The sequence below is a fragment of the Phacochoerus africanus genome, chromosome 1 (genome assembly GCF_016906955.1).
Source record: "Phacochoerus africanus isolate WHEZ1 chromosome 1, ROS_Pafr_v1, whole genome shotgun sequence".
Taxonomy (NCBI): domain Eukaryota; kingdom Metazoa; phylum Chordata; class Mammalia; order Artiodactyla; family Suidae; genus Phacochoerus; species Phacochoerus africanus.
In genome coordinates, this window is record NC_062544.1 from 709,096 (window position 1) to 846,273 (window position 137,178).

The following is a 137,178-nucleotide window of genomic DNA, read 5'->3' on the forward strand; positions in this document are numbered from 1 at the left end:
GGCCCCCCCGAGAGCCGCGCGTGCCGGGCCGAGGGCGGGCGTGGCCTGGGCGCTACCTGCTTTGGTGGACATGCCAATCATGGTCTTCTTTCTCTTCCAGAAGCTGATGTCGTTTTTAAACGCCAGGAAATCAAAAAGCAGCTGGAGAGAAGACAGGACAGCCGTGAGCCCCTCGAGCGGTCCCCGCCCCACACGGGCGCGCCTGGGCTCCTTCCTGAGACACTGACCCTCCAGGAAGACCCCCGCCCCCCAGCCCTGGGGCGTCCTGCGGCTCGGTACTCCCACCTCCTGCCCCGCGGGGTCTGACGGGGTCCCCCTGGCAGGACTGGCCCGTGACCCTCAGGACGGCCGCAGACCCACACGAGCCAGTGCCTCTCCTGCCAGGTCACCCACTGACTCCACACGGGCTGTGGATTCTCGTTCCTGAGCGGCCTCCGAAGCCGCAGACAAGGCCCCGGGCCCCGCGGCCGGTCGGTGCGCGAGGCGCAGACCCGCGTCCTGAGCCGGGAAGGCCGGGACCACTCACGTGGAACGCGGCCACGAAGAAGGTCAGCGCCAGGAAGTACAGGTTGGTGTCCACGAAAATGCCCTTCACCTCGTCAGCGTCCTTCTCCGAAAAGCCTGGGAAGGAAGAGCCCGAGTGAAGCGGGCGGCCGGAGGCCACACCTGGGGGCCGGGCGGGGTGGCGACCCGCTGGCAGGAAGAGCCCCGACCCCACCGAGGCCCGCGGGCAGGGCCTCGAGCTCAGATGACGCGGAAGCCGGGCTCGGGGCTCCCGGGCTGCAACCATGTGAAGGAACCGCCGCATCCCGCGGCCTCACCGAGCTGCTGCAGCGAGTACACGGCATCCTGCATGTGGATCCAGAAGCGCAGCCGCCCCAGCGAGATCTTGTCGTAGGACACCGTGAGCGGCAGCTCGGCGGTGGAGCGGTTGATGACCTGGCGGGAGGGCGGCCGTGAGGGCCGCGCCCCCGCCGCTGCCCACCCTGTGCCACGCCACACACGCAGGTGGCACAGCCTCCTCCCAGCTCTGCAGCACCACAGCCCACGCGACCACAGCTGCTCTGCTCGGACCCGCGGCCGAGTCTCCCCGCCCTGGGCCCCCAGCTTTCCTCTCAGAACCAGGGGCCTCCTCTTCCAGGAAGCCCTCACAGCTGTCCTCCGCCCCGTCACCCAGACACTACGCGCCGCTGGTGACCACCGCCCCGTGAGCTGCTGCTTCCTGGTCACGCGTGGCACTGCTGGCAGGTGCGGGGGACCCACCGAGCAGGGACACTGAGAGGAGGCCACCCTGGGGAGAGCGGGATGAGGCGGTCACCCTTGCTGGGGACAGCTGGAGCTTCAGGGACCGCTGGCACCTGAATTAACGCGCATGTGTGTGGGGGGGGTCCTCCCTCACGCACGAGGGCCGCACCCCGTGGCACCGCATGAGGCTGTGCCCTGACTCGCCAGCCCTGCCTCAACACCAAGACCCTCACGACAAAGAGCCACTGGTGTGAACACGGCAAACAGCCGTGCCAGGATCAACCTGACACCGGGCCCAGAGGTCAGGCTGCCCCCTGCGCCAGCACGCTGGCCTTGGCTGGTGGTCGGCCAGCCAAGCTTGTCCACGGGGCCCCCTGTCACCCCAGAGGCCTCAGCGAGCCTCTTCACGGCCGTCCTCCCAAAAAGCGGCTCCAGGTGGGACGGGGCAGCAGAGCAAGCGAGCCAGAAAGCAGCTGCCTGCTCAACTCGACAACGGCGCTCTTCTCATCTGGCCTGGGAAGAACCCCGTCCCACGGGCTCAGCAAACCCGCGTGGCCGGCCGGGGGGCTGCAGCTCAGCCAGGCCCATCTCTCCTCTCGGCCCCCGGGGTCCCGAGCGGGTCAGCAGAACCCGGTGCGGCTGAGCTCCGCCCGCAGCACGGGACCGCAGCCCTGACCCTAAACAAGCCGGTTCCCCGCCAGCGCGCGCTCTCGAGGTGCTCAGCACGGCGCCCGCCAGCTACGCGACGAGAGCTGTCAACCACCGCTGCCACCGGCCGCGGTCAGCCCGAGACGCGCGGCCGTGCCTGGGCCGGAAACGTGGGGTCCGAGGGAAGGACGCCCACCAGCTGCGGCCCGACAGGCAGCCTTCCGGGAGCTCGGCCGGCCGCCGTCCCGGAGCAGGGTCTCTCCAGAGCGCGGGGGCAGCGAGGCGGGCGGGAGGCGGGCCCGGAGCCCGGGCGGCCGAGTCCGAGGCTCGTTCCGAAGCTCACTCACCATGAGGTCCTTCACGCGGTTGCTGAGCTGGTCGATGAACAGGATGGGCAGGTAGTGCACCGTCTTCCCCAACTGGATCCTGGGGGTCAGGTTCAAGGCCACCATGAGGCCCTGCGTCTCCGGGACCCGAGGCGGCCCGGGTTTGCTGGGTTTATGCACCCCTGTCCTCCCCCCACCCCCCGCCCCGGGCACCTCCAGCAGCTTCTGGTCACGACAGGCCCAGGGGCCAGAGGGGTCGCGGCCCCGCACGGCTGCAGCCGGAAGGAGGTGGCTGAGGAAGCGGGACCCGGGCACAGAGCAGACACCACCCGGGACGCAAAGGACAGCAAGGGGCCGTCTGAGCGCCGACGTGAGCCGTGTGTGATGGGCGAGAAGAGAACTAGGGAGCCGGCCGCCTGCCACGACTGGGGGGCTTGCCCCGCTTCTCACGCTTTCAATGTGCCGACACATCCCGTCCTCAAAACCAGGACTTGGACTTCACAAAAGGAGAAGCCACTCGACAGCCCTCGACAGTGATGGGGGACAGCCCTACGGTGACCGTTTCTAGGTGCTGAGTGGCGACCCGGGAGAAGTGGCACCTCGGACGCGGGTGACCCACAGCAGTGCTCCTGACGGCAAGGGACAGTGACGGAGCGACCCGACAATCCCTCTCTAAGCACACGTGACAGAGGCGGAGCTCACAGGAGGGACAGGGGACGAACCCTCGAGGGTGCAAAGCGTCTCATCAAGGCTCCGTTTCCCCCCTTTCCCGAGAGCCTGCCATTCCCTCCTTGCCTCCCGCCCCACCCCGCGTCTGGGGCAGCCGCCATCAGCAAGACCCCAGGCAGGAGGGAGAGGCGGGGGGCGCCCCAGGCCCCTCATGGCAGAGGGGGTGCAGGAGTGGCCGGTCTGCTTTGGGATCCCCCACCCCTTCGGCGCCCCCGGGCCGTCGGCTCAGGGAGGGCGCGTGCCCCTCGGTGCCCTCCCGCCACCCGGTCCTCAGCGGGGCGGCCAGACGGCGGCACGTACATCTTCATGTAGCGGTGCACGTCGGCGGGCAGGGCGGCCCCGTCGAAGACGAAGTCATCCACCATCACGTTCAGGGTCAGCCTCGGCCTCCAGTGAGAGACGGGCTCGTCCAGCACATTCGACGGCCTCTTCTCGGCCTCGACCTGCTGCTGACGGGAGGGATGACTGAGACGGAGACGCCCAGGCTGGCCAGGGCGCCGCTGCGCAGGCCCCAGGCAGGGCGGTGGCATCTTCACCCGGGCACTGCCCAGGAGCCCAGGGCATCAGGGGCCCCTGTGGCTGCCGGTTCCCCGACTCGCCGGCCCTCACTGCCTTCTCTGGGCAGCAGCCGAAGGGGAGCTGCTCCAGCTGCTAAATTTTGCAAAGGGTGTCGATGAGTCCACTTCCTCCCTGGAGCCACAGTCTGGCCACAGAGTTTATACTAAAACCGGCTCCCAGCCAAGGGACCGCTAACGATGACTCAGCACCAGTGTGTCCCAGACAGCGCTTCCACCCTTCGCACCGGCCGCTGACTCCCCAGGAAGGCCCGGGAGGCAGGGTCGTGTGGTCCTGAGGGAAAGGGAGCCGAGGGCTCTGAGGACACACGCGCACGGCAGCTTCTCAGACCTGGGAGCAACCTCGGCCTCCACGCAAGCCAGACCCAGACCCAGACCCAGACCCAGACCCCCGCTGCTCCGGTGGCGGCTTCACTTCCGCTTACGCCACCGCCAGCCTTTCTCGGGGTGCATTTCTCCGGGTGTACGAGACACAGTTTGCACACCGCCTTTTTCATGATCTTGAGTTACGTTCTCAGTATAAATATCCGAGCATCGCCCTGCCCACACCTCGCGCGGCACCCCAGCCCCAAGTTCTAACTGCAGCTACGTCTGCGGAAGGGGCAGCCCTGCACCCATGGGGGGTGGGGGGAGACACGGGCTCCCTCGGGGCTGAGGGGCCCCCGTGGCTGGAGAGCAATCTGGGAGAGAAAGCCACTGGACTACTTAAAGTGCACGTCGCTGCTCTGCCATGAAACTCATCTGCAGCCCCGAGCAGGCGCTGAGCTGAAAGTTGTTAGGGTAACACGACACGGCCTCACTTTCCAGAGTCTGTCCCGCGGCAAACGCAGACCCGCGTGCGAAGGCCCGTGCTTGGCCGCCCACACTCACCTGCGTGGCAGACTCGCCCGTGAGCAGATTGACCTCCTCCGGTTTGGGGACCATGTATGTGGTGAGCGGGCTCACCAGGTGCACCTGCTTGCCGTCGCGCCAGGGCAGGATGCCTGCGTGGTGGAGGAAGACGTAGGCGTACAGCGTCCCATTGTTCCTGGTTTTCTTGGGGACAGAGACATTGACGGTCCTGAAACGAGACCAAGAACAACGTCAATCGGGTGTGTGTGTGTGTGTGTGTGTCTGTGTTGTGCTATATGTGTGCACAAGGCGGAGACCCCTGAGTACGTGTGTACACGCGGTTTCAAACCACAACCAACTTTAGCTCAGAAGCGCTAGAAACGAAACCCACCTGCCCAGGCGTTGGGGAAGCCCAGGCAAACACGCTTACAGAGCACACTCTGAAGGCACGAGCAGCTCTGCCCCAAAGCTGAAGAGCCTGCATTTCCTTCCTGTTTCTGGCACTGAGGTGACAAGGGCGTGTGTGTCCCGCCTGCCTGCACCCCCGCCCCCGCGGCACCGGGCCAAGGTGGGCACACATTCGGATCACAGGCCTCGTGTTCGCTCCGATGCGGCCCCAACAGTGAGGAGGGAAGAGGAGGGCTCCTGACGCACACCTTGTTTTTAAAATTATACTTGTTGAAATTCAAACCGGAACCCTTTCTTGACTACAACCTTAGAAAGTTACTTTACGCACTTGAACATCTACACTGCGCAATCTGCTGTGCTGTGAGGTTTCATTTCCTCATGACTTCCTGCTAAATTCTCCTTCTTTCCCCCTTTCCCTTACAGGTGACCCAGCTAAACCACCTGGACCAGGAAGGGGCAGCTGTCTGCTGCGGGACACTGCAGGAGCTCTGTTCTCCCCGTGCTCCCCACAACCTCCTACTCCTTTGGAAACTCCCTGGCGGCACCGTGGCCCACAGCTGTCAGATGCTGGGCAGGCTGCTTCCTAAATGACAAAGTTGTCACCAGCTCCTTTCAAGTAACCAAAGTCTGCTTCTTCAGGGACCACGCCCGCCTGCAATTACGATGCTCTGGTTGGCGGGACACGCAAGTAGTGCCACTTCTCCAAGCAACCCAGGCACCTGCAGCACGCTGACTTCCCACAACCTTGACACCGGGGCCGCTCGCCCGTCGCCCTGTCCACACTCGTACCTTTCGAATTTGGACTCCACGTCAAAGTCCTCCACGCTCAAGACCAGATCCACGTGGTTCTCGGCGCCCAGGCTGGACCGCGTGGTGGTGTACACACTGAGCTGGAAGAGGTGTCAAGACAAGCCAGCTGGGCGAGGCCCCTGGCAGGAAGTACACACGGGGAGCCTGACTCAGGGAGGGAAAGTGACCGCCTATGAAGGGAAAGGTGCAGCCTTGCTCCTCAAGGGACAGAACCCCGACCTGAGACAGGATGGCACTGCTGCAAAGACAGGCCTGCTGCAAAGGGACTTCGCTAAAGCCTGAGGCAGGCCGGCCCAGGGGGCAGGGTGCTCGGACTCCGGGCATCTGGTGATGGAGTGGGGCGGGCACAGGGGCCAGCGTGCGGGCAGGGGCTTTAGGATAGGGACGTGGGGAGGAGAGGCCCCAGCCCAGCCCGGGTCAGGTTCAGGTGCTAAGGGCCCCGCCCCGCCCTGAGGTCAGAGCTCAGGTGCGGAGGCCCCGCGCTCACCTGCAGCTTGGGCCTCCGTGCCAGGTAGGGCTGGATGCAGTTTCCGTCGCCGGAGCACGGGCGGGTGTAGACGATGCCGTACATGACCCAGCAGGTGTGCACCACGTACACCACGAACACGCCCACGACCAGGCTGGTGAAGGAGCTGCGGCCGCTCCACATCGCGCCGCCGCCCGGCCCGGCCCGGCCCAGCGCGGCCCGCCTCGCAGCCCTGCCAGACGCTCTGGCCGCCGCCGCTCACGCGAGAGCCGCAGCGCGCCGCCGCCACCGCCGGGGAACGAACGCGCCGCGCGCCGCGGGCCGCCGGCCGCCCCGCATGCTCCCGCCGCAGCCGCCGACCTGTCGCCGCGGGATTCGCCGCCCGAGCCGCTTCCGGGCCCCGAGCGGCCCGCCGGAAGTGGGCGCGCCGCGCGGCCCCCTGGGAAACGTAGTCCGGCCGCCGCGCACGCGCGCACGGCTGCGTCAAGGGCGCGGCGTGACGTCACTCGCCCGCGCCGTCCTCCGCGCGGCGCTCGGGCCCTGGGGCTTCGGCGGATGCTGGGGGACGTTTAGGGGCGCTGAGCGGGCGCGGGGTGCCGAGCCGGGCCACTCCCGGAGCTCCAGGCTCCCCAGCGTAGCGCCGTCTCCACGCGGGAAGCCGGCGGGACCCTCGGCCCCGGCGCCGATCAGCGAGGCGGCGTGTGAACGCCGAGGAGCCGGGCTGGAGGCCGTGGTGTGGTGCGCTGTTCTCAGCCTAAGTCTGGAATTATGTCAGAATGAAGAGTTAAGGAGAAAAGAAATAGTCACATCAGACCCCAAAAGCCGCGGCCTTTTCTCGTTGATGTTCGTTGTCCTTCAGTATAAACCCCATAGGGGGCGCCTTTGAGAAGAGCACGTTTCTCAGGGCGAGGCCGAGGCCCTGCGGCGCCTCCCTGGGCCTCACCCTCCCCCGGGAGCGCCCGTCAGAGCCCGCCATCCCCGGAGGGGAGCTCCTTCCCCCCTTGCAGGCTCGATGGCGCGCGAGGTTTTCCAGTTGGAAGCTGCCCAGTTGGCCCGTGGAAGGGCACGTGCTGCCCCTGTTTCCATCTAAGAGGCCTCGGAATCAGGACCCTTGATTCCCTGGAGCCGCTGGTGCCCAGTGGCCGGCTCTGATGGAGAGCGCTCCAGCCTCATTCACGTACACATCCAGTCTCTCACACAATCAAAAATCAAAAACATCGTTAGGCATTTGTAGAAACGGTAGATATTGAGGCTGTTAAAAGCCCAACAAACTGCTCAGGGTTTCAGGGAAGGGGAGGGGGGTGTTGAGTAAACGGGAGAGTGGTTTGCTGGTGCAGAAGCAGCGGAGAGATGGGGCCTTCCAGGAGCCAGGCACCAGAGGCCAGTGCAGCGGTGGCTCTGGGCCGTGCCCCTGGGGCATGGGGCAGGAACTTGGGCGTCGCAGTCTTCCCCATCTCTTAAACCCTCCTGTTCTCACCCTCCCCCCTAACGTCTGCTCCTGGCCGTCATGGCTTCAGCCACTGGGGTGGTGTGTAGCGGGATCCCCCCACCCTCCAGCCTGCTCTCTGTTCTGCACACCTGCCTCCTGCTGGGAATCCTTTGCTGATTTCTGCTACCTCGAGTGTAAAATCCTTAGCAGGCGTACCAGCTCTTTGCCCACATGCTGTCATGCCCTGTGCGCCTGCCACGCTTTGGGACCCCTGCAGGGCTGGGCTGCTTTAAATACTCAACTATCTTTTACATAAATTTATTTCTTGTTTCTTTTTTTCTTTTTAGAGCTGCACCTGCGGCACATGGAGATTCCCAGACTAGGGCTCGAATCAGAGCTGCAGCTGCCGGCCTACACCACAGCCGCAACAATGCCAAATCCTTACTTAACCCACTGAGCAAGGCCAGGGATTGAACCCATATCCTCATGGATACTAGTTGGGTTCTTAACCCGCTGAGCCACAACAGAAACTCACTCCATCTTCCGGCTTGCGTTGTTTCTGATGAGAAATCAGCAGTTAGGCCAATCTTATCTTTGTTTTACCCTGAGTAGTGTCTATTTTCTCTGGCTGGTTTTAGAATTTTTGTAAGAAAGTCATTGGTTTCCAGCAATTTGTTGCAGTAGTTTCCCCTGTTTGTCCTGCGTGAGGCTTATTGAACTTGGTTTGTAAGCTTCATCCCATTTTTACACACTGCCGCCAAGCTTTCTTCCAACATTTTTGCCTGCCTCCTCTTTGAAGGACGTGTACTAGGCACATGTATTGGACAAGCTTATTGCCCCAACCTCAGTGAGGCTCTGTCTCGTTTTTGTTTTCATCCTCTTTTTATCCTCTCTTGCTTAGACTTGAGTACTTTCTAAAGTATATATTCACGCTCCCGGTAGTTTTCAAACTGCTGTTAAGGTCATCCTGTGAATTTTTCATTTTAGATATTATATTTTTCATCTCTAAAAGTTCTATTGAGTCTCTTATTCTTTTTATCCTGGAGAAGGTGCCCTATAGTAAATAGGCTTCTATTGATGCGCCTTCTCTCTCTTTGCAGCCACACATTCCCTGTTTTGTGGATGTAACGTGGTTTCTTCACAACCTCTGCATCGACAGACAGTTGGGTTGTTTCCAGCCTTTGGCTGTTACTACTGCACAGCTTGGGCTGTGTGTGACGCGTGCCCGTATTTGTGGCTCTGTGTTTGAGAGGGATCCGGAGGGTTGGTCTCGTCGAGGAGGATGATGAAGGGGCAGGATTTCTTCCCTCCCATGACCGTGGCTCCTGGTCTGACCACGAGTTGTGAGTGCACCTGCTCTTCTGGGCTCTGCTTCAGGGTCCCGTGTCACACAGTCTGGTAGCTGAGGTGCCTCTTCAGTGAGGAGGCAGCGGCCTCACCAGGTCAGACCGGTGCTTGTTCCGGCCCGTTCTGTGCTGCCCGTGGGTGTTGCCTGAGCTGGGGGAGTGCCCATCCCCCACGCGCTCGTCTCGGCAAATCGGAGACGCTCTCTGCCGTCAGCAAAACAAAACCCTGTGAAGAGAAGCTGGAGCAGGTGCCAAGAGCACACACGAGGGACGGCAGAGACGTGTCAGAGGGGCGGAGTGGGCGCTGGCCTCTGTGCCTCTTCTTCCCGGGGGGCAGGTCTGCTGTTCCCAGGCATCGCCACGAAGGAGTGAAGTTGTTTTGGAAACAGCTGGACGCTGGCTTTCAAGTGACACGTGCGCCCTCTCCTAGCACTGCCCTTGTGAATGCAGGATAACTCGCCCCCCAGTGGAGCGGTCGGAAAGAGTGGGTGGTTGGAAACTCGCAGCCAGCGCCCACCACGAGGGAGCAGCCGGGTGGTCCTGGCCTGCCGACCGTCATTTGCTGGACGGCTGTCTTGTGAGGTGGTGGCCGGCGGGAGGGAGGAGTGAGGGGTGGGTCCCCGTGGGTTCCCGGGGCAGCTTCGATGCCAGCCGTTCCTTTGGAGGCTGGGAGCCCAAGATGAAGGCCTCCGGGCCATCTTCTCACTGCGCCCTCACGTGTCAGCCTTTGTCCCTGTGTCCCCATCTCCTCTTCTTACAATGACGCCACTCAGGTTGGACGAAGCCACCTTCCCGGTGACTTCCTCTTTAATGACCTTACGTCCAAATCAGCCACAGTCTGCGGCCCTGAGGGTTAGGGTTAGGCAGCAACACTCACGTTTGGAGGAAACAGTTCATCCCGTGACGGCCCCTCCTCCTCCGTGAATCCCTCCCCCCGCCCAGGGTGTCGCTGAAATCTGCGGTTGGGAGGCTTAGAGCAGGTGGGGGGAGGAGCACGGGGTCAGGAAGGGAGGGGGCCAGAAGCTCTCACCCGCGTGGAAATTTGTCGCCTCTGCTTCTCTGACCCTGACCCGCACCGGTCCGGGCCGTTTCCCGCCCTGGGCAGCATTACGGTCCCTGCCCGATCTGGGGTTTGGGCAGTGGGCCCTCGATCCCTCTGCCTGCAGCGAGGTGCTGGCTGTCTCCCCGGCCTGACTTCCCAGAAGGAAAATCAATGAGATTACAGGTTTCAGCCTTGGAGCACACAGCCCTGTTATTATCCTCCGAAAAGCTGGACTAGCCTTCCTACAGAGCTTCTAATAGGGCTTCGTGTCAATATTGGAAACCTATTTTTGAGCAAATAATAGATTCTCTTCTCTGGAACACATGGGGAGGCCAAAAAGCTTCAGGAAGTAGCTCTTCGTGGCAGGAAGAGGCCAGCCGGAGGTGGCCGTGTCTGGCGTCCTGTCCAGCTCCACTTGTCTGAGCTGCAGGCCTGGGCCCTGATGGTTGCTATAACTGCCCCCTTGACTGAGACCAGTGCCGACAGCTGGGTCTTCCACATGGAAACTCAACTGCAAGGGTGCAGATCCCCCCAGGAGGGGGCACGGTGGGCTCCGAGTCCAGCAGCTGCTCCAGCACAGGGCCAGCCCCGGGGCACTGAGCAGGACCGAGTCCTGTGATTTAAATAGCACGAATGTGTTGCTGGCGCTGTCCTGGGCCCCGGACACATGCAGTCCAGCTCGGCGCCCACGACTACCCAGACAAAGCGATTTGCAGATGAAAAAGTGGAGCAGGAAGCATCTGGGGCTGGAGTCCGGGCCCCTGACCACCTGCAGCAGCCCACCTGCTCCCCGTGGCCCTGGGCCGTCATGCCCCCCTCCCTGCCAGTGGGCGAAGGGCTAGGTGGCAGAGACGGGTTGCATCTCTGAGGAAGGTGGCAGAAGGAGGCGTCCACAGAGCGGTTGAGGCCCTGGGTCCTCTCATGGCCCCTCCCAGTCTGCCCACGGCCCTCGAGGGTACGGGAAGGGCCTTTCCCACGGCTGAAGTCTCGGGTCCCAGAGGTCCCCATGGGCAGCGGGTGGGGGTTTGGGGAGTGACTGGGGCTGTGGGCACCGGAGAAAGCGCGTTCCATTCATTCCCCTTCAGTGTGTCACCCCAACTTTCGCGGGGAGCAGCCACACATCTGCTCCGTTTCCATCCCTGTCCCAGCATCAAAGCCAGTGTTGGGACTGCAAGGCCAGCGCTCTGTGGGTGGACGAGAGGTGAGGAGGAGCAAGCTGGCTGCTGCACAGGCAGCTGCTGGACAGGGCTCTGCTCGGCCGTGGGTCCTGGCACCTGTTCAGTCAGATCCACCACTCCTTCTCATCATCCTCCCCCCTGCCTTCACCTCCGGCCCTGCGGCCCTCCCGGGAGGGAACAGACCCGAGTGCTGCCCTGGCCATCTGTGGGCCGCGGGCTGGCGGCCCCACGTCTGGCCAATCAGGATGCCCTTGGCCTGCGGGAGAGGTTTGGAAGGACTTGCCAGGCCACGATGAAACGCTTGAGCCTAGATTCTAATTATTTACATATAAATTCACATCATTTTTGCACGACTGTAACAGGCTGATATTTCAAATACTTGCTAATAAGGCGATTGAGGCCGGATGGCGCCTGGCTTGGTTGAGAACGGCTTTGTTGAGAACAGCCCCGTCCCGGTCCTGGTGAAATGGCTCAGGTGTCATCTGCGCTTGCCGTGGCCACAGCCTCGGTCGGTGATGGGGACTCTCGTTCTGACCCCTCGCCTTCCAGTGGAGGCGTCCATGCATTCAGGTGTCAAAGTGCATTTGCATGGGCAGACCTAAGCACCCTCTGCTCCCTTGCGACCACTGATTTTTCTGACATGGTATGTGCGAGTAGGCGACACTGACCCTGAATTTCATTTCGTTTTGCTGTAAAAGGCAGGGCACCAAGGTCGGCGAGGTTGGGACCCACAGACACCCAGGAAACAACCTCTTTTTTTTGTAAGGGCCGCACCTGCAGCACATGGATGTTTCTGGGCTGGGGCTGAATTGGAGCTGTGCCTCCTGGCCTACCCCGCAGCTACAGCAACACCGGATCCAAGCCTCGTCTGCAACCTACACTGAAGCTCAGGGCATGCTGGATCCTTAACCTCTGAGCAAGGCCAGGGAGCGAACCTGGGTCCTCATGGATGCTAGCTTGTGCTGCAGCCTGTGCCTCTGAGCTGGCGTCGTGCAGACCCCAGTGCACTGTTGAGGGCAGAAAGTTGACAGCATGGCACCATTGACCCCGGGGGTGGTATAGCCACACCCAAATGGCTTTTTCTGGGCAGGACACATGCTGCGTTCAGCAGTCCCAACGAACTCTCCCTCCGGGGGGCAGCTCCTTCTTGGCACCTTTGGGGACACTGGCCCCGCTAAGCCTCTCAGCTGCAGCTTCTCTGCTGTTGCCTCTGGGCCCCCCGGAGGACGTGCCCACGGGCGGGACCTGCAGAGGTGGCTCCAGGCCCTTTGGGGCCCCTGGTCCTGTGTCCAGTGTGGGCGGGTCTCCAGATTGCGTGGAGGCGGCCTGTCTGTGAAGTTACTGCTGTTCCCTTTAACTGTCTCCTAGGCAGACTAGGTGACTGTCTCGTCGTAATTTACCTGCCAGTTTTGCCATCCTCTGATGCTTCTCGCGGAACGGTGGTCGCCGTGGCATTTGCCAAAGGGCCATTCTGTCCGCCAGCCCTTCCGCAGTTATGAGCCGGATTCCACCGACAGGACGCGCCTTTAGCTTCTCAGCCTGTTTCCTTATCTCTGGGCACTGGTTTACTGGCTGGTTGCATGCTGCATGTTCACGTGCCCCCAAACCTGGCTGCTGATGCCCTGTCCCGATGGGTGTGTCAGGAGGCGGGGCCTGGCCGTGGTTGGGTTTAGCCCAGCTGGTGTAGTGGGGGCCCGGGTGGGGTTGTTTGGTCTCAGCTTGTCCTAGGTGGGCCTTCCAGAGCCCTTCGGTGCCTCTGTCCTTGTCGTGTGTCCTGGCCTCCGTCTGTGGCCCAGGCTCACGGCACCTCCCTGGCGTCGGCATCACCCGGGTTTCTCCGGGGCCCTGAAACCCCGAGGGCGGGAGCTGGGCACGAGGTGGGCTCAAGGCAGAGCTCAGACCTCGCTCCCGCGCCCTGTGCTCAGTCCTCCATCCGCGGCGTCCGTGCAGGTGTCTATAAAGACCCCGAAGGCGGCGCCCCGACGCAGGGCAGCAGCAGCGCCCCTCCCCCTTCCCTGAGGCTCCTGGTCCAGGGCCTGGGGCCCGGAGGGGCTCGGTCAAGGACCGGCTGTCTCGTCCTGAAATTCTAAATGAGTTTTGAAGAAGGGCCCCGTGTCCTCATTTTGTACAGAACCTGCCAATTACACAGTCACTCCGGCCCCACATGTTTGCCTGTTTGCTCAATTCTCGAATAAAATCAGAGCAATTTCAGGGTTGCTAACTCATCTTGGTGCAAAACAAACATCCTAACTAGGGCGCAGCTCTGTGTCTCACGGTTCTTGGCCAACGGTCCGACTTCCAGAGACCCGGGCCGGGCTGGGGTCTGGGGGATGGTTGGCCAGCCTGGCAGGGAGGGGCTGGGGAAGGAGGGCACGGTGGGGCTCGGACACGGAGAGAGGCCAACTGCCACGTCTGGCTGGACGGGGCGGGAGCTGGGCTACAGGCCGCCCGGCGTGTGTGCTGTACTGCGCCTGCCCCTGGTCACCCAGGCCATTCTCTTTTTTTTTTTTTTAAATATACATTTTGTTGTTGTTGTTGTTGTTGTTGTTGTTGTTGTTGCTATTTCTTGGGCCGCTCCCGCGGCATATGGAGGTTCCCAGGCTAGGGGTCAAATCGGAGCTGTAGCCACCGGCCTACGCCAGAGCCACAGCAACGCGGGATCCGAGCCGCGTCTGCAACCTACACCACAGCTCACGGCAACGCCGGATCGTTAACACACTGAGCAAGGGCAGGGACCGAACCCACAACCTCATGGTTCCTAGTCGGATTCGTTAACCACTGCGCCACGACGGGAACTCCAGGCCATTCTCTTTTAACTAAACTAACCTCACGCATGAGGCAGTGGCTTCCTATCCCTTGCATGAGAGCCAGAGGCCAGAGGTCAGGGTAGCACCAAAGGGCAGAGCTGCTCCTCCTACGTGGGTAAGTGGACAGCAGCCTTGCCAGGGGTCAAAAGTGACCATCTGACCGGCCAGCGCTCACGGGTGGCTCTGCAGAGGCACTCGTGCCCTGTCGTGGCCGAGGCGCCGTGTGCCCGAAGCTTGCTCGCGAGTGCGTCCGTGCGGACTCGCATCTCGGGACGCTTTGCCGTCCTGACACGCCTTCTTCGCAGAGCCCATGAGCACGTGACTGCTCCTGCAGGTGCCCTGGTCCCGGCAGGGCGTAGGACTCGCTGGGGCACCAGAGGGGCGCCGGCGGAAAGGGAGGCTCAGGGCACTGTCCGCACGCGGCCTTGGGCGGATGAAGCCCCTGCATCCAGACTGTGTGGGGCTCAGGCGGGAGCAGAGGCCCACGCTCTGGTGCTCCCTGCGCTCGGCTCCTTGGCCGCCCTGACCGCCCGGAGGGCTGGCTGGCGCCCTCGCCTTCCACCGCCTCCCACTTCCTCCAGATTTCACCGTCCGGGCTGTGGGTCCTGTGGCTCCTCCCTGGCTTCTGCTCTGCGTCCAGTTGCGGGAGGAGAGCTGACACTTTCCACCCTAGCCCGGCACAGCGGCGCATGTGGGTGAGCCTTGCACACACCTCACACGCGTGCGCACACCCCTGCGCTGGCGTGAGCACTCCTGCACCGCTCGCCTGGGGCCTGCTTCCCAGACCACGACACCGGTGACACTGCTGGGAACCCCAGGCTCTCCAGGGTGGGCGGTGGCTGGCCCTTGGTGCCTGGGCACGGTGAGAGGTGGGCTGCCAGCTAGGACGCACGTGGGCACTCCGACAGCGCCTGAGGTGTCTGTCCCCAGGGTCTGGGCTGCGGTGGCCGCTCAGGAGGAAGATGGCAGTGTCGCTCCCGAGCCCTGCCGAGCCCGCTGTGAAAGGCGCTGGGGCCGACTCGGCGTCATCAGCTTCGCAGCATCAGGACGGGAGGGGCCGCGTTCCTCCCCAGGCCCCGCGCTGCTCTTGGGAGTCGCTGTGGGCAAGTCCTCCCCACTGCGGGCGGGAGAGGCCGGCGCGGGCGCGGCCACAGCCCTGGTCCTGCCCACACCCCAGCGAGGAGGCTCCCAGGGGGAAGAGCACAAACATACGTGTTTATTACACGCAGCAGGTGCTTATTTCTACACACCTCGCCTCCTTTCCCACCTGATGTCCGTGGACCGTTTCATTCTTTCAGCCCGCGTTCTGGCAACAGGACGTGCATGTGTTCTGGGCCAGGAACCCGCCAGAAGCCCGCAGCCCACAGCGTCCAAGTGGAAAGGACGCAGGGCCGAGGGCAGGCCACCTCGGCTTCTGGGCCAGGAGAGTGGAGGCTGCGCTGGGCCCCCCGTCGGCGTCTGGGGCCGAGGGCCTGGGCCCGGGGGAAGGAGAACCTCAGCTCCCAGGTCGCCCTCGCCGCCCGGGCTCAGCACTGTGACCTGTGGCCTGCGGCCTCCCCTCCTTGGAGGGGCGCCAGCAAAGGGGCGGCAGCCCTGTCCTTCCTTTTACCCCGTCCTGCTGGTCAGAGGGGAGCTGCGGGGGGGCCCCTCGGCGGGAGGTTGGGGTGGGCCTCTCCCTGGGAGCCGGTCAGGACTGCCGCCGCCGAGCAAGTCAGGTCTCCCTGAACATGAGCTGGGGCGGTGCCCGGTCACGGCCAGTGGGGGGATGGCTCTGAGCCCGGCCGGCTGGCCGGGTGTGCAGCTCTTTTCTCAGCGCGCGTGTGTCCAGAGTGCCTTCTGCCTTCCGACCCGTTACCGTCCTGCACCCCCGCATCTCTGAGCTGCACAAGTGGTCCAGCACCATGGGCCCTGCAAAGGCGGCAGGGGCATGCGGCTGGGCGCCCCGGTGTGTCGCTGCACTTGGAGTGGAGCTGTGGCCGGGTTTGCGTGGCAGGAAGTCCAGAACCATAGGCCTGAGCTGCTGGTTGGTCCTGCGAGGCTCTGAGAGCCGTGCTGAGCATCTTGGGGCGGCCGGAGCCCTCAGAGCCAGCAGCGTGGGGGAGGGGAGGGGACTGGGGGTTGGCCTCTTCCCTCTGCCATGTGAGGTGTCCTTGAGCCACACCCTCACCGGGGGGACGGCGGAGGACCCTCCAGCGGGGCCAGCGCACACCCATCGCCTTCTGGGTGACACGAGGACGTGGGGAGGACGGGACCCAGGACGCTGGCCAGTGGTCGGACGCGCAGAGCCAAGTAGGGTCTTGGAGGGGCTCCCGGGTCCCTTCCTCCTGGCTGTGTTCCCGGGGCCCCTGGAGCCTCCCAGTCCTGCCTTTCTCGGAGAATCACATCTCTTTTTTTCATTTTAATTTTTTTCTGTAATTTTTAAAGTATAGTTGCTTTATGATGTTCTCCCAGTTTCTGTTGTACAGCAAAGTGACCCAGTCACACACACACACACACACACACACGCGCACACACACGCACGTGCACACAAACGTGCGCACACACACGTGCGCACACACACGCTCTTTGAGAGGCGCATCTTGTGCAGTATTCATTTGAAACCCCTTTTTTGGGGGTGGGTAAAAATTCTGTTGTTTTGCTAAAACAAAGGAGTGTCCCGATTTGAGCCCACACTCAGGGGTGCGTCCTGGCCCCAGAGAGTGAGAGCTGAGAGTGTGCCCAGCCCAAGAGCTTCAGCACAGCAGGGAGCAGGGCGGGACGCAAACATCTACTCTTGACCCAACAACCCCTCAGGGCATCTCGGACCTGGAGACCCTCCCATCTCGCCTGGCGTCATGTCAGGTGGGCTTCACCGACCCTCACTCGTGGTGCACGGGGCAGGGTCTGGAGGAGGGGCTGATCCCAACCTGCCCGCGGTTCTCAGCGCTGGGATGCTGAGCACCCAGCCTCACTGGTGCTATGCCCCCCAAGAGGCACCTCCTCCCTGGCCCTGGCCAAGGCTGCGCCCACATCCCCAAAGCCTGGCCGCTGGAGAGCCACGATGCCGGCGGGGGGCGTGTCGGTGTGACCGCGGCCCTGCCGCAGACCACCAGACAGCCGTGTTGAGGTCGGAGACGGAAACACAGGCAGTTTGTGGGCTCAGATAAATTTACATTTCTAAAGTCAGACAGAGCCTTGGAAACAGAGTATGAATTGGATTAAAATCCACTTTTCTACATGCCAAGAATAACCAGGAAGTGTGTTTGAAAGTGTCATCTCACTCACTGAAATACTGCCAAGAACCGATGGGCAGTTATAGCCACAGGCTATACCCACTCCCAGGACTTCCCAGCCCTTTGCCACACGGTCCCACTTTGACCCTCTCCACAGCCGCCCAGCTGGGCCCCGGGATACCTCTCGCAGGCGGGCAGCCGCTGGCCTGGACAGCGGCAGGGCCAGCTCCTCCCTGCGCCCCCCCTGTGTCCTCTAGAGCCCAGTCTCCCTGGGATGGAGTGGACAGGGAGCCTACTGCGCCATCCCAGGAGAGGCGCCCTGAGCCCCCCTTCTGAGCTTTCAAAATGATCGTTTTTAGTGAAATACAACGTGGAGAAATTCAGATTTAGTTTCTCTGTGTGAAAAAGGCTTAAAGGCGATCAGAGCATTTAACAGCGGAAGGTCCTAATACCATCTTTGCATACGTTTATTAAAAGCTGCTCCGAATATTAGCCTTGGATCTCGACGGGGGAGGGCAGGCGGTGAGGACCCACGGGAGGGCAGCGGGCGGACGCGGCTGGGCAAACACGCTTATCGGGCGGGTTCAACTCGGAGGAGGTCCTGTCTGACACAACCCTGAGGCCAAGCAGCAAATAACTAAGGAAAGAGAAACTTAGTTCCTGGAATAAGTAAAATTATTTAAATTCTAGATAAATATGTTCAGTGCCAAGTCAATACTGACTCGGTTTTAAAGTTCCGCTATTTAAACCTCTTGCATTCGGTCTGGGAAGAGTGAGTTTTCCAAGCAAACTACATTTCTGGCATTTTCCTCCATGCCGCGCATTTGCTGGGAGGCTCCCGTGGACCCTTGAGGCTGCCAGGCTCAGAGGGCAGGCAGCCCCCAGCGGGAGTTCCCTGCACGGACCCCCAGCCCCCAAGACTGTAAGGAGGTGGGCGGTGCGGAGAGCGCGTCCCGGCATCGCAGGATTGGGAGGCCGTCTGCCGAGGGGGCATCGCATCGAGGGCCATCGGGGACACTCCTGCCCCATGGCCCGCCAGCCTCCCCTGAGAAGGGGCGCCAGGGCCGGGGGGCCGCCTGTCTCCTCTGCTGTGTGCTGTCTCAACAGGGTGCAGAGCCGCCCCCAAGGGTGGCCTCCCAGGCCTCCTGATTGTACGGGATTGCTTAAATAAAACATAAACCCCTGGCTTAAAAAAAAGTTGGATGTCTGGCCAGCACCGGGCCTGGAGCCGTGTGAATTAGCAGGCCTCCAAAATCAGCGGCTCCTCCCGCTCTCATTTTCCTTGCCTGTCCACACCTGGCTGGCCTGTGCAGGTGCCCGCGGCCTGCGCTGGAGCCCGTGGCCTGTGACCTGGCCCTCGCGGGGCCCTTGGTTCCCGCTGCAGAGAGCAGGGTATGGCTGCACACTGGAGCTTGGGAGGCCTCCACAAGGGAAGCGGGACAGCACAGCGCCGCCATCTCTGGGTACCGTGGAGGAATCTGTAAACCTTTATTAAGATGCCTCTCTCAAAGGGAAAATTTCCTGGCTTTTCTGGGCTTTGACGCCCAGATCTTGCGCCTGAAGGTCACTGTGAAGAGCATCAGTTTGATGCAAAGTGCAGGGTGGATGGAGGACTGAGCCTCCAGGCCACAGGATAAAGGGCACAGGAGCCTCCTCCCTCCCCGGTTAGTGTGGGGAGAACACTTCTTCAGGTGTTTGGAAATGAACCCGTTTCTCTTGTGTTAAAGGACCTGACCTCTCCCTGGAGAACAGGGGTCAAGCACTGATTTCACATGGCTTGTCCGCTGGGGCGTGAGAGTGGACCAGAAGGACAGACTTTTAGATGAAACGTGGGACCTTCTGCCATCCACCTACCTGTCCATCCACCCAAACACATCTCCATCCGTCCACCCACCAGCCACCCATCCATCCTCTGCCGTCCATCATCCATCCGTCCGTCCACCTGCTCATCCGTCCATCATCCATCCGTCCGTCCACCTGCTCATCCGTCCATCATCCACCCATCCACGCACCCACCCAAGTACATCTCCATCGACCCATCCATCTGTCCACCCATCTACCCATCCCTCGTCCATCTATCACCCTAACCACTTGCCCATCAGCCCTGCATTCATCTCTCCATCAGCTGTCCGTTTATCATCCACCCACACACCCCTCTTCCCTCCCACCTTTCTCCTTTCCCTCCTTCCATCCACCCATCAATCCAACCATCCATCCACCCACTTACCCATCCAGCTAAACCCACCATTAACTCACTCATCTGTCGCTGTAAATTGGGCTGCTGTCTACAGTGTACCAGGACTCTTTAAGACACTGGACGAGTGAGTGAGACCAGCTCGGCCCTTGCTCCCAGGGGAGACAGCGAGCACTCTGCCTGTCCTGGAACCCCTGCTGGGCAGACCTGGGGAGACTGGGGCTTCAGGGAGCACTGACCGGGCAGAACTCCGGAGCAGGGGTCTGAGCAGACTTCGAGAAGCTGCAATGGCATCGCAGCGGGAGTCCGAGGTTGGAAAGTGGGGGAGGGAGTGGAGTGGAGGTTGTTGCAGATGAGGACTGAGGAGGAGGCCCAGGACAGGAGAGCAGTCGGGAGGGGGCTGGCGGGTGGCAGCCGGGAGCGTGGCCTCTCAGAGCGTGAACACAGCCTGTGGGCGGGGCTGCTGCCTCCTGTGGGGGCCAGAGAGGGGGAGACCTCCAGCCCCTCTCCCAGCTTCCAGTGACCAGTGACCCTGGGCGTCACTCCAGCCTGTGCGGTGGTCATCACAGGCCTTTGCCCCAGTGGCCTTGCCTTTGCCAACGTCCCTCGCAGGCATTTCCCGAGCGGATGGCACTTCATATGGCTGCACGGCTACCATGAGACGACAGCTCTTGTTGGTGAGTCTGGGGAGACGGGGATGCTAACGCCCCTCATGCTGCTCCACACGAGGACCCAAGGACACGTTTCCTATTGGGTCACCATCTGAGGACCTAACCTACACGCTGCCCAGGGGCTCAGGGCCACGCCCAGTCCTTCCTCACTGGCCGAATGTGCTGTCCCCGCGCTGTCCCCGTGCTATCCCCGTGCCTCCGCTCTTGCTGGCTGTGTGTCCCTGGACGCTCTTGCACCTGTGTCCTGGCAGCCAGGCGCGGGCTCTGCAGGGCACGGGACAGGGTGGGAGTTGCCTTTGTCGACGTGCCTCCTTGCAGGCTGGAACTCCTGAGAAGAGCCTGAGATGCGGTTCCCCTGATTCGAGGTGGGGCGCTCAGGAGGAACGAGGAGGTGGAGGGCGCGGGCCAGGTGAAGCCGGGCCGGGCTGACCACGGGGAGCCCAGAGCACTCCCCCAGCACAGAGCAGATCTGGAGGGGGGCTCTGGGGGTCGGATCAGTCAGTGACGGTCTGCCACCCAAGGCGGTCCCCGGGTGGTTCCAGGGGTGAGCGTCAGAGCCGCACCTGAAGCAGGTGCTGGTGGAAGAAATGCCATATGGTCTGTGCAGAGGGGCAGGCGTGCCAGGTGAGTGTGCCACTGTCTGCTCGACTCGGCAGACAATGCCAGCACTTCCGCAGGACACCACGGAACTTCTCTCCTGCCTGAGATGTTAGATCCCGTGGCCCTGCTCACCAGGAGGACGGCAGCCTTCAAGCCCCCCTGGAGGGGCAGGTGGGTGGTGGCATCTTGTCAGGCTGCCTCTGTTGACGGCTGACGAGCTTGGGTCCGTGGGCCACCTGGACGTGCCCCCTCTGCCTCGTACCCGTTTGAGATTCCCGCCCACTTTCTGGTTGGCGTGTTGCGATATTGTGCGTAAGAGTAAAATTAGGAATCAGCACAGTGCCATCCTCCATCCACGGTTCAAGCTCCTGGCTCACGGCTCCCCACACCTGGGGATTTCCTGAGCGATAACAGCCGTGGGAGCACCAGGGGCCATGCCGGTGAACTGGGGTTTTATCCTTTGTGAGGCGCCCCTCTCCACCACAGCTGGGTTTATGTTAATGAGATTTGGGCTGGTTGCCAGGGCAACAAGCCATCCCTCCCCCTCCGGGGAGGGAGGGGCCTGGAGGTGGACCCGGTTCCAGGGGCCAAGATCTCACCCACACGCCGGTGTAACAAAGAAGCCTAAATGGAGGCTGTTCCGAGAGCTTCCGGGTCCAGCGAAGCCGAGGCCTCCATTCCCCCCGGGCAGGGCCCCGGCCGCCCCTTGCTTCTCTTCAGCCGTGAGGCCTGCCCTGGGATGCCCCTTGCCGTGGGTGCGTCCTGCGGTGAGGACTATGGTTCCCAGCCCGGGGCAGACCAACCGAGTCTGAGGAGGGTGCTGAGCCTCTGCCTCTGGCCGCCTGTGGAGGCGCAGGTGACGGCGTCCAAAGTGGGGGCCGCCTTGAACTGAGCCCTTAACCTGCAGGGTCTGACGCTGCCTCGAGGCAGGCGGCGTCGGGATTGAGCCGTAGGACGGTCTGTCAGGGTCTGAGAGGGGCTGTGAGCGTGGGAAAGGCTCCCCCACACTGGCCTTGGATTCAGAGTCGTAGCTGTCCCCCTTTCTCATTGATGCAGAGGAATTCTATCAAGGCCTTCGTCACATCCTGAGGTGGCCCAGCTCTGGGCATCGTGTAGTCCCAGGTGGGACCCCGGCCCAGATGCTCGGGGCCTGGACACCAGGGACACTCCTGTTTTGATGCGGGGGCTGTGGCTGCAGTTCTGGGGTGGCCCTGGGACTGTCCAGAGAGGCCCGGTCACCCCGGCTGTGTGTGCGAGTGGATCCTTGCGTGGGCGCGGCCTGCCTGTGGTGCTTGCGCGTGCGCGTGCGAGTAGGCGCTCGGTGCAGGAAGGGGTGGGTGTGTCCCCCTCTGTGTATGGGACACGTGCAGCAGGTGTGGGGCGTGCATGCACGTGGCCCGTTGCGGGCGAACATGGAGGAAGGACTGCCTGGCCCCTGGCCTCTGGTTTCACAGCTCTCCCTGCCCTGGCGCGGCTGTGATCAGGCCTCGATCCGCCACCTTCTGCCAAGGACCCACGGGGGCCCGTGCTGCCCTGGGGCCAGGGCGCAGCAGGGCCAGGCCAGGCCAGGGTCCTGCCGTGCACGGGGAGGCCCTGGACTGTGAGTCCCTTGGACCTTGGTGGCTGGGAGCGGACGGGGCTCGGTGGCACTGAGGTCAGTGCCTTCGCTTCCTTGGGCAGCTCCAGCCCGGGATCTGCTGTGACCTCCAACACCAGCAGGGTGGCGTGGGAGGAGAGGCCTGTGGACCCGGGACGGGAGGTCCCAGTACGGGGCAGAGGGCCCTGGGCAGCAGCACAGGAAGAGCCGAGGCCAGAGTCAGGCGGGGCTCAGCCACGTGTGGCTGGTGGGGAGGAGCTGCCAGGGGCATGTCCCGTGAGCTGTGCCCAGGGCCAGGGAGCAAGACCAGAGAGTGTGAGAAGGAGCTTTGGGGGATGGGGGGCAAGAACGGTCACTCAGAATGGGGGTACACAGGCCCTGAGTTGGCTGTGCCCGCAGGGTCCCCTGGCTGGGGGCAGGGCTGGGGGCCTGGCAGGAGGGTCACAGCCGCCTGGGAGTGAACCGCTGCCCGACCCCTTGGATCACAGGGGGGACACTGGCACTTAGTCCAAGTAAATGATTAAGCGCTGGGGTCTGCTCTGGGCTGTGGTCAGGCTGACTGCGGTCTAGAAGGACCCCTTTGGCCACAGAGTGGACATGAGGTCCTCAGGACCAGGGGCCGGGAGTCACTTAGCTCGCTGGTGTTGTGTCCCCAGAAGAGCAGCTTGGGCTGGGCAGCGGCGCTGGGCAGACTGCAGGCCCGGGGGCTGGACACCTGGGGAGCCCGCAGGGGAGCTGACCAGGCAGGTGAGGGCTCGAAGGAGAGAGAGGCTGGGCGGGGGAGGGCAGGATAGAGAGGTGGGGGAGGGTAGAGGGTCAGGGGTCAGGGTAGAGGGGTGGGGGAGGGTAGAGGGGTGAGGGCCGGAGGGGTTTTTGTGGGAGCCAGCAGGGTCCCTGGCGTGGGTCCAGGTTAAGCCCAGCTGACCTGGGGGGCCCTGGGCTGTGCCCCCTGTGGGTTGGGGAGGAGGGGGTCAAGGTGGGCTCTTGATGGAGGGGGAGCTGGGGGCCCAGCTGGGCCGTGGGGACAAAATTCCATCAGTCAGGAAGGAGGCCACACAGCCACGGCTCTTTTCCCGTCAGGTTCTTTATTGTTGGCGACAACCACACAGAGACCACTGTGGAGACACGCGGACACGACAACGTGGGCTTTCTGCGCGGGCGCTCAGCGCCCCTGGGAAGGACACTGGTCCTGCACTGTCACCTTTGTCTGCTCCTCCACGTCACCTCTGCACAATTAGGCAAAACATGACACTTGGCTCTTTTCACATGAGCAAACAAAGGGCCCGGGAAGCTCTGTGAGCGCTGGGTTCTTGGCCGAGAGCCCGCGATGCACAGTTACCAGCCTTCTCGCGGGCAACCCCCGACGGCAGCGAGGGGACGGCTGCGGGGGCCGCTGGGGGGGCGCGGGGTCAGGGAGGCAGCCGGCTCTATATGCACGGAACGCGACTGGGATGTTTCTGCCTGCGGGACAGGCACAGACCACGAAAGTTACACAACGACACGGACGACGGCGGGTCAGGTCGCCCCCGGGCAGGAGGCCGTGAGCATCCGAGGGAGAGCGAAGCAGGAGGTACAGAGCGGGCGCGGCCGGCCCTTCCGGAAGCGCATTTTCCTTCTCCGTTTGCATCTGTCCTGCCGCGGACGGTGTCCAGCGAGTTTCCCTCCCTGCTCCCGTCTACACCACCAGCCAGTGGCGGAGCTGCAAAGAAAAGAGGGTTTATTTAGACACCAAGTGAGGAGCCACCTGCTCGAAGGCAGCTCGGCAGAGTGGCCAGCCTGGGGACCAGCGCTATTGTGGGGACACCTGGGCCTGAGGCCCTTTCACCTCATGACAGAAGTCGTGGCTGCACCGGGAGACGCCTCGGGCGGCCTCTGCGCCTGGGCAGCGTGCCATCAGCTGCTGGCAGACACAGCAGCCAGCAAACCCGGGCTAGTCTGAGTGCATCCCCGGTGGTGGCACGTGCCTCAGGACAACCCCGGCCCTGTGGCCACTGTCCTGGGGCCTCTGCTCCCGTTCCAGTGAGGCCCTGCTCCCCGTGGCGCTGGCTTTCTGTGCGACCCCTGCGGGCGCGGCGTAAGGCCTTGTTCACAGCTTGGGGACAGATGAGATTGACAGGAGCCCCTATTAGCCGTCGCAAATGTCATCGCCTGTGATTATGCAGCTGTTTGCTCAGCCTGGTTCTGTGCACAAGCCGTTCGATTGCACTAAATGGCAAGAGCTGAGTTTTTAAAACGTTTCCAAACATGACAGCCGCCTGAGGACAGGGAGATGCTGAGCCCACCCCAGGGCTCTGTCGCCCTCCGGGAGGCCTGCCTGCAGCACCCACACTGCCCGCAAAGGCAGCCGGAGGCCAGAGCCTTCTCCGGGGACACGGCAGCAGGCACGGTGGCCTGAACAGTGCCTCTGTGCTGACTCCAGACCCGTGTGGAGGCGGGGGGGGGCCACCCCTGGGACCCAAGCTGAGACCTGATGCCCAGGGCGAAGCGGTCCTCCATCCTGGCTGTGGATGAGCCAATGGCGACCTTCTCGCGAGGTCAGAAGCCCCACGGGTGAAGGTCCAGCCGTGACATCATGACCAGGAGGCCAGAGCACAGGGAGCAGCCGCCTGGCCTGAGCAGGTCAGCCGGAGCCAGAAAGCCCAGCCCAGGCCCCACGGACCCGAGACGCCGGGACCTTCAACTGCGGGGCCGCTGGGGGAGAGGGACGTTCCATAGACAGGGATGCGGGTTCTCGAGGCCCCGTGCAGCTTCTGAGGCGAGTGAGCATGGTAACCGGGTGAAGGGCGCGCGGTAACGGGTGTGCAGGGGGGCGCAGTGAGGGTGTGTGTTGGGGGGGAGAACAGTAAGGGGGTGTGCGGTGGGGGGCGCAGTAAGGGCCACCGGGCAGGGCCAGAGCCGATGGCTGGAGCAGCAGATAAGGCTCTTTCTGGTCCAGGTGGAGTAACAGGGACTGATATACTCCATCACCCGCAACAGCTGACAACGGACAAAATACACATAAAACGGTTTTCCAGGGACCCCAGGACGACGGAGGTGGGCGGGTGGCGAGCCGTCCAGTTGCCTGTTCATGGCCCCCAGGGACTCTCCAGGTGGCCGTGTGGGGCGGGAAGGGCAGGTGGCTGACTCGGGGGACGGGGGGTGAGCGTTGGGAGCCCCAGAGGCTGGTGTCCTCAGGACGGAGTCTGAGGGGTGAGCCGGCACCAGAGCCTGGGCGGCTGCACAGGGACCCAGTGGCAGGGATGTGGCCGAGCACTCCGGGCACCTGAGGCGGAGAGCCCCACCCGGCAGGATCTGGGAACGCCGGGAGCTGTGCCTGCCTCGTAGCCAGGAGGGAGCAGCTGGTGGGTGTCGGGGGCTGGATAGAATGTCCAGGAAGGTCTGGCTCCAGCCCGGGAACAGTTAGCCACTCACTAAATGCCACTCTGGTCCCACCTAACAAGCCTGAAAAAGCAAGTCCCCCAAAGATCAAACTGTCTCCAGGTAACTAAGTGATGACCCAGAACAAAGCTCACGGCTCCTTAAAGGAAGGCAGCGCTATCCAGCCTCTAACAACGTAAAACCCCCAATACCTGGAGTCCAATGAAACATTAAGACATGCAAAGCAGCAGCAAAATTCAGCCCCTCGTGAGAAAAGTCAACTGAAACGGACTCAAAACAGACCCGCTTGTGACACTGGCAGATAAGGACCTCATGCAGGGATCCTAACTGTGCTCCAGGCACCGAAAAGGTGAGTAGAGGCAGGAAGGACATAAACAAAATGACACACACTGGATGTTTCTTAAAAATGAAACTACACTATGTGAGGTGACAGCTCTGCTGCATGGAGTTATCTGCAGGTTAGACTTTGCAGAGGAAAGAGAATGAAAGCAGCCTGATGCATGTGCGACTGGAGCCCTTGAAGGGGTGGGGTAGAAGGAGACGGAGGCAATGACAGCTGTTTTCAAACTTGCTGCAAACCATGCGCCCACAGTTCCCAGAGGCTCAGTGGACCGCGGGCATGAGAAGCAGGAGCTTTGGGGCTGCAGCTCCACGTAGGGGAGAAACGGACCCAGGCTGCCTGACACCCAGCCCATGAGGTAACGGCCCCCAAAACCCCTCGAGCTGCCTTTCAGGAGCACAGCAACACGTACAGGTGCAGCAAAACGACACAGCAGAAAAGGCCCGGGGCGTGTCCGGCAAGACTGAGGTCGTGTGGGCTCGAGGGGCAGGACGAAGGCAGCCAGGCAGGCAGGCGTTTGGGCTGTGGTTCACCGGGTTTACTTTGTTACGGGGTCAAATAAGGGAAAAGCCGCCACGTGTGGACTGCTGGTCAACTGTGCACCTGGGCACGGAACTTGGAAAGACACCCGACAGAGCCTGAGACGCCGGGACCGAGGGGATCCTCACACAGGCGCCTCGGAGGGAAAGAGGCCCACTGGTGACGTTAAAAGGAGAGCCGCCAAGTTCGCAGAACTCACAGGAGACGCGAATTTAGAGACCCTGGATACATGAGATATCCAGGAGGGATAAATTAATAAAACCACTTATCATAGTTTCATAATAATATAAATAAAAATAACTCTGTTCCCAGACACATGACAGGGAAACCGCAGCAGCAGATGCAAAGGACCACACGTCTCAGCACGACCACGGGGCTGCAGGCAGGGAGCCAAGGTCTTCGAGATGCTCAACGATTGTAACTCAACAGGGAAACGCAGGCCCTCGGGACCCGGCCATGGAGGAGGGCAAAATAAAACTGTCCACACACACACACACACACACACACCAGTTTTCTAAGACTTCCTCCTAAAGGAATGTCTGAAGGATGTTTTTTCCAAAGACAAGAAAATGATCCTCAGAGGAAAGACGCATGTGCCCAAAAGTGCGGTGAACAAATAAGCCCTGGCCAGGGAGCGCCGGCTGTGGCACAATATGGTCAGCGGCATCTCCGCAGCACCAGGATGCGGGTTCAATCCCCACCCAGCGCGGTGGGTTAAAGGATCCAGCATTGCCACAGCCGCAGCATAGGTTGCACCTGCGGCTCCGATCGGATCCCCGGCCTGGGAACTCCATGTGCTGCAGGACAGTCAGAAAGAGAAAAAGAAAAACAAACAAACACTAGACCTGAACACTCATTCAACAAGTTTTCTGTGCAAAATAACGAGAATGATGACAGTGATTCATTTGTGGTTTGAAAGACATAAATGCAATAATGGGCAATAACAGCATATCAAGCAGTTGGAGGAAAATTTAAGTCCTCATAATAGTCAGGACAGGGGTTCGGATAATGGGGTAAAATATGTGTGGTACGATTTCAAAACAACCATAAATTATTAGAATAAAACATATAAGCTCCAATGAAATAGAGAGGAAAGAGCTGAAGAAGGAAAAAAAAAAGCCCCCAAATCAATCATAAAAAGCAATAAAGGGGAAAAATAAACATTAAAACATGGAACAGAGTCAGAAAGAAAGCAGAAGCAAGCCCGACAATATCAAGAATCTCAACCAGCGCAAATGGATTAAGCTGCCCAAGCGTCAGAGTAAAACATTCCAGTGCATCTGAGGTTTGCAAAAGACGCCTAGATTTTACGATGACTACAAAGTCGAAAGTTAAAAAGATTACAAACACTCAAAAGACCATGGCTGCTGCTGCAGTGGTCTCAGACAAAAGCATCACTAGGAGGGAAAGCATCACGAGGGAGAGAGGATGGGTGAGGCACCAGGCAGCTGTGGTAACTGTGACCACACATCCGTCCCAGAGCAGGCTCAGAATAGATACAGCAAAACCTGGCAGAACTGCAGGGGGAAGTTGAGCAAATCCCATAGGTATCTTCTGATTATCAGTGGTTACACAGAGTTCTACACTACCCGGGTGACGCTGTAGAAGATTTGAACCATGTGGTGAGAGCCTAACCTGATGGACAGGAGAATCATATGCCAACAGTTGGAGAACACACCACAGCTAAGGATTCATGTAACATTTATAGAAGTTGATGAAGTATCTGGCCACAAAGTATCAATACACTTCAAAGAATGGGGAAAAAGGTATCTGAGCACAATGCGATTAACTTAGAAATTAATAACAAAAAGATAAGCAAAACATCCCCATACATTTGGAAATTTAAAGGCAGACTTCCAGGTAACTCATGGATTGAAGAAATCGCAATGAAAATTAAAATATGCATAGAACCAAATCATAAACAAAATGCTATGTTAAAGGTACGGAATGCAGTCAACAGGGTATTTTGAGGGAAATTCTTAGCCTTGAATGCTTATGTTAGAAGAGAAGAGGGAGTTGCCGTCGTGGCGCAGTGGTTAACGAATCCGACTAGGAACCATGAGGTTGCGGGTTCGATCCCTGCCCTTGCTCAGTGGGTTAAGGACCCAGTGTTGCCGTGCGCTGTGGTGTAGGTCGCAGATGTGGCTCAGATCCTGTGTTGCTGTGGCTCTGGCGTAGGCCGGTGGCTACAGCTCCGATTAGACCCCTAGCCTGGGAACCTCCATATGCCACAGGTGCGGCCCTAGAAATGGCAAAAAGACAAAAAAAAAAAAAGAAGAGAAGAAAGGTTGAAAATTAACAAGCCAAGATCTAAACTAAGAAGGTTGTAAAGGTGTGGTAGAGTAGACCCAGTGAAAGTAGAAGTGGGAATTAATAAAGACATGAGCTGAAATGAGTGAGACAGAGAGCAAAGCGTGACCAGAGTCCTGCATCAGGTTGGCTGGTGGCCCATCAACCTGCAGAAGAGGAAGTTCCCGGCCCAACAGGCCTTCCTCCACCCCTGCCTAGAGTTGGGCTCCTCCCTCGGTTTTTGAGTCACTGTGTCCCGATGCTGGTGCCCTGCCCAGCCCCTCACCTGTGGGTGGAGGAGGGGGCCCCACCCAGCTTGCCCCCCGCCCTGGGGACCCACAGGGACAGCAGCACTCACCGTGAACTGGCGCACCTCCCCCCTGTCCAGCTGCTCGTGCTCCTTCTCTGGCGTGATGGCGTAGGCCAGTTTCTAGAAGAGAAGGAGCCACCGTGGGAGCCTGCCCAGCTCAGAGAACCTCAGGCGAATTGTCCACGCGCTCAGCAGTGGCAGCTGACTGCCCCGGCCTCCCTGCATCCTGGAGAAGCTGCTACCTGGGGAGGACTCATCTCCATGCCAGCTCTGGTTGGCCCCAAGCCGAGGTGGACCTCGTACTCTCCTAGCGGTACCTGGGGCTCCCAGGGGGTTGGGGGGGAGGAGGAGCCTGCTCTTCATCACATTCAGCTCAGGAAGCTGGCCTTCCCTCTGCCACCTGCCCAAGCCGCTGTCTCTCCACGCCATCTCTCAGTGGCTGGCACTCTAGGGCTCTTTGGGGCCCTGCTCCCCCTCCTGGTGTTGCAGCCCTGGGCGCTCCCACAGCCCCAGTCTCAGCACTGAGACACCACGTGGCTTATGCTCAGGGTTTGGCCGGCGAGGGGGTCAGACCCTCCGTCCCCAGCTGACACAGAGGGGTCTCCCACGGGGATGGCTGGTCTCTGAAGGCCAGCGAGGGAGGTGGCAGTGGGGTCTGTACCACACGACCCACCCAGCTTTGCAGGAACCTCGAGGCCCAAAAGGAGGGGTGGCCACCTGCCTGTGCTGTGCCTGCTGATGCTGTGGGCCCGGCAGGGACCAGCCCGTGAGGGGCACTTGCCTTGGCTTCCAAACCCAAGGGCTGCCGCGCAGCCCGGGGGAAATGCTTGGACCAGCCGGGTACAGCCACGGGGCCTCACTGCCACCGGTCCTCAGGGCGACTGTGGAACATGGGCACAGGGCAGTGTCTGAGGGCTCCTGGTGGCCCTGGGCTGGCCGGTGGGCGGGAGGGCGGGGGGCCTCTTCCAAGCAGGCTGTGTCGTCTGTCTCTTCCGGGCATCCCGGTGCCCGGATGTGAGCGGAGGGACCCCTGTGACCAGCTCTCCTGCCCTCCTTCTCAGCTGACCCAGGGCCTGCCTGACCCAGAGGCCCAGAGCAGCGCCTGCCCACACCATGGCTGCGGCTTGGCACCGGGAGAGAAGCTGGCCTGAATCCACCCCTACCCTCAGACCAGTGCCCTTCCCACCTGCACTGGGCAGTGGAGGGCACATGTGCGGGTGCACAGACACACAGGCAAGTGTGCGCACAGACACACACGTAGACACCCACAGACACACACACATAAACACACATGCACAGACACACAGGCAAGTACATGCAGACGCACAGACATACACACAGACAGACAGACATGCAGAGACACACAGAGACACACACACACACACAGGCACAGCCCCCTTCCTCCCACACCAACCCACGTGTCTGGCATGGTAGGTGCCCCCTCCTGCTGGTCAGAGACGAACAGGGGGCAGGCCAGGGACAAGGACCGCGGCCTGACCGCATCGGTGGCCTTGCCGTGGGGGGCAGGGCGGGCGAGGGCCGCGCACACCTACCTCCCTCAGGGACCCGGGCAGGCTGCAGAACTTGTAGGCGGCGTAGACGGGCGCCACGGACATGGAGGACGCGGCGATGGCCCAGCCCAGCGCGTTGGCCCACTCGGGGAAGACGTAGGCGCCGTAGTGCGGGGGCCTGAAGGTCGCGATGCTGACCACGACCACGAACTGAAACCGAGGCCCAGGGTCAAGGGCCGCTCTGGAGGAGGGTCCCTGCTCCGCGGCTCCGGGAGCCCCGGCCCTGCAGCCAGAGGCCCCGGGCGCTGCGTGGGCTCTGCCGACGGGGCTGCTGCAGGAGGGGCCCTCAGCCTCGGGTCCGAGGGCGGGAACTCGCTCACCGTCCTTTGCAAACCCCACACGTGACCACACGGGTCTGGAGTTTGCGGTCTGGCCCCCAGGCCCCGGGGCTGAGCGGGTTGGAAAGGCCCAGGCTGCCGGGGGGGAGGTGGGAGATGAGCAGCCTCTGCGGGTTTGGGGCCGTGGCTCGGGGAGCAGCGAGGCTCGGACCAGGAACCCCCTTCCACGCACCTCCTCTCTCACCGGCCCACGGGCCTGGCCGGAGGGGCCGGGGGAGGGAGGGCTCAGCCTCCCGGCTCTGTGCTCAGCTGCTCGGCCCCAGAGCGGCCGTCTGGGGCCACCAGACCAGGCAGACAGTTCAGGCTTGTGAGCCATCGCGGCTGAGCTCTGCGGCCGAGCTCGAGGGGCCTCCATGGACATGCGGCTGCTCTGGCCTGGCCGTGCCCGAGGCGGACTCAGTGTGGGCCTAAGCTTGCAGAGCCCGGCCAGACCGCAGCCGCTACTGCATGTGCTGTGGTGCCTGTGCCAAGCGGGCGGTTGCGGCGGGGGGGGGGGTCTGAGCATCGTCGCCCCCACTCCTGCCCGGCTCTAACTTCTCTAGGTCCTCCAGGCAGAGGTCAGCTGACCGCCTCGTGGTCTCGGCCTCCCCTCTGGGCAGAGGTGTGGCCAAGCGCAGAACCTCCGGTCTCAGTTGGGTGGAGGACCGCCCTGCATCCACGTGAGCTTTCTCGGGGTGCCCGGGGGGGGGGGAAGCGCCCTCAGGAGACCAGAGGACCTGTGCGCCGGGCTGCCCTCCTGGCTGAGTCCTCCCCGGCCTCCGGCATGGCTGTGCTCAGGGGCAAGGGGGCTGCACAGAGGAGGGACCAGGTGGGATGGGTGGGGGCTGGGGGGGCTGGGCAGGGCAGGGACCTTACCAGGAGGAAGCAGGGGCTGATGAACTTCCAGCACAGCCGCCAGTAGAGGCTGGGACGCTGTCCGGTCATCTGCTTGATGTCGTCGCTGAACTGCCACACGCCTGCGGGTAGCGGCCACACAGGGGGGTCAGCACAGCACAGGAGCCAGACACCGGCTCTCACGGGTCCTCGCCGACCCCTGGGCCACCCCCCCGGGCACCTTGAGCTCGGGCTGCGGGCCGGGGCCCAGGCCGCCCAGTGGCGTTGCCGACCAGGGGTCCCTGTGCATGTCCCCACGGTGAGTGACACCGGGACCACTAGGGGAGGCCTGCGTGGCCGCCCCCTCCTCCCACCTCAGGGCTGCTTGTGGCCCACAGCCGGCGCTGCCTCCCCTCTGCAATCTTTTCTGTTCTACTAACAAAATTCGTGATAAGGGAGTTCCCGTCGTGGCTCAGCAGAGAAGCTGACTGGTATCCATGAGAACGTGGGTTCGATCCCTGGCCTCGCTCAGTGGGTTAAGGATCTGGACATTGCTGTGAGCTGTGGTGTAGGTTGCAGATGCAGCTCTGATCCCGTGTGGCTGTGGCTGTGGTGTAGACCTGCAGCTACAGCTCTAGTTGGACCCCTAGCCTGGGACCTTCCATGTGCCGCAGGTACAGCCCTAAAAAGAAAAAAAAAATTGTAGTAAAATACTCATAAAATTTACCCTTCTAACCATTTTTAGTGCACGGCCCAGAGGCCTTAAACGCATTTACACTGTTGCGCAACCATCCTTTCCAGAACCTTCTCGTCATCCCAAACTGACACTGTGCCCTCCCGCCCCTCCTCCATCCTGTGCTGTCTCTGGGGCCCGGACCCCTCCAGGGACCCCCTGGGAACCTCCAGGGTCTGTCCTTCCGTGTCTGGCTTGTCTCCCTGAGCTCCTCAGGCTTCAGGCATGTGCCAGCCTGGGTTGGAACGCCTTCTTTTTAAGGCTGGGTACTGCTCCAGGATCTGTGGGCAGCCACCGTTTCTAGCGAAGCTACTCCCAGCTCCGCCAGGGCCCACTTTCTCTGGATCTTCCAGAAGTTTCTCCTGCCTGGGGCTGGCCTGCCCCTGGTGCTGCGACCCAGCTGCACCAGAGTCCGGGGTGGGTCCTGCCACATGTGGGGACACATTGGAGAGATGCCTCCATGCTGAACGCCCTCTTCACGTCCAACGCCAGCGTCAGATGCGGGGCAGCCCGCAGAAGTGGGGACAGGGCTGCACCCCAAGGCTGGTAGAGGGCCGTGCGTGCACGGCTGTCTGGAGAGACGGCGCCCTCCCCGCCTTCAGCGGCTTCGGGACGGCTTCCCTGTCCCACCGTGAGTGCGCATTCCTGGCTGCAGGATACAGGCTACGACGGAGGCCCTTCCTCTCTTTCTCCGAGGTTTTGTTCCGGGCGGGAGATTACGGTTTAAAGTAACAGGCTAAGGGGAGCTCCCTGGTGGCAGTGGGGTAAGGATCCAGCAAGTTACTGCTGTGGCTCGGGTCGCTGCCCTGGCGTGTGCGATTTCTGGCTCAGGAACTTCCACGTGCCGTGGGTGCAGCCAAAAAAGGAAAATAAATGAAGTGCTGGACTAAGAATTGAAAGTACAGAGAGTTTGATATTTAATTGGGAAAATGTGCTTGGAACAGGACCTGTCAGCTTAAACCTGCCAGTGCTGGCGTGTTTTGGGGTCGTAATTCCGGGGCTGAAGCAGAGACACCGACCCCCTCAGGGGACTCCAGGGCTGCTTTGAAACAGTGGGTTTTGCCCACGACAGGCCTCGGCTTTGAGCTTTCCCCCGAACTGCCCCAGACACCTGGGCAGGTGAACTGAGGGGGGCCATGACCCACGTCCCCATGTCCCCACGAGGGAGAGGAACGGGCATGAGGCGAGGTGGCCCGGGCACCGCACTGGAGGGGGCACGGTGTCTGCAGCGCAGGCTTTCTGGTGCTATCAAACCTGCCCCAGCACGTCCCGGGAAACACAGTGGGCGCCCAGGAGGGGCAGGGAGCACGTCTGCAGGCTGGGCCGAGCCTTGTCTGGAGGCCACCTGCCGACCAGCAGGTCCCCGACCTTGTGGGGCTTCTGGTCCCAATGAATGAGCCCCGGACCCGGGGTGGGGTCTGGGGTCTGGAATCTGAGTGGCGGCGGCACCAAGCCAGGGCAGGCGTTCCGACCTGACCCTGAGCACAGGACACCCCACGTCCCTCCCCTTGGCAAGGGCCCCTGCCACCTAGGTGCTGGTCCACTCTGGTCAGCGCAAGCAGGCACCCCACCTTCCCCAGCAGCCGGTGCTCCAAAGTCCTAGCCAACCCTTCTCGCTCAAGTACATGCAGAATGTCAGCACAGCACGACTACGTGGCCACACCGAGCGCCCCTGACGACAGTGAGGACCTCGGGGTGCCGTCCAGGCTAATTGCCTTCATCGCTCTAACTGAAGAGCCGGCTGCCGAGGTGACGGCTCCTGTGATGCTGAGGTGACCACGGTGCAGGGCAGCTTTGCCAGAAGGGAAGCGGCCCAGGGACAAAGCCGAGGCCAGTCGCTAGGACGGCACAAGGGCTGGGTCCTCAGGGCAGGCCCGCCCTTACCGTAGAACCAGGCCACCCCAATGACCTCCAGGAGCACCCCGAAGAGGATGGACGTGCCGGCCGCGAAGTGGTCCAGCAGCGTGAAGACGTAGATGCCGCCCTGGGAGAGAGGGGAGTGCCAGCTGAGATGGGGCGGGAGGAGCCCCGACGTCGCAGCCTCTCCCACAAACGCGCTCTTCCCAAAACAGACGCCTGGCCTGCGGTGTCAGCTGACAGACTCCTCCGTTTCCTCCTGGGGAGTTGCCCTGTGAGTCCCTGCAACTCACGCGACACGCACGAAACAAACCGCACAAAACCCTCTCCTCTGCTTTCCCAGGGCTCCAGGCACCATCAGCGATGAAAGCCAGAAACACCAAACGTGCCAGAGCCTCTGTGAGCAGGAGGACCAGGCCCTGTGTCGCAGGCGCGGGTGGGCCCCCCTCACCCTCCAGCCCCGCAAACCCAGGTGCTTCCCAGGGAGGCGTCCGGGGGCTGGAATTCTCAGGACCAAGTGCAGAGGCGCCCGGGGCTCTGCGAGACCAGGGACTCCCCATGACTGCGGCTACCTGCCCGTGCCCAAGGCCACCGGCTGTGACGGCAGCCTCCCGCCAACAGCACAGGTCGTGGGTGGTTCAGGGGGACGCAGCTCAGGAGACCCGCGCCTGTCTGGTCCGACAGCACCCGCCGCGCGGTCCTGCCCCGGATGCTAAGGGACCCCGTCAGGCGGCGGAGCGCTACGTACGTTGGTGACGCAGAAGAGGGAGAGGAAGAAGGTGGTCAGCACCACGAAGAGGGTGAAGAGCTTCCGGTGCCTGTGCAGCAGCTGGAACTCGTCAATGAGGCCGGTGATGACCGACTCCATCCCGCCCATCTGCAGCCGACAGAGCGGGGCGCTGCGGGCGCGGCGGGCGGCGCCCCGCGCCAGGCTGGGCCCTTTATGGGCAGAGTAGGGGCTGCATGGTGTCTGGGGTGCAGGATGCACCCCCGGAAGGGCTGCCCTCCTGGTGGACCTGGGGTGGCCCTGCCCTCCGTGGGGACTGGCGCAGCCCCTCTGCTGTCCCTGGGGCGCGGGGTGCATCACCGCAGAGGCTCAGCTTGGCTGGGCTTTGCTTTTCTCTAATTTGGGGATGGCCTCTGCAGGCCTGGGACTGACCCTGTGCCACGGCGGTGACAGCGCCGAGAATCCTTAACCTCAACTCCCTGCTGGGCTCTTCTAAGCAAACACCTGTCCCACAGGCACGGCTTAGCTTTGGTCCCGAGGAGGACTGGGCCTGGCCACTGGCCACTGGCTACGCCCTCGCCAGCGAAGCATGGTCACGATGGGGTGTCGCCCAGGAAGCCCGCTCCCTGGGGAGCCTCTCTGCCCTGCTCTGTCGGGACCACCTCCTCCTGCCGTTCTCAGGATGCAGCCTCCCCAGAGGTGCTGCCTAAGGGCAGCATCCACTCGGTGGGTGGGAGACAGGGCTGGCTGGGCCTGACCACTCTGCACTGTCCAGGGGGCTCGGTGAGCATGGGGGCCTGTGTCTCAGCTGTTGGTCCCCTCCAGCCACGGGCAGGAGGAGCCCACGTCCCCTCGTCCCCTCCTGAGCCCCTGGGCACACACAGGGCATTCGGTGCATCAGGCTGGACCCTGTAAGGGCGCCGCTGGCCGCTCAGGGGCAGGGAGAGCACAGGGCAGGAAGGGCCCGGTGGCCTGTCGCCCATGGCCTCACTTCCCCGCTCTGCCCTGTGCCGGGGGGTGGCGGGGGCAGAGGACGGCTGGCGGCCCCGGGGAAGGAGGAGGGGCGGGTTGCTCCGACTCCCTCCCCAGGAGTGGTGGGACCGCTCCCTCCCCCACGCGGGGCGCCGGGCAGGTTCGGGGCCGGCCTGGCCTGCGAGGGGGGGAGCCAGCCGCCACCCCGGGGCCCCGGCTCGCGGGGCACTGAGGTCACTCACGGCGCTGTCGATCCCCAGGGTGAGCAGCATGACGAAGAAAACCACGGCCCAGACGGAGGACAGCGGGAGCGTGGCGAGCGCCTCGGGGTAGATGGTGAATATCAGCCCGGGCCCTGGAAGCAGCCCCCGGTTGTCTGAGCCGTCGCTCCGCGCCCCCCCACCGCCCTGGGGCCCATGCTCCACTGCGAAAGTCCTCCCGTCTTGAATTTAGGGCCCGCGGCTCTGGGGACACCGGATGATGAGGGGGAGGGGGTCCGCCCCCACCCGCCCCCAGCTCTTCCTCGTCTGCACCAGGCTGTGGGGGTCCCCGGAGAAGGAGGGGGCTGGGCCCACGGCGGGGGGAAGGCAGAGGGTGTTACAGAGACCTCCCTGGGCCAAGGTGCCACTCTACACGTGACCTGACAGAGACACCGCACAAAGCCACGTGTTGCTGCCTCCTCCGATCTGCTTCTGGGAGCGGGAGCGCTGGCTCGGGGCAGGCACACCCGGAACCTCCCAGCGGGGGACCAGGGGGGGAGGTACAGGACCCGAGCAAGACTCAAAGGATCCCACAGCAAAGTGCTACTGGTCTATTGCATGGTTAATTGTAACTTTAATACGGCCTCGTGCTGAGTTTATTTTCCAGTTCTCCCCCGTTCCCCCCACCCCGTCCCACCCACCCTGTCCTCGGCGGGGTCTGTGTCAGGCCTCGGCCGGGGTCGGGGCACTTGCGGACCCTTCTAGGGAATCAAACAGGCCAGAGCCAGGGCCCACCTGCCCAGCTGTGTTAGGGGCCCTGGTGTCAGGGGCTCTGCCATTCCCAACACCTCGTGGAAGGGACACGGTTTCTGACGCAGGATGAAGCGTGGCTGGTTTGAACCGCTGTGCAGTCTAAATGCTACAAGCCATGAACCCAGGAAGACACCCATCAGCTTGGCTGAATTTAAGGCCAATACCCTCAGCTGAGTTAACTTTTCACCCTGTTTTCTTGAGAATTAGCGCCGTACACGACATTTACTTTGCTCATCAGGAAATGCATAGCAAGTGAGCGGTCAGCTTACTTCCAGGGTTAATGGAGGTCCTTGCAAGCTATTGCTCTTTATCCTAATAAAGGGCAAAAGAACGGGGAAAATGCATAAACGCAACGGTGAGTAAATCTCACCGCTCCGCATTTAGCTCGTATTTATTTGCGTTCCGTTTCTCCTGCCTTTATTGGGTTTTTCTCAAGGAAAGAGTACGGATTTGGAAACAGCAGCGAAAGCCTTTCCTGCTCAGGTCTCGAGGGGTCAGTCCTCTTTCAAAGTGAGGCTCTCAATGTTCAGCTTCCTGAGAGGGAGCGGGGTGGGACGGCGGGGCTCAGGGGGTGGCCCTCTGCTCCCCAGGCTCTCTGGGGAGATCCGTTAGTGACACCCCAGCCTTCAGGAGAGGAGGGGCCGCCCTGAGCAGGGATGGTCTCCGGGGGTGGCTCCTAAGGCTTGAGGCTGGTGGGGGGTGGCCCTGGAGCCCTGGATGGCCCCAGCTTCAGGCTACCTGAGCCATGACTGTCCACCCAGGATCTAGAACCAGTGGACAGCCCCCGACCCAGTGCCCAGGGGCCGCAGCAATCAGAGCCCCCCCCATCAGCTCCGCTCTGTGCCAGGCTCCCCCAACTCTCATGGGCACATGCTCTCGTGGGCTGCTGTGTCACCTGTGCCCCCCATGACCTCCCAGCCTGCAGACACTGCGGGTGGGGCCCTGGGTGAGCAGCTTGGGGGCATGCGTCTCCCTGGGTCTGAGACATCAGGGGACTCTCCGCTGTCAGGGAATCCCTTCTGAGAGTGTCACGGCCCCCAGTGTTTGGAGGGAAAAAGCTGTGAAGCAGATTAACTGCTCACATCCGAAAGGGCCCTGCTTCTTCCCGGCTGACCACACGGAGGTCCGGAGCCCGGCTGTGCGGCCAGCTGTCTGTGCAGCTTGGGTGGCTCTGTGCTCTAAAGCTGCAGTCCCCACGCGGGGGACACAGAGATGGAGGTGGGGGCTGCCCGCGGGGAGGGGCCCCGGGCGCCTCTGGTTTGAGGGAAAGCCCTCTAGGAGACCCGGACGCCCTGAGCCCTGAGGGAGGGGTGCCCGCGGGCTCTCACCGTCCTTGGCCACGTCCCCGATGGGCACGCTGTGCTTCTGGGCCATGTAGCCCAGGAAGGAGAAGACCACGAAGCCGGAGGAGAAGCTGGTCAGGGAGTTGACGGAGGTGGTGATGATGGCGTCTCTGCGGGAACAAGACACGCTGCTCCAGCGCCCGGCCCGGGCCGTGCAATTTCCAGTCATTACCGGCAACTCACCACGTCTGGGCAGGGGGGCTCCGGACGGCGCTGTCCCAGGGAGCCCAGTCAGGCTCTCCTGCCGCCCAGAGCCTGCCCGGGCCATCCTGTGGGGCTGGTGTCCAGTGACGGGTGACAGGGACACGACCTCCCTCCCAGGTCCCCCGCTGGGTGGCTCTGGGTTCTGACCAGACTTTGGCCAGAGCAGGTCCTGGGGAGACCCATTGTCCCTGTCGGCCTGGGGACCTAGAGGCTCTGAAGGCAAAGCTGGGGTCTGAGTGGGCAGAGCTGAGGACCACGGGGATCTGCCCACCTGCCCACAGGCTGCCAGGCAGGGCTTCTGACGCCTCTGGGGAGCTGGTTCGGGGCAGGTTCTGCCGGGTGGTGGGGGGTGGACCCCAGATGCTATGCTTCCCGTGTGCTCCTGGGGGGTCCAGTGCTGTCTGCCTGGGGACCCCATTCTGGGGGATGAGACTTTGGGGGGGGGGGCGTCGGCCCTCCTGGGCACCCGAGTGGAAGGACGTCGGCAGAGTGCCCAGACCCAGGTGGGCACAGGGTGGGTTTGGCACGGGCTGTGGCAGCCGCCACCCTCACCACCTCTGTGAGGACTGGGGCGGCCGTCGGTAGGGCCGTTTTGCCATAGAAAGAAAACGAAGACGGCTCGTGAAAATCAAAGAAAGCAGTCCCACACGAAACTCCTTCTGTTCTCGGAAGGATTTCGGGTCTAGCATGTGGCCGCAGGTCCCTCGCGCCATCCATCCCGGGCCGCGTGGTTCCCGCAGAGGAGCCGTCGGGCTGCGGGCACCTGGTGCTACCCCTTTCCTGCCTATCCCGGTGCCCCGGCATGGGGACACCGTCCAGGGCCCAGGCCCCCCGCACAGCAGGCCGGGTGGGGACACACAGGACCTTCCTCGTGGGGTCACGTCTGGGAGGCGCCCGAGCCCGAGCAGCACTGGGGGGACTGGCGGGCTGGGGGAGGGGGAGAGGAAGGGGCCTCAGGGTGGGTCCCTCCCAGGGAGGCGCTGAGCATCGGTCTTCATGGCTTCAGAGCCGCCCGTAAAGCAAGAGTCTGCTCTGCTCCTGTTCATCCCCCCGCCCCCCCGGATGCTCCCAGGCCAGGGATCAAACCCCAGCTGCCGCTGCAACACCGCATCCTAAACCCACTGAGCCACAGCCTCCCTGTTTGATTTCCATATGCCTCGGGGCGGCCCCAAAAGGGAAAAAGGAAAAAAAGCCAGCTTGTCTTGCCCTCCCTTCATCCGGACACAGCATTTCCTAAAGTCAGTGCCGCCCCCCGGTCAGCAAAGCACCCCCGCCCCCGCCTGAGTCTGCAGAGCCCCAGGGGCTGCGGGTGCACCTGTAGCAGTTGTTGGTGAACTTGTTGTAGCTGGAGAAGGCGATGAGCACCCCCAGGCCGACCCCCAGCGAGAAACATATCTGGATGGCGGCATCTATCCAGACCTGCGGAAGAGAGACGGGCTGAGAGGTCCCCCCGGGGGGGCGAGGGGCAATCTCAGGGCCACCCACAGAGGACCGCGCCCCCAGCTGCGAGGATCAGAACTTCAACGCAGCGTCATTCCGGACGGGCAAATGGCCTGGGCCACGTGACCGGGGACAAACCCTTCCCGGGGCTGTGTCCGGGGCAGGACCCCGCTTCCCTGCTCCTCCCCAGCACGGGAGTCGGTCTGGCCCACGAACCTGTAACGGCAGAAGACGCCGAGACGGTGGTGCCTGGGTCAGATCGTGCCACTCGCACTGCTTCCTTTCCTCCCCGTGGAAACACATGAAATGTACACACGGTGGCACACGTGGCACACGGTGGCACACGCAGAAAGGCCTGTGGAGCTAACGCTGGCTCCCGCCTCGGTGCGCCCGCTGGAGGCTGCTCGGGGGACACCCGGGCGGAGTGAGGGCCTATAGTCAGGACTGGCCCAGGGAGTGTGTGAAATGTCAGACACGACCTGCTCCAGTTAGGGTGACGTGAGACCACCCAGGGACACCGGTGCCCACCTCGGCCCTGCACGGCCTGGGGTGGGGGCGGGATGGAGGACAGCGGACCCCCACCCCAACGCCACCGAGGGTCACCCTGGAGGACCGGCTGGACCTGCTGCGTGAAGGGTTTGGGGGCTGGCAGATCCTGGGTTGTCCCTGTATGTCCCTGCAGGCCCCATACAGGCCTGGGGCCCGGACCTTCAGGTTCCTCACGCGGGGCCACAGGGCAGCTGCCTGCGGGTGACTGAGCGAGGGCCGGGACACGGATGGCCAGGACCAGGGGGGCCTTGGTCCTTTGGGGGGCACACCTGGCATCTTGGGGTCACCTCAGAACTGGTGACCCCAAGATGCCAGTTTGTTTCCAGATGGTGAGAGGGACCTAGGCGGCAGTGGGCCAAGAGGCCTCCTCGTGGCCACAGGCCAGCTTGTCGGGAGCAGGAGGCCGCAGACAGAGCTGGGTCCCTGGAAGCTCCTGCCGGTCTGGGCAGTGGTCAGTGTCCACCCCAGAGCCTTGGCACGTGCAGCCCACCTACGAGGATGTGCTCCCGGCCTTCTGTCCAGGCCTTTGCTCACTGCAGCCCCCAGACCCAGCTCTGAACCCAGCACTCCCCCCCTGCCCCTGGGGACCCAGCTGGGCAGCCTCTCAGGGTGACTTTGACCTGCCCTTCCCTCCTTCAATGGCTGGCCTCGCCTGTCCTGCTGGCACGTGGCCTCCCGGGACAGCGCTCGTCTGCCCCAGCCTGGACCCTGCCTTCCCAGAGGAGCAGCTCCACTGAGAACTTCAGACGGATGAGCGAGGGTCTGAGCCACCGAGGACGGGGGTGCCAACCCCAAAGGAGGCCCCGAGTCCACCTGGGCATCTAGAAATGGGCCCGGATGCAGGCGGTCTCCACATCAGAGCTGCGGGGCCACGGTGCTGTGGACACGAGCACGGATGCGGCCCGTGGCCCCTTCTGTCCTGTCCGGCTGCTGGCTCCTTCGTGGGAACTTCCAGCGGGGCCTGGACAGTGAGGACGCTGGCCCACCTCCCGCCACTGTGGGTTCCGTCAGGCCCCTAGGGACTGAGCCACACCCTCGAACCCCCAGGGGACGGTACTGGGGGGCCCGTGTCCCGATCTGGGCCAGCTCCCAACCCTGTCCCCGGGGGCACCTGGGGCACCTACCCCATACTGCCAAACCCCAGGGGAAGGGCACCAGGGTGGCTGTCTCTGAGGGAGGCTGCCCTCAGTCCCTTTTGCCACCCGGGAGAGCTGTGCAAAGTCAGCAGGACCCACAGGGGCCAGGGCGGCTCTGCCCCCTGCACTGGGCCCGGCGGGACCTGCCCTCTGGGGACCGTGCGGTTGGGCCTCCCGGTCTGGCCACCGTTCCGTCCGGCCGGAGCAGACATGTCTGACGACAGCAGTGACGCGCTGCTCGGGCCTGAGCCCTGCATCCCACCGCCGCCACGCCCGTCTGTCTGTTACTCCTGTATCACCCGCCTGCCGTCCGCTGCCTCACCTGTCCCCTCCCACACCATCAGCCTGACTGGCAGGTGGCAGCAGCCTCGGGCACAGGCCAGGCAGCCCCAGGTGCTTGTCCGAGGGCCCAGCAGTGCTCCCCAGGGAGAGGGGGCCGAGCAGAAGAGGCTGTGTGGCAGCGCGGGGACCCAGGTGCCCCCCCCCACTCCTCATTCAGGTCCATTCAGCATCCGGCTGTGCCCACGTGTCCCCTTCTCGGCCACAGGGCGAACTCTGCCCGGTGGGCCAGGCCATCCTGTAGAGCTCAGCACACAGCGGGGCGAGCGATGTGTTCCAGCCGGGCCTCTGCCTCTGGGACACGGGGCCCCGTGGCCTGGGTGGCAGACGTACTCACCGAGGCCTCGCAGAGCCGGTGGAAGTCCACGCTCAGGTAAGCTCGGATGCCGTCCAGGGCCCCAGGCAGCGTGATGCCTCGCAGGAGCAGTGCCAGCAGGACCACGTAGGGCATGGTGGCCGTGATCCACACGACCTGGGGGAGGGACGGTGTCACCTGGCTGCACAGGGTGGGCACAGGGCCACCCCACAGTGTGTGCTGAGAGAGGTGGCCCTGGACAGGGAAGCCCAGCATCCCAAACAGCCACAGGACGCCGGCGCAGCAAATGCTCCCTGGAGCGAGGCTGCCTAGGGTCCTCTGTCTCTACACGGTTCCTGGGGTTAAAATGGAACGAAGCTCCTGGCAAAGAAGGAACATTTCTGTTCCGCATGCGGGCTGCGGCGGGAGGCAGGGGCGGGATTTCTGATGAGCGCCCCGTGAGGGGTGTGCACGGATCCTGCAGATGTGCATCTGGATCACGTGTGAGAGATGGACCCTGGGGGGGGGGAAGAAGTGGGGGGAGAGGGGGGCCCTCCTGGCGTTATGAGAGGCTCCTGAGTTTGGGGGCTGCATGAGTAGCAGGTCAAGTGACACATTCCAGTCAATGTTGCTTTGTGCCCGGGGAATACCCAAAACACCCCATCGGAAAAAAACAATTATATTGTGTTCATCTGAATGCACTCTGCTGACACCACGCCCCAGCCCCGGCCCCCGGCCACGCCCCCAGCCCTGCCCCGGCCACGCCCCCAGGCCCCCCCCACCTCCCCGCCACACCTCGGCCGCAGCCCCACCTTGCCCGAGGTCCTCACTCCCTTCCACAGGCTGAAGTAGAGCAGGATGATGACCAGCACCAGACAGGACGTGAGCTGCCACCGGGGCGGGCCCAGGTCGTCGATGCCGCGGCTCTCGTGGAGGTGCAGCACGCCGCGCCTGGGGAGCAGGGAGAAGGGGTCCCAGGGATGCAGCCTCCCCACCCAGAAGTGGAACCAGCGCCCGCAGGTGCCCCTGGGGGCCCCCACTGCCCCAGAAACGCTGGCCCCCAGGCCCGAGCGGCGGCCCGGGGTAGGTCTGCCCTGGAGGCGCGGAGGAGGTGGGCGGGGGCATGCTGGGAGCCCGCAGAACCCTGCCCTGCCCCTTGCCCTCACCACCCGTGCTCTTCGAAGTTGGGGGAGGGAAAGGGCACCCGGGCTTTGAAGGAAAGAGGCGCCAGAGGCCGGGGGAGGCTGCTCGGTGACGCAGCATCCCGCTGCCCACGGACGGTCCAGGGCCCTGTGCCGGGGAGGGTGGGGGTGGGTGGGGGGGGGTGGGGGGTGGACGCCAGCGCGCTCGGAGGAATAAGGCAGGACATGCGGGGACCGGGCCGTTCTCCAAGGGTGGGGGCTGCCAATAGGCGCTCACAGTCCAGCTGCTTCTGGAGGATTCCATGGGAGACCGACATGGCCAGGTTTGCTCAGGCCCCGAGCCTCGTGAGCAAAGGAGTCCCCACCTCAACTATGGGGGAGCCGGCAGGGCAGGCAGGGGGCTGGCTGGGTGGTCCGCGAGCTCCCGCCAGGCTGAGGGTCACTGAGTCCCCTGCCCCGGTCAGCAGGGGGACTATAACATTGCCTGGGGTCCAGTGGGGGCCCTGGAAGGGGCTGCCCCAGAGCAACTTCAAGGAGCTGGAAAACCCGCTTCAAAAGGATGACACTGCACAGGGAGCAACTTAACTTCCTGCCAGAGCAAATCTAACGTTCTTTAAAGGAAGACAATGAATTCTAATATTCACCAATGCAAAACTCCCCAAGTCCAGCACATAGTAAAAAAAAAATTATGAGACAACAAGAAGCAAGAAAATGGGCCGTAGAGCCAGGAGCTCCTTCTCGCCAAATACAAAACTATGGAAGACACAGGCAAAAGGCCATCTGTGGGCGCATAAAGCACAAAACCCTTAGAAGAAAACAGAGAGGAGAATCTTCAAGACTTTGGGCTTGACAATGGATTTCTTTTTTTTTTTTTTTTTTTTGCTATGACACCAAAAGCACAAACAGCAAAAGAAAAAATAGACAAACGAACTTTAAGATCAAAAACTTCTGTGCATCGAAGGATGCTATTAGCAGAGTAAAAGGCAAAACGACAGAATGGGAGAATATAGCTGATAAAAGATTAAGATCTGGAATATATAAAGAACCCCCAAATGCAACAACAGCGAACCCCAAACAACTCAATTTAAAAATGGGCAAAGGACTTGGATAAATGCCTCTCTGAAGAAGGTCTATAGCCGGTCAGCAAACACAGACGCGATGCTCAACACCACTAGTCATCGTGGAAAAAGAGATCAAAGTCACGAGCTACGACTTCATACCCATTAGAATGGTATTAGTGAAAAAAAAAGCAACGCAGAAAACAAGCATCGTCCAGGAGGTGGACACATTAGAACTCGCGCATTGCCAGTGGGAGCATAAAATGCACAGCTGCTGTGGGAACAAAAACACAAAACACAGAATTATCATATGATCCAGCCATTCCACTTCTGGGTATATCTCAAAAGAACGGAAAGCAGAGACAGAAGGTCTAATGCAGGTGCCAGGGTGGAGGATGGGAGGCCAGGTGTTGGCACCTGATGGGTAGAACCCCAGCTCAGGTGGCGGGAGACGTTCTGGAGATGGATGGGGAGATGCTTGCACAGCAATGTGAAGATGCTTAGCGCCCCTGAGCTGTACATTTAAAAAGGGTTAAAATGGCAAATTTCATGTTTTGAATGTTACCACCATTTTTAAACCTCCCCAAAAGAAGGCAACACACTTTTCGGAAAAACTAAGGCTAAGAGCAGTCACTGCCAGTAAGTCTACACTTTGGAAACATCAAAGGAAATCTTCAGAGGCGAGAAGTCGTCCCAGTGGACACCTGGACCCACGTGCAGAGAGGGAGAGCTCGGGTGCAGGGCATGCGGGAGAGAGAAAGGTGCCTTTTGCTTGACTTTATTTAACATGTAATTGCTTAAAGCAAACGTAGTAACACTGTGCTGTGGCGTTACTAACAAATGGTGGAAACCAAGTCTGGGAGAGCAACTGCACAAAGGCCATGAAGGGAGGTGGAAGGGGCACCCGTGTGACATGTGAAGTGGTGAGATGCCCTTGGAAGGAGGACTGTGCCAGCTCAGATCTGCACTGTGAACCCTCTGTTGTCCACTGAAAAACTGAGACGGAGAGCTGGAGCTTGTCAGCAAATGGTGTAGATGAAATGGAAGCCTAAAGATTAGTTAATTCCAAGGAAGAAATCAGCAATGAAGAGAGGGGACAAATAGGCGAGTCAGTGGTGACACGAAAGACTCTGCCCAGACATGTGGACATCTGTTGATTGGCAACTCTAACTAAAAGGCGGAGATTGTCGAGGTGAATAAAAAAGCAAGAATCAGAGTTTCCATCTTGGCTCACTGGTTAACGAAGCTGACTGGCATTCATGAGGATGGGGGTTCAATCCCTGGCCTTGACCAGTGGATTAAGGATCCCACGTTGCTGTGGCTGTAGTGTAGGCCAGTGTGGCTGCCATCCAACTGGACCCCTAGCCAAGGAGCCTCCATATGCTGTGGGTGGGGCCCTAAAATAACAGGAAAAGACCCCCCCCAAAAAAGCATCCTTTCCTATAGTTTTCCTATTTCCTATAGCCCTTCCAGACCTGGTCTAACCATGGTTTGACCATGCCACATCTTCATTAAAAAAAAAAAAAAAGAAAGAAAAAGAAAAAGTAAGAATCAACTCTTCTGTCTGCATGAAACCCACTTTAAAGATGACACATGTGAGTTAAAAAGGTAAGAATTGGAAAGACATCCCATTAACCATTGTTCATAGGAAAGCTGGAATACTCATATTAATAGCAGAGAATGCTGATGTCAGCATAAGGAATATTACCCAGAGGATGTTTCATAAAGGGAAAGGGGTCCATTAAAAGACTCGATGTTCACAGACATGCATGTACTTCAGAACATGGATGAAGCAAAAGCTGACATCGCTGTGAAGAGAAATCGGCCAGTCCACAATTACAGTTAAGATTCCAACAGCCCGTTGCGGTAACTGGTAGAACAGGTAGACAAGGATGAAGAAAACCTGACCAGCAGCCTGGGCTGACCTGACCTACTGATCCATCTACCGGCAGGCACATCTTCTTTCTAAGTGCACAGGACACACCATGTACTGGGCCATAAGACAAGTCTTGGTGTATTTTGAAATGACGAAGTTTTATAAACATATTCTCTCATCAGGTCAGTCGGAATTAAATTAGAAATCAATAACAGAAATACATCTAGAAGGCCTCCAAATATTTAAAAATCAAAGAATAATCTCCCCTGAGTCAAAGAAGAAATCACAAGGCAGATTGGGGAATACTTTAAATGAATGAAAATGAAAACACAACATATCAGACAGGCAGGAGGCAGCTAAAGCCGTCTCTTAGAGGAAAATGTGTAGCTTTAAATACATAGCTTTCTAATTTGTAGTAGGAAGTAGGCAAGCCTGGTTTTGATAAGTGTTTATGGAACTGAGGGGAATTTAAAACTTGTTGGGTTTAGATGGGCCTATTTTGGGGTTTCCAGAGCCCACACGTACTTTGTAGGACTCAGAGCTTTACGACTTCAGTGATCATAGTTATCCTGGCCTTTTAGTCACTTCATGGTGGGATCAGGAACAGGTAATCCTTTTCACAATGATCTGCCCTACACAGTGTGTTTAAATTCCAGAAAACCCTTGCAGACCTGACGGTTACTGCGCCGTCTCAGGGACACCTGAGTTGTCGCCACCAATAGTGAGATCACCTGGGGAGTCCCTGATGCTGTTAATAATTCACTGTGTCTTTATTGATCCAAGACTTCCGTGCAAACCTTCAAAGCTCCCGCCTTTGTCCCAGGGTCACCTCCAACTACGGTTGGACACCTGCTCATGCTGATAGCCCCTCACGTGGAGGATCTGGGCAGCTTTCCATCTGAACCTTTCTTTTCCAGACGGGGAACTTCCGAGACACTGACTAGTCAGTTTTTCTTTTTTTAAAATCTGCTTATCACATACGTGCTTTCCTCCTAGCATATTCTTAATAATGGATCATTGACGAATCAGTTTTTTACCTATGTTTTTCTTGTCTGAAAATCTCTTAGATAAACCCTCTCTCTCCACACTTCCCAAACAAAGATAGGCATCCCCAAGTGACATTTCTCGGCACGTTTGGCATCTCTGAAAGCTTTCCTAAATGCTCTAAATTGCACCAAAATCCATCTTAACATTGTAAAAGACACACTAGCTTGAAGACTTGTTGGTGAAATGATCGGTGAACCCAGCCTAGAGAGAGCTGTCTCTGGATGTCCTTTAGCAGTGGACAGGTGGACAGGCAGCCACGCTGGCGTCTCAGCTTTCTGGTGCAGAGCCCCGCCCCTGCCACCACTGGTCCCTTCTACATACTGGCCCTGAGAGCTGGCCTTGACCTGGTCCTGAGACGCTGCCATTAAGTTTGGGACATGCGTAAGGAACAGGCCGGCGGCAAGATGCTGAGCCCTGCAAGACTGCTGTGGACGCATGCTCTGCTAGCTTTCCTTGGACAGAGCTAGCGCTTCTTGTCTGCCCATCACACCGAGTCCTAGGACACACGGGTAACAGCCTGGGGTTCCCTTTCTCGAGGGGACACCCACCCTGGTGTCTTTTAGGCAAATCTAACGGGACAGATAGCAGGTGGACTCTTGTCTCTGGTCCAGCCTCTGACAACCTGCTGCCACTCCCGAGAGCTCCCAGAGACCCCGGCCTCACCCCCAGCTTTGGACTCTCCCTCGCCAGGCAGGTGGGCTCTCAGCGCCCACGCCTGCTCCCGCCCCCGGCCTCCCAGACGCCCTCACTCTCCATCCCAAAGTGGCAAAACCACCTTCCAAAAAATTAAACAAGTCCCACCACCCACAGCCCTCGTCCTGCCTCAGCTCGCGCTTCCTGGAAGAAGGGCACCCAACCCCTCCCATGGCCCCTGCAGAGCTGCAGCCCCACTTCACTCCACTCCCTACCACCCCGGCCACTGTCCACAGCGGCCAGTCCTGGAGACGTGTCCCGTGGCTCTGGAGCAAGTGCTTAGACTCCGAGTGTCTGAAACACGCGCTTCCGACCTAAACACCCCAGGTCCCTGAACCGGGCAGCCCTTCTGGCCGAGTCACTCACACACCCACACGGCAGCTCCTGCTGGGGCCCGAAGGCTCAGATTTTCTCTCCTGCACACCCGAGGGCTCACCTGTCTCGACAGGGCCGGGAGAGGAACAGTCCCTTCCTGAGCTGCCAGAGGTAGGGCCAGAAATAAGCCCCGCAGGCGTCCAAGGGACAGAATGGGCACAGGCCAGGCCAGGCCGGGAGAGAGGCCTCCGTAGATCCTTGGGGGGGGCAGCGCAGGGCTGGGGGGTGAGCCCGGCCCCCTCCGGGACCCGCCTGGCTGCTTCCCCTCCCCCTCCCCCCGGGCAGAGGCAGCGAGCAGGCCGTCGGCCCGGAGCCCCACTCACTCGAAGTACTCGGCGGCGGGTGTGGTCCTGGTGTCGTTGGCGCTGGAGTTGGCGGCGCGGGCGTCGGAGCAGTGGGGGCTGTTCCAGGTGTTGTTGCAGTGGGTCCAGGGCAGCTCGGCCGTCAGGGAGGAGAAGAGGTAGTGCAGGGCCCAGGCGATGATGACGTTGTAGAAGAAGCCGATGTAGAGCGAGATAAGGATGACAGAGTAGCCCACGCCTGCCGGGGGGTGGGGGTCAGCAAGGTCAGCACCCCCCCCCAACCAGGACACAGCTCCACCAGGCTGTCCCGACACCCGCGGCACCCCTGCCACCACGGAGGCGGGGCCGACCCTTCCAGCTGTCCACGGCCGCCTCTGTCCACCCAGATGTGCTGGGGCAGCCTGGTACAGCCTGGTCACCCACAGACAAACAGGGTACCGAAGGGCCACCCAGGGCCGTGCACTACCCGTCAGGGTCACCCAGGGTCACGTAAGGTCACGTAAGGTCACGGCCACTCTGGTTCACCCGGGGCAGTCCAGGGCCACGGGCCGTCCTGAACCATCAGAATCATTCAGGGTCACCCGGGCCATCTAGGAACACCAAGGATACGAGCCACCAAGAGTCACCACAGGCCACTCCAAACCGTTCAGCGTCACTTAGAGCCCTCCGGGGCCACCAAAGAACCCCCAAAGTCCCAGAGCCATCCAGGGCCATCGACGGTCACTACAGGACAACTGGGGACATTCGTGGCCATCCTCAGCCTCCCAGGCTCATCCAGGACCATCAGGGGCAAGACGGCCCAGGCCATCCAGGGCCACTCGTGGCCCCACAGCTGACCACGCCCCCTCTGGACCACTCCAGGCAAACAGGCTGCTCAGTAGCTACAGAGCCGCCCAACCCCCCAGGGTCACACGTCATCATCCGGGGTCTTCCATGGCCATGGGTGACCACGTGGGGCTTCCTGGGGCCACCTGGGGCCTTTTGGAGACACGTTCAGGACCACAGCACCCAGAATTTGGGAGAGTCCTGGAGGAGAAGAGAGGGTGAGCCGTCCTTGGAGCGGCATCATGCTGACCCAGGTGGACAGACGGCCTGGCCTCCTGTTGTTAGCCAGGGCTCTCCCTGCTCAAGGCTGGGCAGGCACGGGTGCCTTCTGCTGCGGTGGTTTGCTGCGCGGAGCTCCAGGCGGCGTTCTTTTACTTCTCTGGGCCAGGGCTGGCTTAGACCACAACTGACTTGACTGGACAGGAGCCTGGTTGGGTGCCACGCCCGCCTGTGGCCAGGGAGGAGCTTGACTTTCAGGCAACCTTCGCAGGAGCAGCTCAGCTCGTTTCTTATGGGTCTAACCCTTAGGAGAAGATATTTTCATGCTCAGGAGTCTCCATTAAAATTCCCTCGCTACCCTGAAAGCAAAAAGAGAGGCACTGCAATTCTTTCAGGTGTAGATATTAAACACAGCCAGGATCAGGCGTGACTGATGCAAACGCCAGTGGCCCTGCTACGCGATCCCTCGGGAAAGCATGCTCAGCAGCAGCAAAGGCAGAACCCGACGTGCCTCTCGAAGGTCCTCCGGGGGGGGAGCGTGTCAGCCGGAAACAGCTCCGCACGGCAATTCTGCTCCCCGGACTCGCCCAGGCAGCCGTGCGGGCAGGAAGCCCTGCTGGCGTGAAGCACATCACAAAAGGCTCTCCCTGGCGGTGAGCCGGCCGTGGGTGGAAATCCTTGCAGGTGAAAACTGGGGACTCTGACTCCTCAGCTGGAACTTTCGGAGCTGAAAGGAGCCTTTGCTCAAACACCAGAGCAGATGCAGATCTGGTGTCGGAGGAGGCCTGCCTTTGCCCTGGGTCCTTCTAGATCCACTGCTGTGGAGACAACCCCCCTACCCCCCAGGCAGGCCAGCTTGCTCCACCGTCACAGTGGGGCTGATGTGGCCCTGGAGCATGTGGCCCGGCCATCAGCCCAGAGGCTCTCCCACCCAAGGGCGCTGCTTCTGCTGAGCTGCCGTCCGGCTGCCCCAAAGGCCCGGGTGAAGGACGGTTCTTAGGAAGACGGCTGCAAGGCTCCGCCAGTCGCTCTGTCCTCCGGGACCGCGGAGCCTCAGGAAGCCCTGGCCCTGGGCCCCCGAAGGGCGACCCCTCGACGCCGCCGCCTTCAAGTCCTCCTGTGAGTCATGAGGCTCACTGTCCTGCAGGCTCAGGCGTGTTCCTTTATGGGTGTTCTTGCGTCACAGCCTCTGAATAAAGCGCTAGGGACCTGCTTCCATCAGCTTTTGGCAGAGGAACTTCCTTCCCAAGGAGGTGACAGACTCAGTGCCCTCTGATGGTTCCTCTTGTCTCTGACCCCAGGAAGCTCAAGGCCAGAAGCGAATTTCAGTCACAGCCTGAATGTCAATTTTCTTAATTTTCAATTCCTTTCGGTATTTTAAATATTAACTTCGGGTGCAATTTATCTCAGGCCACGGAATAGCCTTTTTAGAAAAAGGGAGTGTTTGGTAATTCGCACTAAAATATTATTGACCCCAAAATATGGAAATTCTCTTCTACAGTCTGTGAAATTGGGTGGTGGTGTTTCCACACTGCACACGCAGTGGGCTTGACTTTGTGGTTTAAGCAAACATGAAACGAGCCCCCTCTGGTCTCAGGAGGGCACAACAGCCCCCCTTCTGCACCCCAACAGACAGTCATGCCAGAGCCCCAGAGCTTCCGGATGAAGAGCGAGTCACAGACAGACAGACAGACAGGCCCGAATGCCGGGCAGCTGGGGGGCTTGGGCCCTGGGGGCAACCGCCTCCCCTCCGAGAGTCGCGGTGGGGTGGGCTCCTCCCGTCGGCCCGAGTGTCTTCAGAACCTGGTCAGCGCGCGTGCGCACGAGAGCAAGGCGAGGGCAGTGCAGGGTGGTGGGGGGCAGACGGAGGAAGGTTCGCTTTGGCTGCCTTGCGGAAGACCCTTCCTGCGGTAGGACGTCCAGTGGGAAAGGCGCTTTCATCTGCTGGCCCGCGGCCCCGGGTCGGCGCCCTTTTCCTGCTCGAGTCTCTTATCCAAGCCCCTCCTCGCCGGACCCTCTGATTCAGCTCCGGACTCCCTGGGGGTGGGGGGCACAGGGTCCTGTCACATCAGAAGCTCTCAATTCGCTTCAGATTCGAGGGGGGTCTTGGACATCCGGAGCTGCAGTCGGTCCCTGGAGGCACATCGCGCTGGGTGAAGTCGGACCGCGGTGCAGCCGCCGCGCGCCGGCCGTGACTCGCCAGCGGCCCTCAGGTCCGGGAGGACGGGACGAACTCACGCGCCCCGATGTGCCAGTGGTGTCCATGTGGACGCGCTGCCCCGACGGTATTGGCCTCGCCCGTGAAGACACCCCCCCCCGCCCCGCCTGCCTGGCTCTGAAGAGGCGCCCAGGTCCCAGCCTCCTGCACGTCCCCTCCTCGGGACCGCCGAGGGCTCTGGCGGCTGTCCCAGGCCTGACTTCAGCTTTGACCTCTGCGTGCAAACCCCGCGCAGGCACCTGACCCAGGGCCGCCCCTCCCGCCGAGGACGCCTGGCCTCCCTGCAGCTCCATCACTGGGCCGCCTGTCACTTAGCCTGTGAGGAAACTGCTCGTGTCTGGAGAGTCACCCAGCGGCCAGCAGGAAGGAGGGATGCCAGCGCCCGGGAGGAGCTGTCATGCCGTGAGGGCGGTTTTCTCCTGGAGGGACAGCCCACACCCGTGAGGTGTCCCCGCTCCTCAGGCCGCGGCAGTTGCCCTCTCTACACAAACCCACGAACACACCCGCGGGGCGCCCTGGGGACCCGTGGGGCTTCTGTTTTCCAGAGACCCTAACTTTTCAAGACCTAAGAAGACCCGAAGACGGATCGTTTAACCATCTCAGCGAAGCCAGCATCTGAAGCCGGCACCGGCCTGGTGTCTGAGGAAACTCCCGCACCGTCTCCTGACCACGGGCTCCTGTGCGGTTGGTCCCGTGGGCGGGCGTGACTGGGGGCTGGACTGGGGGGGAGACACACGGGTTTGGGGTGGAGCCCACCCTGGTCTTGACCAGAGCGGCCGGTCCCCCCAGCCCCGGACCCAGCACCTGCATCTCCAAACACAGAACAGACGGCACACAGAGTACCTCCAGGGCTCCCGGAGGGGCCAGGCTCTCACAAAGCGTCACCACCAGGCTGGCCACCTGTGCTCAGCATGGGCTGGGCTGTGTTACCATGCTGTGGCATCATGCCAGCGCCTGGAGGGCTCAGTGAACAAGAGACGGTGGATAGATGGCAGATGGATGGGTAGCTAGAGGGAGGGCAGGTGCAGAGGGATAGAGCGTAGGAACATGGATGCCATCAGAGCGAGGGATGCAGGTAACAGGTACAGGGTGGCTACGAGGATGGCACATGGGTAGGCGGTGGCCAGACTGCTGGATGGACACCTGGCTGGCAGGCAGGTGGTTTCCACTCCCCAGTATCTCAGAACGAGCCCAACACAACGTGAACCTAGACGAGCAGTTCAGATAGAGACACTCACGCAGGGCGACGTGAAGACACAGGGAGAAGACGGCCGTCCCCAGCCCATGGACGCCCCCAGCCCGGAAGGAGTCAACTGCCCCAGGCCCGTGGGCTTGGACTCGAGCCCCCAGGACTTGGAGACACCAAACACCTATCACTTAAGCCACTCAGTTTGTGGCACTTTGTACGGCAGCCTTAGAAAACTAATACAGATGGAGAGATGGGTGGATGGATGGATGGATGGATGGATGGATGGATGGATAGATAACGGGTAGACGGGTAGATAGGTGATGGATAGAGGACAGATCAATTGGGCGGATTTTTATCTTTTCCGCCGTTTTAGCACTTTGACGGAACACCACCGCGCATGAACGGCAGGCTGGCCTCGCCTGGGACCAAGGGGACCCTTTAAAGCAGGGGCCGAAATTAAAACGACGTGTCCACGTGCATAGATGCCCAGAGGGACCGAATGCCCAAGCCGGGGTGACTGGCTGTGAAACCGCTCCAGCCGCGCCCTGGTCCCCGCCACACCAGGTGCGAGGTGGTGCCCCGCTGTTACCTTTCAGGATGGGGCAGATCTTCCAGACGCCAGCAGCCCCCTCCCTGTTGAACTGCCCAAGGGCCAGCTCCATGTAGAAAAGCGGCATCCCGGCAATGACCATGAAGAACAGGTAGGGGACCAGGAAGGCACCTGGGGGCAGAACAGCATGGTCACCTGGGCCGCGGGGGAAGGGCCCCTCCGACCACGCGTGTCTTGGGCCCAAGCATTTCCACCCAGGGTTCCCGTCCCTGTTTCTCCCTGAAGCCCTTGTGTGGCCACCCTTCCAAGGGTGGTGGGCTTCCTGCCGCCACACCTGGCCCCCCATCACCAGGGCCTGGACGTGTCCTGCCGTGGGTCCCGCTCCCCCCGACCTGCGGAGGCAGCCCCAGAGCAGAGCCCCTGAGGCCGCTGCCCGCATCGCGGCTCTGCTCCTGGCACTGCCGGCAGGTCCTGCCCTCCGTCCCCTCTCCTCTTGAGTCCTTTGGGGTCTGACCCTACCTGGGCCTCTGCATTTGAGCTGTCTCTCTGCTAGTGGGCGCTGTCCTGGGGCTGGGGTCCCCCCCCACCCCGGCACCCAGTTCCTCTCAAAGCCACACTGCACTCCAAGCACGAAGTCCAGGGCCCCTGGGCTCAGCCTCCTGAGACCCTCCTGAGGTCATACCGCCTCAAATGGGGGGCTCTCTTTCTGGGAGGGGTGCAGGGACACCCACAGAGCTGCCTGTCTTGGGGCAACTTCTGTACCCACTTAGGCCTCAAAGGGGGCCAGGGAATCCGCCCACCGGGGGCTTTGGAAGCCCCTCAGGGACTGACCCCCGGCCGCATTGAGGCCTCTCACGGGAACGAGCACCAGCCTGATGTCTCAGCCTGAATTTCTGGACAGCCCTGGCCTGTTTCCTAGTTTTCTACCTGGAGGCCAGATCTGGCAATTCCAGGCCTGGCCGTGCAGGGGTGAGGTGGGGAGGGGAGGAGACAGGCCTGTCCCCGGGACAACTTCGGCTCCTCCAAGTTCAAGGGCCTCTGCACACGTGTCAGCTGGTTAAGTCGGCCAAAGTGAAACCACCTTCGGAACCAGCAGGCAGGGCCGTGGCCCCTCCAGCTCCAAACCCTGGCTTCTGCTTTCCGGGCTCGGCTGGGGAGGCGGTCAGGGGATGGGGCGGCTCTGAGCACCATGTCTGTGGGTTTGTGACATCTGTCCTGGGAGGCTGTGCCGCGTGAGGGCTCCACTCCCCAGAGCCCTGCCCCAGCACCCCCTGGCCCTGGCCACGGTGGGAGGGTGAGGGGGGTGGTCCTCACTTCCCAGAGCCCTGCCCCTGGCCCTGGCCCCTGGCGGGAGGGCGTGGGGTGGGGGGCAGCACTCACCCCCACCATTTTTGTAGCACAGGTAAGGGAACCGCCAGACGTTGGCCAGGTCCACGGCGAAGCCGATCACCGAGAGGAGGAAGTCGGCCTTCTTGCTCCAGGTCTCCCGATCTGGGGCCTCGGCGCAGCTCTGCGGGGGGCTGAGGAGGGTGGAGTTCGTGAGCTGCACCCCATTTTGCTCCTTGACCAGGACCAGCTCCACCGCCTTCGGGCCCGTGGCGTTGGCCTCCTTGGCTGGCGCCACCGCGGAAGACACCAGGGCCACGGAGCACCTGCTGTGCCTCATGGCATCCGGGGAGCAGGAGCCCCGAGCAGCTCTTCCCTCTGGGTTTTCAGCCAGCATGAAAAAGAAGCACACACAGGAGAGCAAGGGTTGAGCAGCCAGAACAACAGCGTGGTGGGGGCACGAGCAGACCGAGGCGCTTCTGGCCGTTTTCCTGGGACAGAACGAACACATTCCAGGCCCCCTGGATGGAGGACCCAGCCAGGGTGAGGGCGGGAGGCAGGCGGGGGCGGGGGGCCTCAGGACAGACCTCCGCTCTGCCCCCCGCCCCCAGGTCCCCTCTCCCCTCCTGTCAAAGGATGGTGCTGTGTCATCTCCCATTGGCTTTGAGTTATAGTGCAAGACGTCCCCTGCAGCCTCCCCCACTGCCGGGGAGTCAGTGGACCATCTTCAGACAATGTCCCACCTAAGTCTTCACGACAGCGCACACACGTAGTTTCTACTCAGTGGCCAAAGTAAAGAGCACAACTTAAAACCCAAGGCAGCCACAGAAATTCCGAGTTTAAGATGACGCGTCTCCTCCGAGGAATGGCTGCAGCCACACCCACCTGTGGCCCCACCTGGAAGGGCCCGGCAGGGGCCGAACCTGCGGCAGGATCTCCTGGGTGTGCAGGACTGGCTCCTGAGGCAGCAGCTTTTACCAGCAGCTTTTTCCCAGTTAGCTCGTGGGACTGGGAAACACAACCAAGGAGAACAGAGGAAACCTGTCACAGCAAGAGCAAGGCGGGCGCCCGAGGCCAGGGGCAGCGTCCAACATGCCTCCTGGCATTTGGATGTTTCAGCGGCACCCGCGAGTGTGCTCGTGCACAGGCACACACGCACAAACACACGCACACCCCCCCGGAAGCAGAAGGTGGCAGGACGGCAGCAGGAACGGGGACGTTTTCCTCCGCATCCACGTTTGAACAGAAACGTCCATCAGTCATTTACGCAGCTCGTCTCAGTGACAGACCCTCAGCACCTTCCTGAGATGAACGAAACCCACGGCAAGGGCTTTCGTGGGAGGGGCACGAGGGCCTGGCCTGGCCGGGGTCCCGTGGGGGGCGCTGGGCTGGTACCGGCGGCAGGTCCCAGCCTTTTTGCTCTGACAGCAGCACTTGCAGGTGCATCGGGGCCCAGCTGCCAGGGAAAACGAGGCTGGGCATTTGAGGGGAGCCCACCGCGTTCCTGAGGCCCCGACCTCGGAGGCCAGGTTTGGGTACAGAAAGCGAACCAGGCACTTGGGAAGCAGAGCTCCGGTCTGTGCCCACACTCGGCCTGGGCCCTCAGAGCCCCACAACCCCGCGCCCCTCCCCCATCTGGAAAAGCCAAGGCCAAGCTGTGAGGAGAGGCGCTGGCTGAGAAGACCACCCCTTGGGACAGGGGAGCCCTGGCTCGCGTCTGCCTCACCCCTCCCAGGTCTGGTTCAACGGGAAGGAATCAGTCACAAACAGCCAAGGGCCGGGTGCCAGCGCTGCAGGGAAGCTGGGGTCGTGGGCGGCCCCCTGCCCGAATCACAGAGCCCGGGGTGGAGAACATCGCCCGCCCCTCTAGCGCACGCACCCCTCAGGCACTGCTCGCCTTTAGACCGCCGATGGCATGGCCGCGGGTGCGCTGTGCACCCCAGCCGTGGGTGACTTCCGGAAAGACCGCTGCCTTCAGGACACGGAGGCCCCCCGCCCCGATGGTGCCCGCCGACCCTTTGCAGCCGCGGGGTCCGAGAAAGGAGCGGAGGATCCCCAGGGGGACGTCTGGTGGGGAGGGTGGCCCACGGGTGGCCCGGCCTCACCTGCGCTCCCGGCCTCGGCTCCGTAGGTGGTCCCACTGGTCCTGCTGCCAAGTGTCCGCGAAAGCTCCGCTCCGGTCTCGCTGCGCTCTGGGCTCTTATCCTGCCGCCCTGCCTGCCCCGCTGGCCAACCGGGGCGCCCGCCCTCCCTGGCTCCGCCTCTGTACCGCCCCAGGTGGGCGGAGGACGAGCCTGGCCACGCCCCTGCACCCCGCCCTTGGGACCCGACCGCTGGGTCTCAGCGAGGGCGCCAGTCTGCTGTCCGCAGCAGCGCGCTCTGCCCCAGGCCTTGCACGTCCGGGGCCTGGGGCGCCTGGGAGAGGGGCACACTGCCGGGTCCCAGGCCTCTTAGGACGGAGACGGGTGGCTTTCTGTCTTCCTCTCACCCTAAACTGCAGCCCCTGTGGCTGCAGCACGCACCAGCATCTGCCTTGGGGGGCTCCCACAGCCCAGCCTCCGCTGAGCCCCAGTGAAGCCCGGCGGAGCAGTCGGTGGCGGGGAGGGAGCTGGGCGGGACGCGCGGGCACAGCACGGGGTCCAGGGCGCCGAGCTGGTCTTGCCTATGCTTCTCTTCCCCCTGCGGCTGCCTAGACCCTTCTACCCAGATGTCCGTCGCCTTCTCCCCCTCCCCTGCAGCCACCCCTCCCGAGGTCCCGTGCCCTGAGGACACCCTGGACCGGCCCGATCCCACTGGGAGCTGGGGCGGAGCGGGCGGGGATCCTACACTGGGTCCTGCCCCCGTCCCTAGCGCCTGGTGACCCCTACCCGCCCCTGACGAGCAGACTCACGCCGCGCCTGGGGTCTCAGCCTTCTCTGCTCTGGCCCCCGCGTACTGCCTCAGGGCCGCGAGGTACTTGATTGCCGCCCGGATCCGGGCTGCCCAGACGCGGGTCCTTCTGCGTCCCAGGGAGCCGCTCCCGCGCAGGAGCGCAGGAGCTGATCGAGTCCGCAAGGAGCGGAGCCTCCGGGCGCGTTGCCCTTATCGAGCGCAAGGGGTCGAATCTCTCTCGCATTGGAAAACGATTTCCCCGACGGTCCGGCTGGAAAGCCACAGCGGTCGATACAGCTTCAGCCGAGATGCCCCAGCAGGGCCGTTCACTCACGATCCGGAGGAATGGAGTCCCCAGGCCACCGGGCAGGCCCAGGACCTGCGGTGCCGGATGGCATCAAGGTAGGCGGCCGCCCTGGCTCTGCACCTTGCAGGCCCCGTTGACCCAAGCCCAGCTGCTTGTCCCCCGCCCATCTAGGGTAAGCTCCACACAGGCCGACTCTGCACCCTATCTGGGCCACCTGTCCCTGCTCCGCAGAGTCACCCAAGCCATGGCCCTCTGCTGGGCGCGCAGAGCGCCCATCAGCCCCGCCTCACCCTGGAGACCACGCCCCACTGCCTCCCACAGCCTCCTGGCCGGGGGCTGGTGCCCTGGACAGGGCTGTGCCGGCTCTCAGCTGGACTGAGGCCCGACGGCAGGGCCCGGAGCCCAGGCCCCTCTGGCTGCCACAGCAAAGTGCCCGGCTGGGCAGCTGCTGGGCCTGGACATGAGTGTCACAGCTTGGAGGCTGGAAGTCAGGTCCCCACATGGCAGAGGGACACGGAAGCGCCCTGGAGTCTTTCATAAGAGCCCTGGTGCCATTCGCGAGGCTCAGCCCTGCGACCTCTCACCCCCCAGAGGCCCACTTCCTGGGACCATCGCACGGTTAGGGTCTCAACACGAATTTGGGGATGCAGTCTGTCCCGTACCTGCGAGGAGGTGATGGGATTTCAGGAGATGGGGACGTGCCGCCTTGATCCTGAAGTGCACCCATCACGCCGCAGCGGCCGTCTCTCCCCGCAGATGCTCCCTGTCAGGGAAAAGGACTCGCCTGCGGTCACAGCCCACGGGCAGAGCCAGTGAGTTCAGAGCTCGGATGTGCGCGTTGGAAGCGCACACACCTGGCTGGGGAGCGGACCCTGTGGGGGCAGCATCCTCTGCAGACACAGGCGGGAGTGACCCGTCACAGTGGCGGCTCCCATGTGGCCACGGGGTGACCACGCTCATCTGACCCGCCTCCAGGATCCCCCCCCCCCCCGCACAACCCCCACTCCTAACAGCGACCTAGGATGGAGCCCTGGCTGTTTGCAAACAGAATGACCTCGGGAGCTGGCCCGTAGCCTGGCACAGAAGACAGCAACCGTGAGCAGCCGTGAGCTGCCAGCTCCTGGCGCCTGCCTCTCCTGCCAGGGTCCTCCCCTCGGCACCTGCACGGGCAGAACCAGGGGTTAAGAGCTGATTAGGTGGCTGGCATGCATGTGAGTGTGCACACATGCGTGCGTGTGTGCACGCAGGTGCTTGTGCACATGTGTGTGTGATCTGGGAACAGGCCCCGCCCTGACGCCTCTGTTTAGCTGGTTCCCTCTGTGAAAGCCTCAGCTCCAGGGAAGCCACATTCTGGGGACCTGGCTGAGAATTTCAGCACCTCTCTCCGGGGACTCAGGTGAACCCACAACCCAGAGGAAGAGGAGCAGCTTAGGACACGAGGTCATGGCAGCCCAGCCCTGTCTGACCTGGACGCACAAAGACTGGGACAGGGACAGAGATGGTTTGGGAGCACCGGCTTCTGGGGTCCTGGTGCTTTTAGTGGGAGGGGGCCCTCGGGTAGTGCTGAGGAGGCTGGGAGAGGACGCCGCTCCCAGGACGCTGCAGGGCACGTGGGGACAGTGCAGGCCTCGCTCCCTCCGGCTGTGCTTTAGACTGAAGTGGACAAGCAGACCCGTGGCACCTGGTCCCTGGTGGGGCACTGGGCTCGGAGCCCATGGGGACATCTGTGTAGCAGCTCCCTCACCCCCAGCCCTGTGCCACCTCCTTCAGCCGTAGCCTCGAGGGAAGACAGGCTGCCAGGTAGCGAGTGGCCGGACCAGGCCTGACCTCAGGGGGGCAGGTCGCAGGATGGTCAGGCGGTGGCCTGGGCTCCGTCCTCCTGTCTGCTTGCTGATCGCCCTCTCCCAGTGTGGGCAGGACCAGCATAACCCTCGCTTCAGGCAGCGACCCTCGGGGCAGCATGCGGTTCTCTGCCAGGCCAGGGCTTCAAGGAGGCGAGCAGAGGAAAGAAAAGTCGCCAGCTTTTCTCTCCGGGAAGAGCTGCCGCCACAGCGTTTCGGGTGTTCTGTGCTGCGACGTCCCTAAGGTTGCTCGCTCTGCAACCCCGAGCTCCTCACTGCCCACGGCTGGGAGCCCAAGACCGCCCCCCACACAGCTCGGTCAGGCCCGGGGCTGCGCCTCAGCGCTGGGGCAGCCCCCTCCCGCCCCATCCCAAGTTCTCGTTCTCAGCAGGAGGTCGCTCTGTGTGTAGCTCGCCCGCAGTGGCTGGTGTTCTGCCTGGTGCCCTGGGGCTGCTCTAGCAGAACCCCGCAGACTCGGCCGCTCACACTGCAGAGTCTTGTTCCTCTCGGTCCGGGGCCGGACGTCCAGGGTCAGGGCGCTGGCGTCAGCAGGGGTGGTGGAGTCCAGAGTGAGCACACTGTCTGGTCTCTGCTTATGAGGGCACCCGTGCCATCCTGGGGCCCCACCCTCGTGACCCAGTCACCTGCCAAGGTCCCACCTCCTGATGCACCCTCCGGGGGATCGGCCTTCAGCCCAGGGCGTTCAGTCTGCGGGAAGGGACAGTTCCAGACGGGGGGCTTCAGGTGTTTGATCTGAGCTAAACGTTAGGATATCATTATCTTTCTCGGAACTGTTTCGTTCTCCCTTGAGTTAATAACTGCCTGCCTTTTCACGGGTTAATTTTCCACGTTCCTGCCATGAGTTCATCTCCAAACCCTGTAACAGGTGGGACCCGCTCCCCGCACCCTGCACCACGGGAGGCACCTGCCAGCGCCCACGGTCTCGTCATCGTTGTTGCTGCTATCATCTGGGGCCTCCTGCCTCCTCGCGCCCACATGGACCGCTGGCCCTCCAGCCAGCCCTGCTGCCCCCAGGCTGTCCTGGCGTTTCTGGAGTCTCTCTGAGCCCCATGTCATCTGCGGTGTGTTTTGTTATCCTGGCATCACTGCTGCTCTCAGCACCATGAGGGGGAAGCCAGGATCTGCCTCCCAGAGCCCTCCCTGCTGGTCCCGGGCCAGACTTCGCCCGAGAGCGGCCGTCACGAGCGACAAGGATGCTGGAGGAGGAGGGGGGCGGGTCTCCTCCAGCTGAGCCGCAGAGGCAGGCGTGGGACGCGCTCAGTCTCTTCAGGGGCACCTGCTCTGCCCGGGGCACTTGCTGGTGACACTCAGCCCCCATTCTGCCACTGATCTCTGCCTGGAGAAACCGACACAGGCCCCAGTGTGTGCTGCAGTCACCCCGCTCCCCCACTACTTGGCAAAAAACATAGGAGGCTGTTTCCTTAGATGAGGCAGGGACAGAGGCACGCCGTGACTGTCTCATCTCCGCAGGACAGCCACTCCGCAGGACAGTCACCTTCAGTCGCAGGGCCACTCCACAGCATTCTGCCTTGGCCCCTAAAGCAACGGCATCGCTTGAATCAACCCGTGAGCAGGAAACGAACACGGAGCTGCCTCGCCGAGGCCCAGGCCCGCTGAAGATCCGCAAAGGGCCGTTCGGAAGCTCTGAAGCCGGCCCTCTGGGTGACGCTTCTCCGGGTCTGCTGGTCTGGGGCCGTCACGACCCACGGACAGAGCGAAAGGCCAGGGGCTGCGTCCTGGGTCCCACCCTGATCAGGTTTCCCACCTAGCCAGCACCGCCTTGAGCTTTTGAGGCTCAGAAAACACAACTGGAGCAGCCTCTCGGCCCCTGTTCCCCAATCATTTGTAGAGTTCTGTTTGGAGGGAGGCCCAGAGCAAGAGGCCCTGCCAGGAGGTACCATGGGTCCCCAAAGCACCTGCATGGGCCAACGCATCACCCAGAGCGTGGGTCTGGGAGCAGGTCTGGGGTGGGGCCTGGGCACCTGCATTCCTAAAAGCTACCCTGATGCTGCTGCTGGCTCAGGGGCCATGCTGAGAATCACTGACTGGGCAGGACCCATGGGGTGTGGAAGATTCTGGAAGATTGCTGGGTGGAGCCTCCGGATGCCCTTCAGGGGCTCAGTGCCGGCACTGGGAGTTTTGGAGAAGAGCCAACATTCTTCTGAAAATCCTCCTTCTCCTTTAGAATAAGTATCAGCGGAACCATTGCAGAAACTCACGGAACTCCCGTTGGCACATAAGCTGAGCTGTCCCTCGAACATGAACCCACCACCCCGGAAAGCTGGATGCAGATGATTCCCTGTCATCATCGGGAGGCCGCATGTGCTCTCACAGGCTGAGCAGGTGCTGGGGACACATCCAAGCTGCCGGAACAGGTGCCCCCAGAACCCATGCCTGGGCGGCACAGGCGTCTCTTACGGCCATGGCTGCGGACGCTGGACCCCACCGTGTCCCGACCCCACTGGGAAGGGGACGGCTGACGGCCACTCTCAGGGGAGGGTCTTCTGGGGGCGAACGGGACGGCTGACGGCCACTCTCAGGGGAGGGTCTTCCTGGGGGCATGTGCGCAGCACAGGGGCCGCTCCTTAGCCCAGGAGGGGAGACGCTCACACTACAGCTACCGTTTGTGTCGTAAGAGACCTCAAGAAAATTGGGAAATCGATGACAAGAACTGGTTACATAATCATGTGTGTGGAAGATCTTAATGAATCTACGAAACAACCGCTGAGCTAACAGGTGAATGGAGACGATCGCAGGAATCATGGGAGTGGACTGTGTTTCTATACAGCAGCAGCAGCAAAGAACTGGGCCGTAAAGGGTAAGGTAATTCCATTTACAGCAGTGTCCCGGACAAACTGCTTAGGCATAACATGCCAGATGCCAAGGCTGACACCCAGACTCCCCGCTGGAGGGAGAGGCCAGAGCACCACGCCCAAGACCCAAAGGCCCACGGGCGCCAAGATGTTAATTCTGCTCAAACGGACCACAGATTCCACCGAATCCCAACCAAAATTCTAACTGGCTCTTTTGAAGAGCTCCACCCATTGGTTCTGAAATGAACAAGGACCCGGAGTAGCCAAAACGACGATGCTGAGACAGAACAAGACCGGAGGACCAAGGAAACGATTGTAATCCCGCGGCGGCGGGCGACGTGCCTTATTTTCTGTCACTATCCTGCCCCTGTGCCCTCCGCCGTAACTGACACACAGCAAGGGCACAGCTTGTGAGGCTGACCATGTAGCCAGGGGCACTGTGGGGACAAAGTCCTCACGCCCTGTGTGTCCATCTATACCCACCCCGCCAGGCCGCCGCCATCCGCTGACCCCGGGGCCGGTCGTTCTTCTGGATTCGACAGACAGGCAGCCCCCCGGGAAGTGCCCCCGGGGATCCCCTCCTGCTGCTCAGCACATTCGAGGCGACTCGCTCATTGCAGGAGTCCGTGAGCTCTTCCTTTTTTTCTTTTTAGGGCCACACCCGCAGCCTGTGGGGGGATCTCAGGCTAGGTGTTGAATCGGAGCTACTGCTGCCGGCCTACGCCACAGCTGCAGCTGTGCAGGATCCAAGCCGCATCTGCGACCCACACCACAGCTCTCGGCAACGCTGGATCCTTAACCCACTGAGCGAGACCAGGGATCGGATCGAACCTGCAGCCTCATGCTTCCTAGTTGGATTCGCGTCCGCTGCGCCCCGACGGGAGCGCCAGTGAGCGCTTTCTCCTTGCTGAGCGTATTCCGAGATAAAGCCACCCAGACATTCGCGCACAGGTCTCTGCTTCCATCCCTCCTGAGTCAGTGCCGAGCTGGCGGACAGCTGCGGCATTGGGCCGGTGTGTGTTTAACTGCTTTTAAAAGCTGCCACGTTGTTCTGTAGAGTGCTGCGCCCGCCCGGCACCCCCACGCCCGGCGTCCGCCCTTGGGACGGCCAGGGCTCTTCCCCAGGTCAGCCCTTCTTCCGCCAGCCGAGCGGGAGGAGCTTGCGCGCTGGTGCGATTCCGCACTTCGCCACGGAAGGAAGAGCTGAGCGGTCCCTGCACGTGTTCCTGCGCTGGGGCCAAGTGGCTGTTCAAGTCTTTTGCACACGTGGGTTGTTTGTTTAGTATATCGCGTGGCTATGCCGTGATTGAGTTTGGGGAGTTCTTCGCGTATTCCGGATCCAAGTCCTTTGTCAGACAGGCGCTTTGCGAACGTTCCCTTGGGCTGTCTTCTCGTTCTCTTAATAGACAGAGTCTTTGGAAGATCAGAAGGTGTTAATTGCGATGAAGCCCAACTTACCAATTTTTTTCTTTTATGAATCTTGCATTTAGTGCTGTATTCGAGAAATTTTTACTCAACCCAAGATCACACAAAGTTTCTCCTGAATTTTCCTCTAAGAGTTTGAAAGTTTAGGTTGTACCTCTATGTATGTGGTCCATTTTATTTTGTTTTTAAATTTTTTTGTTGGGCAATGCTGTGCCAGTCTGTGCTGTGCAGCAGAGTGACCCGTCATGCAATTATATATTCTTTTTACAAATATTCCTTTCCATCCTGCCCCTCCTGGGCGAGTGGATCGAGTCCGTGTGCTGCCCTTTCTAAATGGAGCTGTTTGCACATAAGCTCGTTTTGAAGAACACGGCGCCGGGCACGGATCAGTCTCGCGCCCTCCCTGCGGGTCACGGGGAGCACAGACGGGGGATGGTCTCAGTCCGTGTGGCGTCTTCCCGTCCTTCTCCTCGAGGCTGTCTTGTCGGGTGCAGCTGTCGGGGCTGTCGCAGCCCCGAGCGGACGCCCCCTCCCCCCGCGGCCTTGCCTAGACGCGCTAAGCCTCCTCTCTGCATCGGCCGGCACCCCCGCCCCCGATGGAGCGGGCGCCCTCTTCCTCGCGGCCGAAGTGTGTTTCTTCCAGGCGTCATGACTGGGTCTCGCTTTTACATCCAGTCTGACGATGGTGCCTCGTGTTGGGGGCGTTAGAGCCCTTAAGTGGCGCTGACATGGTCGGGTCGAATCCAGCACCTGCTCTGCTGTGTCCTGTCCCTGCGCCGCCTTGTCTGCTGCCCTCAGACGCAGCGGTCTTGGTCTGAAGGCCCACACGGTGCCTCCAGGTGCCTCCTGTGGCTCCGTGTCACCCTCGATGGCTTCACGCCCCTGCACACACGGTTAGGATGCATGGGGGCACGCCTGGTCACACCCCCCCACCTCTGGGTCATCGTCGTCCAGCACCCACCACCCCGTGTCCCGGACCCCAGCTGCGCCGTCGGTCTTGCTGTGGATAATCAGCCATCCTCGACGGAGGCGGAAATAATGAGAGAAAAGCATCTGTGTTTTACCTGAATGATGACCGCTTCTGAGCGTCCTCAGGCCGCTGCGTGGGTCCAGATTTCAACACGGAATCACTCTCCTTCTGCTCTAAGGACTTCCTTTCACTCTGTGTAGTGAGGTCTGCTGGCCAGTGATGACATTTTTTCAGGTTTCGTGTTTTAAAACATTTTTAATGCTCTGTCATGAAAGATGCTTCACTGAGTGAGGAATTCTAGATTCTTTTCCTTTGCAGATTTTACAGACTCTGCCGTACTGGCTTCTGTCATTTCTGGCAGGACATCTGCTGCCTGCGTGGAGGCGGCTTCCCTCCGCCCGACTTTCTCTGTCGCTGTCGATTTCAGCATTGGGTCACGATACACCTGCTGCGTTTCCTCCGACTCTGGGGCTCGCTCTTCACTGAGCTCCTTGAATCCCTGGGCTTAGAGTTGATATCAAATTTGGGAAAAGCATTTCTTTTCTTTTCTTTTCTTTTTTTTTTTGTCTTTTTGTCATTTTCTTGGGTCGCTCCGGCGGCACATGGAGGTTCCCAGGCGGGGTTGAATCGGAGCTGTAGCTGCCGGCCTACACCACAGCCACAGCAACGCAGGATCCGAGCCGCGTCTGCGACCTACACCACAGCTCACGGCAACGCCGGATCCTTAACCCACTGAGTAAGGCTGGGGATCGAACCTGCAACCTCATGGTTCCTCGTCGGATTCGTTAACCACTGAGCCCCGACGGGAACTCCTGGGAAACGTATTTCTTTCTTCAAATGCTTCTCTGTTTGCCCCTTTCCTGGGGACTCGGCAGCTTGGACGTCAGGCGACGAGAAGCCCACTCCTCACCTGCGCTCAGCTCCGTTTCCGTCTCTTTTCTCTGTCACTCTGAGCAGTTTGTACTGCTGCTCCTCGGGTTCGCTGGCGCTCTCTTCCGCAACGTCCAAGCCGCCCCGAACCCGACCAGGGGCTCTCACATCCCAAACATCTCTTCCTACCTGGAGGCTTTAGACTTGCGCCCTTTATGGGTTTTTTTTCTTCTTCTTCTTCTTCTTTTTTTTTTTTTTTTTTTTTTTTTTTTAGGGTCGTACCACGGCATATGGAGGTTTCTAGGCTTGGGGTCGAATCCGAGCTGTCGCTGCTGGTCTACACTACAGCCACAGCCACAGCCACATCTGCAACCTCCACCATAGCTCACAGCAACGCTGGATCCTTAAGCCACTGAGTGGGGCCAGGGATTGAACCTGCATCCTCAGGGACCCTGGTCAGATTCGTTTCTGCTGAGCCATGACAGCGGCCCCTAGGTCTGTGTCCTTTAAAAGACATCTTTCCTGCCTTGACTAACCGGGGTGCGTCTTGCTCCCAGCTGGCTTCGGAACGAGGACCCGGTGATACTGTGTCAGGGTCAGCGGTGCCCCTGCTGTCTGTCATTGGCCACCGCTGTCTGTTGCTCTTGATGTTAGGGGGTCTCTCTTGTCTTTCAGCATCGAGGTGACCTCCGACTGGATGCAGGCACTTGAAGGTCACCTTTGGGTGCTGGATCGCTGCACACGCTGCGTGTTCTGCAACTGCGGGCTGCAGGGAGGTTCCAAAGAGCTTGGTCAGCCTTGCAGGCCTTGCGTTTAGGCTTTGGCGGGGCTGCCCGAGGGCTGCAATCGTCACGATTCAGGCAAAACCCACCCGCCGCCGACGTTCAGGATGGAGGGGAACCATCTGCTCCCCCACCGTGGCTGGAGTAAAGCTGTGGAGGCGTTCACTTTCCTTTAGTTTAAAAGAAGGAGTGGAGGAGTTCCTGTCGCGGCTCAGCAGCTTAAGAACGTAGTCGCCGAGAGGATGCAGGTTCGATCCCTGGCCTCGCTCAGTGGTCAAGGATCCCGTGTTGCTGTGGCTGTGGTGTAGCTGGCAACTGTAGCTCCAATTCAGCCCTAGCCTGGGAACCTCCTTGTGCCGTGGGTGCGGCCCTAAAAAGCAGAGAAAAAAAGAAAAGAAGAAGAATGACTTGGAGCCTGAGCAGCTCCTGACAATTGCAGGCCAAGTCAGGCCCCTCACAGACCCCGCCAGGCTCCCGGCGGCTGGGGGCTGCAGGCTGGGTTCTGTCCCTGGGCACGGGTGTCTTCCTTTGGATGAAGAAATAGACCCTGGATGAGTTAAATATTTTGAGATTTATTGAGATTTACTCTCTGGCCAAGCCTCGAGCCCATTTGTCACCTGCTTCTCGTGCATTTTAAACGGCAATTAAATCAATCTGGAAAACGGGGTCATTGCAGATGCCTGCATAATTGCATCTCTCTCCCCGGTGGGTCTGTGGATCCCCGAGGGAGCGGCACTAAATCTCCAGCTAGCGTCGCGGATGCATTTAATTCCTCTTTTCATTCTGCCAGTGTTTGCTTAATACATGTTAAGCTACGTCGCTGGGCCGGGCGGCTGCAGGACGACTGTCCTCCAGCCGCACTGAACCCCGCCCCGCCGCGCGCTGTTTGCCTTTGACGCCGCGTCTGCGGCCGGCCCGTCCTAAAGGTCACGCTGTGAAATTGATCTCGCTCCGTCCAGTCTCAGGGTGACGTTTGCATGTTCACACAGTTCCCGTTTTGTTGTGTGTTTTAACTTCAGCATCTGCTTACACAGCACACATGGTGGGGTTTTTCTTTGTCTTAAAATTTGGTCCAGGATTTCCCTAGTGGCTCAGAGGGCTAAGGATCTGGCATCGCCACTCCCGTGGCTTGGGTTGGATCCCTTAGCTGGGAACTTCTGTGTGCCTTGGGCTCGGGCAAAAAAAATGGGTCTAGCCCATGTTGCGGGCCTTTAGTTTGTGAGGTAGTCGCTAGGGCGGGGACTTAACCTGCCGTTTGCTGTGTTCCACTCATGTTTTCCATCCTTTGGTGTTTGTTTTCACTTTTCTGGTTAGTTTGAGTGAAGTTATCATTTTAAACTACCCCATTTTATTTCTACCTGTGGCTTATGAGCCTGTTTTTATCTTGTTTCCTCTGGGACGTTTACATGTTTAAATTTTTTCCCCATCTCCCTTCAAACAGTGCTCATGCTCCCTGCGGGGCTGGACGTTTCTCTTTGGTCCACGGTAATGATTTTTCTCTGGAAGCTTTGAGGATGTTCTCTTACCAGAGGCTTCCAGAATTTGTTGTCAAGGGCCTTGCTGTATGTTTTAAAATTTGTATTTATTTATTTAATATGTCTGATTAGGGCCACAATAGTGGCATATGCAAGTTCCTAGGCCAGGCATCGAATCGGAGCAGCAGCTGCCGGCCTGCAGCGCAGCCACCGCAACAGGGATCCGAGCCGTGTCTTCGACCTACACCACAGCTCATGGCAACGTGGGATCCTCAACCACTGAGCGGGGCCAGGGATTGAACCTGCAGCCTCATGGTTTCTGGTCGGATTCACTTCCGTTGCGCCACAACCGGAACGTCCTGTCCCTGCGTCCCTTTCCTGGGACTCCAGTCACCTCTGCATCACTTGTGTCTCTCGCTCAGCTTTCCTTTGGTCTGTGCTCCCTGAGCCCACATGTCGCCACTCCTGGGTGCCACGTCTTTTCCCTCGCGTGTATCTCGGGTGGGCGGGCGTGGGCCTGCCTCTCTCCCAGACCACCCAGCGTGTGCAGCGGCTCGGGGAGGGGGCCCGGGGTGGACCGGGTCCCTCACCCAGAGCTGAGCGGCCCAGAGCAGGCGTGGGCCCAGGACTTGGCTCCGGCCCTGGGCATTGGCTTGTGACACAGCCCTCACCCCAGGGGGCGCGTGCTGGTCCTCATTTGAATACAGGTATGGATGTGCCCTCTCTGCCAGCACCGCCACCTGGTGGTTAAGGGCAGCCTGGCAGCCCCGACCCGTTTGGCGCAGGGCCGCTGCTCTGGCGCATCTCCTCCTCCCACCCGGGACCACACGCCCTGCCCCGGCCTCCCCGACTTACCCCTGCGACAGCATCCTCAGGGGCTGAGGCTGAAGCCGAGGCCACGCGCCCGTTTTCTCCCGCGCCGCTGTGGAGCGACGGCAGCCTTCAGACGCTTTTCCTAAACCCTCACGGACTTAACAGGACTGGATGCTCTGCTCCGCAAAGTGCGTGTTTCCCGTGCGTGTTTCACGGGGAGATTCTAGACGCCAACTCACCAGGCTGGCAAACAGTCTGCGAGGCTGAATTCTGTAAAACGCCAGCCACTGTCCATCCAGGCCACCCCCCCGCCACCCAGAGAGCTTTTTCTTCAGAATTTCACTGTTTTTCCCAAACACGAGGAAGCACGGAGAAACCTCAGCTAGATCAGCTCTCCCACCACTGAGGTCACGTCTGTGGTCTTTTTAATAAAAAACACATGCAACAAAACACATCCTCAAGTACATGAGACTTCACGTTTTATTCATTCCATCGAGAAGACAAGGCTCCTTTTGAGGGCCCCCCCAGGGCCCTGCAGGCGATGCCCCCCTCCCCCCACCCCCGGCTCCTCGACCCACAAAGGGTTCAAGTCCAAGCTCTGTACATTCACAGTTCTGAAGGCTCGTGATCACAAAAGAGAAAAGAGAATCCGGAGGAACGGACATCCATTCGAGGTCTGTTGATCAGAGATTTTTTCCTGAAAACGCAGAGGCATTTCATTCCAAAAACCCTTCATGCGCAGACGCGGGGCCGAGCCCCTTCTCCGAACATCTCAGGTCGTTCCCTCCTTCATGGCGGGTATGGGTTTTTCTCTTTTAAAAAGGAATCATCACGCATCCTACGGTCGCGAAAGCGCCTCTCGCTCCCAAGGCTGCTTTGGAAATCCTGTGTCCAGTGGGCCGAAGGCCCTGGAATGATGTCAGGTCCCCCCCACCTGCTGGCGGGAGGGGCGTCGGAATGAAGGAAGTTACAGGCTCATCTCTGCCCCCAGGAAGCCAGTAGCGTCTTCCCTGAACTTCCGCCCCGGTGGTCACTTGCTATGGATTTGCCCCCAAGAGAAAAGCCAGTCCTCTTAGGAATTCAAAAACCATTTCCCAAACAAAGCCAGGGGCTTTGCTTCAGGGAAAGAACTCGGCCTGTGGTCGTCATTGTGCTTTGAGGATAGGCTTCCAGTCCCCGAAAAAACTATCAAGGGGACAAAGGCAGCACCTGGCCCCCTCCCCTGACTCCGGAGGATGCCCAGAGGAACCCCGGGTGGAACGGGGAGGGGGAGGGGGGCAGAGCCACCGGCCGGGGGACACCTGGCCCGGGAGGCTTCCGCTCAGCTCACAGCCCGCGGCGCCAGGTCAGGCTCCCACTCGGGTGAAGTAGACGCGCTCCCACTGAAACAGAAACCCCAAGCTGGTCTATAGGGGTCTGGGAAGGGCGGCGCCAGCAGAGGGTGGCGCCCAACAGGGGGGGTCACCTGGCCCAGGGAGGCGGGAAGCGAACTCAAAGCCCCCAGCCTCTGGTTCTATCAAAATAGGGCCTGTAAATAAATATCCTCCGACCCTCAAAGGAAAATGAAGTAGAAAAACAATTTTCTTTTTATAAAAAAAATGCTGCATGTTTCCTGTAGTATCTAAATGAAGTTTATAAAATACTCATGAGCTCCTGCAAATATAGAAACATTTAAAAATCAGACGGCGGCTCTGCCCACAGACTCGGCGGCGGGGGGGCAGTCTTTGTGCTGGAGCCGGGGACACGGCCGCTCCTGTGCGTGGGGAGGCGCGGGCCGGCGCTGCCCGGGCCCCATGGTGGGTGGGAACAGAACCGGGGGCGGGTGGTGGCTGGCGGGGGGACCACAAGGCGGCGCCGGGCCCGGAGCTGCCCCCTGATCTCGAGGCCGGGCTGTGCGCCCCGATGGCTCCCCGACGAAATGACCCCGCGTCCCCGATGCCTGGGCCCAGGGGCAGGAAAGGGACAGCGTGGGGGAGGGCGAGCCCCAGCTGTCGTCACACAGGCAGGGCGGCGGCAGCCGGGGGGAGGCTGGTCTCTCCAGAACCTTCCATCCTAGTCCAGTTTCTTACGAAAAGGCTCCATTCCAGCGGCCGAGGGTTCGGGGCTGAAGTCGGCGCAGAAGCCATTGGGGGTGGGGGCCGGGAGCGGGTGCACGCAGCTCGGAGGGTGCGTCTGCTCGGGGTACAGGTGTTCCTCTGCAAAGTTGGGGTTCGCCTCCGCGAACCTCTTGAAGTCGTCTGCAAAGAAAGAGGCGCCTGGGTTATGGCCGCGGGGTGGCGCTGGGGGCTCTCCCGGGCCCCCCCTCACACTCCAGGGTGTCGTGGCGCATGGGGGCGCCCAGGAGGCTGCAGGAAGGACTGCGCTTCAGGGGTCTTGGCGGCGCCCCGTCACCGCCACGTCCTTTCGGCCACTTGGGCTTCGGGGAAACTAAAGGACGGTGTCTGGGATGTGCGTCGGTGCCGAGCCGGGGGCGGCGGGGGGGGGATCTTCCACCCCGGGGACATGCCTGGCACCCCAAGGCAGGCGCGTGGATGGGTGGGGGATGTGCTGGGGACACGGTGCACACGAGAGTCGCCCTGAGGGTCCCTGAGGGCCTACGAGGCTCTATGCCGTGTGTCCCCGGTGGCCCTGGGCCCGGTGTCGGGTGGGGTGCACCGAGGGCTTGGTGACGCCCAGTGGCCTGGGCGTAGGGCCCTGCAGGAGAGCAGGGGATGGGGCCGCGTCCCGGGAGAGTCTGCGCCGAGGCGGCGCTCACTGTACCGCCCGCCTCCAGCGCAGACAGCGCAGCCCGTGCCTGACATTTGGATGCAGTTTAAAAACACATCCAAACAAGACGTGAACGGTGACCTTTCCTGAGCAAACGTCTCCTCTCATCTTAGGGAGATTACGCGTTCATCTTGAACTGTCAACGGCCGGCGCGCGCAGCGGCCGCCTTCACGAGGCCTGGGTCCCCAGAGGGTTCAGGTCCCAGCCCCCAAGGACCTCGGCGGCCTGCTCTGTGTGGAGAGGAGACTCAGCAGGAAGGAGTCCCCACGGGCGGGCGTGGCCCTGTCCCGCCCCCGCAGCCCCTCCCCAGGGACCGAGGCCAGCGCTCAGCCCTGCCAGGTCCCCAGCATCTCCGTGCCGAGGGGAGCGTGTGCGCCCCCCACCCTGCACAGGCGGCGTCCCCGCCCCCGGCCACTCACCGAACGTGATCCTGCCCTTCTCCTCCTGGTCGATTGCCCGGAAGAGGCCGGTCACCGTCAGTTCGGCCACCCCCAAGGCGGTCTTGAGGATGCTGGACAGGGTGTCCTCGTCTATGCTGCCACCCTCCTGGGACCCGTACATCTGCAAGGCAGAGGCTAGTGGCACCCGCGGTCCCCGCCAGCCCCTGCTGTCCAGGGTGGCCGCCTCTCTGCATGGCGTCCCCAGCTCCTGGGCTCAGAATGGCTGGAACTCAGTTCCTCCACCCGCCCCGGGAGGGCTGGGCGCCTGGGGCAGGGCGGCAGCCGGGAGTTTCAATTCCCTGCTCTTCCGTTTTCAATCGACCAAGAGAGAGTGGTTCATACGCTGTAACCTAAGTTACATCCAGCTTTGGGTTGGGAGGCGTCCACTCAGACGCCCACCTGGATACACACACTGGGCTGTGACGCGCCATCACCAGCAAACCCAGCAGGTGAGGAGCCAGGCTGCACCCCCCTTCAGGAAGCCCTGGGGGACCCATGACGGCTGCTCCAGTGACCCTGCATCTCCCTTCCTGCCCCCTAATTCCCACTCCAATGCTTTACATTCGCCAATAATCGTGACCCCCCCCAGGCTCCCCCCCTCACCCCATAAAGGCAGAGCCCCGGATCCACACTCTCCCCCGTGGCCTGTGACCTCGCTGTGCCCTGCGTGCCGTGTACCCTCCAGGACCTGGGAGCAACGAGCCTCTTTTCGGAGCGCCCTGGAGTTCGCTGTCGCGGGCATCTCGCAGTCACAGGAAGAACCCCGGGCCCAGCGCGGCACTGGCTGTGGACCAGCTGAGGCCAGCAGCCCAGCCCTCACATCCCGCAGCCTTACCCTGACCCCTCCTCCTGCCCAGCTCTGGGGGCAGAGGCCCTGCCTCCTCGGAGTCGAGGAGGGGCTGCAGGAGAGCTGTGCGCGGAGGGGCTCTCCTCCCGTCTCCGTGACCTGGGGCCCCACCAGCCTGCGCCAACCCCCAGCTCTCTGGAGCGCACACTCTGCCCTCCCACCCAGAGGTGGGGCTCGCGCAGGGTGGGGCGGCTGTCCCCTGGTGGTGCTGAGCCCAGCAACACAACACGGACCTGCCACCACATCGACCTTCGGGGGTGGCAGACCCGCCAACCGCGCCCTTCCCCGGGGCCCGGCCCCCTTGGTGCAGGTCAGCCTGAGGCCTGGCAGTTCCCGAGTCCTCTCCATGCACGTCCCTTTCCACTCGGCCAAACATCTGCAGACTAAGCCCTCGGAGCTTCGGGGGCCCGTCAGGCGCGGCCAGACCCAGGCGTCCTCAGCCTCCCCCAGGCGGGCGTGTGGGACGAGCAGGTGCCGGCCCAGAGGCTGGGCTGTAACGCTGAGAGGACTGCTGCTTCCACCCCAGGGAGGGGCTCTGAGGCTTCCGTGTGCGAAGCTGCCGGGACGGCTGGGCTCCCGACGGAAGGACCCAGCCCTGGGGCGCCCTCCCTACCTGCGCTGGGGGATTTGCACCGTGCCCGTGGCTTCTGGTTTTACATACATCCTCAGCACGGGGGAGGCAACAGGACGCCTGCAGGCGCTACTGCGGAGACCGCGGCCAGCAGGTGTGCCGGGGAGTCCAAGGATCACGGTCACTAAAACGCTGCATCGGAACCGCCAGCCCGGGGGCACCTGGGTCACACAGGCACGTGTGCCTCTGGACAGCCTGTCCCCTCTCCCACCAGGTCGAGGGGCTGCCTGTCCAGCACGTGCCAGCCATGCGGGAGCCAAGGACTGTGAGCCTTCAGACCCCAGGTGGGGCTTGTGGGGACGTCCTCATGAGCAGGACAGGCCAGCACCACTGGTGGGGGTGGGGGGGTGTCTGGCCAGGGGGCCGTCTGCCACCCCAGGGCCCATGAAAGGCAATTTCTCAGCGAGTTACTGAGGCGGTCACTGCAGGGACCCCGTGTCTGTTAACCTTGGTGTCGGCTCCCGTGAGGGCAGGTTGCTGTGGAGAAGCACTGGGACCCCCCACCCGGCCCTGCCCCCAGCAGCCCCTACACCTGCCCCTCAGGCGGAGCCCTTTCAGCACCACCCAAAACAGGCAAGCCCGGCTCAGCGCTTTCACTGAGAAACAAGGCGACCTCCCCTCCAGCCACGGATGTCATAGCAGATTCTACTGGGTGACGGCAGAGAAGCTGATAGCGGGGCCCCTGGGGGTGTGTGGTGAAGGCAGGGCCAGCCATGGGGGTTGAGCCCACGGGCAGCCCTGGGAGGCACCTGCCCAGGCTGGAGGAAGGGCACAGGCTTTCCTAGAGGTCACCACCCAGTTAACGCCCCTGCGTAATCTGCAGAAGCCACCCTGCATCGTGGGGGAATCTCCCGCTGCGCCGGGGTCAGAAGTGAGCACAGGGCTTCCTGAGCTATACATCAGGTTCTTGTGAGTTGGGCTAATTTGAGTTGCGCCTGTGAGATGCATCCACAAGGAGACCCTGAGAGAATCACATCTCTAGGTGGGCAAAGCCTGCCCAGCTCCATCCTGGGTGACTGAGCGGGCTAGGCCAGCCCTGAGTGCAGCCAGGTGCATCTGCAGGTAGGCTGGGGCCCCATCACGGGCCTTCCCCAGAATCCCAGACTCACTGCACTGCAGGTGAAGGGCCTGGCTCCGGGCTACGCCGGGGCAGGCAGCTCCTCCGACCATAGGCCCTGCTCTCCTCTGGTCACAGGCTGACGGGGAGGCCGTGTGGGGAGGCTGATAAGACGCGGGCTGCGTGTGGTGGCGTGTGGTACCCCCGTCTCGCTCAGGTGCCCAGAACTCCCAAAGCCCCCACTCCAGGCCCTTCTGAGCGTGGAGCCCTAATTCCAGGCAGAAGCCACTCAGAGGAGACTTGTGGGCATTTTCACAAACAACAGCCAGACAGACACGTGAGACTAGCGGGCCGATGAGCTCACGGACGTGACAAGGGACTGTGAGGTGCACCGTGGCCTGACCTAACCTGTGTCTCACGTCCCCACGAGCTAAAGTCACGTAAACGCCACACTTGCCTTGAATGCCAGCTGGACGGTGTCCAGGGTCCGGGAGGGCCGGCACACGACGGACAAGGCGACCACGAATTCCCGCAGGTCCATCTCTCCGCTGCCGCTCTGGGGAGAGAGGCTTTCAGGTGACAGCCCCGCCACCTCCCGAGTGCACGAGTGGCCGTGATGTCCCAGGCCTTTCAGCTTCAAAACACCCCAAACTCCAGGCGTGTGTACCAGCAAAAGCTGACCTGTACTTTAACTGTGGGGGGCGCTGGGGGACAGGGAGGCGGGGACGAGGACAATGGTCTCCCTGCTCTGCTTCCAGAATCTTCTGAAGAACACACTGCTCAGAGGGGGACGGCGATGCCCTCCCCAGCCCCGGATCGGTGGTGGCCCTACCTCATCAAACAGGGAGAACAGGTCCTGCAGCGCCGCCGACTGGGGGACCTCCAGCTGAGCCGCAAACTCCGGGAGGGACACCCTCCCGCGGGGCTGCCTCCGAGCGCTTTCTGCGTGTCTGTCCAGACCTTGCTCGAGCTTTTCTGGTTTTAGACTAAACAAAAAACGAGGGAGCACGTTCTCGTCGTGGCTCGGCAGTAACAAACCCAACTAGGATCCATGAGGACTTGGGTTCGATCCCTGGCCTCGCTCAGTGGGTTAAGGATCTGGCATTGCCGAGAGCTGTGGTGTAGGTCCCAGACGCGGCTCGGATTCTGCATTGCTGTGAGCTGTGGTGTAGGCAGGCGGCTGTACCTCCGATTTGACCCGTACCCTGGGAACTTCCATATGCTGTGGGTACGGCCCTCAAAAGACAAAAAAAAAAAAAGAGGGAAAGATTTTCACTAAATTACAGGATGCTGAGGACGGGAGCTGTTCTGGTCTGTCTGAAGACTCAGTGAAACGCTACACAACTGTTCACAGCCTGAGCAGCAGCCAGTGCTCAAGACGAGGGCGCTGCCAGGAACGTGGAGGCGTGAGCGGGCCCTGCGCCCCCTCGCCCCTCAGGTGCAGGAGGGGTGTCCATATAGACGGCTGTGCGGCCACAAAGGGTTTAGGACGCTTATGCTGCGTGAAAGAAGCTGTTACTGGAGAAAAGGAAAAACCCAAACCTCAGAAAAAGCACAATTACCTCCAGCTCGGTCACCAGGTGCCCGGGGCGGGGGAGACCCCACGAGGGCCTGGCGGAAGTGTCCGCTGGTACAAAGCCTCTCCCCTCCGCCCAGCACGACACCCGCCCGCGCCCAGGGCCCAGCCTGGAGGGAGCTGCGTCTCCCCCGAGCGTCCAGGGGAAGGGCCGGGACTCACCCCAGGCCCCTCACCAGCCGGGCAAACTCCAGCAGGCATGTGTCCGCGGGGAGACGGAGCTGGCCTTCCGCCAGGGCCAGCTGGCAGTCCTCAAAAGTGTAGTCGGTCACAGAGACGCCCAGGGCCCTGCGAGAGAGGAGGGCCCGGGTCAGCCGCCCCACGGCCCCTCGCGGCAGCGGACCCAGGGGGATGCCCGGGGCGAGGGGCTGCCGGGGCGTCGGCAGAGGCCCTGCCCGGAGCGTCCCTCGAGTTCGCTCCAGGGCCACCGTGACGGCAGAAATCCCCACAGCCGGGCCCACTGCCGCCCCACGTCCCACCTCCGGGCCCGCGAGCCATCTACGCTGGGGGCTGGTCTGTCCGCCAAAACGCGGGCACGTTCGTAAGGAGATGCTGCCCGCCGTGGGGCCCGCGTCACCTGTCTGCGTCGTCAGCGGCTCCTGCTTAGGAGTCAAGGCTTTGACCATGACGCCCAGCAAAACTCACGCTCGTTAAACATTGAGAGAAATGATGAGAACAAGGCGGTGTCCAGGGTGGAGGCGAAAGCCACGCAAAAGGGGCAGCTTCCCAAGAGCAGGAACCACCCCCTCGAGACGCGGGGGGCGTGGGGGAGGGGAGCCCTGGTGCCCTCAGGGCCGGGCCCCTGCCAGCACGTGGCCGCGAGGAGGAGCCCACAGCCGCAAGGAACCAGGTCCACAGCTGACCAGAGCGCCCTGGCTCGCGGGGGGCCGGCCGCCAGCTCTCAGGCCGGACATCCAGCGGCCACCCCCTGCCCCCCCTCCAGCCGGCGGCTTCCAGCGCTTCCAGCGCCAGCACCAGGCCCGGGAGAAGGGCACGGCCTCCCGTGGGGGAACCCGGCCGGGCTGGACGCAGGCACGTGCTGAGAACACAGGCAGAAACCCGCTTCCAAACTCTGGGGCTAAAGATGTTGCAATGGGAGGAGGGGGTGCTTTCCCTGAGCTGCTCACGCTGGTGAGCAGCAGAGCAGCCAATGTCCGGGGGGAGCAGGAGCGGCCGGGCAGCCCCCTCCCACCCTTGCCGGAGGGGGCCTCCTGTCTGTGTCTCTGAGAAGGGGGGTCTGGTGGCGCTGAGCAGGGCCCAGAGGGGGGTGGAGCGGCCGTGCGCAGGAGATGTGAACCCCGGACCCTCACTCTCACCCTGGTCTCCCCTGGCCCGGGACCTGTGGGGCGAGTCCCCCTGTGAACCCCCAAGCACAGCCCCCAACCCAAGAGCCACTAATAGGAGCCACAGGGCGGCCCTGCTCTGCACACAGGGGTGCACCTGAGGGCGGCGTTTAAAGACCACCCTGGGCGCTAAACATAAAGGCCGGAGAGCTGAACCCGAATTTCAATGACTGGGAACCCGGGGCGTCCCAGCCTGGCAGTCAGCCGGGTACCACGGTGGCCTCTGCCCCAGGAAACCAGCAGGCTTCGGGTGCCTCAAAGGTGACACAGCCCCGTCCGTCCCCTTCCTTCAGCTCCGCTCGTCTCTGCAGGGAGCCGGGCCGTGCCGTCAGCAGGTCAGAGCCCAGCCACCCGACTGCATCAGAGCCCATGGGAAAGAGACCCTCCTGACGCACGGGGGAGATGCGTTGTGCGCAGAAAACCGCCCCGTCACCGCAGGGCTCCTCTCATCTCCATGGTACAGTCGGCTCTGCGCACCCTCGGTTCCTCGACCCGGGGACCATTTCACAGAAGGGACTGGAGCGCCCGGGATTCTGGTCTCCGGGGGTCCTGGAACCGCCCCGTGGGTGCCCTGTCGCCATGGCAACGCTGCCCGCAGTCAGAGAGCCGGGAAAAGGCTGCCTTCGGCCTAAGCGCTCAGGACAGGCCACGTGGGGACAGGGGCAGACGCGCACCAGGAGGCTCAGACTATCCCACGGGGGCCCCAGCCCCTCCCAGGCACGCTCCTGGGTGGCGCCAAGGACCAGAGAGGTGACGACCCACCCCCACGTCTCTGGAGTTCAAGGGGCGCCCAACGGGTCATCTGACCTTTTCCACTGAGCAGACTGTGACGTCCTAAGGGTGTCCTCAGGGCGTTTACAACTTTACTTGGATATGAACTAAAACCCTGCCCTACCCTGTCACCCGTGACGCCGTGGGTACGTATCATGAGGTTGCTCAAGGGTGTTGTGTGCGCCCCGACCTCCCAAAAGCTGAGCGTCAAGTGCCTCCCAGATCCTGGCTGCTCAGTGTCCTGTGCGATTCGGAGAAGGGAGACAGAGTCCCGAGTGGGGAGCCCGAGGGGGGTGTGCTGCGGGGACTCGGCTCCCCCGGCCTAACCCTCCGGGGGCTTGTGGGCAGATGGAACACCTGGCTAAGTCAGGCCAGGCGCTGAGGTTAAACGCAGGATCTTGCTCGGTGTTGTGGAGAAGCAGGAAAGTGGGGCAGGCTGTGTGTGCAGAGAGGGGACGGAGCTTCCGCGGGAAGCTGTCATGCCCGTGCAGCAGCCCCCGCCAGCCCCCTGCAGCTGTGTGCACCCCCCGCCCCCGCCACGGTGACGCCGTCCAAGCACCCCTCCTGGGCCCTGCCTGGGGGTGGTGGAGGATGGGCGCGGAGGGGTGAAGGCGGCCGGGGTGGGGTGAGGTGCTGAGGCTGCCGCGACCTGGAACGAGCCGTGAGTGTGTGAAAAGGGAGGTGAGGGTGTGTCTAGCTGCACGCACGCTGTCACGTAAGCGACACGGGCTCCCTGTGGCACAAACACCACCGTCAGCAGGACGGACTTAAGGACCACAGAGGCCCACGCAGGTCGACGGCAGGCGCCGAGGAGGCGCCAGCCCAGAGCCCACAGTGTGTGCAGACCTGCTGCCCAGCTCCCTGGGGCGCCAGGGGACACAGCCCCGGCAGGGGCCGGTGCCAACGGGGCCGCTTGCCATTCGTAGACTTAAATGGCAATTAGCCCTCTTCCAAATGCTGAACAAGCTGGAAGGTCCTCTAACAAAACGAGGAGACAGAGCGTGCAGCCAGGCACACGGGCCGGTGCTCCGCTCGTCTCTCCGCCACGAGGCTCCTTCCAGCAGCACCGCAGCGCTGGGGACAAGAAGCTCGGGAAGCCAGGGGCACCGGGAAGGGCGCTCACTCACTGCGCCATCACCCGCCGCACGTTGCTGGCGTACAGGGCGGGGTCCTTCTTCTCCTCCTCCGACGGGCGGTACACGGGCAGGAACTGCACACAGAGAAGCCACGTCACCCGCGCGAGCACCACAGGCGCGGCCCCACCATCGCCCCCGCGGTGACCACTGTGAGCCCCAGTCAAGGCGTCTCAGCCCCTTCCATTTGAACCGTCGTTGGAGTTGTCACCCGTGCTCATACGTGCACACATGCGACAGCCCACGACCCGCCCCCGAGCCAGAGCACCGCGCTCACAACTTTACGCGGGGGCTTAGTCTTGAGACGCGAAACAGTCACGCGTGCGCGTCCGTCGGAGAGGCCACGTCCGTGCTGTGGATGTCACGTTACTCCACGCGGACGGCTGCTGTTAGCTTTTGGCATCTATGCCACACGGAGGTCACACGGACACGGTCCCGGGCATGTGTGTCTGTGTGCCTGACAGTGTTTTCAGCAAGTCCCACCCTCCCAGCGAGCCCCCCTCATAGAAAATGCAAAAGACCCGCCACTCGGGCCTCGCCCTTCCACCCAGACGTTCATGACCCCAAACCCCGTCGATCCTACGCTTAATTCCAGCCTCTTCCTACCGCCGCCTTGAAAAACAAGGCAAACGGCGCCAGTCCCCACGTTAGCGCCGGTGTCTTGCGGGGGCGACACGAGGAAAGCACTGAGAGGGGTGTCGTCCAGCCACGCAGCTTTTTCCACCCTTCCAGTTGGAAACCAGGTCGGAAATAGAGGCTCGCCCCTCCCGGCCCCCAGCAGACGAGCCACCTGAGATCTCCCCAGGCTCACGCCTGCCACTCTCGGACTGCGCCACGGCCCTTGCAGCGCAGGGCTTCATAATTAGGTGGCTTATGTTCTGCTGAAGGGCAAAACCTGGCCGAGAGCCGGGCTCATTCCTCAATTCAGTTTCCCTCTGCAGGATTTACTGGAAGGTGGCAAATGAAATGCTTTAAGTTGCCTAAAACTATCTTTCCTTGTCAGGTGTGGGGAGGCAGGCTGCCTCCCTCATTTAGAAAATAAACTCTGTGGCTCTGGAGTTAAACTGATGGGGCTGCAGGACCGTGAGCACACTTATTTGAGCAGAGAGGGTGGGCGCTGTGACTCAGGAGATGGGCTGGAAGCTGGGAGGCCGTCTGCCTGGTCTGACCGAGCAGCAAACAGGAGATGCCAGTATGATACACGCAGCCGTGTAATCCAGCAGCGCGGGACCAGGTCCAGTCCAGGCCGAAAGGGTCATTCAGCGTCTGGGTGCCCGCCTTATACTCCCTCAAGCTATGCTCGCCGTAATAAAGGAATGATGGGCTTAGCTTCCCGTTGATTTAAAAAAGTCCTATACGAGTGGATAGAGTCACACGGAGACACAGTCTGATGGAGGCAAAACCATTGGGAAGCAGCAGAAAGAGTGGGCAGGAAGCGAGATGACACAGGACTTTGTGCGGATTCCAGGATGACATCGTACACACGCGACATCACACCCAGAGACGCACATAGCCCCGCGTCCATGTAACACGCTTGCACAGACGTCAGGAGAACAGCGCGCAGCACGAGCCGGGGACCCACACGTGACACCCTCACGACACGGACAACGCGATGTCACATCTGCATGAGCTCAAACCAACCTCAATTTCCACTTGATTGTGAAACTGACACAGCGTGAGCCACAGGATCTTCAACCTTAAAAACGAACAGATGGACAGCACTGGTTAACGATTCGCAGCTCCTCTCAGTTCAAGGACTTCCAGCTCTGGGGTGAAGAGCCCAGATCCCGCTCCCCAGCAGAGGGCACTACTGAGCAGCTACTTCGCCTCCGGGAGGGACCTGCTGGATCTGAGCCTGGAAACGGCAAAGAGGGACGAGGCTGCTTTCCTCACCGGCTTATGGAACACCCGCCTGGCTGGCCTGAAAGCCACCACTCCATGTGTCCTCCAGCTCAGGAAACCTCGTTTCCCGGAGACCTGTCCCCGCCTGGCTGTCCCCGCAGTGCAGACTGGACAGGCCCCGCGTCATGCTGTGCCCACGCCTGGCCTCAATGCTCTGTAGGGCCCCCACTGCCACCACGTCCCTGCCAGCCCCAGGCCCAGGCCACCGGGACCCCGAAGGACCCCCTTCCCAGGCCTTCTGCAGCTTCCACCTGGCTCCTCGCCCCCCGCCCTCACCCTCGAGCCCGGCAACGTCACCCCTGCCACGCGGACACGCCGGGGCCCTGCGGGGGGGGGGGCTTTGCGTGGCCTCACACCCACCCCCCCGCCTCCAAGCACCAGCTCCCACGTGTGCCCTGCAGCCGAGCCGGAGGCGGGCCCCCTTCCTTGCCCAGGGTCGGCGGTGTGACACTGGCCCTGAGCCGGCAGACACGGGCAGGGAGAGGAGTGGTGTTACCTCCCTGCTGCGGCTAAAGACAATCCACCTGAGGCGCGGACTCCCCGGGGGAGAAGGGCCGGCCGCGCGGGGCTGACCCCAACTGTGGTCCTGTAGCAGCGGCCGCGCCTCAGCCCGTTTGCTACAGTCGGCGCGGCCGTCACGGCGGGGCCGCACCCTCCCAGAGGACAGGACGTCAAGGGGCACGGGGTCCGACTTACGCTCCGGGTCCTTGCCACGTCCACGTGATGGTGTCCTGGGGGCGACAAAGGGGCCAAGAGTCCGCTGGATGCCCCCCCCCACGCAGGGCCCCTGGAGAAGCTGTGTTCCTGCCGTCCACGTCCCCTCCAGGGAGAAGGGGCAGCTCACGGCTCCCGGGTCCCCCAGACACGCTCCCCTCTCCTCCCACAGCTCCGAGGTCGGCAATTCCAGTGTCCCCCCGTAGAGCCCAGTCCCTCCCGCTCCCTCCTGCAGGTGCCTGGGACAACCGCAGTCCGCACTCGGACCCTTCGGGGCATCCGTGCTCCCAGACGCGCCCTCAGCCTTGTCCCGCCTGTCCCCACGGGTGGTGAGGCCGTGCAGGGGCCTCCTTCCGACCTCACACCCCTGTGTCCGCAGAGGTCCGTGTGTGGACTCTGGGTCAGAGACAGGCTCTGGGGGCCAGTCCCGGGCGAGGGGCGGCAGGACAAAGCGCTGCGGGGACGTGTCTCCCCTGCCTGTGCGTGACCAGAGCCCCACGGGGGCACTGCAGACATGCCCCAGCCTCAGCCTCAGCCCTGCTCCACCTAGCTGAGGACACGTCCCAGGGTGACACAGGTCCTGCTTCTATTGAGAAACAGGTCCCCAGCCAGGGCGCCCTTCTCCTGCAGGCCTGACACCTACCCGCACCCCTCCTGGCTCCTGGAAACCCACCTGCCAGCGGGCCTCTGGCACGCAGCCCCCGGCACAGCCGCCCGTCCATGCCGCCAGAGGACACGTGACACAAACTGTGGGCAGGGGCAGGAGCCCGGTTTCCCTGACAACTGGGTGACACGCTCCCAGAAGAGTCTGGGGCCCTGCTTCGCACGTCAGTGGAGGAACTTACAGGGGCACAAGGTCACTGTGCCCCCCCCCCGACCCCTCGGGCCTGGCCCGGAAGTGGGCGGGCCCAAAGCCCCTTGTGCCCACAGATATCACAGCCATCTTGCCAGCAACTCCAGACCCCGGGCCGTGACCCGGGCGTTTCTCCCAGGCCAACATCAGGATGTGGCGGGCGGGGGGCTCCGTGTGAACACGTCGGCCTCGGGGCGCCACCGAGGGATGCTCATACACCTGCACCCAGGCAGGGCTGGGACCCGAGCCCGTGGGCCTCCCTCGGCCGAGGCCAGGCACACTTCAAGGTGGAAGACGCCCACCCAGAGAGGGTCACAGACATGGCGGCCCGGTCACAGCCCCACGGGGCCCAGAACCTTCCGAGGCCCCGTCCAGGCCCCACTGCCTGTGAGCTGAGCGTCAGCGGCGCTCCTCCACACGGGTGGGGTCAAGGGAGGTGGGGGGGTGACCCCCAGCCCCCGCTGCCTCCATCCTTTGAGACGTAGAGAGATGCTTGGCTCTAAGATGCCCAGGAGGAGTTGCCGCCAAGCACAGCAGGTGAAGGCTCTGCCGTTGTCTCTGCAGTGGCTCGGGTGGCAGCTGCAGCTTGGATTTGAAAACCTCCCTGTGCCATGGGCGTGGCCGAAAAAAGTCACCGATTTTAAAAAAATGGTCTGGAGTGTGACCTGGGCAGCGAGAGGCTGAGGACACAGTGGGGGGGGCGGGGCGGGTGTCTCAGGTCAACAGGTCAGGATCAAGGAAGGGCCACCCTTGGGACCCATGAAAGCAGGACTGAGGAACGTTCTGGAACACGGGGTTGTTGGAGACAGGTGCACGGGCGCCCGGTGGGGCTGTGACTCCTGGGTCACTGGCCTGGACACCACGCCCAGGAGCACACTCACCAGCGAGTTCGGGTACCGCAGAACCACGGGCTGCACGGGCACTCCCGGGATAAAGGCACCTGGGAAGGAAGGTCACTGTCTTACTTCCGCGGCCGCGAGTCCGCTGCCCGCGCTGCGGGGGTGGCTCTCAGGGTAGAGTGGGCTCCGCCAGGCCTTCCTGGTCACCGTCATTCGGTGCGGGAAGGTCCCCTCAACCTGTGCCAGCCACGGCCGCTCCAGGGTGGCAGCAAACAGAGGAGAGCGTCTCCCGGCGGAGGCCCTGGGCAGGGAGGGCGGGTCTCCCTGACTTTCTTGAGAAGAAGAAACCACTGGGAAAAGTACATACCAGGCTTGAAGGTGATGAGGCAGGTCCTGTTGGTACACGTGCCTTCTGGAAAAATCATTATCTTAAAGTGAAAAAAAAAAAAAAAGATCAGCACCAAAGGGACGCAGTGTCGCGCTCCCGGGCGCAGCTCCACCCCATTCAGCTGAGGGACGTCCGATGCATGTGGCAGCAGTCATTAATTTCCTATCTTCTGGTTTGACTAAGTTCTGGAAGCAACACGGGGACACCGACAGCATGTGCCTTTTGGACGTGGGGACAGGTGGCCGTGGCGCCTGCCCCACAAGCATGGAGCGGCGGTTACCCACTCTCGTGCGAGCAGCCGCCCGGGGACCCTGGAAGCCGCAGCTCCCCACCCCCCGAGGGCAGCCCACCCGCTGGCCGGGTGCCACAACCAGGACTTCAATGCTTTCCGAGCAGCCAGAACCCAGGGAGTCCTGTGGGATGTCCAGCCTCTCAACGTTGGCTCCATCGAACGGAGAAAAGATTCAGCCTGGGTCAGATGCTGACACGGGCCGGGGCCCCAGCGTCACAGCCTGCGACAGCCTTCCTGAGGTCCCGAGGGAGCTGGACACGAGCTGGGCAAGCAAGCTCAGCCTAGGACTTTCAGGAGCGGGTGGTCCAGCCTGCAGACTCACACGATTCTTTTGCTTCCCCCTTTGCTTTTTAGGGCCGCACCCAGGGGCACATGGAAGTTCCCAACTAGGGGTCGAATTGGAGCTGCAGCTGCCAGCCTATGCCACAGCCACCGAAATGCCAGATCTGAGCCACATCTGAGACCTACAACACAGCTCAGGGCAACACTGGATCCTTAACCCACCGAGCAAGGCCAGGGATTGAACCCGCATCCTCATGGAGACTAGCTGGGTTCGTTGCTGCTGAGCCACAGTGTGAATTCCTGGTCCTCGTGTTTCTTTTCCCTTCCCATCCCTGAATTCACATCACTTGGAATAATCTGCTCAAGACGCAGGCGGGGCGCGTACCTGAGGCCACCTCCCGCCGGACTGCGCCCGTCTCTTGATCTCCTCCACTGTCTTCCTGCGGGAATCCTGGTCGGACCGGGACACGAACACTGGCCGGATGTACTTTATCAGCGCTGGAAGAGAGGGGGTGCACTCATTTGGGGAAGGGCCGATGGGGGGCTGCCATGGCGCCCGGTGAGAGGTCGGCCCCACAGGTGCCCCGAGGGCTGTGCCACAGGGAGAACTGCGGGCGCCGTCAGGGTAAGATGACGTCTCACGGCACGGGGTGGCCCTGATTGGTGGCTGGTATCCTCGTAAGGACGGCAGGAGAGCTGGCCACGTGATGACAGAGGCGAGGACAGAGGGATGTGGCCGCAGCCACAGGGGCCACGAAGGAGAGCTGGGACCACGGAGCACGGGGGGGCCGGGGTGGACCCTCCTGCCGACACCTTGATTTGGGGCTCCTGGCCCCCGGGACAGTGAGAAAATACACGATTCTACTGTTTTCAGCTGCCTGGTCTGCGGTGCTTTGTCACAGCTGCCCCAGGACACTCAGAGCCCACTCTCAGCATCGCACACACAGCCCTCCCACAGGAGCGGCGGTCAGGGCTCTGGCAGCGACGACCAGCACGCCTGTCCTTCGAACACGGATTTAAAGGTGGGAAGACACTTCTTGGGAAACTGAGCCAAAGGCAGGCAGAGACCTCGGCAGCCAGTCACCCCCCGGCTCGTGAGGCTGTGTCCCCACCGCTCTGCCTGGGGCCACTCCTCCCTGGGCCCGAGACGAGCTTCCAGCTTCTTTGCTGAGCATTTTTGCTACTTGTGAGGAGTCGTACTTCACGACTTTTATTTCCTGGAGGTTTTCCAAAGAGCAAAGAGAAAACACATTAAAAACGAATAAACTTCTATCTAGTTGAGTCCACGGGAAAATCTGCGTGGACCTCGGATATGCTTGCCTGCGTCTCCAAACACTGTGCTTTTTCACCAAATCGCAAATCTTTCATCCTTCCTCAGTGATTATTCCTAATGCTGCTGAAACGACCACGGGGAGGGGGGGAGGTTTGGTGGAATCGCCCAGAAGGACCAGGCGACAGAGAACGAAGTCTCTCGGGCTCGTGGCGGCGGCTTCACCCCGGGTGTGTGTCGCCACCCTCCCCCCAGCCCCCTGAGGGCGCGGAGGAAGGAAGCTGCACCCCTGGCAGGGGGTGGGTTTCCCGCTCAGAGCTGGAAGCTTCCCTCCTCTGTCTATACGGCAAGGAGAGGCAAGCCGGTGGGGAGGCCTTCAGGGTTCCCGGACGCACTGGAGGCCAAAGGCGGGGAAAGCGAGGGCTCTCTGCAGGTGGGACGAGGCGGCGCCCAGGCCGCGCGTCTCTGGGGAACCCTGCCCGGTTCCCGCCCTGGGGAACCCCACGCTTCTGAGGACAGACAGGAAGCTCGGCCTCTGTCCCTCGAGCTGTGAGTGCAGCAAGAGCCCGACGCCTGCTCTGCTGAGCGGCCGCTTGGCGGCCCTGTCGTCGAGCCATTTGAAGCCGTTTGTAAACACACAGGGGTCTGTACAAAACACCGGAAGAACTAGGTGATGCAAAAATGGAACCAGTTACCCAGCTGGTCCCTCGCCGGCACCTACAAACCTCAACATGAAAATCCCCTGAATATTTTCAACATTCGTCTCCTCTCAAAGCCGGGGCTTTCCAAGGACCCAAAGGATCACGATTTATGGACACGAGGGACCACAGGGGAGGGCTGGGCTCACCGGGGGGCTCCGTCCTCGGGTCAGGGTTCCACAGCAGGGTTAGGGTTAGGGTTAGGGTTAGGGTTAGGGTTAGGGCCAGGCTCGCGGCCCAGGCTCGCGGACAGCAGGGAGCACGTCCGCCTCTGCCCAGCGTGTTCCAACACACCTCTGCTTTGGGAGGTGGAGAGGCTGGGGTGGGCGGCACGGCAGGGCCCAAAGGGCGCCCACCACGGCCGGCTGAAGGGCGCCCACCAGGGCCGGCCGCTGGGCCCTGGACGGCATTTTCACCTGCAGAGTGAGCGGGCCCAGGACTCTTACCGACCCCACAGCAAAGGCGCAGGGGGCCCTGCTGGCTCCCAGGTGTGTCCACATCCTAAGCCAGGACCTTATTTGAAATACAGGGTCTTTCCAGATGGATTCACTTAAGGATTTAGAAGACGAGCTCGCCCTGAACTGTCCAGTGACACGTGTCCTTACAAGACACAGCAAAGAGACAGACATGCATCCAAGGACAGGTGTCCTTGCAAAAGACGCACAGAGGAGAGATGGACACGCGTGGAGGAAGCCACACGAGGATGGAGGCAGAGACGGAGAAGACGCGGCCAGGAGCCCGGGACCCCCTGGGGCCGCGGCAGCCGGAGGAGGCAGGCAGCACCCTCCCCGGGCGCCCCCAGAGGGAGGGTGGCCCTGGGACGCCCCGGTGGTGGGCCCTGTGCGGTGAGAGGGTGATTTCCTGTGGTTTCACGCCCCCGGCGTTGGTGATCTGACACGTGGCCCCGGGACACACAGACACCGGGTTTATGGCACAGTAACTAAGGTACCGGGACAGGTAGGAGCCCTTCCCAACTTCCAGAACCTCTGTGTGATGGACCAAGCAGTGCACTGTTGCGAGGATTTGAAAAAGCACTTCCACACCTTCTGGTTGAGGGCACTCGGGTGCTTATAAAAAATACAACCCCCAAAAGCATCACACAAGACATCACAAAGAAGCAGGGACGCAAGGCCATGTGTCTGCTTCATGCGGGTGCCCGTGACCGGTGTGGACACGGGCTGTGCGGCCACAGTGACCTGCACCAACAGTGGGGGTTTCACTCCCAGCGGGATGGAGGGGCACTCACTCTTAGGGTGGGGGGGGCACTCACTCCCAGCAGGATGGGGGGGCACTTACTCTCAGGATGGGGGGGGCACTCACTCCCAGCAGGATGGGGGGGCACTCACTCTCAGGGTGGGGGGGCACTCACCCTTAGGGTGGGGGGGCACTCACTCTCAGGGTGGGGGGGCACTCACTCTTAGGGTGGGGGGGGCACTCACTCTCAGGGTGGGGGGGCACTCACTCCCAGCAGGATGGGGGGGCACTCACTTCCCCATATCGGGATGTCTCTGCTCTCCGCCTTCATCACGATGGAGGACATCGTCATGGTGACAGGGATGGCGTCGAAGTAGGAGGAGTGCGGCGCCAGCGTGAGGATGGTGGCCTCAGCGGGCAGGGCCTGCCGCCCCTTCACGGCCACTCGGTGGAAGCCGCCGGCGAACCACATGGCACGCATGATGGCCTTGAGCAGCAAGTCCACGACCCTGCGACAGAAGTGCGGCCGTCAGACTGGGGCCCGGAGGACACACAGCCACCCCAGCCCCATCACGGGCAACACGGCCCCCGGGATGCCGAGGCCGGGGCTCAGGGTGGGCACCCGCCCGGTCCCCTAGGGCACAGCCCAGGCCAACCAGCCCTGCCACCGCTATCAGTGAAACAAGGAGGGATGGGCCAGGGGCTGGGCGTTCTTTCCTCCGACTGTTGAAACTGTGCGGCAGGAGGGCAGCGTCACGCCGTCGTCCAATAAAACAGAAGCCGCCTCTGCCACGTTACTGGCTGCAGGGGACAGCACGCCCCCCCGAGGGTAAAGAACAAGGCCCAGGGGCCAAGTGGGAGACACAGACACACCAAGTGACCTGTCAGCATCCTGCGGACAGAAGCTTCCAATGAAAAAAATCGGTAACACCCAAAACGCACACCCTCAGCCCGAGCTGAGCGCGGCCCCCAACCCCACACCCTACAAGCGGCCTCGGGCTGCAGACGGTCTAGAAGCAAACCTTCTCTGGCTGGCATCATTGTTTCTTTTTTCTTCTCTGGCCGCCCTGTGGCATATGCAAGTTCCTGGGCCAGGGATCAGATCCGAGCCGCAGCTGCGACCTACACCACAGCTGTGGCAATGCCGGATCCTTAACCCACTGTGCCGGGCTGGGGCTTGAGCCTGTGACCCAGCGCTCCACAGAGGCCAGCAATCCCCCTGTGCCACAGGGGGAACTGCTCCGGATGAAATTAGATGGACAATACATTTGGAAAACAAAGTAAAAATCAGACCGAAGTAAATGAATTTGTTTCCTATTTATTTTTTTCAGCACGAGAATTTAAGCACGTCAACGGACACATGCCCTTTCGCGGACCCTCTGATGCCTACAAACCAGATCGATGTTCCCGTCCCTTGAAACCACGGTGAGCGATGCCCAGTGGGCAAGGAACCACAGACCACGGGCCAGAGTCCACGGGAGATGGGCCACCTTCAGGAGGAGCCCCGTCTTGCTGGACAGCTGTGCTGCGTGGGTGACCCGCCCGTGTGAAGTTCACTGCAGGGGAGCAGGAGCCTAAGCCGTCACTGGACCGACTTCCCGAGGGGCTTAGGAACCCGCGGGGGAGTTTTGAGGATGAGGCCCACGGATCTGCGCTGGTCTCTGGACGGCAGAGCCCCTGGGGCCACCCTCACACCACCTCATCTGGCTGTGCAGGAGGCTGAGGCCACACTGGCCTCGCCTGGGCTGGGCGACGGCACGGGCACAGACTGCACCTGTTCTCCTGCTCACTTTAAACACACTTCTCTGCAGGCAGCTTATTTTTCCCCAGTAAAATCATTTACAAAAATGTCCACTGATGCACAAGGAGAAAAAATTCAGGCTGCGGGGAGGCTGCAGTGGGAGCGGTGATGCCCCGGAGAGGTGGCAGGTGTGCAGGCGGGAGCAGGAGAGCTGGCGGGAGGGGCAAATCCCGCCACCACCCTCCGGCCAAAAGGTCGCGGTGTAAGCGACAGCCCCGGGCTGGGACGGAGAACCCAAATCTGACAATTCTCGAAGGTCTCAGAGGAATTCCACCACCCCAAACTGCCCTGGCGGGGGGCACCCTTGCTCGGGCGGGGGGGGGGTGCCGGCCTCGCTTCCTGCCCAGCGCCGCCCTCCCCGCGGTGAGAGTACCGGAGGCACGGGAGGCACCAGGGCTTTTTCGGGGGTGGGGGGCTCGGGAGGCAGATCTGTGAGCACGAGGGCAGGGCGCGCACCCCCAGGGGCCACGCAGGTGCACACCTCCGACGCGGGCGGTGGGTGAAGCAGCTGGGCGACGGAGAAGCAGAGGGGACCCCAGAGCCGGCATCAGAAGAGCCGAGTTGACACCCACCCGCGTCGGATCGCACAGCACGGGACAGTGGGGCGCTCTGCCAGGGTCCGAGGCCAAGAAAACTGTCTCGGAAACGGAACGTCACGCAGAAAAGCCAGTGCCCTAGAAAGGCTGGAAACGGGGAGGGGGGAACCTTCCAGAACAAGCAGGGGGAAAGACAGAACTATCAGCGGTGAGGACGACAGCTTCTCAGAGTCGAAGGAAGACCCAGACAGACCTTCAGCACCACGTCGAAGTGCTGAATTGAAAGAATGCATTTTTGAAAAAAGACTCGTAGAATGTCCTGAGAATCTGACAAATCTCCAAAGACAGAGAAGATTCTAAAATGTCCCAGAGAGGAGCCAACGGGCCTCCAGGGTGAACATGGCTGGTGCCGCGGCCCAGAGAACAGCACCCGCCAGGCTCTGAGGACGTGTGATCCGGAACCCACAATTCTAGACCCAACTGCCCACCAACACGGGGGAACAAGGCATTTTCCGACACAAAGTGTGTTTGAGTTCCTTCTGCACGTCTTCTTCCCGAGAGGAGAACCTGACGCTCCAGAAAATCCTGGACAAAACCACAAAAAACACAAAGAAAAAGAAAACAGACCCGGAAAATGCAGGTCGGGCCCCAGAGGGCAGCAGAGGATGGCAGCCCAGACCCGGCCACGCGGGGGTCCAGCCCCGGGACCCTCAAGGGAGGCCAAGTCCCAGGTGGCGGCCACGTGATCCCGGGGGCAGGGAATTTTGAGGCTACGGCTCAGGGCTCATCATGCGTTGGCTGACAGGCCAATTAAATCTGAAATTCTGTAACATGGAAAAAAAAGCAGCAGAGTTCAGACACAAAGCAGGAGCATGTGCTGGGGACTCGGAGAGACGGTGGCGTGCGCAGACGACAGGCCCGGAGCTCGCAGCTCCCTCCACAGGGTCACGGAGCCTCGGGAAGAGGGGCTGCAGGCCTGCCCTCCGCCGCCCGCCCTGCTGTGCCCAGTGCACCTCGACTCCAGAGAAGGAAAGGAGCAGAAGCAAACTCTACCGTCCACCCAGTGCACCCAGTGCCCGCTGCCAGCTCGGCATTGGCAGAGGGTAACCAGAGAAGCCGGCAGAGAGCCCTGCCCTCCTGGGGCTTGCCCGCTAGCAGGGGAACAAGCATTTTAAAAAATTAGCATGATGGGAGTTCCAGCTGTGGCAAGTGCGTCAAGGATCCAGCGCTGCCACAGCTATGGCTCGGATTTGATCCCTGGCCTGGGGACTTCCACATGCCCCGGGAGAGGCCGAAAGAGAAAAATCAGTGAGTTAATGGAGAAAGCTAGAGAGACGTGTCGGCTGTGAAACAGAAAAGCAGGAAGGAGAGCAAAGGAGGGTCGGGTCGGAGGAGGAGCAGCAGCAGCGGGCGTGCGCAGGGAGGGGCGGCCTGCAAAGGTCCGGGGTGGGGGGGAGGGGGCACGCCCGGGGCTGGAGAGGGCGGAGGGAGGTGGCGGTGGCATCGGGAAGGCCCTGCTCTGATCCCCGTGAGGACCCCCGGCTGCCGGCTGGCCATGGAGCAGGGGAGCAGGTGACAGGCTGTCCTGGGGCCCCGGGTCCGCGATGTTGGCGGGGGGACTAGTGCCTTCTGAGGGCAGGTATGGATGGGGAGTGAGAGGGGCCAGGGGCCCAGGTGGAACCTGGAAGGAGGGCACAGCCGCCCTGGGCAGGGCTGGGGCTGGAACAGCGGGGAGCCCGGAGGCCGGTATGGGGGTGCTGAGCCTGAGCTCGCCTGGACAGCTGAGTTCTGGGGCTCAGGCTGGAGGACAGCCATCGGCTTGTGGAGGGTCCGCTGGAGGTCCCAGGGTGGGTTCTGATCCCACTGGACAGTGTCTTTACGGGGGCGGCGGGGGGGGGGCTGGCCTTCGAGGTTGTGGCACCTGCAGCCAGGCACATGCTCACGGAGGCTGTGGCTGCTGAACCTGCTCTGCCGCCTCCAGCCTCTCAATGGGGAGAATTTAGGCAGCCAGCTGACCCTCCTAAACCATGAGGCGGCCCAGAGGCAGTGTCTCCCACCTGCCTGGCTCTGGAGTCGGCCTGCTGATCGGGCTCTCTAAGAAGAGTCTGTGGTTTTTCAACACTCTGTGTTTTGAAACATGAAATGTCTTTTGTGAAACTGAGTCATTCTTCCTTCCACTGAGAGCCTGTGATTTTATTTTAGCAAGTTTGAATGACACTCACTACATTCAGCAGAAAATCCTCCCCAATCAAGCAGGAATCTACTCAGAACCACAGAGCTGTGTGCAGCGCGAGACACGTCACCTCCGGAGCTGGCGACACGGCGAGCCCGCGGCACGAGTGCCCAAAGCGCTGAGTCCTGCTGCTGCAAACCTGCTTCCTGCTGAGCCTGAGTCCCAGCCAGCGGCTCCTGTCACCGCTTGGAGGAGCCCAGCGTCAGGTTTGCTCTGGTGTCCCCGGAGCCCAAGGCTGGGCACCGAGCTGGCCATCAATAGTGCCACGCGGAGACCTCGGCGGTGCCCGACACGTACACGCGTGCACACGCACACGCCCGCAGACACAGACACCGAGACACATGCACACACACACTCCGAATGAGGCCCGATCCCTGTGGACATGAACACCCAGAGCTCCCGGGAAACCTGACCCCGCGTCTCCCCGCGTGGGGCACGTCACGCGTGTGCATCACACACGTGCACACACACGGGGCGTCTGTGGGAATCAAGTTTGCTGAGGCCCATTTATCCGCAGACGAGAACAGTTCGTCGTCCCAGACAAGAAAAGCCCCAGGGAGTCCGCACGGGAGCAGCGGGAAGAGGCCCGGGTCACCTGCTGTGGCGGCGGGGGGGGGGGGCGGCGGAGGGGGAGCAGAGGAGCCGGGAGCAAAGACCCGCTCGTCCAATCCCTTGTAACCTGTCAAACCACAACATCTTTGCTTTGTAGCTACGGGTTCTCAACCTGGAGAAACCCAACTTGTGACTCCCGTTGGTCTGGATTTATTCTGCTTGACTCTACTTGACAGCGCATTCCTATTTCCCGTTAAAACAAAAAAGACGCTCAAGGCAAAGCTTAATTCCTGGGAGCAGTAGGTCCAGGCCTCTGGCCCGTCCTCGCCCGTTCTCTCCCTCTCTGACCCACTCACTCATTCACCAGGGAGAGGCTTTCCTGCCCGCGGGCCAGGCTCTGTGCTGGGGCACGGGGACGCCTCCAGGCTTCCAGGAGGAGAGACCGTGGTTCCGGAACTGGGGACAGTCTGAGGACGTGGGGGGACGTGAGGAGGGGTGGCGGGTCCCCAGGCCCGGCTGCGCCTCGGTTGCTGAACCTTAACCAGCCGTCCCTGCCCTGCATGTACCCGCTGTTGGGACCGCGACAGATGCCTGCTGCTGCAGCATCTCAGGGCATCAACATCCGGCGGCTCAGACAGGGGGACAGGAGGAGGAGCCCTCGAAGGGCTGGGGAGCAGGGGTTCAGGCTCCTGGCCTGTGGCCTCTGCACAGGAGCGGCCTGGGAGGCAGCCGTGTGAACAGGGCTGCAGCCAGTGACACCTCAGCTGCAAACACAGCTTTGGCCGTGGGCCTGGCCGACCCCTCACCACACTAGTGAGGCTTCTGTCCTAAATCGGCCACCAAGGGAGCGCCTAAGTTAGTTCTTTAGCTCAGACCAAGTGCTGTTAGTAACAGAAACGAACCCAACTAGGAACCATGAGGCTGCGGGTTCGATCCCTGGCCTTGCTCAGTGGGTTGAGGATCCGGCGTTGCCGTGAGCTGTGGTGTAGGTTGCAGATGCGGCTCGGATCCTGAGTTGCTGTGGCTGTGGTGCAGGCCAGCGGCTGTAGCTGATTCAACCCCTAGCCTGGGAACCTCCACAGGCCGTGAGTGTGGCCCTCAAAAAGGACAAAAAACCCCACCTAATCTAGCTATTTAGATAAACAAGAAAAAGCTGCGATTTATTCCTTTTTTGAGGTCCCGCTGGACCTCGAGTCAAGATACATGCCACGTTCGCTGTGTAAAAGCCTCAGCATGTTTCGGCTCTGAGCTGGGAGGGGGCGCGCACCCTGCAGAGACCAGCGCTGGGCACAGGGCAGCGAGGGCACCTCCGTGCTCAGGCCACGGCCAAGAGCTGGCAGAGCCCTGGAAGCAGGACGGTGGCAGGTGCAGCAGGAGGGGCGGCCCTGTGCCCGGGGCAGGAAGGAGGACAGGTCCACGGAGAAATGGGCCTGAGGACCCCCGCCCCCCTCAGAGCCCGCAGACAAGTGACTTACTTCCGCCACAAGGCCAGGGGCTGCTCCGGTTCCCTCTCGGCGGATCCCAGCGAAGCCACGAGCGCCAAGGGCCAGGCGAGCAGCATCATGAAGGCGGCGAACAGCAGCCGGGCGGGGAAGAGCGTGAGCGTCATGACGGCGACCTGGGGAGACAGGGCGACAGGGCGGGTCACCCGGAGGTCCCGGCCTCTGGGCTCCTGGGCACGGCGGCCCCCCCTTCTCCTCCCTCTCCAGACACCCTGGGGGACGGCCTGGGATGGGGGGCTCTCTCCCGGCGGTCGAGCCCCCGAGCCCCCTCTCCAGGCCCTGCTCCTCTCAGCAGCCCTGGAAGTTCCCCCCCCCCCGCCCCCGATGCTTTCTAGGCTCAGGGCTGCAGTCTGCAGTCCGGGAAGCAGTGAGGCGGTGGGCACAGAGCTGGCAGGACTGGGTCTGCACCACAACGACGACGGGGGTGGGGATTCGGGGACTTTCCAGTCCCAGGACAGAGCCCAGCAGGGAGGGCGGGGAGGACGCGGGGAAGGCGGGCTTGGGCTCCATGGGGAGGGGGGCCCTGCGGAGATGGGGGGGGTGGTGGCTGCAAAGACGGGTTCAGCAGAGTGGCCGGGTGGACGGGCAGCTGTGCATAAGGGGCCAGAACTTCTGGGCACAAAGCGACAGGCAGGTGTGCCATGAGGGAGGCTCAGGAATGGCGCTTTGTGATGAACTTGATCTTGGGGGCAGTGAGAAGATGGGCGGCGGAGGGATGGCAAGACTCAGAGCCTTACGACCAGCAGAGGAGGAGCTTGAAGCTCTGCAAGAAAACCCATGAGAAATATGTAGGTTTGGGAGTTCCCGTTGTGGCTCAGTAGGTTAAGAGCCTGACTAGCATCCATGAGGATGTGGGTTCGATCCCTGGCTTCACTCAGCAGGTTAAGGATCTGGCGTTGCTGGGAGCTTTGGTATAGGTCACAGATGCGGCTCGGATCTGGTGTGGCTGTGGCTGTGGTGTAGGCCAGTAGCTGCTGCTCCGATTCGACCCCTAGCCTGGGACTTTCCGTATGTTGCGGGTGAGGCCCTGCAAAGAAAAAAAGAAGAATTACGTAGGTTTGGCGCACAGGAAGACAGAAAAGACAACAAGAGCTCCAGGTCCTCAGTGCCAAGGCCAAGCTGCCCCCCACCCCCCACCCCGCCTCTGCCACCTGCAGACTCTTGGGTGCTCCGAGATTCCCCATCGAGGCCAGCAGCACCCGACAGGAACACTCGGGGCCACGTGGGCAGTTCCACCTTTTCTAGCAACCATGTTTAAAACCACAAGGGAACAGGGTTACCTCAACAGGCAGGTTGTGTAACCCAACAAACTGGAAACGCCATCGGCTCAGCACGTGCTGGGCACATAAGTGCGGGGAGGCCTTCCGCGGCCATCACGTCGAGGAAACCCCGCGTGCTCTGTGCCCCGGCACGGTGACCACGGTGGTTTTCACGGCCTCTCCCTTCCCCTCCTTTCAGGGCTGGGTTTCAGCACAAGGAGGAGGAGAGCAGCGACACCAGATCCGCTGTGGCGACGCTTCCTGCTAAACAGGGCGGGGTCCCCTCCAGGTGGTCAGGGAACATGCCTCCCACCCCTGGTTTTGTCAGGGTGTTCTTTGGGGTCAACACGATGGGGCTGAAGGTCACCCTACACCCTCCCTGCATCCTGCGGGATACTCAGGAGCTGTCGTCCTGCCCACGGATGCACTGCAGGCAGGCACGGCTCTCCTGGTGTCACAACCTCGTCCCAGGGCTGGGAAGCCCCCAGCACGATGTCTCTTTCCAGGACTCGTGGGTTTGTCTGCGAACACGTGTCTGCGTCCGGAAGGCAGGCCGGCCTCTGCCCCTGGCGCCGCCACCCGCGGTCGCCATGCAGACGTAGCACACCTCGGAGATTCCGACGGCCGTGCCAATGCTTTTCCACTGATTCTCTGGATTTCCTATCCTTCTTGGGCTGGCATCTGTGTTTCTGTCAGGCAGGGAAATTCGTGGCGTCCACAGGAGGCGTCCCCTCCTCCGCCCACTGTGTGTTTGCAGGACAATCAGGTGAAGCTGCTCCCGGGAAGTCACACCCCCGCCCTGCCCTACGGTGTCGCTGTCACTACTGTCCACGCACAGAGGGCCTCCCGAGCCAGGCGTCTGCTGAACCACGTCCGCCTGTGCCCCTGGCCTCTGCTGCGGCCGTGGGTCGCGTCACTTTCGGCTCCTAGGAGAGGCCCTCTAGTCTACGCCAAGTTCTTTCTAACTTCTTGCAGGAAGAGCCTGGACCGTTCTTTTCAGAAACACTGTATTTCCCAAAATTCACACTGAGAACCCAGTCTTCTCCGAGTACTTTCATTCAATTCCACAAGGTTAGCGTGTCAGCCTTTCCTTCGCTTTAAACCTCAGGTTAGGAGTTCCCGGGGTGGCTCAGCGGTAATGAATCTGACTAGCATCCATGAGGACGCAGGTTTGATCCCTGGCCTCGCTCTGTGAGTTAAGCATCCGGTATTGCCGTGAGCTGTGGTGTAGGCTGCGGACACAGCTTGGATCCAGTGTTGCTGTGGCTGCGGTGTAGGCTGGTAGTTGCAGCTCTGATCTGACCCCTAGCCTGGAGACCTCCATACGGCTCCAAAAAAACAAAGAAATAAATAAAATAAACTTTAGATTAAAAACTATACCCTTTCCCATCCTTGTGACTATTTTGTCATTTTGTTGCAGAGGGAGAAGAGGGTGCCCCCTGCAGAGCCCGCCTCTCTGTCCCTGTGCCAAGGGGATTAGGAGTTCCCACTGTGGTGCACGCCCACAGGCTCACACACACACCCCAACCACAGTGCTGCCTGTGGACGAGCCTATGAAACAAAACTCTGGCTGTGACACTGGCTGAGCAGTGGCTTCACCCAGTCCTGTGGGACTGTCCCTCAGGTGGCCAAGGCAGACGTGCCCAGAGAGAACCCAGGCTCCAGGCTCAGCCGCGTGACGGGGGTCCTGCCCGGGTGCAGAGCAGCAGGCGAGCCAGCCTGCAGCGGCCACTCGACAGCCCAACAGCAAGGGAGCCTCTCCAGCTCTAGATCAAGCTGCCAGCAACGGGAAAACACGGCCGACCAGGAACAACCGGCAAAAGGCAGAGCAGGAAATACAGACACCCCAGTACACGGAGAGAAAACCCAGCACAAAGAGCCGAAGGGGACCCTGGATCAGAGCACGTGAGGGGACGCGGGCTCGGGAGGGTGCCGCAGAGAGCCGGCTGGGACACCTGCTCGCCGACCTCCCCCCACCCCACCCCCCGCCCCGCGTCCGGATGCCACGTGGCGGGCTGGTCCCTGACACCCGCGGTGGCTGCCGGGAGCCCTCACTGAGACGCACGTGGGGCCCTCAGGGGTGAAACAATGGCTCTGCTCCACATCACTGCGGGGGTGACGGGGGGGCACTCACTACAGTTTCTCTGCGTTGGTACTGGGGGCTGGACTGTGCCCCCAGCATTCCTGCCTTGGAGCCCTAACCCCGGCCCCTCAAAACCTGACCGACCGTCAGGTGTTTACAGAGGCGATGAAGGTGCAGAGGCCGAGGGGGGCCCTCATTCCGCATCCTGGTGTCCTTGCCAGAAGAGACCCCCTGGGGCACAGGGACGTCGCTGGCCACACGCCCGGGAGAGAGGCCCCCGGAGGAAGCAGCCGGGCTGATGCGGCTCCCGCTTCCCGCCTGGACAACCGGGAGGTAAATTCCTGTGTGTGAGCCGCCCTGGAGGCGGGGCTTTGTCACAGCCCCTGAGCGAAAACATCTGCTGTGTGTTTGAACCATCCCTTGATGAGCGCTGTGGAGGGGACCACGCTGGTTGGGGACGCAGACCATTTTCCAGTTCCCAGGGAATCCACTGAGTCCGCGGGCCGTGGACGCGCTGAGCATCTGCGGTCCCACAGCTCCGCCCTCTCCCCGGCAGTCACTCCTCTCTGCCAAGGCCATCAAGGCTGTTGGCATCGCCCACGTGCAAGCTGGTCCAAGTGCCTGTGTTCCACCACTGCCAATGCGCCGCTTACGAGACAAGATCTCTGGAGTGACCCAGGCCCTCGCCCCGGGCGCCGGGCCCGGCATGGCGCTGCCTGGGTGCCAGGGACCTGCTAGCCACAGAGGTGATTCCCCAGAGCTACAAGCCACCGTTCCTGGGACCGACGCCGTCAGAGGGAACCCGCTCCGTCCTGCCACTAGAGGAAAGGCGGGGACCACGCGTGCCTGCTGGACACAGAAACCCGCCCCGAGCCACGTCCTCGGCTGTGACCTCTCTCCTCAGAGAGTTCCTGAAAATCGAGCTGATAGAAGTCACAAGAGACTCTGCCCCCACACTCTGGGCACTCAGTCCCCCGCGGTCACACAAACCATCCTCGGCCGGGGGGGAGAGGGATGAACCGAGAAACAACCGGGGTCCAAACCCAGTACCATGGCCACGAGGGGCTGTCCTGGCGGAGTCCACGCGCTCCTGAGGTTCCGGGGACAACTCCGCTCGGCAGTGGTCCCCGGGCAGTGAAGACATCTCTGTGGCCCCTGCACTGCGGGTGAGAACTCAGTGGGGGCCCCGTGTGGGCACCTGGCCAGCTGGCAGGCCCAGCCAGCTTCCCCAGGGAGCTGCTCACCTGGGTGCAGTGTTGCTGGTGGCAGCAGAGCTGGGCGCCACCAGGGGACAGGTGCGCTGAAGGTCACCTGTGTGACAGACACCAGGGGCCGGGCAGAGGGAGAAGCTGCGGTTACACAGGGCACAGCAAACACATCCCAAGGTGACAGTCGGTAAAAAGATAAAAAACAAAACAGGAGTCGCATCTCCAAGCCGCTGGGGGACTTCACGACCTTGAAGGAAGAGTTTCCCAAGGACAGCAGACCAGGTGAGCACACAGACGGGACCTACCCTCACGGTGCGGGGCTGGGGCAGGGGCCGCCTGGGCTCACGGGGCCCGGGGCGCCCTGAGCCGGCATCGAGGCCACTCAGATCCAAGGCCTGAAGCACAAAAGGCAGCCTGACCGTCAGGTCTCCCCAGACCCTCAGGACACAGGCGCTGGGCTGACCAGTCTGGTCGGAGGCTGGGAGACCCTGCAGGGTGCCCAGCCTGAAACCCAGAGCAGGCGGAGGGAGCCAGGCGAGCCGCGCACCACGCACGGAGGGGGGGCCTCTCGGAAGGAAGCGGTTCCAGAGAACAGATCCCCCCTCAAGTCAGTTCACCCTCCCAACGGCACAGGCGTCACATGCAGGCTGGCCGGGGGTGCAGGCTGGCAGGGCCCACCACCTGCCCTGCCCACAGGCCGCCAAGGGGCTCAGAGACGATCTCAGTGGGCAGCGGTGTGGGGGCCACCCTCAGAGAGGACCCCCCCCACCCCGGCCCATGCTCGGGCTCGGGCAGGCGGGACACTGAGGCCCGCCAGGGGGGTGGGGCGGCTTCTCAAGGTCAGCCACTGGTCAGAGCACAACAGGGTTTGAGGAGCAGCTGGGACGTGAACCAGTGGCAGGGGAGCCCAGGCCGGACCCCACCCCTCCTGAGAGAGCACCCTCCTGCCCTCGGATGTGGGCCTGATGGGACAGTGTCCCCCCCACCCCCAGGCCACTGACGGCCCAGCTGCCCAGAGGCATCAACGGGCCGCGTGGCCAGGCTGAGCCGCCTGCCGGCTCCCAGGCACACACCTGGGAGCCAAATCTGCCGCCTTTCTTACCATGTCTTTGGGCCCCACCCCGCCTTTCTTACCAAGTCCTATGGCCTCACCTCCAAAACCAACCCAGAGTGCCCAACCCCACCTCGGGGCAGCATAGCAACCCCCCCCCCCCCACCCCGCGCGCTCCATGCGGCAGCCAGACCTGGCCCTCAGGGCTCAGAGTCCCGTGTAGCTGGAGGCTCACCCTCTGCCCCGGGTCCCGCCATCAGACTCTGCTGGACACACTGGCCTCCACGAGGCCCGCATGTCCCCGGGCAGGTCCTACAAATCCCCGGACTGGCTCTGGAACCCTGTGACCTCAGCCAGGAGAAGGGCTTGCTGACCCCCGAGGGCAAGGGGTCATGGAGACAGTCGGGTGTGTCCACCTCACCCTTCGCCAAACATCGGAGGGCCCGTCCCCAGACGGGCCAGCTGGAGGCTGGGGGGTGGGGAGGGAACAAGCCCAGCTGGGGCAGAGGGAGCAGCCGCTTCTGGGGCCGGCTGTGCTTTTCCAAAATTCTGCAGAAAGCTCTCCAGGGAGCCTGAGACTAAACCAGGAGATCGATTGTTTTTTTGCTGTTACTTATGAAAAATGTAAAGGCAGCTGCTTTTGAGAAGCCCTATTCAGAGAAGATGCCCAATGCCCTGGGTAGCTGGGGCTGCATCTCTGCCTTGCCCAGGCAGGATGCAGGACAGAACCTCCAGGAAAGTGTGCTGGAGGCGGCGAGAGAAAAGAGAGCTAACTTTCTCTTTCTAGAGACAGGACAACTTAGAAGGGGCCCCACAGCTGGCAGCCAAGCCACAGGCCCCCCGAGATCACCGCTGGTCAGAGGAATCGGCAGCTCCTGAGCAGATGCGGCAGGTGCAGGTCCAGCCAAGCCGCCTGGAAAGCGTCCCTCTGCGCCCCCCCCACCAGCAAGACACCTCTAGTAAACGCAAAACGCCTTCCGGCCCAAACCACACGCTGCATTCAAACAGGACATAAGAAGTCATGCTCACAACTCAACCGAAGAGTTAAAATACTGAAAGCAAAAGTGAAACAGAAAAACCTGGTGTTCTGAGCTGTCGCCATTAGCTTTACCTGGTCACACCCGCAGATGCTCTCAAGAAAAAGCTCCCCTTTATGCTCAGACAAAACGCCCTGCGGTCAGGAGCCCAAGGTCAGGAGGGAGGGAGGGACCGCCACGGCCCGGGGGCAGATTCGGGCTGAGGTTAACGGGGCCGCTGGGCTTCTCTGGCAGCCATGCCCGGCCACGGAAGCCCTGTGCCCAACCCACCCTGGCCCCATCTGTCCTTCTCTTACTAACGTGAGCGTCTCCCCAAGCTCAGGCCTCCGCAGGGGCACCCAGGCGCCCACCCACCTGTGTCTACGAGGAGAGGCTGCGCCTCGACTTGGGAAAAGTCCCCTTCCACAGCCATGCTCACGGCCACGTCTTCCCGGCTCTCCCACGCGAATCTAAAATTAAATAGAGCTTCTCTAAAGAGCTATTTTTTCCTTCAAACCCTCAAGCAGGCCCAACTTCCTACCACCCCTATCATCTCTATTCAAGAGCTTTCAACTCAGATCTTGGTGTGTATTGCCCAATCTGAAGGCTTCTGCAAAATAAGAGTGTTTTTCAGTAATTCCCGGAATTTACAGTAGGAATGTCTTTTTTTTTTTGGGTTTTTTTTTTTGGTTTTTAGGGCCGCATCCCCAGCATATGAAAGTTCCCAGGCTAGGGGTCTAATTGGAGCTGTAGCCACCAGCCTACGCCAGAGCCACAGCAACGCGTGACCCGAGCTGCGTCTGCAACCTGCACCACAGCTCACGGCAACGCCGGATCCTTAACCCACTGAGTGAGGCCAGGGATCGAACTCGCAACCTCGGGTTCCTAGTTGGATTGTTTCCACTGCGCCATGACAGGAACTCCCACAGAGGGAATTTCTTAGATGAAAAGACTCACCATTTTCAATGCACCACAGGTGACGGGTGGTCTTGGGAGGAAGCGACAAACATCTTGGCTGGAGCAGAACTGCCAGTGCCAAGGCCACCCCAAACGTAACGCCCAACAGCCCGGGCCGCAGGGAACCCCGCGGCGCCGGCCCCGTCTCCTCTCAGCCAGGGTCTGATGGCTCAGGGGTGGCAGGTGGGAGCCTTTGTGCCAGAGCGCCTTCCCAGCTCAGGCCGTGGCACGCAGCACGGACGCTCTCACGGGGCCGGGATCCTGCGGGCAGCCTGGGGCAGTGGGGCCCACGGTCCACGGGCGAGGGAGGCAGGAAATCAACCACAGGGTCAGCAGTCAGCACAGGGGGCAGCCCGAGGCCTCCAGGAAGTGGACCCCGGGAACACTGGCGCCACCTGCCACGTAGACTCCAGGTCTCCAGGGCACCTGAGAAAGGTCTGGACTCATCACTGGGGGCGTTTAAGCAAGGACAGAGGGGGAGCAGGCGGAGAGCTGCCCACACGCAGGAGGGGCAGGTGGGCCCCGGGGGGGGCACCACGGCTGGTGCCCGTCCCGGCTTCTGGGTGACTGCTGGCACAGGCTGGGCTGGCCTCCGGGCCTAGCCTGCCTCTCCCTGGCACCCCTCCTTCCTCCCCTTTCCTGAAATATCCTGCCTCTGGGTGCTCAGGACCCTCGGCTGGAGACCACAGCTCCGTCCCGTTGTCATCCGGCAGCCTCTGGATGCGAAATTCACAGAAAGCCAGACACAGGCCGAGGCCCTGCTGTGGCTGCCCGGTCACCCTAGGGGGCTCAGCGCCAGCACGGCCGGGCTCTCGGCAGGTGCCCAGAAGAGGGGAAGTGGAGGGACAGACTGGCAGGGGGGGGCGCAGGCTTTCTGGGCCGGACATTCCGCTAGACGAGGCTCAGCTCCAAAAGCAGGTGCCAGCTCCGACGCTCGGAGCCGCCTGACCCGCTTCGGCGGGCGCCTTGCTCGTGGGGCCGGGACACCCCGCAATTACACATCTGCGGGAAGGCACCTTTCAAGACACCCAGCCCCACTTGCAGAATCAGACCCAGGAAGCCGTGGGTCTCACAGATGATGCAGAAGCTCAGGCACTGAGTGAGGCGGGGCGGGCGGCACGGGGTGCAGGTCCTAAGGGGGTGAGAACCGTGGGGGGACCTCCGTGCCCACCACACAGGGTCACAGGGTGCCAGGGGGCGCCCTGCCTGGCCGGGACCAGGGATAACGTGCACCGCCTGCTGGCTGAGCCCCCGGCTGCGTCCTGCCCCAGGGCCCCCGTGCCCTGCTCCTAACAGTACCTCTTCTCACGATTTCACCGTCTGAAGCCAGCCTGTCCTACCACGCCTGGTGGGTGGCCAGCGGGGACAGGTGACACAGGAAGAGGGGACTCAGGGTGGCCCCCAAGGCAGGGCTGGAGGATCCGGTGAGAGCCCCAACAACCAAGGCCCCCCGCCACCGGGGCCTGAGAGGCTGGGACCCACACGCAGCTCGGAGCCCAGAAATCAGACCCGCCCTGGCTTGTGAAGGAAGCCCCTTATGTCCAGGCCTGACTGCAGGGTTTGAATAAAGGGACGCCAAGTTTAAGAGCTGCAGCATTTCCCGCTGCTCCCAGTGTTTGGCGAATACCTGCGGGAAAGAGCAGGGCCTGGGGGGAGAGGGTCCTAGCCCCTCTCATGTGGGAGTCCCCAGGGGCCCTGGCCTGTCCCGGGGGTCCCAGGGCAGGAGAACCCTTCCAGCTGCAGGCAGCCCTCAGAACATCTGGGCCCTGCCCCCTACAGACAGCCCGGGGCCAGGCACGTTAGTCCCTCTGCGGGGCAGGCCGAGCCTGGCACTGGGCCCCGTGGTGGTCCGTGGAGAGGAGCCTGGGGTAGTCTGCCCCCAGTCAGGTGAGCACAGTGGGGATGCATGGGGGTGACCAGCCTGACTGTTCCTTAGACGAGAGGCACAGGTGAGGCCGGGATGAGGCGGGAGGGCAGGGGTAGGGCAGGTGTGGGGGGCACTGGGGGCAGAGGCAGCCCCAACCATCTGGGGGGGAGGCGGGGGCTCCCATGTCCCCCAAAGACCCCTCCCCACCGGGTGGTCACAGGATGCTGACCAGCGGACCAAAGGGAGCCAGGGTGGGGACGATGCATCTGGCTGGAGGCCCTGGGGGACCCCATGAGGGTCACGAGGCACAAAGTGACCATGGCACCTCCCTGTGGCGATAAAGACCTCCTGCTGCCTAGGGGCTGGGGATGCGAGGACCTCTGCATCAGACCCCCCGGGGTGGGTGCTCAGTGCCGGGCGCAGCCGGTGCACCTGCCCAGTCTCGGCCCCGAGGACGCAACGGGCAGCCAGGCCCCAGAGGGTGACAAGAGCTGGTCCCCACGAGCCGACCGCAGCCCCTGGTGTGTGAGGCCCCCTCCAGGACCCTGTCCCGGGATGTGAAAGGTGAAAATCAGGAAAGGCCTTGCTTCCGAAGGTCTAAAGCGGCAAAGAGCCTCTCGGAAGAAATCCTCGGCTGCGCGGCGCTGCGATGGGAACGGGCCTTTTGTGAGCGACCAGCACCGGGGCACGTCCCCGCCCGGGACACCGGGCGGCAGGGCCAGGACCGGGAGGGCCAGAGGCCGGCCGCCACGCAGGTGAGGAACGGCCTCCAGCGGCGTCTACCACAGCCCAGCTCACAAGGCTGGACGGGGCCCAGACACCCAGGAACGTGCCGATCAGCGCTGAGGCTGCCGACGCCGCAGGACGGCTGAGCCGGGACGCGGGCTTTGGGAGACAGGCCTGCCACCGCATGTGGGCATGTGATTTCCAAACACACACTCTTCTCTGGGCTCATCTCCGAACAACCTGCAGTGACGAGAGCCGCCGTCCCCAGCGGCCGCAGGGCAGGCGGGAGGGTGAGGCTCCTTCACTGGGGCTCCGGAGGCCCCCCTTTCAGGGACGAAACCCGGATTTTAAAAAATGAGAAACAAGACGGTGCTTCGCTCAGTGCTCAGAAGTTGCAGCAGGTGTGAGAGAACACGATGCGTGTCCGTGTGTGTCCCCATTTCAGGACAAAGGAGCGTGAGAAATCAAAAGCCGTCTTGCAGCCTTGAACCCCTTCTCACTCCTCAACAGGAACCACAGTTTAGTTCACATGTGCACCCTTCCGGAAAATTCGAACTGGATTTCAGCAGGCTCCTGGCGAGTCAGAGAAAGTGCCAGGGGGGACATCTGCTCTGAGCCCACCCAGGACCTGGGCCTCGGCCTCCTCATCTGGACACAGGGACCCGGCCCGCCTGCCTCCCAGGGCCGCGCTGAGACCAGCCGCATGGACACCGGATCACCCGGGGCCTCTGGCCACAAATGCGCCAGCAGAAGTGGTACCTTCGGGTCCTTGGAAAGCGGCTGGGACTCCAGGCCCCTGGGGGCCACCATGTCCTCCTACAGGACACGTGCCCTCCCGGAGGCCTCCACCCTATGGCCCTGTTGCTACCATCGCCAGGCCCTCAAGAAGCTGGGAGCCCCGGCTGCCCCCTACTCACCCATCCCGCCACACCCCGTCCCCGGGCAGAGTGCAGGGGGCACGGCAGGGGCTGGATGCTGGCGGCCGAGTCTTCTGCATGGAGCACCCAGGTGCGAGGCCACGCCGCAAAGAGCCACCCTGACCCGGGGCCCCGCCCGAGACCCGGAGCGCCTGCTGCTACTCTCCTATCGGAACCCAGGCGTTTGGACAAGAACTCAGGAAACGCGGCCCACCCTCGGGTACTTACACTCCAGGCAGCCCAGGCTGCCGCCCAGCTCTGTCCCTGGAGTCACCTTCCAGGTAATCCTCGGGGACTGGGGGAGGGGCACGCGGCCTCCTCGCAGGGGACTCAGCTCCAGGGAGCCGGGAAGAGCAGGCTGCTTTCCAGGAAGTACAGCCGCCGCCTCGGCTCAGAAATGGGGAAGCCTCGCAGCTGCAGGGGGGCGCTCCCACCCTCACTTCCAACGGGAAGGGAAGTACCCGACGACCCGGGGCAGAAACTTCTGCGCGGCTCCGAAAGCGAGAAGCGACCACAGGACTCTCTGCGGGTCTCCGTGTCATGTTTTCACGGTTTCCAGATCTTAACCTGCGCGCTCACGTCCAAAGAGGTGCTTAAGCCCCTCGCTAAATCCGCAGTGACATGACAGATGGACCCACGGGTCATTAATCCCCAGGCGGCGGCAGGCCCTGCCCCGCAGCACATGCCAACAGGTAAATATAGGCGCCGTCACCGGCTTAGTGCAACTCAGACGGAGCGGATCAGCGGGGCCGGCAGCGGCGGTGGCCGTGTGTGCGGGTGTGCAGAGGGGGGCTCTCTGCTGGGACAGGCCGCTCGCCCCGCGCACGCGCTTCATCACCAAGGGCGAAGCGGGGAGTGCTGCTCAAAAGCAGAATGTTTCTCCGCAGACCTCGCCTCGGAGGGGAGCGCGGGGCCGGCCTCTGACAGGGGCGCAGGCCTCTGAGCAGCAGCAGCACTCCGTTCCAACACACTGAGCTCACTCTGCTGCTGGGAAGACTGCAACGGAGGGCACACGAAGCACCCCCCTTCTGGGAGGTGACACCTCCCCTTTGCCTGAAAGTATCCAGATGCTGAGGGGCGAGCAAGGTGTTGTTCTGAACCCCCGATCCACACCCTGTGACCCCTGCCTGAGGGCAGCTGGAGGCAGCTCTGACCTCTGCTCCTTGGCTGGTTTATCCCCTAAACAACTAGCTTCGTCTCCGCAGTAGATGCCCCCCCCCCCCAACCCCGGGCTGTGCACACAGTCCCTGTACACCCAGAGAAGGGAGGCTGCAAATGTGACAGGGGCACAGAGAAGGCCTTTCAGGGTGGGGGGCTTCCTACTGGAGGTGATAGTTCACCCAAGACCTGAGGGAGGGGCAGAGGGACCAGGAAAGGGGGGGGGGGACCAGAGTGGGTGACAGGAGGGGGGTGATGGGAGAGGGGCGACAGGAGCAGGAAGAGAGAGCCCTGAGGCAGCTGGAGCCCAGGGTGAGGGCCTGGAGCTGGGACAGGGCTGCAGGGCCTTGGGAACCGCCTGGAGGAGTCAGGGCTCCATCCCAGGGGCAGCCCCCGAGGGTTCCAGGGAGCAGAGCAGTGGCAGGAAGGCCCTGGAAGGGGGCCCATGCAGGAGCCCAGGGGACGAGGCTGGACGCGAGGCCCTGCACAAGGGGCTCCTGGCATGAGATGAGTGCGTGTGAGCGCTGAGGGCGGCAGAGGGAGGTGGACCACTCGTCTGGTGAGGCTGGTGTCTGCTCTGGGCAGGCACAAGGCCCAGGAGCCCGGGGAGAGGGGGGGGGGCGCGGAAGTCTTGCCCTTTCATGTCACCAGGAGGGGTGGCCCTCTCTCTCATCTCTTCCCTCTCCAGGGCTCTGCCTGATTCCTCTACCAATGACCAGCGTCAAGCCCACTAAAGTGGCACTTGGAGAAAAGGCGGTGTCTGGGGAAATGAAAACTTTAGAGTGACTTCAAAAACTTTTCACTTTAGTATCATTTCAGATGAATGACTTTACACATTTTAAAAAATGTCAATCACCCTTCAAAAAGTTGTCTCAGCTGGCTGAACCCACAACCGCTGCAGACCTGAAACTTGGTCTTGCATCTCACATAGTTCTGGAGTCAAAGAAAGGCCATCATGTGAGCCATCTTACAGAAATGCAAACCAAACTCACAAGCAGAGCTGGGGCCTCATCCGGGAGATCCTACCCAGTCGCAGAGGAATCCCCTGCTGGTCAGGAGCCTTGAAGGGAGGGGGCAAAGTGTGGGTTCCCCTGCTTTCTGCAGCGTCCAACCCCTCAGCCAGGACCAGCCCATCCCCCAGGTAAAACGCGCTGGAAGCTGACCGCCCGCGCGCTCTGGTCCCCGGGCCGGATCAGGTTGTAAGCAACCGACTGTGGCCTCGGACTAAGCCCCTGGGAGCCCGCCAGAAATAGCTTCGAAACTCAGAGGCAGGAAGCCTCCAGGAGACCCCGGACAGTCCGCGCCCCGCTGCCGCTAGTGATCAACGAGGTCCTCGCACACGAAGCGCATCAAGTCACAAAAAGTCACACCCAGGGGGAGCCGCGCCGGTATCGCGCGGGGCCTGCACGCGGCGAGAGTGGACGCCCGGACCAGGGGACGGCCGGGCTAGGACCGACCAGGCTGTGGGTCCGAGGTCGCGGTGCAGAGGCCTGGGAGGAGGAGTGCGGGGATCCAGGGAGGATGGGAAACCGGGATGGCGCCGAGCGCGGGGACCTAGGAAAAGGGGCTGGGGAGCCACGATCGGGGTACGGGCGTTGGGAACCAGGGTGAAGGCGCGAGGACCGCGGGGATGCGGGCTGCCGGCGCAGGGAAGTGTGGCGGTCGCGGGCCTCAGGGGGCAGCGAGGCTGCGCCGCGCCGGGGGGGCTCATTCCCGGGCCCCCCGGCCGCGCATCCGCGACCCCCGGCGCGGTCCCTGGCCCAGGGCGGGCCGGGTACTCGGCGGGCACCCACCTGGGCCTTCTGCAGGGCGCTGAGGCGCAGCTCGTGCACGAAAGGGTTCCGCCCCGGGGGCGCCAGCCGCCGCGCGTCGCCGGCCCCCGCGCTGGAGGCGGGGGCGGCGCGGGGATCGCGTCCCCGCAGCCTCATGGCCGCGCCGCCCGCCACGAGGGGAGCGGGGCGTCGGTCCGGGCGAGGAGCCGGGGGCGGAGCGGGGCGCAAAGCTGGGCGCGGGGCGCGGGGCGCCGGCAGAGGATGCGCGGCGGATGGAGCGGGCCGGGCGCGCGGCCGCGCAGGCGCGGGAGGGGTGGCTGCATGACGTGGGCGGGGCGGGGCGGGGCGGGGGCGCCGGCGGGGCGGGGCTTGCGTGCGCGCCCCGCCCCCTGCGGCCCGGAGAGGCAGCCCCGTCGCCTGGTCGCTGCCGTGCGCTCCCCGCCCTGCGCCGGGTTTAGCTCGCCGGGACCGTAGGGGGCCGGTCCCGAGGGACGCCGAGGCCCTGGCGGAGAGCATCCCGCGGTGGCCGGACTACAGGGACTCGGAGGCCGGGCCTGGTCCCAGAGAAGGGGAGATCGGGTCCCTAGCGCGGTGCAGTCCGCCACTTTCTCCCCTTCCGCTGCTCAGGGCACCAAGCGGGAGCGCGGTCGGGCGGGGAGAGGGCAGTGGGCCACGATGCAGAGACAGAGGAGGGGGCGGGCACGCGCTGCCCGGGGCTGTGGGTGCGGAACCCCCGTGCGGTCCTGGCGCGAGGCCGACCCAGCTGTCCAACCGAGGGACACCGCCAAGCAGGGCCTGGCCAGGCCGCGCGAGAGGTTCCGCTGGTCCTGCCCCAGCCCCAGCCTCGGGCTTTGCTTCCTTCTCACCTGCGCTGCTGCTTGATGCCGCCAGTCCTGGCCGTGGGCTGCACCAGGAACCCCCGAGGGCAGGCCTCATGTCAGATGCTCGGGGTCCACTCAGACCACAGGGTCCCTTCCGAGGGTGGGCACAGGCTTTGGCTGGGCCAGTGGTTGAGAAAGATAACAGATCTTTCTCATTTCCTGAAGACTCTAGTTCATGCAGCTACTCCTGTGGGTGAAGGGGGACCCACAGTGGCACAGTGTTGACTGGAGCAAAGGCAAAATAGCTCCCTGTTCAATATTTATACATTTCAAAAATTCATGGAATCCCTGGTGGCCTAGCAGTTGAGGACTCAGCACTGTCTTCAGATCACTGCCATGGCATGGGTTGGATCCCTGGCCCAGGAATGTCCATGTGCCATGGCCAGGGCCCAAAAAAATATCATCACAGACCTTTTGTATGAGAACAAGGTGATAGCCACTCAGCTCTCCTTGTGGCCGGGACAGGCTGGGCTGGAGGGCTGAGTGGGCAGTGGGTGAGGAAGGACTCAGATGCACCGGCCGTGTGGCCGCCTGGATGCCTGAAACCTTGGAACAAGGAGCCCCAGCTCTTTCTGCTTTGCTCTGGGGCTGCCTGGCTGCCCATCTCCCAAGCTCTGGGCTCCTGGGGCCCTCTGCATTCTGCCTGGGCAGCAGGTCAGGGAGTGAGTCAGCCTCCCGAAAGACAGCCAGGGCTACCCCCTTGGGGGTTGGCAGGTGAAGCACCGCCAGGCCCAGGGCCCTTCCGGGTTTCGGGTTTCGGTGGAGAAAGCAGTTGCGGGGGGGGCTGGGGACCAAAAGGGCCGAAGTCACCTCCAGCGTCCTGCCCGTGATGTCGGCACATGGAAGGGAAAGAGCAGGGCTGAGTCCAAACCCTTCGGAGCCTGTGCTCGACCCGGGCACGTGGCCTCTCCTCGGAGTCTCGGCTGTCACATCTGTAAGGGGCAACTAGAGCGTTGCCTGCCTGTCCACCGTGCTGTGACAACTCGGAAGCCCGAGGGTGAAGGTGGACTCGGGCGGCTCTGTTTCCCTTAACTCTGAAGCCATCGGCCTCTGCCAGCCTCCTGGATGTTTGGTTGCCCATCGCTCCGGCTGCTGGGAGGGGTGGTGGGACAGTGCAGAGGTGTGTGACGACAGGAAAGACAGGGCCGGGACAGTCACTCCTTCACAGCCAGCAGAGCCCTGGTGGGCCCTGTGTGGTGGGGAGGGTGGAAGGCAGGTGGAGGAGTGGGCCGGGAGGGCAGGGGTGCGCTTGTGGCGTTGTCCCTTGCAGCACCGGCCAGGATGGAACCGATGTGGCCATTCAGTGCTAGGAGAGGAACTAGCTGTGGTGAGCTGGGGGGCATGGGGTGTGGGACCCCAAGAGCTTCCATCTGGAGAGAAGGCTGTAGGATGGAGGAGCATGGGGGGGGGTAGGACCCAAGATGGTCCCCTCAGGGAAGGGCTGGGGCCTCAGAGCAAAAAGCCAGCCCTAACCGCACCCCCCCCCCCCCGTGGTCCCGTCTTAGTCCCAAAGAGTTGATGGGAGGGGAGGGAGGGGCTGGGAGAGTGGGAGAGAGTGGGGCTGGAAAGGAGGGTCCCTGTTGGGGGGGAGCTCTGCGTAGGGCAGACTCAGCTTTAGGGGCTGAGTGTGCCGGGCGGGGGTGGCGGGGAGGCGGGGGGATTGGGGAGAGGGCGGTGCAGGCTGGGAAGCTTGTAGGCCCACACTGGTCCTTCACACTTAGGCTTCGATTTTCATATCGGCCTGTTCCCGGAGCCCCAGAGGAAGCTGGAAGCTTGGTTGGGGGAAGCTGGTTTTGGGCAAAAGCGGGTCTAAGCGGCTCCTTCCAGTAAAGGAGAAAGAAAGACTTCAGTCGGCTTTGGGTCTTCGTTTCTTGGTTTTGGAAAAACTACTTTAACTATGAAGGCCGGTGCCCTGGGGTGTCCAAGAACCCCCTGGGCGGTGGCCCCTTGACCCGGCCCCTTGGCCGCGCTCTCAGGACGCAGCTGTGTCTCTGCAGCCCCTGCTCTTGTCCTGCTGTTTGGAGAAGGTGGACCTAGAGGGAGTCACTTCCAGCGCGCTGAGCCCAGGGTGCTTGCCTGTCCCGGGATGGGCGGCCTTGGTCGGTTTGTTCATTTTCTAGTGCTAGAGTTATTTCCAGGAGAGAAGTAGACATGCTTTCATTTTCTTTCTTTTCGTATTTATGACATTCTGCCTTTCCTGGTTTTAACCCATCGCCGGTGTTCCTTCTCCGCGCAGGGACGCTTAGCCTCACACCCCTTCTCAGCCCGCCTCGCCACTTGTGGCCCCACTCTGGGCAGGAGTCTTGGGGGCGCTGCTTTATTCCCCGGGGATGCTCGCTCCTGTGCCGGTCACACTCTGCTAACCTCTGCACTCTTGGGACAAAGTGCCTGAAGGGCCAGCAGGATGGGTCCTGGTTGGTGCTTCTTTTCAAGAATCGCCTTAATGAATCCTCGAACTGAATTTTTCCATCCAAATTACAGAATCGGGTTGAGCATCTGCTTGAGCAGTCACTCAAAATTCCCGCTGGCCGTCTTCCTTTGAATTTCAGGAGATGTGTAGAGTACGTGGGTGAGACTGTGCCATGGGGCACCTGGGGCCTGTCTTACTTTGCTGTGCTGACCCCCGGGTGCAGAGAAGGGGTCACGGAGGCAGAGCTGTGCTCAACGGCCCCGAGGGACAGGAGTCGGTGCATGCCGTGGGGGCGCTTGGGAAGCCCCAGGGCTGGCCGGGAGGCAGGGGACCAGGAGAAACGTGAGCAAGCCCCTTCCTCAAGGTATCCACGGGAGGGAAGAGGCGAGCAGGCTCCGACCGGCCTGGTGTGTGGAATTCCAGTGGGGGCTGGGGTGGAGGAACTGTCCTTCCTTGTCTGGTACCTGCCCTGTGTGATGGGACACGGAGGAGAGGCTTGGAGTGGGCTCTGCACTAGCTGGTTTACACGAAGCTATGGTCCCTCCAGGGTCAGCAAGACCCCGAGATGTCAAATCATCAGAAAATAAAAAGTGTGATTCATACAGAATATATGATACTTTGCCACTTGAAGCATTATTTTTCACCCTCATAACTTGATCTCCAATTATTTAGTCTTTTTTTTTTTTTCTTTTTAGGGCTGCGCCTGTGGCGTAAGGAGGCTCCCAGGGTAGGGGTTGAATCAGAGCCGCAGCTGCCAGCCCACACCACAGCCACAGCAACGTGGGATCCAAGCCGAGTCTGTGACCTGTCACCACAGCTCACAGCAATGCCAGAACCTTAACCCACTGAGTGAGGCCAGGGATGGAACCTGCAACCTCATGCTTACTAGTCAGATTCTTTTCTGCTGCGCCACGATGGGAACTCCTGTTTGGTCTCCTTTTAATTCTTCGATAGCATTAAACATTTTTTTACATAAAGATTCCGCATGTTATTAGCATAATTCCTGTATCTGTCATAATTTTGCAGCTGTAAAATACAGGAATCTTGTTTTTTATTGCTTTTCCTAACTGTTCATGATCACCGAAGCTTTGAGCTAAGTCTTAAATTAGATAAGTCCTCCCACCTGGTTCCTCTTTGTCAAAACTCTCTTGGCACCTACGTCCTTTCCCATGTAAATTGCAGAATCACTTCATTCCTATCCCCCCAAAATCTGCCGAGATTTTTTATTGAGATGGTGTTGAATCTACTGCTCTGTTTGGGAAAATCAGCGTCGTCGTGGCATTGGTGTCTATCCCTGAACGTGGTATAGCTCCGGTTGGTTTAGGCTGCCTTTGATTTTTCCCGGCAATGCTGTGTAATGTTTGCTCCTCTCATAGAGATCTTACCTCTGCTTTTCCAATTCTGTCCCCAGTTGGTTTGCTTCTTTGCTGCGGTAAACGGCCCTGTCTTTTGAGTTAGCTTCCGAATTCGGTGTGTCTGCCTCACGTGCTTCGGGCCTGGCTCCGTCCACGTGTGCGTTCCGAGAGGCTCTTCGTGCTTTCTCAGCATTTTCCCCACTGGCGGTCACACTCCCTGTGAGTGAAGGCGGCGTTGTTCTTCCTCCCCAGCCCCTGGGCCTTCTGTGCTCTGACCACCACGTCCAGCGCGATGCTCGGCAGAGGAGCCGCCGCCTTGTCAGCGTTAGCAGTCTGGGGGGAGTGTTCGGGCTCCAGAGTAGCTGGGGGTTTTCACAGGATCCTTCAGTAAAGCTGAGCAAGTTCCCTTCCAGCCCCGTTTGCTGAGGGTGTTTGTTGTTTGGCAAAGCTCCGCCGTGGAGCTTTTCTCCTTGATCCTGTTACTGGGTTGGGGTCAGTGGATGGACAGCCCGACCTTGTTTTCCTGGATGAGGCCCCTGCGGATCATACTGCATCGTCTCTGTTTTTAGTTCTGTCTTTCATGGTTATTTCTCAATCTGTGGGTTTTAAAAAAGGAATCCCACTTTTTGGTGTGATATTTAAAAACGCCTTGCTTAACCCAGGGTCCCAAATACACTCTCCTGGGTTTTTTTTTTTTTTTTAATTTTTTAAATTAGAGTTGATTTACCACCTTCTGTCGATTTCTGCCGTCCGACAAGGTGACCCGGTCATACTTAGATGTGCATTCTTTTTCTCATATTCCCTCCATCACGTTCTATCACAAGTGACTGGGTCGAGTCCCCTGAGCTGCACAGCAGGACCCCACTGCTTATCCACCTGAAATGCAATGGTTTGCATCTACAGACCCCAAACGCCCTGTCCATCCCTCTTCCTCTTCTGTTTTCCTTCGAGAAGTCTTATAATTTCCCAGTTTACATTTAGGTGTAGAAGCTGCTGTGAGCTGATGTTTTACATGACGAGGGGAGCGTGTGTATAGTTATGTCTGTATAATGTCTCCTGTGGCACACGTTGCCAGCCGCCTTACTGAGAGGCTGTCCTTCTCCACGGAATTGCCTCTGCGCCTTCGTCAGGAGTCAATCGACGTTATGTGCCTTCGCATATAAGCGCTGTCACGTCTGGACGCTCTACCACCCGTTATCTGTCCATTCTGATTCCTAGGGCCTTAGAACATGTCTTGGAATCGGTTAGATCTGAGCCCCGAACTTAGCTGTTCTTCTTGAAAGTGGTTCCAGCCATTCTCAGTTCCTTCTGCACATGAATCTTAGTGTCTGTGTGTGAATTTCCCTGGGAAAACCCTCTGCATCTGGACTGGGGTCGTGTTGCGGTTACACATCGATTTTGGAAGAAATAATATCTTAACATTACCGAGCTTTCGATCCATCAACATGGGGTCTCTCCATTTATTTAGGTTTCCCTTCATTTCTCTCAGCAAAGTTTTGTGGTTTTCAGGGTATAAATCTTGTATATCTTTTGTCAGATTTACCACTGAGTGAGTGAATTTTGGAGCTACTGTGTGTGTACATGGTACTTCCCCATGTCAATTTTTTTCTTGTTTACAGTGCAAGTGTGGTCGATTCACAATATTGTGCTAGTTTCAGGTGTACAGCAAAGTGACTCAGAGACGTGTATACCCTCTGATTCTTTTCCGCGATAGGTTATCACAAGGTATTGGACATAGCTCCGTATACTATGCAGGAAATCCCTGTTGAAAATGTCTTTTTTTTCCTTTGCTTTTTAGGGCCGCACCCGCGGCATATGAAAATTCCCAGGCTAGGGGTCAAATCAGAGCTACAGCTGCCAGGCTACACCACAGCCACCGCAATGCCACGTCTGCGACCTACACCACAGCTCGCGGCAACACCGGATCCTTAACCCACTGAGCGAGGCCAGGGATCCAACCCACATCCTCAAGGATCCTAGTCGGGTGTGTTAACCACTGAGCCACGGAGGGAACTCCCAGAATGCAGTTTATCTCTAACACACATTTCGGGAACTGGTCCTGGACTGACTAGCTTCCCTGGCAAAGTCTGGTGCCTTTCTCATCAGGTCTGTAATTTCTGGGTAGAAAGACAGGTTCTCTGCCAACAAAGACAGCCTGCCTGCAGCTGCCTTTTATTCCCTTCTCACTGGCTGGGCTCCGGAGGCCACTTTGGAATAGAAGTGCTGACCGCGAGCAGGCCTGTCCTTTCCCGCCCAGCGTGACGCGTTATCCTTCTGTGCACGGTCACAACCTACTTGCAAGCATTTTGCAGGAGATGCGCGTCTGTATTGCCCAGGATGTGGCTCCTTTCCTGTGATGCCCTGTCTGGTATCAGGGCGATGTTGGCCTTGAGAAAGGGTTGTTCAGTTCTCTTGGAGTTTCTGCACGAGTTTGCGTGGAGCTGGCATCCTCTCTTCTTTAAATGTCTGCTGGAACTTCTCGTGACGCCGTCTGGGTGTGCCGTTCTCCTTCTTGGAGGGTTTTCAGCCTAGAGTCCCTTTCTCTAATGTCTCCAGGGTCGTGTCTGCGGGTGCCGGTCACCCTCGTCTTTCTCTGAGAAGGACACGGATCACGAGATGGAAGGCTGCTTTCGATACAGAGCGACTCACTTGAGGTCTGACTTTAATTACCTCGGCAAAGGCAGTTTCCCAGTAAGTTCACGCGGTTTCCACGGGTCCTGGGGTTGGGACTTGGACATGTCTTTTTGTGGGGATGTAGTCCAGCCCACTGCAGCCAGCTAATCTTGGGCAACATGGGCAAAATCCACGAATAGGTGCGGAAGGTAAGATATAGCCGTGTTGCCTCCATGTGGCCTCTCTGGCCGCCCCTCCATCACCCCGTCCTGGTCAGCGCGCAGGGCTCCCTGCCTGCTGGGCTGGGGGTTATCACCTCCGTGGCAGTGGCTCCAAAGGATGGCGAGGAAGCCACGCCTCCAGCGCTGGGAGGCTCCCCTGGGGTCCCGGAGTCCCTGCGCCTGGGCGAGTTCCCCGCTCTCCTTCTCATATTCGCCTGGTGTTATAGGGAAGTTTGCCGTAGGCTCCTCGCCATGAAGCGCCCAGGAACCAGTTCTCTGCAGAGATGCTCGTGGTGAGCCGTGGGGCAGGGGCTGCCGGCCGGTTCTTCCAGAACCCCGGCCCGGGCCCAGTGCGGGGACAGCGGCCCAAGCGGCAGAGGGGACGGCGAAGGCGTTTCTAGGCTGTGAAGTGTCGCCGAAAGCCGCTTTGTGCTTATCCAACCCGTCTAAGTCCAAGGCTGATAAATGCCGGCCGGTCGCGACGGCGCGCACATCATCCCCCCTTGTCCAGTGAGCTGGGAGGAGTCCTTGCCCCTGCGCTCAGCTGAGCGTCGCGGTCCACAGTCCAGGACAGAAACACAGTCCAGGACACAGGGCCCTTATCTTGGTGGCTCCTTAGGGAAGTCACGGCTCTCTGGGCGTTGCGCAGGCCCCGGGTGCTGGGCGCGCTGCTTCCCTGGTGCACAGATCCCAGCACACGTGGGGCAGGGCTGGCTTCGGGTTGGACGCCCTTCCGAGCCCTCCCCTTCCCCGGCCGGGCCTAGCGCAGGACGTACCCACGGAGTCTCGGTTGCAGGCATCCAGCTCCCTCCAGGGCCGTGGCCGGAGCCAGGCTGCCTGGAGGGGTCTGACTGGCATTGCTGCCCCGCCTGTGTTGGTCTGGTGCCCTTGGCACCTCTGGCACCGGGGTGAGGGCAGGGTTCCCAGAACCAACCATCCGGAGGCGGCAGCGCTGTGAGCGGGACAGTGAAAGCCTCCCCGTGGGTGTCCCCGTGCCCCTCTGCCTCCTGCAGCCACTCCTGCTCTGTACAGCCACTGTCTGCGGCGCCTGGCCACTCAGGGGCCTCTCCCTGCCGACCCCTCCGCTCCTCAACTTCCTCCGCGGCCTCCCAGGTGCCCCGGAGTCTCCGTCCCCCCGCTTGGCAGGTGCTCCCATACCCCCACCGCCGCGGCGCCTTCTCCCGGCCCCCTCTCCTCTCCTGGCCTCTCGTCCCCACCCGCCTCTCCCCTCGGGCCAAGCAGGGTCATTTCGCTGAGAGAACCACGGAGGCTCTGATGGCGGCCAAGACCTGAGCCAGGACCAGTGAAGGCCACAGGCTGTTTCCAGGTGTCTTTCCTCCTGCTCGTGTGTGTCACCATGGGCGCTGCCCTGTGGTCCCCATCTCTGCAGGGGCTTCCAGAGAGAGGTCCTGTTTTTACAGCCCTGGAGTCCAGATAAAGCCACTTTCCTCAAAGATACCGGCCTTTGAGACTCTTCCTAAGGACCCGGACTCTTGACAGGGTCCTGTGTTTTCCTGTGACTGTCGACTGTCATTCCGTTTTCAGGTGTCCCGCTGAGACACCGCTGGCCGCCGGAAGCCCCTTTGACGGAGATGCAGGTTTAAAGGGATTTCGAGTCTGGCCTCCCTTAGCAGTGTCCCCTGCTCCATTTTCTTTGGCCTGAAGAAAATGATGCTCTGTGTGGAACACAAGCTGAGACGAGGCTCTCTTCCATGGGCCTCTGTGCAAACGAAACAGATTCTGAAACTCAGGCACAGCTTCTTCACACTTTGGGTTTGCAGAACAAATGTTTGCATGTAATTTTGCTTCCTAAAATGTCAAGAAAAGCACAAATATGAAAACATATTCTCAAAGGAGTGATCTTTTATGAAAAAAAATTGCTTACAGTATTTCTTTCCAGTTGGCTTTGAGAAATACTGTGTCAAATTATTTTTACAAAGTTGCAAAGAGATTCTTCACTCTTCTGAAGAGGGGTGTCTTCCAGAAGGAGGAGATTCACCTTGAGGAGGGGGCCCAAGGTCAGGCCACATCCAGCCTCACCTCCTTAGTGACAGAACAGGTGTGTTTCAGAGGGAAGCACGGCCACCCGGGATAAAGACTGCACTTCTCAGCCCACCCGCACGTTCGCTGTGGTCACATGATCAAGTTCGGGCAGCCAATGGGACCCCAGCATAAGGCTTGTGGAACTTCTGGGAAGTGCCCTCAAGGAGAGGGTGCCTTCCTACTGGCTGGAAGGTGAGTGTAATGGCCGGAGCTACGGCATCCATATTGAGCCATGGGACAACATTTGGGAATGGCAGGCATGCTAGCAGAGCAAGCAGAGAGAAGAGCCTGAGAAGGGCCACGTGGAGGGCGCTCCCAACCCCGAGTTGCTGCCACTGGCCTTCAGGATGGTGAGAAGAAGTAACCTTCTATCTTTAAGTTGTATTGTTCTGGGTCTTTTTGTTACTCGCAAGTGAACTTAATCCTAATGAATATACAGGCCACTGGGGATGCTTGGATTGAAAAAAGCCTAAGCAAATTAAAAAAAAAAACCCAACAAAACACACCAAAAAACCAACTTCCAAGCAAAGCCCAAGGAGATGTGTTTTCGATCTTGTTGTGTTGAGATAGATTTAAGTGTTGCTCTTTGTGTATCGAATTAGACTTAGGTATTAATCTTTGTGTATTGGAAAAAAATGGAGTTTCTGTCATGGCGCAGTGGAAACAAATCTGACTAGGAACCATGAGGTTTCTTGCTCGATCCCTGGCCTCACTCAGGGGGTTAAGGATCCGGTGTTGCCGTGAGTTGTGGTGTAGGCCGGCAGCCACAGCTCTGATCAGACTCTTAACCTGGGAAGCTCCATTGGCCGCGGTGCAGCCCTAAAAAAGCCAAAAACAAACAAACAAACCCCCAAATCTTTGTGTATTGAAATAGGTTTGGGAAGCCCCCTCCAACCCTCCAGGTGTGGCTATCTCCTGCTTCCTCTTCCGTCCCCCCTCTGTTCTTGTCCCATTTTCTACAAGACCTTTCGGCCTGTCCGCCTCCACCCCTTCCCAGCCACTTCACTCCCTGGAGCCCACGCGGCTCTCCCTTCAGGAGGGCCTCCTGCTCTTGGTGGCCCGAATCCCTCCGACCTCAAATCTCTAGAGGCCGTGGGACATCAGGGCGTGTTTCTCAAAGGCACCCCCTTTGCTCTAAACTCCTGAGGCATCTTGTGTGCATGAGACTATTGTCTGAAAGGAAAAGAGAATAGACCCATTTGGAGAACCGAAGAGTTTCTTCTAGAAGGGTGTAGGGGTGTAGCCTTTGTATTCATGATCTAACTAACCCCTAATTCATCCTGGGCTCTGGCAGGAGGGGGGAGCTTGAGGCGAGGATGTGGGACTGTCCCTTCCTGCATTGAAACGGGTGGGCCCAGCAGGTGCGTGTGGGAAAGGGGTGGGAAGGTCCAGAGCTTGGGGGAGAAGTCACTGGTGCTGGAGGCGGGGGCGGGGGGGGGGGTCTCCGAGGAGGGGTGGGCCTTGGAGCGGCTCTGGAAGGAGGCCTGGGCGGAGAGCAGCTAGTGCGGAGGTAGGAGCGTCCTGCTCTCCTGTCTGATGAAGATCAGGGCCGGCAGGGTTTGCAGGCGTGGTACCAGGGGGCGGTGGTGTTGGTGGGTGCCCACCAGTTCCCTCCTCGGGTTCCTCCCAGGTGAGGGGCTCAGCAGGGGAGGGGGGCGGGGGGGCCGTGGGCGCCCCTGGGCCTGCCACTCACAGCCTGTGCCTGCAAGCACACCTGTAAGCGCACCTGTACCTGCATGCAGAACTGGCCCTGTGACACCTGCTCTCACATCCTCCCACCCCCACGGATGGCCCGGCTTTGGGGGCCCAGGGTTTGCTCTGCACACGTTCCCGCGTCAGCAAACAGGTTGCCCTCGCCTGAGCGGAAGCCCTTGGTTTCCGAGAACAGACGCAGCTGCGCGTCACCTGAGCCTCCGCTTCGGGGAGCTGGTCCCAGCGGGGTGTGTGTCTCTACTTCCAGCACTTGGATTGATAAGGCCGAGCACGCGTATTGGATCAGAGGTCGTTTCATAAGCCACTTGATATTAAAGACCCGGTGAAGAGGGCGCCCCTCGTCAGATGAGGGGCGGAGAGTGGCTCTTGTGCGAGGGAAGGGCCCGCAGAACCTGGCGCGCAGTCCCCGGTTCCCGGACTGGGCCTTCAAGCAGAGTTGACACAGCCCGGATTCCACTTCATCGTGTGTTTTTAGAAGGGCCCATATTGGGAATGTGCAGTGAATACCCCAAACCCAAAAGGAACCTAATTCTTCGGGCGGCGAAGAGGGAGCCCTTCCTGACGGCTGAGAAGGGCCAGCCCCTCCGTCAGGGCCCCGGTGTCTGTGGTGGGTGGCGGTGTTTCCCGACCAGGAGCTCAGCAATCCTCCTTCTCCCAGGCTCAGAATTCGGGGCTGATCCTGGAGCCCCTCGTGGCCATCGACGAGCCCACGGCCGGGGCAAGTCGACCCACGTCCCAAGGCTCTTAGTCACGTGCGTCGCACTTGGGACACGAAGGCAGCGGAGCGGGGGCAGGAGCGTGGGTTCGGCCGTGACGGCGGGAAGGCTGCCCTCCCTGCCGCCCTCTCCCGCCCCATCTGTGAAATGGGCTGAGGATGAACCTGCCGCAGGGTCGTTGTGAAGCTCCGAGCAGGCGGAGGTGAAGGGCCCGGAAGGGAGCCTTCTGCTGCTGCTGCTCCGAGGCCCTCGCGCTCTCGTGGCTCCTCTTCCAGAGTCGGTGCTCTTTGCACAAAGAAGCGGGAACTCAGAGCACAGGGGAGAGACTCCCTGAAGTCTCGGCGGAGTTTGTCGTGCTGTGGCCGGAAAACACACAGCATCGACGTCTCCCAAAGGTCAGGGACCTGCCCCCGGGTCTGGGCGAGCTGGAGCCCGGGCTGCGGCGGGGTTTTGCGGGAACGCTGGATGCGGTTTCTGCGGCTAGTTTCTAGCGCCGCTGACTAGATTCCTGGGGGAAACGCTGCCCAGTTCGCGTGTCTCCGCGGAAGTTCTGGTTCTCATGGGCTAAGGTGGCGTCTTCCGACGTGGGCGATGGCGCCGTCCTTCTGAAGAGAGATGTCCCCTCGCCCGCGTGCAGTCGCCTGGCTCTTCTCCAACAGTGATTGTCACCTCCTTCCTTTTCACCTCATGGGCTTTGTTACCGTTTGACCCTCGCCGTCTCTGTGCACACCCTGCCGGCCCGTGTGCACGGGACGGGACGTGCATGTGTGAGTGAGTCACTGACAAGGGGACTGGAAGCCAGGCTGCCCACTGGCCTCGGGGTGGCCTGAGTCTTGGGGACCATTTGCCAAGGGGGGAGCTTGGACGAGTGAAGAGAGGTAAGGAGTGGATGCATCGCAAGGCTTATGGCAAACACACCTTCACGTCGAAACAGCAAAACCTGGACTCACAGAAGCCTCTTTTTTATTTTATTTATTTTATTTTTTGACTTTTTAGGGCCGTACCTGTGGCATATGGAGGTTCCCAGGCTAGGGGTTGAATCGGAGCTGTAGCCGCCAGCCTACACCACGGCCACAGTGACATGGGATCCGAGCTACGTCTGCGACCTACACCACAGCTTACGGCAACGCTGGATCCTTAACCCACTGAGAAAGGCCAGGGATTGAACCTGTATCCTCGTGGATCTTAGTCAGATTTGTTAACCACTGAGCCACAAAAGAAACTCCAGAAAGCTCTTTTTTAAAAAGTTCAGTTTAAAAACTTTTTTTTTTTTTTTTTAAAAAGCTCTTGTTGTGGCTCAGAGGTTAACGAATCTGACTAGCATCCATGAGGACGCAGGTTTGATCCCTGGCCTCGCTCAGTGGGTTAAGGATCCAGCATTGCTCTGAGCTGTGCTGTATGTCTTGGACACAGCTTGGATCCTGCATTGCTGTGGCTGTGGCGTAGGCCAGCAGTTACAGCTCCGATTTGACCCCTAGCCTGGGAACCTCCATATGCTTCGGGTGTGGCCCTAACAAGCAGAAAACAAAACAAAACAAACCTTTTTATTGAAGTGTAGTTGACTTGCAGAGTTGTATTTTAGGTGTATAGCACAGTGATTCAGTTACACATGTACGTATATCTTTTCTTCCAGATTCTTTTCCCTTGTAGATTATTACAGAATACTGAGCAGATTCCCTGTGCTGTATAGGAGGTCCTTGCTGTTTATCTATTTCATATAAGCCGTGTGTATCTGTTCATCCCAAACTCCCAATATATTCCTCCCCCAACCTAGCCTTTTCAGTAAATATGAGTTTGTTTTCTATGTCTGTGAGTCTATTTCTGTCTTGTGCATGAGGTCTTTTGTACAATTTTGTTTTGTTTTGTTTTTAGGGCTGTACCCGAAGCACATGGAGGTTCCCAGGCTAGGGGTCTAATCGGAGCAGTTGCTGCCGGCCCACACCACAGCCACAGCAACGTCAGATCAGAGCTGCGTCTGCAAACTACACCACAGCTCACGGCAACGCTGGATCCTTAACCCACTGAGCGAGGGCAGGGATCTAACCTGCGTCCTCATGGATACTGGGTGGGTTTGTTTCCACTGTGCCACAGCAGGAACTCACTGCGTCATTTTTATTAGACTCCACGTGTAAGTGCTATCATAAGACATTTATCTGTCTCTGTCTTAACTCACTCAGTATGACAATTGCTAGGTCCACCCATGTTGCTGCAAATGGCGTTACTTCTTCCTTTTTATGGCTGAGTAGTATTCCATTCTGTATATGTATCACGTCTTCTCCATCCATTCCTCTGCTGATGGTCAATTCGGTGGCTTTCATGTCTTGGCTGTTGCGAACGGTGCTGCTGTGAACACTGGGGTGCACGTGTCTTTCTGGACCACAGAAAGCTCTTAATAAATGTTGCCAGTCCCGAGTGGACTTCTCTGAGGTGTAAAATCGGGGCCTGTCTCTGGCTCAGGAGCTGCTCGGGATTCATGACTGCGCATCCACGTCTACGCTGCAGCCTCTTGGGAACGAATTGCGCGGGAGTTCGGCCGTCTTTTTGTGTCATCATTGTTGTAAAGCCCGGGTGGTTTCCTGTAACGTGTAAGTGTGCTGTGACTTCTTCCTCAATACGGATAACTCACAACCCAGATGTCAGGATGACGGCAGGGCTGAAGGCGGCTCGTTTGAATTCTGATTCCTCCCTCCCTCCCTGGAGTCTGTGGGAGCGGCTGCCCCCGGACCCTGTTCCCCTCGACCCCTGCCCGGAGACCGACATAGGAAACCACCACGCACGTGGCCCAGCCTCGTGCTTGTCCCGTCCCCAGGAAGTGAGCCTGGGGTGGGGCGGGGTCAGAAGCCGCCAGGACAGCCCAGAGGGACCCACCTCCTGCCTCCAAAACCGACTGATGTTAAGCTGAATGTCAGCAGGCAGGAAGATTTGAGGAAGCTGCCTTTTCCCTTTTTGAAAAGACGTCTGGGGAGTTCCCTCTGTGGAACTGTGGGTTAAGGATCTGGTGTTGCCACAGCTGTGGTGTGTGTTGCAGCTCAGATTCAGTCCCTGACCTGGGAACTTCCAGATGCCGTGGGCTCGACAAAAGAGAGAAGGAAAGAAAGGAAGGAAGGAAGGGACGAAGAAAGCCTGCGGAGGAGCCGCCTGCGGGGTATTTGAGGAGAACTTGATGTGTTCGCCACATGGCTTATTGCTCTGGACAGTTATTATGCCACATAAACCGTTTGGGCCATTTCCTCCTCCCTGGCTTCCTGGAGTCGTCCCGGGCGGGGGTGGGGCAGGGCAGGGCAGGGGCACGGCACTGCCCGGGGCCAAGGACGTCCTTTCCCTGCTGCTACATGTCCACGAGGAATTCCTATAGTGTCCCCTCGAGTGGGATGGTGACGCGAGACCCATCCTCCAGAGCAGGAACCCCGTGCAGCCCCTGCCTCTGCTCCCCCAGCTATTTCTACAGCCGTGGGTGAACCCAGCAGGAGTGAGATGTGACAGTGGGGTTTCTTGCCGAGGCCCCCACACCGGGAAACTGGATGGCTCTCCCCACGCACAAAACGGTGCCCGGTGGATTTAAACTCCCATGATGTAAAGCAGGTGTTTGCTGTCTGATCAGTTCGGCGTCAGCGCTTAGAGAGGCGAGGACAGGCCGCCTGGGGCCCAGGGCTTTTTCTGCGCTGGACTGGATCCCAGATGCGATCCCTCGTCAGATGCCCTGCCTGTGACGGGGGCCTCAGGGCCACAGGGTCCGTCAAACAGCGCGTCCTCTAGTTTATCCGAGTGGAAGACATACTGAGAGCATGTGAAGCAGTCAAGTATTTTCAAAGGGCCCATCCAGAAGGAGTTTCTTTCCTTGGAGTCATGTTCTACCTTAAGCTGTGAAACGCAGTGCGGTCTGGGCCCGTGTAACTCTGCCGCTCCCCTTTCTTTTCTGGTGAGCTCCTCAAGCTGTGTGTGCCACGTTTCGCAGGCTCCGATTTAAATCTTTTATCTCTATCCTTGGAAAAAAATGTATTTTTAGCTCAGTAGTAAAGAGAATTTCTAGGAGTTTCTGTTGTGGCTCAGCTGGTCAAGGACCCGGGGTTGTCTCTGCGAGGATGGGGGTTAGATCTTTAGGGGAGTTGCCTGGCTTGGTGGCTGCTGGCCCTGGGGTGGGGAGCCCTGGGGGAGGTCCTGGCCTTTGGCCTCGGCTGTGGGACCTTCTCACCCAGTTCAGCCTGCGCTCAGCAGGCCCTGGGAGCCCCAGGGACAGCAGAGCCCGCCCTGCGAGATCTCTCCTGGGGTCACAGAGGTCCACGTAGGCCCCAGGGCCTGGAGGGGGTGGGTAGGGAGGTCCCCGAGGCCCGCAGCTCCTGCCACAGCCAGGACCTCATCCAGGGAGGGGGTGCCCCCCAGGCCTCCTCCCGCATCCCAGAGAACCATCTGGAAGGGCCCGGAAGAGGGGCCGTGACCCCTGAGGGGACAGCCCCTGGGGTTCCCACGGATGGGAGCGCTGCCCGGGCCCCCTCCTGGGGGCGCTGTGACCACAGGCACGGCAGAGAGCGGGCCGCCAAGGGGCAGAGGCTTGTCTGGCTGAAGGAGGGGAGGGTTTTTCCTGGGAACAGGGGACTGACTTGTCCCCTCTTGCAGAGGCGCGGGGCCTCGGTGCTCTGCACTCAGCCCCCTCTATTCTAGGGGACCTCGGGGACCGTGGATGCCCTCACCCTTGGCTCCCAGGGAGCGACCTCTTGGCCCGGGGGCTGTCTGCTGCGGGGTGACCCTGTCCCCACGGTCTCTCCTCAAGCTTCTCTCTGGGGCTGCGTCTCCGCGACACCGCCTTGGCTCTGCCCCACTCCTGCGTCCCTGAGCCACGCCAGACACCTGGGCACCCCTTGCACACTTGCCAGTCAGAAAACTACCTGGCTTTGAGGATGTGAAAGGGACCGCGGCGGGGCTGGGCCCCTGCCTGCCTCCGGGGTGTGGACCGGCCTGGGGGGTGCAGCCCAGGGCAGGGAGCCAAGGTCCCAGTTTGGCCTTTGCCCTGCAGCCTGAGCAGGTTTGCAACGCGCTGCCATTTCTTTTCTTTTTCTAAACAAATGCTTAAGGTCATACCTAGTCTGTTGTAAGTTTATGCTTTTTCCTTAAAGAAAGGAGCTGCAAGTTCCAGGCCCCACGAGCCGTGGAACAGCCACCTCCCCCAGATCCGAGAGCGTGTGCGTGGGAGGGCCCGGGAAACCCGATGGCTTCTCCCGGTGGGATGGGCCGTGCGAGGCCCACGGGAACCCGCCTGCCTCAGCTGCCGCTCTGGGAACGTCCCCCTGGCGGCTTTGTCACCAAGGTCCCTGGAGAAGTGTCAGAAACGGTGGTGTGTGGGCGGCTGGAGTGACACGAGCCGGCCAGGTCAAGGCCAGGTGTGGACAGGGGACGGTGTGAGAGTCACAGCCTGGGCAGGGGCTGGCCCTGAGCCTGTCCTCTCTCGGCTCCGCCAGTGTGGATGAGGGCACCGCCTGTTGCCCGCAGCCGGCCGGGCCCTGGTCATGTGTCCAGGTCACGTTCCGAGCGGGGCGGCCTCCCCGCGGGCTGACGGTCTCTACCTGCAGGTCACAGCGCCCAGGCCTGGGCCAAGGAGACCGAGCCATCAACAAACCCGGGGAGCTGTGGCCCCACCGTGGCCCTGCCAGCTGCACATGGTGGGGCTGCCCCTGGCGTCCGCCAAGGCCCCCTTGCCCCTCAGCCCCGACCTCCCGGAACCCTCAGGACGGGGCTTTCCGGGAGCCACCCCCTGGTCCCTGGCCCCCCTTCCCGACCAGGGACGCCGCCCACGCCCTGAAAGCTGCTCTCCCACCAGCCCAGCCCTGCTGCTCGCTCCGGGTGCCCAGCTCTGTGTTCCCAGTGTGACTTGGTGGCAGTTGCTCCTCACCGGCTCACCCGGTCCTGTCTCTGCTCCAGGAAGCCAGCGGTGGGCCCGGGGGCAGCGCGGCCTCCGGGCGCAACCCCCCCCCCCCAACATCCCGTACTGCTGCTGCCACCGCCAGGCGCTCTAACCCGCTGCTCTCGGGGAGGGGGGGAGCAGCAGCGTGTTGGCACTGGGGCTTCTGATGAGGCTGGCGTGGCGGCCCCGCAGGGGACCTCTCAGGTTGGAGGGGACACATCTGGACCCTGATGAAAGTGGTCCTGGTCCTCCTGGCTCCAGCTCATGCTTCTTAGCACCGCTCTGTGTCCTCAGGTTCAGCACCCCGCCCCCACGAAGTGGGGGGCAGAGTTTGTTCCTTTCATTCACTGGCGGTTCCCTGCCTCCACCCACCCTTCGGAGGCGGTCCTGAGTAAATGGATCAGGAAAAGAATGGGTCTGTTGAGGGCGAGCAGAGACCCGTGAACGCAGCCCAGCCTCTGAACTGTTCACCTGCCGTGGCTAAAAGGGCAAATTTCCTCGTGTATATGTATTCACCACGAATGAATGTGCAAAGTGTGACCTTAAAGGGAACAGACCGGAGGTTTTCTCAACCACTCTGGGATAGCGAAGAGTTTTGTTGGCTTTTTTGTCTTTTTTTTTTTTTTTTTTTTTTGCTGCACTTGCAGCATTTGGAAGTTCCCAGGCTAGGGGCTGAATCAGAGCTGCAGCTGCCGACCCACACCACAGCCGCAGCCACACGAGATCCAAGCTGCTTCTGCGCCCTATGCCCCAGCTCACAGCCACACTGGATCCTTAGCCCACTGAGCGAGGCCAGGGATTGAACCTGCAGCCTCACAGATACTAGTCGGGTTTGTTACCCCTGCGCCACAATGGGAACTCCAGCTTTTTATATTTTTAATTTAAATCTCAGTCTTTGAATTTTACTTCATGTTGGAGAGTAACATGATCCTACCAATAAGTTATTTTCCTGCTCCTGGCGTTTACGCGAGTTTAGTTTTAGATGCAGCTTGGTGGGTGTTCAAGCGCTTTCGCTTTCAGAGTCGAACTGGAGAGAGCGCGCATCTCCGTTGTCCGGCTGGGCTTCTGGCGGCGTCAGCACCGCTGTGGTTGCCCTCCTCCGCGGGGTGTACGGTGTCAGCAAAGGGATTCTTTCTGGTTGACCCTTGGCACGGGTGGTTTGCAGCCAAATGCGAGTGTGAAGGGCAGGTTTTGATCTCCGTTACTCCCTTCAGCTTTGTCGAAGGCGCGTAAGAAAGCAGAATGGACCCCTGATTCTGGCTCCACCGTGTTTTTATTTCGGGTAGAACCGCAGGGACCCTGGCAGGCAGGGAGCTTGCAGCACCGGCATTTCGGCAACGTTGGGAAGAAAACCGCGTTTACCCGAAGCCGGAGTTTGAGGAACAGCCACCCCACTTTCCCGCCCAGGCTGTGCTGTGCTGTTGACCCAACACGACATGCAGATCCCTCTGTCGCCCGCCGGACACTGGCCAGGCGGCCTTGGTCTGTGGAGGAGAATCACTCAGTGCGTGAAGCCAGCTCAGCCCTGGAACCTCAGCGCAACAAAAAGCCTCTGTTCGCCTTGCGCCGGGCTTCGCGCAGAGGGTCCCGGCCCTGCCCCACCGCGGTGGCTGCCTCGAAGATGCGCCTGGAGAGCCAGCCCTTTAATTAGGTCAGCCCGTGGGGGGCAGAAGGCACCCCACACGGGTTCGGTGGGTGAACGGACGGAGGAGGCCGTCCCAGGACTTTCTCCAGCGGCTTCAAGTTCACGAGACCCTCCCTTCACGTCCAGCAGCCTGGGGCCCAGGCTGAGTTTTCAGGGCAGGGCGTCGGCACGTGTCAGCGCGAGCGGTGCTGAGAGGCTGAGGGGCTCCCTGTGACTCAGGACCGGGAGCTCGGTTTGGGGGAGCCCTCCGTTCCTGCGGACTTTGTGGGATTGTTGTATTTGGCTCTCAATCCTCTTCTTTTTTTGGTTTTGAAGCCCGAGCTGTTGGGACGGTGCCTGGAAGGAAGAAGAGGGTTCCCTGACCCTGGGGGACGAGCGTGCCCAGGGTCCGCCCGGAAGGTAGACGACACAGCCAGGGGGCCCGGGGCCGCTCTTCCCCTCCCCCAGGTGAGACGGCAGGGCAGCAGGACGCAGTCACAGGAATGCCCCTCCGCGCAGGGCCACAGGGGCATGCGGTGGGCTTATTTGTATAACCTGCCTGGCGGGAACCTGAGGCCGGCTGGGTGGCGGCTGGTTCTTGGCGGTCTTGCCAGCCATCGTGCCGTCTTTCTAAGCTGTCTTGGCTTTCAGTCCAAGCAGCACAGTTCCTGGGAGGTGACAGGGCTGCCTCTCAGGGGCGGAAGCTCTGGGCTGTTTTCAGAATCAGCGGAGCAGAAAGAGAAGCCTGCGCTACCTGCTTCTGTCCTGGGTCGCGTCCCGAGTGCCCCCCCATCCCCCGACTCCATCTCAGGTTTCACGTTGTTCCCTTTACACTTTGCCGCCTCTCTGAGCCTCTTTGGCGCCTGCGTGGTTTTCAGAGGTTCCTAACTGAGCACAAATGCCAGGCGGGTGTTCTGGAGGCAGGTGGGTGCATTTTGAACGTAGCCTTGTGGGGTCAGGTGGGTGGGGGAGGAGGATGGAGGTCGCGGAGGAGGTGACAGTCGCACCTTCCACGGCCAAACCCAAGTTCTGCGCACCCAGCGCGGGGGTGCGGGCGTGGGCAGGTGGATCCCCGCGTGTCCTCAGCGGACGGAGGCCAGGCGCTCGCCTCCCCGCATCCTCTCCTGTGGAGAGACCAGCCTGGTCCCCCCTCCCCGACCAATTTTAACCTTTGCCAATTTTAACCCAGGTGTTCAAGGCTGCAGGAAACACACATTCTTCCGCGCTCCCCCCGGGGACGACCCCCGGGGCCTGGTCAGAACCCCCGTGCGGCTCAGGCCACTGAGCTTCTTTGTCATGGGCTAGGCGTGTCTGGACTGCTGCGCCGGGAGCACGCTGTCGCCCGCTCTCTGCCTTTTGAACAGTCTCCGACGGTCTTGTCCACACACTGCGGGAGGGAGTGGCCGGCAGCGTCTCGGGACCCCAGCGGCATCCCTCCTCTGGCCACCAGAGTGGACGTGTCCGCTGGGCTGGGTGGAGGGCCTGGGAGGCCATGGCAGTGCCCTGTCCTCCAGGTGTCCAGGCCCCACCTCTGCTGGATTTGGCTCCGAGTCGTTCCTGACCCGGCCGCTCAGGGTGCTGTGTGCTGCGCTAATATTTACTGAGCCGGGACCCGAGGTTCCTCCTGGAAGCAGCTCTGTGGTGTCTCCCTGCGGAAAAATGTGTGAGCCGGGCCCTCGCCCCCCCGCTGCCCCCGTACACACGTCGGGCTTTGGTGTCCACAGGGGTCGCCTGCTCCCACGGTGACTTGCCGGCCCTTCTTGGCCTTCCCACAGTTGCCAGTTTGAGACTGTGCTTGCGAGAGCCCAGGGCTTCTTACTGTGGGAGGGAGGCCGGAGCCCATTGGAGCAGAAGGACGAGCTGCCGGTAGAGACCTGGCAGGCCTGTGTTACTGCGGACGGCGGGGTGGCAAAGGTGGGGCCGTGGTCAGCCCGTGGTCAGCCCGTGGTCAGCGGGTCCAGGCGCGGCTGCCCCCTCGCTCCGTGCCTCAGTGCCGTGAGCCTCAGGGTCGCATCGCTGCAAGGACACGGTCCAGGTCTGAGGGGCTCGGACCTCTGTCCCCCTACGTGTCAGGAAGGGTAGACGCGGCAGAGACAGCGGGCTCGCAAGCCCCACAGCTCGGGGGGGCCGGCCCTGTACAGGACTCTGTGGCCTTGGCTGGGGACCACGGGGGACAAGCTGGGTCCTGGCTAGTAGCAGGTGGCTGACCCCCCAGAGATGGCCAGAGGGAGGACCGGGGCTCTTGAACAGGAGAGGGAGCGTCTGGGTGAGAGCGGGTGCAGGCGGGGACAGCCCTCGGTGCTGCAGCTCTGTGACACCCAGAGCACGTGTGTCCACAGCCAGACTGCATGCAGCCATGGAGCCTCTGCGCCCCCATCCACCTCGAGCAAGGTCCCCATCTCCTGGGACCCCGCCAGGGCACCTGTCCTCTTGGAGCTGGGAGGCAGCGCCAAGCTCTCTACTGGGGTTGGTCGTTCCTGGACCAAGTGTCCAGAATCAGAGCTTCATAGCTCCTTTCCTGGTGGTGGTCGGGGAGGGGGGCAGTGTGATGAGTCAGCTCAGCCCCGGAGGGTCGGTGGGGTCAGTGGGGCTTGGGGGAGGGGATGTGGCGCCATCCCTTCCCCTTGAGCAGCAAACGGGAAGTTCTCGTTCTCAGCGTCAGCTGACTCCTGGGAACAAGCAGCTCGGGCCACGTGCTGCTGACCAGGGCCAGGATGTGGGCGCGGCCACACTGTGCGGAGGGTGGCTGGGGCTCGTGGCCTTGTGCCCTCCCCACTCCAGACCTGCCCCTGCAGGGACACTGCACCTTCAGCTGCTGGACCCGTTTCTCTTGGCAGGCAGCGCCCCACTCCGTGTCCGAGGGCCCCGGGAGCCCTGCCCAGACCCAGGCGGTCCTGCCTGCTTCAAGAACCTCTCCAAGACCCTGGGCTTCGGGATGGGGCTGCACTGAGCGGGGCTTTGGAGGACTCGGGTGGGCCCTGAGCTGCTATCTGGGGGCCCTGCCGGAGGGGGTGGAGGGAGTGGGCCTGTGCTAAGGGAGCCCCAAGACCTGCCTGTGACACCCCCTTCCAACCCCGTAAGGGGGACGGTCTGCCCCCAAACTTCAAGAGAATCTGGACCACGGATCTTTCTGCTGTTGGCTCCCGAGCTTCTGTCTTCCTCGACCGGACCACTTACGCAGGGCCCCAGACGGCAGCTCAGGGCCCACCCGGTTCACCCAAAGCCCCGCTCAGTGCAGCCCCATCCTGCCACCCCTTGAAGCCTCTGGGACAGGGGCCACAGAGCTTGGAGCAGTCGGAAGTTTCCAGGCCAGGGATTGAAGCCGAGCCACGGCAGTGGTAACACCAGATCCTTAACCAGCGTTTTGTCTTCCACGTGAAACCCGAGTGGTACCTCGCTTTCCTTGTTATTTTAACCAGGAGCTTCAGCTACGTGAAATAAAATTTGTATTTTCTGGCAAGACGAGAAAAAAAAATTCCAACATAGCATTTGTCTCTGCCCGTTGGCCCCCTGCCTGCCCCCCACTGGGACTGTGCGTCTGCATTTACGCATCGGCCAGACCTCCCCCGGCAGCAGGAACACCTGCTCAGCTTCTCCGGCACCGGTACCGACAGGACGGCTCCTGAAAGGTAACCTTCCTTCCTTTCAAGGTCATGATGACCCAGCACCTTGAACTTGCAGGTGGGGCTTGGGCAGATGGTCCGTGTCATTTACGGCACAGCCTCCGCCACAGAAACCTACACGGCTCTGCCTGGACCTCTAGTGGGAGCGACAGTTCTCAAAACTTTCTGAGAGGCTGTTCCTGGGTTGTGATCCTCAATTCGGCTCAAATAAAATTTTCCGCTTCTTTCTTAGATGGACTGACAAATTGTCCTCCATATCTGTGACACAGTAACGGTAGTTGTGGTAACGAACAGCGTCAGAATTCGCAAAGCGGTGCGCTTGTTACCTTGTTGGAGTCCTGGCAGTGGGGGTGGGGGGTTGTCACCTGTTCACAGGTGAGGGGCCTTGACTCACAGGGACTGAGGACTCATCGCCTTGGAGCTGGGGTTAGGGGAGCACCACACGGTGCTCAGAGGAGGCTGTGGTCGGGCCCACCTCCTGTTCTGTTTATTTCAGAATATTCCTTAGGCCAATCTCCCCATAAGGTCAATTACACAATCAAAATAGTGTTTGGAACTCCTACGCCTTTGAAGAAATTCCTCAGAAGAGAGTAGAATGTGGAAAGTCTTGTCTTAATCCCCCGGAGCCTGTGGACGGCAGAGCTAAGACGCCGGGAAAAAACCTCTAGCAAGTTAAGGTTAAAAGTTCTGCGGAAGAAGAAGACTCCCCAGAAAATGATCACGGCTGGTGTCCCTCAGAAGGTCTGGCAGTTGCCGTCCTTAAGGAAAAAGGGGGTCTCCTCTGCAGGCAGGACCCCCTGGCCGCGGGGGGCCTTCCCGACCAAGCCCTGTTTGAACCTCTCTGGCTTTTGCTGTGAGACAGTGTGATTCTGAAGGTGGGTTTCAGGCATGGCTTTCCCCCGCATCCACAGGGCGGTTGCATCCCAGCTCTGCTGCTGGCAGGGATGAGCTCACGGCACCATCGGCGCCCATTTCTGGTGGCCCTGCTGCCAGACGGTGATACACTAGGTCCCGGGCTCCACGTCCCCTGCTTTCGTGCTGGCAGGGCCACGGGAGCTCCTGTCGCTTTGAGGGGAAAGGTCAGACCCAGGAGTGACGGGCTCTTGGCTGAGGGTCTGTGTCAGTGCACCACCGTTATACATTCGGGAAGGTTCCTTCAGCAGAAACACGCATGAGACACGGCTAGGGATGGACAGGATGAGGGAGACGTGGCCCGAGGCCCAGGGAGCCCAGCCTGTGTCCCCCTCCGTGTCTGGGTCTCTGAGAACCAGCGCTACTTCACTGGAAACGGTGAAGGTTCATGACAAAGGACCATTTCCTCCAGCTGATGACACGAATTCCTAAAGAGGAGAAACACGGGCCTTACTTATTTGGCCGCTCCTGGGTCTGACCCTCCCCCTTGAAGCAACAGGACGGCCCCCCTCCCCCATGTTACGAGTGGAACCACCCGCCCCCACCAGGCACCTGCAGAGCCACGGGCGCTCAGAAAGCTCCGATTTTCCATTTTTCTCCACGACACGCTGTGGCTGCCCCGTGCTCTCCCGCGTGCGCGGCTCTGCTCCCTGGGTGGATTTGATCACATCTCTGCCGCCACTGCAGTTCCCTGACGTCCCTTCTTCCTTGGGACGCGCTCCTCATCCTCCCATTTTCCTTTTGTCAAATGTTTCTTGGTGATTTCTGTAGTTTACTCCTCCATGTGAATGCCAGAGGCCTGACTGTTGAAATTTTGATTTAAGTTTCTATAAATTCTACAAATTACAATGGACGTATTGAATCGGCCTGATACACGACTGCGTGTTTCCGTTCATGGACATGGTATAGCGTTCCAGTCGGTTCAGCCCGTCTTGTTCTGGAACTTCATCTTCCTGCCGTGTTTCCCTAATTAAGAGGCGTGGGACCTGAGCTTAAAGAGCAGCTCACGTTTTACAAGTGGAGGGGAGGCGAATTCGCTGGAAGATGGGACCTAACGACCGCTTCCTTCCAAGAAGGACTGTCACGGGTGCCCGCAAGGCTGTCACATTCCCTTGTGCCCGGTGACTTGGGGCTGCCCAGGTCTCAGGTTCCTGACTCACCCTTGTCACAAGGCCCCGGGTGGCAATGCCTGGAGGCGGGGGGCGGGGGAAGAATGCGTGTGTTTGCTCACGTAAAGCAAACCTGACCCTAGAAATGACACAGGGACTGCGGGTGAGAACATGTGTTTAATTAATTAATTAATTAATTCTGCTTTGGGGCGGCTGCACCCATGGCATAGGGAAGTTCCCAGGCTAGGGCTCAAATCGGAGCCACAGCTGCCCGCCTTCGCCACAGCTGCCCGCCTTCGCCACAGCCACAGCAACGCCAGATCCCTGACCCACTGAGCGAGGCCGGGGATCCAACCCACATCCTCTTGGATACTAATCGGATTCGTTTCTGCTGAGCCACAACGGAACTCCTGAGCACATGTCATTTCAAGGTGAACTGTTGCTTGTGGGTCTCCTCTTGTCTCACAGGAGCCTGGAGGCAGAACAGGGACAGTGCTGTCAGCTTGGCTCTCTGGCCTCTGACGCCTTCCTGCATCTAGGGAGCCTGGCCCTGGGGACTCATAGCACAGGCGTGCCCCTCAGAACCCAGGACGGCATAGCCTGGGGGCCCTGAGGCTCTGGGACCCACCACTCGGGACCCCCTCCTGCTGATCACCACTGGTCAGCAGACAGGAAGGCTGGTGGAGGGAAGATTCCACATGCACGTGGCCAGGGACCCCCACGGGCCTCCCATCACCAAGGGGCCACATGGCCCTGGGCTTCCCGGGCAGCAGGCCCTCAGCTCACCCCACCCCACCCTGAGAATTATGTGCAGAGCAGAATCCTTGCCAGGGAGGGTGGCCAGGGTCCAGCGTCCGAGGCAGGACCTCTGTCCAAGCTGCTCCCGGGCTGGCTCCTCTGCTGGATTCGGGCCTCCCGCTTCCTTGGTGCCCATGTCCTGACCCCCCCTGGAGAGTTGGAGGGCCCCTGGGTCCTCCCAGTGGCTGGGGAGTGAAGTCAGGCAGGGTTCTTTGCAAGCACGAGCCCCGCCATGTCCACCTCCTGGTCCCCAGCAGCTGGAATGTGACCTTTCTTCACTGGGAGAAGTGTGATTCGGCAGATGTGACCAAGTTACGGATTGGAAAACAAGGGCGAAATTCCAGTGGCCCCAGGAGAGGCCGAGGGCGTTAGCGACACCCGGGGTGGGGCCACGTGAAGACGAGGCAGGCCTGGCCGCCTGGCTGGAGGAGGCAGGAGGAGGCTGCCTGCAGGTCCACTCCCACCTCCAGAGCTGGGCGAGGATGTGTTTCTGCCGCTGGAGCCCCCGTGTGTGGGCGTTCGCTGTGTGGCCGCCCTGGACACTCAGACCCTCACCTGGGGCGCCTGCCCCACACGGGAGGGGACCGTGTAGGACGCTGGCTGCCTCCTGTGGGCAGAGTGAGCCCTGATCCTGCTCTCTGCTGGCCTGGAGTCCTGCACCTGCAGTTACACACGGGTGTTGGCGGGGGGGGACGCGCTGGGCTCCTCGGAACCACAAGGGCAGGAAACTGCAGCCCCACTGCACCCCGTGGGCCACGCTGTCCCAGCCTCCTCTGATGCCTGCTCTTGGCTCGGGAGACGCTTCTCCCCTGACTGGACCCACCTCCCTCTCATCCTGCGTCCTATTCCTGTGCTTGGTGTGAGCTCAGGTCCCCATCCTCGGCTTCACCTGCCCCTAGTGTCCCTACTCAGGCCAGGGGACCAGGACCTGCTTCTGGAGCACGTGGATTTGGGGTGAGGTGGGTAAGTGACGGGGGACTCGGCGGCAGCTGGCCAGCTCCTGTGCTCCTGGCCCTCTGTCCCTCGGGGTGAGGTGGCTGTCTCCGACAGTGTCTGGCAGGTGTGGGTGTCCTCCTCCGAGTGTCACCAGCGGCCTTGCCAGATTCTCGCGACAGTAAAGGCTGCACACATACCTGGGACCCAACCAGCGGCGTCAGGAGGAGGAGGCGCCAGGAGGACGGGTCCAGCCCCAGACTTGGGGCTTTAACGCCCGTCACCGCCCTTTCGGAGTCTGGGTCTGGCATCCGGAAGGTTCTCCATGGTTCGGCTCAGGGTCTGGGGTGGGGTCAGGCGTTGGCTAAGCTGGAAGGTGGGGGGGCCTTGGGGAGCAGTGGGGGCCGGCTGGTCACTCAGGGGCTCTCAGGGCCTCCCCACCCACCCCTGGCCACCTGCTGAGAGGTGGCTGAGCTCCCCTGGAGTACGGTCTCCCTGCAAAGGCCTGAGCCAGCCTGGGCGTCCTTCCCGGTGCCAGGTCCTGGGTCTGCCTTGCGGTGTCTGCCGGCCGCAGGCTCTAGCTGTGCCGCTGCGCGGAACTGTAACTCACTCACCGTCGGTCAAGTGCCGGGTGGTGGGTGTTCAGCTGGGCTTTCCCGCGTGTCTGTGGCCCTGCGCCATCCCCCAGCCCAGGATACGGGTCCCTGCCCTCTCGGAAGTCGCGCTTCTGTCATCACAGGGGTTTGTCTCACCCCATGTCGGGTCCCCCAGGATGGAGCAGAGGGTCCCACCCGCAGCCTCCGCGGCGGGGCCTTGGCGTCTGACCCTCGCAGCCCGCGTCCCTGCCCCTGCACAGGCGCCATCCCGCAGCAGGAGCTCTGGTCCCCTGACCCTGGAACCAAGAGGCCCCACGGAGCCTTCCCAGCCTGGAAAGGAGATTGGACTGTCGTAGGGTCAGTGCATGGGTCGTGATGGGGCGGAAGCAGCGCCTGGGTGGGGGCCCCGGAGGGAGCTGGGCAGCAGCGGCGAGGGGGGCCGGCCCCCCGGGACCCCTGCGGGGAGCTCAGGGAGCAGCGCAGGCTGTGCGTGGGGCGCTGTATGACTTGGGCCTCAGGCCTCTCGGGGTCAGCAAGAGGTCGCTTGTCCTCGGTGAGGCTGGCAGGGGCGAGGGGGCCCTGGCAGAGGCAACGGGATGGGTGGGGACAGGCCAGGACACCCCACGGGGCTTCCCTGCTTCCCAGGCCTCTGAGAGCCTGCGTGACAGGACACGTCTCAGAAGACGGAGGAGAAACGCTGTCGTTGAGGGCAAATTGATATAAAAGCCAAGAAATTCATTTCGGAATCGCCTGACCCTTTTCTTAATCACGTGCATTCACTTAATCATCACT

The 137,178-nt window shown here is 61.4% G+C and overlaps 3 protein-coding genes and 2 long non-coding RNA genes across 10 annotated transcripts in view; 2 read left to right on the top strand and 3 right to left on the bottom strand.

Annotated features, from left to right (window-relative positions):
* CLPTM1L (CLPTM1 like) overlaps positions 1 to 6,281 on the bottom strand; it is an 11,646-nt gene extending 5,365 nt beyond the window's left edge. The window contains exons 1-8 of one of the 2 annotated variants that reach the window (XR_007131009.1): positions 6,060 to 6,281; positions 5,552 to 5,652; positions 4,394 to 4,583; positions 3,249 to 3,394; positions 2,241 to 2,319; positions 822 to 939; positions 527 to 621; positions 57 to 141 (exon numbers count right to left, since the gene is read on the bottom strand). Coding sequence is in view for 1 of the 2 variants with exons in the window: in XM_047753487.1 (XP_047609443.1) it covers positions 57 to 141; positions 527 to 621; positions 822 to 939; positions 2,241 to 2,319; positions 3,249 to 3,394; positions 4,394 to 4,583; positions 5,552 to 5,652; positions 6,060 to 6,221 (976 nt within the window). In the remaining variant the exon portion in view is untranslated. The remainder of the gene's footprint in view (positions 1 to 56; positions 142 to 526; positions 622 to 821; positions 940 to 2,240; positions 2,320 to 3,248; positions 3,395 to 4,393; positions 4,584 to 5,551; positions 5,653 to 6,059) is intronic. The other variant, XM_047753487.1, reaches the window with a different exon arrangement.
* A 16,899-nt stretch (positions 6,282 to 23,180) lies between these two features.
* Positions 23,181 to 57,321, bottom strand: SLC6A3 (solute carrier family 6 member 3). Of its 4 annotated transcripts, XM_047756606.1 has the most exons (15): positions 57,227 to 57,284; positions 55,176 to 55,499; positions 53,835 to 53,966; positions 48,816 to 49,032; positions 43,114 to 43,252; positions 42,344 to 42,478; positions 39,858 to 39,961; positions 38,324 to 38,448; positions 36,225 to 36,337; positions 35,032 to 35,160; positions 34,311 to 34,410; positions 31,736 to 31,836; positions 30,525 to 30,692; positions 29,020 to 29,091; positions 23,181 to 23,813 (listed from the first exon to the last, which is right to left on the bottom strand). In XM_047756606.1, the coding sequence occupies exons 2-15, from the start codon at positions 55,459 to 55,461 to the stop codon at positions 23,790 to 23,792; spliced, it is 1,845 nt and encodes a 614-aa protein (XP_047612562.1). In that variant the 5' UTR covers positions 55,462 to 55,499; positions 57,227 to 57,284; the 3' UTR covers positions 23,181 to 23,789. The 4 variants fall into 4 exon arrangements, 3 of the variants coding, with proteins under 3 accessions (XP_047612562.1, XP_047611478.1, XP_047610786.1); XR_007131475.1 differs by having other exon boundaries at positions 29,020 to 30,692; XM_047755522.1 differs by lacking the exon at positions 23,181 to 23,813 and having other exon boundaries at positions 28,682 to 29,091; positions 55,176 to 55,505; positions 57,227 to 57,321.
* Positions 57,322 to 69,766: 12,445 nt separating this feature from the next.
* On the bottom strand, positions 69,767 to 109,162 carry LPCAT1 (lysophosphatidylcholine acyltransferase 1). Of its 2 annotated transcripts, none has more exons than XM_047757741.1 (14): positions 108,965 to 109,162; positions 94,903 to 95,045; positions 88,600 to 88,814; positions 85,529 to 85,641; positions 84,549 to 84,609; positions 84,224 to 84,282; positions 82,472 to 82,506; positions 81,515 to 81,569; positions 79,868 to 79,950; positions 76,789 to 76,914; positions 75,883 to 76,036; positions 75,508 to 75,606; positions 72,495 to 72,636; positions 69,767 to 71,546 (listed from the first exon to the last, which is right to left on the bottom strand). In XM_047757741.1, the coding sequence occupies exons 1-14, from the start codon at positions 109,097 to 109,099 to the stop codon at positions 71,362 to 71,364; spliced, it is 1,605 nt and encodes a 534-aa protein (XP_047613697.1). In that variant the 5' UTR covers positions 109,100 to 109,162; the 3' UTR covers positions 69,767 to 71,361. The 2 variants fall into 2 exon arrangements, with proteins under 2 accessions (XP_047613697.1, XP_047614487.1); XM_047758531.1 differs by lacking the exon at positions 108,965 to 109,162 and adding an exon at positions 101,922 to 102,013.
* On the top strand, positions 99,474 to 102,042 carry LOC125115311 (uncharacterized). The gene is made up of 2 exons (XR_007132135.1): positions 99,474 to 99,761; positions 101,318 to 102,042. It is a non-coding gene; the product is annotated as an uncharacterized LOC125115311 (long non-coding RNA).
* An 18,516-nt stretch (positions 109,163 to 127,678) lies between the features above and the next one.
* On the top strand, positions 127,679 to 132,269 carry LOC125115730 (uncharacterized). The gene is made up of 2 exons (XR_007132194.1): positions 127,679 to 128,442; positions 128,752 to 132,269. It is a non-coding gene; the product is annotated as an uncharacterized LOC125115730 (long non-coding RNA).
* The last annotated feature ends 4,909 nt before the right edge of the window (positions 132,270 to 137,178 follow it).

Excerpts from the sequence above, each read along its gene's own strand:
- SLC6A3 (XM_047755522.1), bottom strand. The coding sequence starts at position 55,461 with ATGAGGCACAGCAGGTGCTCCGTGGCCCTGGTGTCTTCCGCGGTGGCG. Across the intron at positions 39,962-42,343 it reads ACCGGCTCTGCGAGGCCTCG|GTCTGGATAGATGCCGCCAT; the intron begins GTGAGTACGTCT and ends TCTCTTCCGCAG. Across the intron at positions 34,411-35,031 it reads CCCTCTTCTGCGTCACCAAC|GGCGGCATCTACGTCTTCAC; the intron begins GTACGTAGCGCT and ends CCTCTCTCCCAG.
- LPCAT1 (XM_047757741.1), bottom strand. The coding sequence starts at position 109,099 with ATGAGGCTGCGGGGACGCGATCCCCGCGCCGCCCCCGCCTCCAGCGCG. Across the intron at positions 84,610-85,528 it reads CCGGCGGGAGGTGGCCTCAG|ATAATGATTTTTCCAGAAGG; the intron begins GTACGCGCCCCG and ends TTTCACTTTAAG. Across the intron at positions 81,570-82,471 it reads ACGTGGCAAGGACCCGGAGC|GTTGAAGATCCTGTGGCTCA; the intron begins GTAAGTCGGACC and ends TTCGTTTTTAAG.